The sequence below is a fragment of the Macrobrachium rosenbergii genome, chromosome 6 (genome assembly GCF_040412425.1).
Source record: "Macrobrachium rosenbergii isolate ZJJX-2024 chromosome 6, ASM4041242v1, whole genome shotgun sequence".
Classification (NCBI taxonomy): domain Eukaryota; kingdom Metazoa; phylum Arthropoda; class Malacostraca; order Decapoda; family Palaemonidae; genus Macrobrachium; species Macrobrachium rosenbergii.
In genome coordinates, this window is record NC_089746.1 from 10,893,085 (window position 1) to 11,037,263 (window position 144,179).

The window sequence follows — 144,179 nt, forward strand, 5'->3', positions numbered from 1 at the left end:
TCTCTCTCGTAATCTCCACTTCAAAGGAGTGGAATCATTCATTGGATATTCTCTCTCTCTCTCTCTCTCTCTCTCTCTCTCTCTCTCTCTCTCTCTCAGAGCTTGGTAATCTCCACTTCAAAGGAGTAGAATCATTCATTGGATCTTCTCTCTTTCTTATATTTCTCTCTCTCTCTCTCTCTCTCTCTCTCTCTCTCTCTCTCTCTCTCTCTCTCTCTCTCTCTCTCTGTGTGTGTGTGTGTGTGGCAATCTCCACTTCAAAGGAGTGGAATCATTCATTGGATATTTTCTCTCTCTCTCTCTCCTCTCTCTCTCTCTCTCTCTCTCTCTCTCTCTCTCTCTCTCTCTCTCTCTCTCTCTCTGGTAATCTCCACTTCAAAGGAGTGGAATCATTCACTGGATATTCTCTCTCTCTCTCTCTCTCTCTCTCTCTCTCTCTCTCTCTCTCTCTCTCTCTCTCTCTCTGTGTGTGTGTGTCTGTGTGTGTATAATATACTTTAAAAAAATTACTCAATCCTCATGAATATTCGTCTCTTGCTTTCTCATTATACGCCATCCTCATGTCTCTTAGTTTCTCATTATATCTGTTTTGGCTTGCATGACGCTAAGCCATAATGATCCCCAACATTGCAAGTTTAGTCATTTTTGCTTCTCCTGGGTTCTAAGAGAAAAAATAAAACACCCACGCGGAAGGTTTTGGAGCTTTGTTCAGTTTTTCAGAGACTGAGTCGAGTTCTTCGATAATCTTATACTAAATACACATGATTTTTTATGTGCTTTTAAATGTTATTACCTCAGTTTCAATTTCGGAACCCATTGTTACAATCCTTCGTTAAGAAATCCACGACTCCCCCGTGTGATAGAAATGATTCTGAATTATATTACATTGAAACTGAATTATATTACATTGGTTAATAGGCGTTTGTATGCAAATGGGAGTAATGGATGCGGAAAACTCCACAAAATACAATTAATTTATAATCATGCAGTATGGCATAAGGAGAGAAATTGGAGCATGCGCAGTGGCATCTCTACCGTATGTCTGGGAAAACCTGGATATTCAGTATATGATATAGCAACGAGACTTATTTTGTCTTTAGATTGTGAAAAAGGTATATTTTCACTAGTTCATTCCAGTGTGTTTTTACATATAATCTACTGTCAGCTTAATCAGTCATTTCAGAATCTGTTTCAGAAACGCAGCTCATCGAAAGATAAGCCATGTTTATAAAAAAAAAAAAAAAGTAGCGTTACATGTTCATCACTTCCGTTACGTATGTCTGCGCGCGTGTCATAGCGAGTTGGTCTTTTCAATCTTCCTCGGATCATTTCAGCGGACTCGCTGCCTCTTTTCAGGGGGGGAGGGGTTGGTCAGAGAGTAGAGGGGTGGAGGTTGTTTTTCCAGTGGCCTTTTGTTCAAACGGAATATCATAACGTGACACGGAGCTAACGTAATTTTTTCGAAAAAGATCAGTGACATCGATAATGACGATTCCTGCAGATGCAGGAAGTGCTGCCCTGCTTACCGGTCGGTCTTTTACTTCTCGCCCCTCGCCCCACTCCCCAAACCTTCCCTCCCCACCCCCAACAATGCTGAGAAACCAACCCCACCTCTGAAAGCCATACAGATCCCAGAGTGAATGAGTTCCCTCTGAAATCATCTGATTCTTCCTTCTTCGGGGAAGTTCACGGGGAGGTGTTGCAAACGCCGCCGCGTCCCGAGATGAAAAAACGCTTCCTAAATAGTTTTAAGCCCTTCTTATATTCTTATCATTCATTATTCTTAAAGAATATGAACGCTTAGACCCTGAAGTGTCTAGGAAAGTAGTTTTTAAGTTAAGTCGTACCACAAAAGTCGTTCTTTTGAATCGCGTCCTGGGAGTCGCAGGCGTTGGCACCGCTGCGCAGCACCGCGAACAAGGATGATAAAATACCTGAGTTACGCCTCTAGTGGGAAACCTGAGGAAAACACGGGGGAGGGTTCGCCTCGGGTCACCGACTACTCCGTGTTTTCTGCGGTGGAGGAGGGGGAGGAGGAGGGACTCGACTCGACGGTGATGTGGCCGCCGACCGGCTCCTATCTTCTCTCTTCTCGTCTCTTCTCTGCTCCTTCGTCTCTGTTCGGTTTCCTCCTACTCCTCCTCCTCCTCCTTCTCCTCCTCTGTATCTTTCTCTTTCTCCTTATTCTTGACTCCTCTCTTTACGTTTTGTTTTTCGCCCCCGTTGCGCTTTCATTTCCTCCATTGTGTTTCCTTAGTGAATTCTGTTATTTTCTATCTTTTTTTTCTTTTTCCTTCATCCACATGTTATATTTTAGATATAATCTCACCATCCCTTTTTATTATTCTTCACTAGGATCTACCTACTCCATTGCTACCTTATTCTTCGAGCCTACGAAAAAACGTAAAATTCAAACTAATATTTTTTTCCCTTGCCTATTCTGTTTGCTGAGAATCTTCAACTGTTCAACTTCAGTTTTAGTTCTCTGAAAAGAAAACTATTGTGCCGGTTTTGTCTGTCCGTCCTCACTTTATTCTGTCCGCACTTTTTCTGTCCGCCCTCAGATCTTAAAAATTACTGAGGCTAGAGGGCTGCAAATTGGTATGTTGATCATCCACCCTCCAATCATCACACATACCAAATTGCAGCCCTCTAGCCTCAGTAGTTTTTATTTTATTTAAGGTTAAAGTTAGCAAAAATCTTGCTTCTGGCAACGACATAGGATAGGCCACCACCGGGCCGAGGTTAGAGTTTTATGGGCCGCGGCTCATACAGCATTATACCGAGACCACCGAAACGTTGGCCTTGATTATGCGCTGTAGGGGCTGTACAGAAAACTCGATTGCCCCAAAGAAACTTCGGCGCATTTTTTACTTGTTTTCCTTATTATTTTAAATTACTGCACTTCTTAGAGAAACAGGAACAAGATGAGATTCGCAAAGCCTCTTCTTCTGGGTAAATTAATCTCAAGTATTTTCGTGCGATGTCCTTTATAGATTGTAATCCCTCGCGGTAACTGCCGAGGGGAGGTCTTTACTGATTTTGCATCTGTACAGTTAAGTATATCTTAGTTTAAGCAGACCACTGAGCTGGTTAACAGCTCTCCTAGGGCTGGCCCGAAGGATTAGATTTATTTTACGTGGCTAAGAACCAACTGGTTACCTAGCAACGGGACCTACAGCTTATTGTGGAATCCGAACCACATTATGACGAGAAATGAATTTCTATCACCAGAAATAAATTCCTCTAATTCTTCATTGGCCGGTCGGAGAGTCGAACGCTGGGCCAACAGCGTGCTAGCCGAAAGCTCTACCCACCCACTTATGAAGAATCTGTACAAATTTAAAATATGTTCAAGGCCTTCAAAAACCCTTTGTACTTCAAAGCGTGCTAACTACACTATTTTTGTTGAGTATCCATGGGAATGTGCTAGTAAATAAATCAATGAAATGTATTACAATGACAAAATTACAATGAACAGCAAGAAAAATATGTCCTAACTCCTTTTGGGACTTTTTTTTAAGGTTATGGCACCCAAACTAAATTATATTCTGCATTAGCTAGTATATATATCAGTATCACATTACAAGATATTCTCTCTCTCTCTCTCTCTCTCTCTCTCTCTCTCTCTCTCTCTCTCTCTCTCTCTCTCTAAGTTTAACACTCTATCATTTAATAGTTTTCGAAAAGTAAGACTGCCAAAAATAAATAAATGAAAAATTCTTTCTCTCTCTCTCTCTCTCTCTCTCTCTCTCTCTCTCTCTCTCTTCTCTCTCTATAAGTTTTTTTTTTAACCTACGGCATGATAGCAATTTTGCACGTCCAACGGAAAATCCACTCGGCAAAATAGAGAACAATGGGATAATTGAGAAACAAATGACGATAACATTTGGAGGAAAAAACAACGGATGGAAAAAAATAACACAGGAAAGAGCCTAGGAGATGCAGCCCCCTTCGCCCTTCCCCCCTTAATAAGGGGGTCCTCTGGTCCCTTCCCCCTCAGGAGAGGTCCCCCTAGTACCCCCCCCTTAGGAGGGTACCTCCTGATACCCCCTCACCCTTAGGAGGGTAACCTCCTGGTACCCCCGCCCTCTTAGGAGAGGAGTCTCCTGGTATCCCCTCCCTCTTATAAGGGGAGCCTCCTAGCCCCCTCCTCCTTAGGAGGGGAGCCTCCCAGTCCCCCTCCCCCTTAGGAGGGGAGCCTTCTATGCCCCTTTCCTTAGGAAGGGAACCTCCTGGTCCCCCTCCCCCTTAGGAGGGTAGCCTCATGGTACCCCTCCCTCTTATGAGTGGAGCCTCCTAGCCCCCTTCCCCTTAGGAGGGGAGCCTCCTAGTCCCCTCCTTAGGAGGGGAGCCTCCTGCTACCCGCTCTCCTATGAGGGAGCCTCCTAATCCCCCCTACCTCCTTCTTAGGATAGTAACCTCCTAGCTCCCCCTCCACCTTAGGACTCCCTCTTAGGAAGGGGCTTCTTAGTCCCAACTCCTCCTTAGGAGGGGATCTCCTAGTCTCTCCCCCACCTTGAAAATGGCCCCCCATCTACCTCTTTCATAAATCACCGAGTGCCTGATTCCAGGACCCGACCGCAAGACGCTGACCAATGTAACCCCTCTACCACATCACCGCTTCGTTAAATCACCTTTAAAAGTCTCGAAGTGCTATTGTCTTGCCTCTAAGGAGGGTGAGAGAGAGAGAGAGAGAGAGAGAGAGAGAGAGAGAGAGAGAGAGAGAGAGAGACGATGAGAGGGAAGGGGTTGTTTGGTTGTGATGGAGGGGAGGTTAGATTTTTTGGGGAAGGGACGACAGAAGGGAATGGGAGACTGATGGGGGGGAAAATGAAAAGTTGAGTCATTTTGGATTTTCATAGAAGGTTATGCAGATGTTATGTGGAATGTGTTACAGACATAGAATCAGACGTAGAACTATATTGCCATTTTTTCCTTCTTTCGTAGTCTTACATTATTCCTTAAAGAGTAATGCATAACTCTTGCCTTTCTTAACGGCATCAGTGAACATTTTGTAAGCAGACAGATTCACCCAAGTACTAGCGGTTGTAACTCAGGAACAGACTCACCCAAGTACTAGCGGTTGTAACTCGGAAACAGACTCACCCGAGTACTAGCGGTTGTAATTCAGGAATAGACTCACCCAAGTATTAGTGGTTGTAACTCAGGAATAGACTCATCCGAGTACTAGCGGTTGTAACTTAGGAATAGAATCACCCGAGTACTACCAGTTTTAACTCAGGAATAGACTCACCCGAGCACTAGTGGTTGTAACTCAGGAATAGACTCATCCCAGCACTAGCGGTTGTAACTCAGGAATAGACTCACCCAAGTACTAGCGGTTGTAACTCAGGAACAGACTCACCCAAGTACTAGCATTTGTAACTCAGGAATAGACTCACCCAAGTACTAGTGGTTGTAACTCAGGAATATACTCATCTGAACACTAGCGGTTGTAACTCAGGAATAGACTCACCCGAGGACTAGCGGTTGTAACTCAGGAATAGACTCATCCGAGCACTAGCGGTTGTAACTCAGGAATAGACTCACTCGAGGACTAGAGGTTGTAACTCAGGAATAAACTCACCAAGTACTAGTGGTTGTAACTCAGGAATAGACTCACCCAAGCACTAGCGGTTGTAACTCAGAAACAGATCACCCAAGTAGTAGCGGTTGTAACTCAGGAATAGACTCACCCAAGTACTAGCGGTTGTAACTCATTCCTCTTTTCTTCATACCGAAAAATGATTATTATATTCTGCTTCGTTCTTGAACCACATTTGTCTGAGTTAGTTTCCAGCATGGCTTAAATTAGGACGTCTACCTTTGCTTTCACTTAGTCGTTACAGGAACGTCGAATTTCTTTCCATGTTCTTCGTCGATCGTGCTAAGGGCAACAGCCCACCTCTTTTAGAGAAAACCCTCATTTAACATCGTATATGTATGTATATATATATATATATATATATATATATATATATATATATATATATATATATATATATATATATATATATATTATTGTTTGTTAATCTCTCTCTGATAAGCAAGAAAGACTACAGGGGATCATGTCTTTTTTAATACATTATACTTTCATTCAAACGTGACTACAACTTTCTGCATTCTTTTTACAGGATTTTTTTTTCTCCCGTTTCGGAGTAACATCCAAATGAATGGCAAAAAAAGAAAGAAAAGAGAGGAAAATAATTTTTGTATTCCTCATGTATAGTGCCTTGCTATCGTGCAGATATTTTATTCCTTATGCTGATTTGAGGTACAGTTTCACATTCTCCTTTGCGAATTAGTTTTTAGGTTGTATATATTTACCTTACTGTTATAACCATTGATTTAGAACCGTCATGATTTTTCCATGACTAGACCATTCAAGAAGCAATAATATTTGGTTTGATTTCAGTTATTTTTAACTAGCGCCATCGGTTGACAATATAGGTTTTTGAATGACTTATTTTATGTAAATCTTAAAAAGTTACTGACTTTTCTTTAGTGAAAGTTTGCTGCAGCGAACCTGAGATCCCATTAGAATGCAAAAGATTATGATAGACAATAACGTCTCCATGCATTATTTTCAATGTGCACAAACACACCCAGAGAGAGAGAGAGAGAGAGAGAGAGAATTTTCCAATTAAATCTTGTAGACCATTTTTTTTTACTACTGAAGGATGTCTCTCGCCTTTGCAGGGAAAATTTTTACACTTTTAACGACTATTTTCTAAAGTTAGGCTTGTCACTATGCCTCTATGTAATTGAACGCCTCTTACTCTCATTTCCATAATTATTGCAAAGGTAATAGAATCCATAATGCATACTGCATGGTAGATAAGTATTTCATATTATTTTTTCATAGTCAAACGCGAGTTCCACTCTGTTATTAATTCAATATATTATGTGAATTTTGTTCCTTTGCGAACGTAAGATTACGAAAATGATCAGGTTTTATGCATCAAAATAGAATACACAGTATATCTAAAAGACCATGATATGATAACAGACTTTTTTTTTTCTTTGGAAGTTTAACTCACCAAAGCTTCGCTCGTACACTTATTCATATAATAATTCAAATGCGCGTTCCCATAGTGCAGATCATAAACCAGAGTTTAGATATTGATAAGATATTTTTTAAAAATGATACATGAACATCGTATAACCTGACAGTACTTTTTCAACATTCCAACGTTTCACCTGCATTTATCTTCTTTCTCCTGAAACATTCCATTCTCGTTTTTTTTTTTTTTTTTTTTTTTTTTTTTTTTTTTAGTTTTTGTTGTCCCCTTTACTCTGCGTATTTCGTTCAGCTGCTAGTCTTCCACCTTTTTACCCAATTCACTCCATTACTACTGTACTAATCTAAGCATTATTTATTTTTATCTAATCTTAACCATATTGGTTCGTATATGCTTTACAAACATAAAAGCTTTCAGTTCATTTTCATACTCATTCAACACCACTGTACTTCCTTCGTGCACATTCTGTTTACAAGCTTCGTCGTATATTCTAACATTTGCTTTCCTTGTGTTTTTATTTCTTCTTTTCCAGTGTGATTATGAAGTTCTTACCGTTGTTCGATGCCTTCTTGTTTCTTTGAAACACTATATTAATTCTTGAATCAGTCAGATATCCCAGTTGTCATTGATGCCAATAGCTATCTCCTCTCCAAGATGACTCCAAACTTTCTTTAGAATTCTAACTGCATAATAGGTATCCAAGTTTCTATTCGAATTGCCTTACATATTTTCTGTATTTCCAAAACTTTTAATTTGCTGAACATTGAAAATACTTGCCTTATTAAGCTACTGTAAATACTACTGATGGAGTTAGGCTTTAAAATGCAAGAAAGTTGTATGGTGTAGCCCTTAATCCTGATTCTCTCTGTAGAGAAACGCTTAAGTTTTACAAGGTTCATCAGTTAAGCCCTCTCAGAAATTTATCCTTCTGGGAGGTCTATATTATGCTTTCCAGGAGGGTAATCTGTTGCAAGGCCAGGCATCCGTTGAAAAACAAAGGCATGCTGCAAGAATCAGAATTAAAGTGAACTCCAAGGTAAAAAGAAAATGAAAACTATAGACAACTCGAGTTTGAATCTGCAGTCTCTGAAACATTCGTGATTTACATTTGTAGCCTAGAGTGTTGCTTTTCAGAATATAAAAAAAAATCTAGTTATACTTTACGAATCTTGCAGAAAGTTTATGCCATTTTTTCGAGTTAAATAGGAGCATTTAACATTTTAATCTTACACTGTTAGCCATTCCTCAAGAACTTTGCTCATGAATTTCCTTTTTTGATTTGTTTTCTCGTCGCTCGATTTTTGTTCACTTAAACTGCTGGTGAACCTCCATTAGGACCAATTAGGACCACTTGTAACCCAAAATTGCTCGCTAATTGGTCCAAGATTGAACCAGGGAGTTTTCACGAGGCCAAAATTTTCTGAAACGTTTCATTTTGGTAAATCCTTCCTAAATATTTCCTTCTCACCAAATCATCTTCCGTATGTGTTTGTCTGTCTGTGTGTGTGTGAGAGAGAGAGAGAGAGAGAGAGAGAGAGAGAGAGAGAGAGAGAGAGAGATTAAGTGGCATCGCATCAGCTAAGGTCACTGACTCAGGGAGAAAGACAGGAGACTTATAGTTCCTGGTACGTAAATACACCAAAACCCACCATCCCCTTTTTCCTCTGGCATTCGGCTTCGGTCAAGTCATTGGCGAGTAGCTGGAAGAGGAGGAGGAGGGGGAGGAGGAGGAGGGAGGTGAAAGGAGGCGGAGGAAGAGGAAGAAGAAGAGGCGCTGGTGGACTCGAACCATGTGGCGATGAAGATGGCTTCCTGCACCTCATTGAGGTTTGCTCTTTCGTCGAGGGTCAGCTGTCGCCCTCCTGGTACCTAGATCATTCGCAACGGTCACCCTGCGAAGGAAGAGCGGAATACCTCGTGTGAGCTGAAAGGCTTGGAACAGAGATGACTAACGCTACTGCACCGTAGTTCGTGTGAGATGGTGCAACGGCGCTTCCTGATTAACGGAAAAGGAAGAAGAGAAAGAGCAGAGAAGCATTTATATATGCCACGACGACCCTCGAAGAGGAGGACTGTCACGGAGGGGTGCGCACTTTAAAAATTCCGTGAGAGGAAACAGAGCTCGGCTGCTGTATATATTTTTCTTCTAGGTTGGTCTAACTGTGTCAGTTCAAGGAACATTAACGCTGTTGTTTAAACAAGCATGCGCAGAGCTCCCATTTCCTACCCCCTCACCCCTACTGTTTTTCTCTTTCTTTTTCTCTCCCTCTATGGATATTTAGGCCGAACTTTTTCTTAATGGGCGATCATGCTTCTTTAGGGAACGTGATATTAAAACCTGTAATTAATAATAATAATAATAATAATAATAATAATAATAATAATAATAATAATAATAATAATAATAATTTAGGAGCATATCAGAATAACTGAATAATTTCACACATTTTCAGGGATATTACAGTCTTCAGAAAAATCCAACATAATTTTGGGCGTTTTCACAGACTTAACAATTTTAAAGTGAAGATATCTTTCATTATTAAGCTGGTGGACAGGTGGAAATTTCCCGAGCCAGACGTTCTGGAACACGAATCGCGATATTATGAACAAAATATCCCTGACCAAAGAAATCAGATCAGCTATCCATTAACCCTAAAATATTCACGCTAATTAGGCTACTTATGCAGTAAAACGCAGCATAAGTATAGAGAGCCAAAGACTTTTGTTTGATATCTTGCTCTAGTAGAGAGGAGGGGCCTTCAATGACGTTGAGGGTACTTTGTTAGTCCTAGTGTTTCGCCACTTTTTGAGTTGTATTATTTAAATTGCTGCAGTTATTCAAGTTAATAATAGTAATAATAATATGGAAAAAATCCTTCTTTTACGGCATTCGGCTTGCAAGAAAAATAGAGAATTGTATAAGCTGAATGCTGAAACCAGTTGTTTACAATTATTATTATTATTATTATTATTATTATTATTATTATTATTATTATTATTATTATTATTATTACATATGCAATAATGATATAATGGTGACACTAAGGGATAATAAAGTGTTCGTAACAAGTCTTGAGATCAGCGGAATTATGCATGGATGGGCTACCACCACCACACAACTCTAGACGCTAAGGACAGACTATCTCTCTTGTCTATTTGTGTGCGGGCACGGACATGTCTTGTGACCTCTTCCATTATAGCTCCTGCTTAGGTGACAGGTAACGCACTCTTTCTAGACCCAGTACTCTGTAATAGGGAAAGCAAGTAGTACTAAGAACATTAATTTTCTGGTTTCGGTTCCATGCCGCGTATAGCATAATTCCCAAATATAGGTTATGATCGATATTATTTCTAAATTATGCCTAATGTTCATCCAAATAATGGACATTCACCAATGATAGCTTTCCATTATAAGATAATTCGTCCGTGGCGGTTATTATGGCTACAGACTTTTTTTTTCGTAATTTTATCAAAAGCTGTTTTGTGTCACCAGTTCCTCTACTCTTTGCCTTATTGTAAGGCGTACGTGGATAACTATTCAATCATTTATTCTGCCTAAAGGCTCTAGAACAGTTCGAGATGAGTGGCATACCTAACAATACGTAATAAGAGATATATAAGTACCTCAAAGAAGGGCATTTCCCGTCAAATGGGATCTCAAATTTAAACAGAAACTATCGAGCTCTATATCTGAGCGCCTTCCATTCCGGCTGTTCCCCCACTCTTTTATTCTCTCTCTCTCTTCTCTCTCTCTCTCTCTCTCTCTCTCTCTCTCTCTCTCTCTCTCTCTCTCTCTCTCTCTAAACGTTCCAAAAGTCTTTTAAAGTTATAGTACCCGTATACCACAATTACCGAGATGCTGACGTACTGATTTCGCCCTTCCTGTTTGGCCAACTATAGCTCTATAGATAGAGACCGGCGCCATCAGTTTTCCCATTCTTTTCTCAAAGAGTAGTAGCAGTCTTGGTTGTTGCTTACAGGGGCTCTCTCGGATACTTGTATCGGTCTAGCATGACGCACCAAGCTGTTTCTTCTCTGAGCTTTGGAAGGAGATTGACAAGTAAAGAGTCAAGAGGCATAAAAACTTTCCTAAATAGCTATTATGCTAATGAAGTATTTAGTAACATGGTTTAACAGTCAACTTTTAAGCTAATTGTAAATTAAAAATGTCAGAAAATAATATAAACAAAAAAGTATACAACACAAAGAGGTATAGCCATGCTTACTGTCAGAAGTACGTCCGGAAATTGTGTTGCTCTGCTATGACAACTTGCTGAAGATTACGTTTACATCGCTTGCTTTTGATCCCTTGCCGAAAATTACATTTCTGTTGCTCAATGCCTCTGCTCCTTTGCTGGAAATTATATTGATACTGCTTGCTTGTAATCCTTTGTTCAGAATTACATTTATATTGCTTTCTTCTGACTCTGTTGAAATTACATTACTCGCCTATGAGAATTTGCTGAATTATGTTAACATCGCTTGCTTTTTATCCTTTGCTGAAAATTACCCTTACTTCATTCGTTTTTACCCTTTGTTGAAAACTATAGTTATATTACTCCTCTGTAATATATCTATAGTTATATTAACATCTTTGGCTAAAATGGAAAGGTAAACGGCAACTCTCAGGAATAATAATAATAATAATAATAATAATAATAATAATAATAATAATAATAATAATAATAAAAGTAGCTTTTTCAGAACACACAACAGTCGCAGTTAAGGGATTCATAATGTTAAAGGCTAGTTCGCTTTAGTAGACAATAAGGATTGTTTAACAGAAAAGAGTAGAATATACAATTTAGGCCGTAGGCCAAGCGCTGGGACCTAAGAGGGCACTCAGCCCTGAAAGGAAAATTGAGAGTAAACGGTTACAAAGTTGTGACAGGAGGAAAACCAGAAAAGTTAGGCTTTAATGTCGCTCGATGAATATAATATAATAAAGATAACAATATCGTTGGTAGCATTATGAAAGAGAAACATCACAAAGCAGTTTTGTGAACACAGTAGGAATATAGTAAGACGTATCATTGTGAACAAACGCCTCCTTTCTAACAACAATATATATATATATATATATATATATATATATATATATATATATATATATATATATATATATATATATATATATATATATATATATATATATATAATGTATATATATATATATATGTGTGTGTGTGTGTACGTATACATATACATACATACTTACACACCACAGAATACTGATAGATTGTATTTCAGACAAACAACATTTCCTCACCCTTACCACTGCAAGTAATAAATTGTATAGTTCTACATGGTAAAATTGCAAAAGACTGCTAATGCGGCCGCGGCCTGGTTCACGCCAGTCGCCGACTGGAATATTTACCGACTTTTGTGTATGTTTTTGTTTGTTTTTATGTCTTTTGATTATGTTTTTGATATTTATCGTCTTTTGTTTATTTTTTTATGTTCATCTCCAAAGGGCTGGTACTAAACACAGCTTCCATTTTAGGCTACATGTAAACTTGTACTTATCAAGCAGAACGGCGCGGTAAAACTCTTTAGTTTTACGTAATGTGTAACAAGCTAGTAGGTATTAAACTCTGAGGGGACTAGAAGATGATTTGTTTACGGTCTATTGCATGAAATATGGAAGAAAGCACAAGGATACATTAGGATACCATTAAAACTAGTCTCTCGTCCATAGAAAACGAAATTCCACCGATTAGGTAATCATCCATAGAAAACCAAACACCATCGTGAGTGAATGCTTGACTAAACTTTTTATTTTTGAAACTGATTTGAATGCAAATGACAACATGATTGCTAAGAATTTTACGGGCTAGTTATTATAAAAAAACATATAATTTTTGTTCATATGAAATACACTAATCTGTTAAGTCATTCGATAAGTGAGACGACCAACAAAGACACCTTCATTGTGATAGCAATGATGATGATGCATGTTTGATAGGCTATTTTGCCTGTTAACTAAGGAATCTCACCATATATTACGTGTAACATATCATATATTCAGTATAATAACGCTCCTCAATAAAAAAAATCGGTGCTACTTTGGCTTGTTATCTACACGTCACCTACTCCGAGGTGCTAGTACTAAACACCGTATGGTAAATGTAAAGTAGACGGCCGCACGAAGATATCGTTTATTGATATAATTTATCGACCACACAATATAGAAATGGCTGTATATAATACTTTGATCCAAGAAGGGGGCTAGTAATAAACACGGCGTCCCAAGGAGCTTCCAGGATGTTTAGTATTAGTGTAAGAGGTGCAAAAAAACGAGCAGGTAAAAGAGAACTGCTGCTTTATTCAAGATCCGGGCAGTTTATATAGCGGCAGACTGGCGCCGTGCCGCGAAAGACAATGAGATTGTGTGTGACCTGAGGTCGATAATAATTAACAATAATATACAGCGAGCAAGTACACTTTACAATATAAAAACAGACGGAATTCCAATATGGATATAATCTTGATGCCTGTGAACGAAGAAATACAAGATACACAATTGACAACAGGTGAACAAATACATACATAGTTTAAAAGATTGAAATCGCGTGACCTGGCACGTTAGGCGTGACCAATTGTATAGGCGAAGAAAATGGGATGCCACCATAGAAAACTTGCTCAGCGGAGACTTAGCGAATGACACGTTCGATGGAGACTCCGCTGACGGCTCTGTAGGTGACTTTACAAATACTCCCCCCACAAGACGTGGGACACGTCTGATCATTCTGCGTATCTGCTGGGGCGCTGAAGGATGCCACGGCTGACTGAGGACAATGGGGGAGCACTCTGTGAGTGCTGGTGAGGGCGGCCTTTTTCTGGGGCGGCCACGCGCCCGCTGCTTGCGGGGGCCTGGTTGCGGCAAAGGGTGGCCGGGCAGGGGGTGCGCTACGGTGACATCTGTGTCTTCCTCCAGGAGGGCGGGCTTTACCCGGTCTATCGAAACCCAGTCGTTCCTCCCGGAAAGTGCAAGCAGGAACGCCTTGTTGTTCCGCTCCAGCATGTGGAAGAGGCCCCTGTAGGGCCTGGTCAGTGGCGGGCGGACGGCGTCATTCCTGACGAAGACGTGAGTGGTGGATGTCAGCCCCGGCGGTGTGAAAGTGGCCGACCTGTCGGTGTATGTACGCTTGCAGGGGGCGAACTTGCCGGCCACATCGCGGAGCCTCTGCACTGACGGGTTGTGGCGATCTTCTGTCACAAGTTCGCCCGGGACCACGAGGGACTCACCGTAGGTTTTCTCAGCTGCGGACGGGGCGCCATCGGCCCTGGGGGTGGTTCTCAAACTGAGGAGGACCCACTGCAGCTGATATTTCCAATCCTTGGCAGTGCAGCGGGCCATGAGAGACGCCTTCAGGGACCTGTGAAACCACTCGGTTGTGATGTGGTCCGGGACGCCAAAGCGGCTGACCCAACTGGAAAGCAGGGCCTCGGCATAAGCACTGGCGGTGGCTTCTTGCATCGGTGTGGCTTCAGGCCACTTCGTTGAGCGATCTACCACCGTCAGGAGATATCTGGACCCGCCTAATAGGGGAAGGGGCCCGACGACGTCGATGTGGATGTGGCCGAAGCGCTGCTCTGGCTGCGGGAACTCGCCTACCCCAGACTGTGTGACTTCCCACCTTGCTGGTTTGGCACTGCAGGCACTGTTTCGCCCAGGACCTGGCATCTTTCTGCACTCCGTGCCAGACGAACTTCTTTGATAGCAGCTTGGCGGTTGTCCTGCCAGAGGGATGTGAGAGGTCGTGAATGATGTCGAATACCTGGCAGCGGCGGGAGGCTGGAACCAAGGGGCAGGGCTGGCCAGTACTGATGTCGCAGAGGAGACTTGGGCCCTCGGGGGTGAGGGGCACGTCCCTCCACTTAAGGGACGTGACGGCGGTGCGGTAGGCTGGAGTTTCTGGGTCCGCGATCTGTTCCCTGGCGAGGTCTTCGTAGTTTACCCCGAGCTGCACCACGTTCATCTCGACTCTGGAGAGGGCGTCTGCCACAGGATTTTTCTTGCCGGGGAGGTACCTGACGGACCAGGTGAATTCGGCGATGGCTGAGAGGTGTCGCTGCTGCCTGGAAGACCATGCGTCCCCCTGCTTAGTGAAGGCATGAACCAACGGCTGGTGATCCGTGAAGATTGTGAAGGGTGTCCCCTCTAGGACGAACTTGAAGTGCCGGACTGCATGGTACACTGCGCAGAGTTCCCTGTCGAAGGTGCTGTAGCGGGCCTCTGCGGGGTTGAACTTCTTGCTGAAGAAGGCGATGGGCTGGGGAACGCCGTTGATGACCTGCTCCAGGACAGCACCACAGGCGACGTTGACTTCCTGCTCTGCGCCTTCTTCCTGCTGGATGGAATTCACTGGTAGTGTGGGCGCTATTAACAGCTTCGTTGCCTTCACGCAGTCCGTCAGGGGTGAGGAATCTGGGTGCGGACCTCCGGGAGGAGCTGGCGAAGGTAGATCTTCCGCGACAGGCTTATTTCCTGCTGCTTTTTGCTGCTGTCGAAGTCTGGGAGTGAGAGCAGGTCCTCGATCATGCCCCATGACTCCACCGCATTCAGATCATGCCGCGGGTTGACGGCAAGGTCGATGGCACGGGCGGCCCGCTCAGCGATTGGTAGGGAGCACGTCTCGAGGAGGGCTTTCTTCAGGATGTGGTATGTGAGGGGGCATGCAGCAGACACTCGCGGGACGAGTTTCCTATATACTTCCTCCAGCAGGGCGTTAAGGACTGTGTCAGCCTGCAGCACTTCGTCGGTAAGGTCCGCTATCCTGAACTGGCTCTCAACCCTGTACAGCCACGTCATTGGGTTCCCCTGTGTGAACAGCAGCAGCTTTACGGACAGGGCGGCCCGTGACTGTGTTGCCAGGCTGGGGAGTGTGCGGGGCGCGGGCATGGGTGTGGAGGAGCGTGAGAGCCTCGTCGCGGGGCCGGGTGCAGGTGAGATGGGTGGAAGGTAGACATCTGAGTCTGCGAGGTTCGCGGTTAGCTGCACGAGGCAGGGGATGTCCGCGTCCATGCTCACTCCTTGCCCTCTTACTGGAGTGGGGTACTTGCGTCAAAACGCACTTGGAAGCGCGCCGTGAGTCCGTAAATGACGCTGGTGATTTTGCCGACGAGAGTCAGCACGCCCAAACGCTGGTTACAGTGCCGTCGTTAGTCCACTAAGGGCGTGAGTGAGTTCCTGGAGCCAAGACTGAGTCGCAGTATGGGTCCGCTAATGGCTCCAGGACTACTCCGGGGGTCACCACTGTAAGAGGTGCAAAAAAAAACGAGCAGGTAAAAGAGAACTGCTGCTTTATTCAAGATCCAGGCAGTTTATATAGCAGCAGACTGGCGCCGTGCCGCAAAAGACAATGAGATTGTGTGTGACCTGAGGTCGATAATAATTAACAATAATATACAGTGAGCAAGTACACTTTACAATATAAAAACAGATGGAATTCCAATATGGATATAATCTTGATGCCTGTGAACGAAGAAATACAAAATACACAATTGACAACAGGTGAACAAATACATACATAGTTTAAATGATTGAAATCGCGTGACCTGGCACGTTAGGCGTGACCAATTGTATGGCGAAGAAACTGGGAAATCACCATAGAAAACTTGCTCAGCGGAGACTTAGCGAATGACACATTCGATGGAGACTCCGCTGACGGCTCTGTAGGTGACTTTACACTAGCACCTCGTAGATAAGAAGCCTAAGTAGCACCAAAAATTCTGTCTCTTCTTGAATGTCTGAATATATTCTAACAGTGGACTGTATCATATTCATTCTTATTCCTAACAGAATTGTCAGTTATCGTCTCTAATTTGCGATGTTTTGTTATTGACTGACTGGATGTTCAGGAAGCCACACAAGATCAGTGTTTGCACTTGCTACAGGTTTCCAGTCTTTGCAACTTCTCTTATTTACCCTAGGCCTATCTTCAAATTTTCGTCTTCAGTCTTTTACTGTACACGTACTTTTGGCCTTGCCTCTGAACAGGGCTGTGAGTAAATCATAAATATGGCCCTAAAACACAAGTTTGGTAATTACTTAGACCTAGTTTTCACTGATTATCTTAGTTTTAAAACAAGCATGACTGGTCATCCAGTGGGAACTTGTGATCATTCTTTATAGTCCTTTAGGAATTAAAACTGAGCAGGCTGTCCCTGATATGACATACTCCAGAGGTAGAAGCAGGGGTTATAACAGATAACTTGAGGAAAAAGGGTAACCTATGTTGCCCTAAGAAGACACCAAAGGGATCCTCTTCATTTTTTTGCTCTTGGACCCATAGTCCTTCCACTGGGGAAGTAACGGAGGAAGACACTTCGCAGCAGTTGAAAGATGGTGTACACTCCTACCCTCTGCAGTGATGTGAAATGTATAAACACACGGTCACGTCGAGCACATCTTTGCTGCTCAGCCTTATTCTTGAAGAATCAGACACGATTACTCATACTCCAGCCAGGCTCATTACTAATACTCAAGCCAAAATCAGCAACAGAAGATAAAAAGGTGAAGGAGCAGTTTTAACAACTGTACCAGCTACCTGTATCTCTGACGAAAGCCTGTATACTCATGGGAACAAATACCCAGTCCATTTCTTCTGCAGTTGCGCACAAATTGACACTATGGGATAGTCTTAAGGTTTGCCGGGTGGGGAAATATTTTTATACTTTAATTTTGCCTCTGTAATTGTTGGTTTTAACTGGTTCCCTTAAATTTCTTATTCTGTATCTTAGTAACCACCAGCGTCGTTGTCCGATTACCTTATTTTCCACGCTGCAAAAATTCGTAATTCTGGTCATCCTTTATATTAAGAGCTTCCTAGACTATACTCACCGCCATATAGTATTAGACATACAGACAACTCAAATGAGTCTTGACTTTTCTTTTGAGAGGCTCATACCGCACGGTTTTCTAGAATTTTGCTACAATTGTAACCAAGTTACGTCATTGAATCGTTGGAAGTAACGAAGTTAAACAAAGTACAAATGTATTGTATTGTGCAGGCTCACATGTGACTCGTTTAACAGAATAATTGTCTTATCTCATTTGTATTCGTTAATTTCCTTATGTACTTCATTCTTCACTTCTCTATTTTTTCCATACCGGTCACTTTCCTTGTTAGAGCTCTTTTGTTTTTCCAACTAGCGTTATAGCATGAACAACAACAACAACAACAACAACAACAATAATAATAATAATAATAATAATAATAATAATAATAATAATAATAATAATAATGGATGGTCTGATGTATTAAATTACTGTGCAAACAACTCCATAAACACTAACAGTCAACATTCAGCTTCGAAGGTACGGATATTAAACCTGAATCAACGAGAGAGAGAGAGAGAGAGAGAGAGAGAGAGAGAGAGAGAGAGAGAGAGAGAGAGAGAGAGAGAGAGAGAGAGAGAGAGGTGTCATTTAATACAAAAATATTTCGTCAGATATTTCTAGAGGCGATTGTACTCACAAAATCAAAATATACAGAAAAAACTGACACATACTAATTTCGTCTTCATCTAAGATTAGTCCTGTCTTTTGCATACCTTTGTTAATATCAAAATTTTATATTATAAAATTATACAAATGCCATGATTGGATATAATAAGAAGTGGATCAATAGTGTTGTCATTTGACAAATTTTCTTATATTGTTGTGAAGTATGTATACTGTTCTGTTAGATGAACTGATTCACATATTTCCCGATTGTACCTTATTACTGGCCTATTTTATGTTAATTAGGCACCTTATATAGTGGCGTGATAAATATCGCCTCACTGATAATATACAAATGTAGCGATAACGTATCTTATCACCTGCTGTGCTATGCTGTCGTTGCTTTACAGTCAAGTACACAGTTCAAAGAGTGTTCCAAATGCTGAGGTTAATAATAGATAGGATAAAAACAGCATACAAAAATAATTCGCCGTATCAAAAGTTGTTATATTTCTGGACCAAGCCATTGCTGTCTAGATACTCAAGCACCTCTTTAGTGTTGATTTTCAGCCTCTCCCTTGTGCTGCATCCTTGCCACGGCATGGAAAAAAAATGTTCGGTTTACTAACCTACAAATCCCAGGCGTTGTGAGAATGTCTAGAGAATCTATAATAAATCTAGTTGATATAAGATAAAAGCCCCGATGTTGTTTTCAGATGCATTTTGTGTTATAGACAGTAAATGTTAACCTTGGAAAAATCGCTAAGTAAATTACTTTTCAGGTCGATTGAAGTCGAAGTAACATAATCGAACATCAACATTATTGGATTTAGGATTGTCGCATTCTGGAGTCGTGGGTACTTGCATACGAAAGTCAGGAAAACCACATTATCTAACATCTCAATACAATACTCCTAAGTTCGGAAGACGCTGCAAATTTGTTGACGGGCGTTAAAAATGGGAAAGAAAAAGAATCAAACCGCATTTTATTTTTATATGGTGGCCGTGAAACCAGAGGTGGAAAAGTTAGTGGGGAAGAAAGTTTCCATGAAAGATTTGCCGTCGCTAGTTCATGCTGACTGGAAGGTAAGTAGAACAACAAAGCTTTTGTTATAAATTTTTGTCTTGATACTCTAGGCTAGTTGGATATTAATCTAGGGTGCTATGTAAGAGTTGCACACGAGATTTCCTGTTGACTTGAGGCAACTTAAAAGTAGGCTATCTATAGCCCAATACATTTCAATAGGGATACTTCTTAACCTAACCAAAACCGAAAGTGGTGTGACATTGGAAAATGGCCCAGTTAGATATCAGCATATCCTTTTCTTAGGCAACAGGATATCATGTAGGCTATAGGTTTCACAGAACAGAGTTTTTGTGCAACTGTCTGGTATTATCTCACTTTAAACCATTAGGCATATTATTCTGCAGACTTGTAAATATTTTGCTTTTTTGTAATATATACATGCATTGAATGCTTCTGACATTTGGTTCAATAGCAAATGAGTAATATTATCAATACTGGACCCCACCCTTAAATCCTACAATTTAGGGGACCATGAGGGGGTGGACTGTGGCACATAAAATTATACCTTTTTACTTTATTATGACTACTCTGTGCTGTGGTAGTCTCATCTACAACTTACTCCTTTTTATATTTCATACACTTTTGGGTAGGATGCCAACAGCAAAAAAAAAAAAAATAGTTATACTAAGCGTATTTGAATGTACAGTAGTGGGCTGTAAGGAGGTGTTCTGTTTTGCCATGTAGGTTCATACTGTCACCCCATGATACTGCTTTGTGGGTAACAAAAGAAACAGGCTTACATACACTAAGAACACCTTTATTATCACCAAAGGTATACAAAACAAATGGCATTCACTTAATAAAATATACACCTGCACTGTTCACAGTACCGCCTACTGAAATCAACATTGGCCTTAGCCTATGATGGCCCCAGGCGAAGTGAAATACATTACAGCACCACTCAAAAAAACTCTTGAGGTAGTACCAAAGACATCAAGTTTCTCCAAATGTAGGCTACCACCAGACAACTTAATCCAGTTTCTCAGACACATGACTTGGTTTACCTTAGCCTACATTTCCAGGCATCCTCAAAACTATCAATTCTCAATACTCCACCTTTACCTCGGCAAACATTTTCTTACACTGACACCTTTTGACAAGAATCCCGGGTATAACATCCTCTGTGAGATGCTTTCATTCTTCGGCAGTCCTTCTGCACGCTGTGTGGTTCTCTCGCAGACAAATTTTAGGAATCCCACATTTCTCACAAACAAGTGACCAGAGACTCGATTTCTCCCCTATCCTTGCGTGGGAACATCACCTTCGGGACTTGCACTCCACTCCAGAACTTGTTGCCTGAGAGGGAAAATAAAACTCAGTTTTCCTACCAATAAAGTTAACTAGGCAAGGGTGGCCCACAATAGGGTCTGCCTTTAATAATGTCAAGAAGCGTAAAAATTATTAATGGTCATAAAATGCTGTTATGACAGCTTCCCCTATAAATATCTTTAAGCTCACTAAAACAAACTCTCCTTTTCTTACTGTATATTATGGCATAAATTATGCGATGCTGTAAGTACTCCAGATAGCTAGTGTCCTTGCTACTGGGACAAACAAACAAAAAAAAAAAAAGGATGCTTCGTTATCCTGCCTTGCACTGTTCACTGTTTTTCATCGGTCATCTTGTTACCTCTCAGAATAGAGGCGAGAGTCATGCTTCTCATTTTCCAGGTGCAAGCATATTTCTCACAGGTAGCCAGTACTACACAGCTTACCAAAAGACTCAAAACAGCTCTTCAAGTTTAGTGCTACCTTCTAAGCTAAATGGGTGGGCAAAACTCAAATTTTGGTTACATAATCAAGAATCACCCAAGGCTTCCCTTCCGTTTTATCCCGCAGCATACCCAGGCACTACCACCACAGTGGGATAGTGGGGTTTTTGGGTTTGGGAAAACACAAAGCAAGTGAAATACAAGGATGGCTTTAACCTAACCTATTCCAACTGTACAGGGTAGGCTTTGCTGCCTCTGTGCCCCTCCACCTGACCTGACCTAACCTAACCTAGGATGTTGGGTACTTAACTAGCCCTAGACCCATGGACAGGTAAGTACCTTCTTCTAGGCTTGGGTTAAATGGAAGAGTGACTGGCGCCCCTTAGTTTAGGTTTTCCCATTTATCTCCAAATGACTCAGCAGTCAGGCCAAGAACATTTTGAAAGTGACCATAATTCAGGTTAGGCAATGGAAGATTTTGTGTGAGGGTGCATCTACACACTTTGATAGTGTCCTTGAACAAATAGAGTTGCTACAATTTCCATACAGATGGTGGCTGGCCAATAGGCAAAATGCTTTGTCAGTGGCAAATGAGCTAGTTTACATGATTGTCATCAGCAAAATTGAACCAGTGATATGGGCATGAGATCATGCTGCTGCTGGATACACAATGTTAGGTGCTTTTGGTATTATATGGACATAGCTTTACAGATTTTGCAACACTGCATAAATTACTCTCCTATAACTTCAGAAGTGTGTCAGTTGGACCATGTAGACACACCTTAAGAACTTTGGCTTAAAAGATGAAATGCCCTCAGCTCTGTTTTTAACAGAGGAAAAGGCCAAGGGTAGAGCATTATCATCTGAATCCATTTTATTATTTTGAACCCATTATTATCATATAACTGCCTTCTGACCTGTACTTCCATATCTCATATGGGAAGAACAGGTTCCTCCTATTTTTTTCCATTTCTGATTATCAGAAAAAACACCACCTGGATCAGGAGTCTCTTGTCAGCTTACCTAAGTTAGTGTTTGGTTGTATAGGATGTTTGCAGAAGTCATTTTTCCATTGCTCACTCTCCAGTTGGAAATAGAACACTTGCTTGTCAGTGCCTGGAGGAGATCCTCAAATTTTAGGATTACTTCTCATTGTTCTTCCTAGATGTATAAGGCAAACATTCACAAATTGTCCCTGTTCCTAATGCCAAACGAGAGGTGTTGGTTTAATGGAAGTTGAAAAAAGGGATAATCCACAACTCTTACATATCACTAATTTAACCAGCTGATTACCAAGCTTCAACAGCCATCTCCACTCTCAGATAGAGATTGCCTGTTGAAGTCACAAGGTGTAACCATAGAATATTTTATGTTCAAGCTGTATGACAGGCATGAGGTATGTTGAGCCAGAGGAATGCCATTTCCCCCAATTAAAATCTAAATATTATCTCTCTCTCATAATACTTTAGTCTTTTGTATTCTATTAGCTTTCTTCCATTTTGCTGTCAAACCTCACAGACTGCTACTATAGTGCTGATTTTGGGTACAATTTTTGTATCAATATCGTGGAGCTTTCAAGATTCATCAAAATTTACTGCCAGATGAAGGGTGTTGTTTTTGGGAAGGGATTTGCATGATGTTGCTGGATGGCCTCCCTGGCTGAGCACCTGGCTATATGGCTCAAATTTCATACATTCATTCAACAAACATTTCCATCTTATGCCAGGAATACTATTTTATGAAGGGCTTTGGTTTGTATATGTAGGAAAAATGCAAATTAATTGGGTACAATATTTGAAAAATGTCAGTGCCTCAGGATTGTTTGAGATACGTCGAGTTTTATATTCTTTATCTCCTGGTAAGAACTTAGTTTCATCTATTAGAAAAAGATACTTTAAATCACTTTTTCATTTTTTTTTCTATCCTCCTCCATCACTTTTTCATTTTTTTTTTTATCTTCCTTCATCACTTTTTCATTTTTTTTTTTTTTTTTTTTTGATCCTCCTTCGTCACTTTTTCATTTTTTTTTTCTATCCTCCTTCATCACTTTTTCATTTTTTTTTTTCTATCCTCCTTTACTTCAGGCTGATGTGGCTTGGCTCTTGTGTGATTGGTAGTATTGTGATAGTGTTATGGGGTACTTGAGTTAACTCCAATACAGTACTCGATACTTTAGTACATAGTTATTTTAAATTTGGAAAATAGTTAATGCTGTAAACTTCATGCAGAATTTGTCTGAAGCCCAGAAGCAACCTTATGAAATGCTGAGCAGAGAAGCAAAAGGGAGTGCTGAGAAAAAGGATTGCTGTGGCATTCCCTTAAGCGTCTTGCAGAAGAAGGCAGAGGAAAAAAGAAAAAAGGAGGATGCCATGTTGAAGGACATTGGAAATACCATACAGCTTCATAGAGATGGTGGAGGTAAGCTGTTTTGCATCAGATTTGTTTAATTAACAAGTACAGTGTTGAATATTGTTCTAGATCAAGTAATGCTAATGCTTTATTTTCTTTTTTTTTTTGAGAGTCTTGAAACAACAGAAATTACTTTGAACTGGTTTAGTAATGGTAGAATGATGATAAAAAAGAACCTTTATAAAGAATAAAAAACATTGTAGCAAAAATGGCAAAAAGAAAGTTCAATAAATTCTTAGTGAGCAGTGGAAATGCTGAAAGAAGGTATACAGAAGCCAGCAGATAAAATTCTGTGGTGTAACATCAGGGAAGGTTATAAAGGAAGAGAGACTTGGTGGTGGAATGAAGTTGTATAAGGGCATATCCTCACTTTCGTTTACCGTGCTTACAGAGGTTAACCTGTGCCTGCCCTGGCTCAGGTTTCTGGTGGTTAATATGTCCTGGCCTCTCAGGCTTCACCAGACCTGTGTAACAGCACTTTGACTAGTGTTCTCCTCTTGCCCATGTGAAAATTAAGAGAGCATTTTCAAGCTGCAGATATTGGTCAGGTTACATGTGAGTTCTCAAGTCTGGTTGCTTCAACTCAAAAGAGGCCTCCATTTCATTTCATAACATAACTTGAAGCTGTTGCTACCCCTTTAGTTTTTCAGCGCTCTTTAAATTTCAGTCGTGTAAAGCTCATAGTATTGGTAGTAAGGATTTAAAATGGTGTCATAGGTTAAAATTGATGTAGGTATATGATACCCTTCATTTCTGGTATAGTCTAAATACTGTAGAGGTATTCAAATGAACGAGTTTCCTTCCTAAATAGCAACTTTTTTTCTCTCTCTCGTAGCACTTCATCATCACAGGATCTTTATTATTAGTACCAGCGAATATTGCAGGACAGAGGTTGGGTCTGTCCCAGCCGAATTATCAGTAATATGCTTTACTTTTAACAAAGGAATTGAGAGAGAGCACCATGTGATTTTTGAAGGTAGGTTTCCATAATGCAGTGTTTTTATATAAGTAACTTACCCAGTAATCACATAGCTATTAGTTTCTTTTAACCGGCAGCTCAAAATTTTGAAATTTGCGGGTCATGCTAGTTTGTTTTGGTTATGGCGACGGGCCCTGCCCACTTTCAGGTGTAAGAGAAGGTTCAACATAGCAAAGAGCTTCAATTTGTTTCTGCCAGCTGTGGTTTAAGGACTGTGGTTGGCAGCAGCTCGAATTTTGGAATTTATACTTTGCTGGTTGTTTGCCTTTTCTTCAATTGGTGAAGTATTTATTTTCGTAGCCTTTCGGCATAATTAAGATACAGTAATACCTCGAACTTGCGCGATTCGAGTTGCACGAATTCACAGACACACGAATTTTTTATTGGAACCTAGCTAATGGTCATACACGAGTTTTTCACAGACACACGAACATTTCCGTACACTGAGAAACCCAGCGAAAGTGTTTGTTTAATTTTTTTATGTAATTTATAAGTTTTCAAGCTTTTATGTGTAAATTAAATAACATTAAATATTATTAAAAGTAATAATTTCTCTCTCTCTCTCTCTCTCTCTCTCTCTCTCTCTCTCTCTCTCTCTCTCTCTCTCTCTCTCTCTCTCTCTCTCTCTCTCTCACTCTCTCTCTCTCTGAGATGAATTTTTATGGTACATGTAAACAGGTATGTTTATTTGTATGATAAATAAACTTTTAAGTAATAATATGTACTAATTTTCAAATATTAATAAGATTAATAAAATTAAATAATAATAAATAATAATAATAATAATAATAATAATAACAATAATAATAATAATAATAAAACTGTAATACAAAATTTGTATTATCTTGAACAAAACAAATTCTTCCTCATCTTTCGTAAGAAGGTGGAAGGCAAAGCTGTCAGACATGTCATTTAACATGACAAGAATGAGAGTGTTGCTAATCAGTGGTCAAATTTTTCTTGTAATTCTCTCTCTCTCTCTCTCTCTCTCTCTCTCTCTCTCTCTCTCTCTCTCTCTCTCTCTCTCTCTCTCTCTCTCTCTCTGTCCGTAATAATTCATAAAAAATTTCACTCTCTTAAGTAAGGACAACTGTTATCTCTCTCTCTCTCTCGTTCGAAGTTAGCCAACCTACGTATTACTGCACTGTTTCTCTGTATGTCTTTAACTGTACAGTAGATAATTTTGAATTGATCTAATTTTACCTGTACCGTTTACAAACTGTAAATGCGCAGTTCTAAAACATAGAGACATAGAGCATTTCAGAACAGAGAGAATGTGACAGAATAAAAAAAAGTTTTGTAAAAACGGGGTTGAGAAGACTTCTAAAAATAGATTGGTGGAATGGGGGAGAGTCACACACTATATTCTTAAGTCAACCATTTATTTCTTTTTTTAAGGGTAATGTATTAAGCTAACTCTCTCTCTCTCTCTCTCTCTCTCTCTCTCTCTCTCTCTCTCTCTCTCTCTCTCTCTCTCTCTCTCTCTCTCTCTCTCTCTCTCTCTCTCCGTAATACTGTAATTCATAAATAATATAACTTGACATTTCAAGTAAGGACAATCTCTCTCTCTCTCTCTCTCTCTCTCTCTCTCTCTCTCTCTCTCTCTCTCTCTCTCTCTTGTGTTATTCTCTCAGTCTCCATAATAACTGATAAATAATTTCACTCTCTTAAGTAAGGACAACCCTTGAACCAGGCGATTCTTTACCGTTCGTGTTGGTTCTCTCTCTCTCTCTCTCACATAGTTAGCACTCACACATTTTTACAACTTATTAATTCTCTGTACATCTTTACCTGTACAGTAGATAGTTTAAATTGATCTAATTTGACCTGTATCGTCTACGAAGTTTAAATGCACTAGTGTTGCAAATGCGTTCTAAAACATAGAGACATAATAACTAAGAGTTGTATTTTAGTCAAAATATAAAACATTGTTCATGAAAAAGCATTTCAGAACAAAGAGAAAGAGACGCAGAATAAAAAAGTTGCTAAAAAGAGGTTGAGATGATTCTAAAAATAGATCGGTTGGAAGGGGAGCGAGAGAGAAATTTTCTTACAACTCTCAATTTTTATGTAAACCATTTATTTCTTTTTTAAGGGCCTTCTATTAACCTAACTTTTAAATGAAATTACAGTAACTTTAATTCCATTTAAAAGTTAACTTAATAATTTGGGAGCATGATTAGGGCATATTTAGTGTTTAAACTTTAGAAATAAGCATTTTTTAGCATTTTTAGAGACCATGCCAAACTTACGCGAAAATTCACCCTGCGCGAGGGGTTCTGGAACCTAACCTCATGTAAGTTCGAAGTATGACTGTAGTGTTAGGCGAATTTTGATCATTGGTTGACAACTCTTTGCCCCTTTTTTGGACTTAGACTTTTCTAGGATGTCTGACACTAGTAGTTCTAGTATTAGGTATTGCAGCAAAGGCTAGAATACTAGACTATCTAAAGAATCTTACGATTCGCACACTGTTTGTAATCTGTGTAGAGGACAAACATGTTCAGTAGATTTACATTGTGAGGAGTGTAATGACTGGGATATTAAGAAGTGGAAGGCTTTAGATGCACATCTCAAGAAACTAGCTAGAGATAGGAAGGGGGAAAGCTATGGCTAGGGAATCTAGTAAAGCTTTAGCAAGTCAGGATTCATCTGCTAAGTCGGATGCAATGGCTCCTGTAATTTCTTCCATTCCCATTCCATCTCCTCCACCTGTGCAACCCTCTCCTTTATCTGGCGCTCACGTTTCCGACCCCAACACTGTCATCAGTCTGGAGTCGAAAATCGACACTCGTTTCAAGTTGATTGCTCAATCGATCGCTAAATTAGCATCGTTGGTGAAAGTGCAAATGGACAAAAGTGAGTCAGAACCTCCTGTGGCGCCCAGTGCGAGTGCAGTGATAGTGGAGGAGGTGGCTGTGGCTGTTCAGCCCGCCAATTCTCCTAGGCCAAGGTCCCTGACATAATCTCCAGCACCTGGGAGGAGTCAAACTGGCAGCCTAAGGGAGTTAGGTGGGGTCTGACCCCCCGAGCAGTCTCCCCCTCGGTTCAGCCTCTTGACAAATCCCAGCCTGCAACCAAAGGCCGTTGGAAAGGCCTGCAAGTGAGCGCTCATTGTATGTCCTCCAGCTCCAAGATTCTAGTCTGAGGCACGCACAGCGCTATGTGGACAACTCACACCCACTGAAAAGGCGTGCAGTGGAGTTTAAGATTTCTTCCTCTGTCCTTGTAAGAAGAACAAGGATTCAGCGCATCCATCTTGTAGTCACTGGGACACCCCGGAACAATTCTCTTCATCTTCAGGGGTTGTGCACCCAGCGCCTTCATCTCTAAAATCAATGCCCGAGCGGCCAGCAACTGGTGTCGTAGCACCCAGTCTCCCGTTTGCGGTTGAGTGCCCGCTGGCGCCCATTCTCCAACAGGTTTCATCTCTTGACTCCTGTCTCGACAGCACCCCCCGAACACCCATTGGCGCCCTCTCCTCCACCACTTCTTAGTAGTGTCGTCTCGGATGGTGTTCCTCTGCCAGTTGACCTGATTCAGAGCAAACTGGATAATATTCTCAGTTTGCTTCAGAAGACTCCTCCTACGACTCAGATGACAGCAGACTTATCTCTTTATCCCGTCTCTTCTGAGGAAGAAGTTGTTCCAGAACAAGATGCTCCTTCGTTGGCGTACTCTGCGCTGTTGAGATTCCTGCTAGCAACTTATCCTAGCTTCTTTTCACCAGCTGCTTCCTCCATTCCTGCTTCAACCTTCTTTATGGAAGCCCCATCAGTCGGTCCTTTGAAATTACCTAAATTAGTTCTTTCCTCTTCAGCAAAGAAGGCACTGGATGAAGTAGAAAGGTGGTTTTCTGAGAAGAGGGAACAAGGCAAAGCAGTTTTTCGTTTCCCTCCTTCCAATTTGTCCAGGTCAAGCTACAGGTTTTATGCGACTGGAGAAGCTCCTTCCCTGGGAGTCTCTGCCTCCTCTCAGGGAGGCTTCTCCGGCCTTATCGATTCGGCTAGGAGATCGGCTTTCTCCTTAGCCAAAATTATGTTCTCAGCCTCGGAACTTGCGCACCTTCTTGAAAATATTTTTAAGGTGTTCAAAGTGATGAGCTTCCTTGACTGGGCGGTGGACACTCTGGCATGCAAACTTAGAGAGTGCTCTTTGCTACCTCAAGAAATCTCGTCGAATCACTTGGGAGTACTTTCCTGTGTTGACAGGGGCATTCGCGATAGCATGCAGGAGTTAGCCAGTCTGTACGCCATGGATCTTCTTAAGAAGAGGGAGCTTTGGTGCTCCTTTACTTCAAGAGGCGTCACTCCGTCTCAGAGGTAGGCCCCCCTATTCACCCCCTTGGACAACACTTGTCTTTTTCCACAGGCTACAGTACTGGACATCACCTCTGACCTGCAGAAAAAGAACACTCGGGACCTGCTTTCCCAATCTGTGTGACGCCCCAAGGATTCTGCGACTCTTCCTCCCAGATCTTCATCTCCACTGCAACCTACTTCCTTTCGGAGCTCCTGTTCTAGATCCCAGACTAGAACAAAAACTTATACCCGTTTCCCACAGCGTTCCATCAAGAAGTCCTCTTCCAAGTCTTACTCCAAGAAATGAAAACATAGTCCTCCGTACTCAAGTAGGAACGCGGCTCCTTCACTTTTGGGAACAGTGGGAACAAAAGGGAGTGGAATTTTGGATAGTGTCTGTCCTGAAGGAGGGCTACACTCCCCTTTTTGAACAAACCTCTTCTAATCTGCAAGCCTGTCGAATTGACAGCTTACTCTCCAGGCTCAGAGAGATTTGCTGCTCTCTTGCTAGAGGTGGAGTCCCTTGTTCAGAAAAAGGCTATAGAGTTAGTAGAGGATATTCATTCTCCAGGATTCTACAGCCATTTCTTTGTGGTGCCCAAGTCATCGGGGGGCTGGAGACCCGTTTTGGACCTACGTGCTCTATATGTCTATGTCAAAAAGACAACATTCAAGATGGAAACAAACCATTCGGTCCTTGCATCCATTCTCCAACTTCGAGAAAGTACCTCAGGTTTGTGTTTCAGGGCAAGGTGTTCCAATTTCGGGCTCTTTGCTTCGGCCTCTCAACAGCTCCGCAAGTGTTCACCAGGGTATGGGCTCCCCTAGTGAAATGGCTTCATTTGAGGGGGGGATAAAGATCTCCCTATATCTAGATGACTGGCTACTACGTTCCCGCTTGAAAGCTCAATGTACAGAGGACGTTCACACAACTCTCCTCTTGACTCAAGGATTGGGCCTTCTCATCAATCGGGACAAGTCTCTCCTGACGCCTTCTCAGGAGATTCCTTATTTAGGGATGACAATCAACTCTCAGGATTTTCGGGTTTTTCCAGTCCCGAAGAAAAGGGAAAAGTGTCTCTAGACAGTGGAAGAATTTCTGAATGTAAACTTTTGCTCGGTCAATCAGTGGATGAGTCTTCTAGGTACCTTCTCATCCATGGAACAATTCGTCACTCTGGGAAGACTTCACCTGAGACCTCTCCAGTTCTTCCTCAGAGCCAGCTGGAACAGGAAAAAGTTTCCGTACTCGTTCTTGTTCCTGATAATGATGGAAATCAAGGAGGATCTTCGTTGGTGGAATTCCAGGAAAAGACTATCAGAAGGGAAATCTCTTCATCCTCTGAACCCTAGCCTAGAGTTCTTTTCAGACACATCGAACCTAGGTTGGGGAGCTCTTTTTGGATTAAAAGAAGTGTCAGGGACCTGGTCTCAGGAACAGCAAAACTGGCACATCAACTTAAAGAATTACAGGCGATATTTCTGGGCCTACAGTGCTTCGCTTCAGAATTTCGGGGGAGGACAGTAGCAGTGCATTCAGACAACACGACGGCACTGGCGTACATCAAGAAACAAGGAGGAACCCACTCTTTCTCCCTGTACGAAGCGGCAAGGGACCTTCTTCTTTGGTTACACCAGAACGACACTCAAGTGGCAACGCGTTTTATCCAGGGGAGACTCGACGTTCTCGCGGACGAATTGAGCCATCAAAGACAGATCCTTCCCACAGAATGGACATTAGACCCGTTGGTTTGTCTGGATCTGTGGAAGCTCTTGGGGAAACCCATGGTAGATTTGTTCACGTCCTCCAGAAATTACCGACTTCCTCTCTTATGCTCACCAGTTCCAGATCCCTTGGCAGGATTGGTCCAACAAAAATCTGTATCCCTTTCTCCCAGTCAGTCTAGTGAGGCAAGTCATCAACAAATTCCGGTCTCACCAAAACCTATCCATGATCTTGATAGCCCCCTTCTGGCCAGTAAAAGAGTGGTTCCCAGATCTACTAGAACTTCTTGCGGACTTCCTGAGACTGCTGCCACAAAAGCAACAACAACTCAGGCAACCTCACTTACATCGGTTCTACCAAAATCTGTCTTCTCTAGCCCTGACAGGGTTCAAATTGTTAGGCGACTGCTCCGAAAGAAGGGCTTTTCAAGAGCGGCTGCAGACGCAATTGCAAAGTGTAGAAACAGTCTTCAGATAATGTCTACCAGGAAAAATGGTCCATCTTCGGGTCCTGGTGTAGCCCTAACAGGGTTCAAATTGTTAGGCAACTGCTCCGAAAGAAGGGCTTTTCAAGAGGCTGCAGACGCAATTGCAAGGTGTAGAAACAGTCTTCAGATAACGTCTACCAGGAAAAATGGTCCATCTTCAGGTCCTGGCGCAGACAACGTGTCCTCTTCTGAGATCTCTGTAGCAGAAATAGCGGACTTTCTTCTGTTCCTACGCTCCGGAACTAAAGGACTTTCCACCTTTACCATTAAAGGATACAGAGCTATTCTTAGCTCAGTTTTTCGCCATAAAGGAAAGGACATATTGTCGAACCAGGATTTGTCAGACCTTATTTTTGTGGTCACTTCTCTTAATGTTAGATTATTTGTATAAATATCATGCAGTGTATTTGTATAAATATCGTGCAGTGGTTGTTAGTACAGTATTGATACTTATTTATATTTTATTTCTCTGAAGACTTGGGTTGTCTGTGGTATTATCTGAGAAGTGGGGCTTTGAAACTATTTACAGTGTATTGTAAAGGTGTAGTACTCAAGTCAAGTTTCCTAGGGAGAAGCATTTCAAACCAGATGCAATTTCTAAAGACTGAATAAAAGTCATCCTTTTGAACTGTATTTACAGCATGGTTCAGTTGTTAAGAGACCAAGTTCTTTTGTGGAAAACTAACTAGATCTAAAGAGAGCTATCAGCCAAAAGTCCCACAGAACTTTATTGGGATGCATTTGAAACTGCATTTCCTGGGATACAGACCCAAATTATGTAAACTTAATTTTTGTTGGAGCTTCAGAGCTACAGGTCTTGTTTTGTATTGTGAAGTATATGTAAGAAATTTCATACAGGACCAAATTATGTTTTTATTGTGCATTGTTCACTATCACATCTTTGGATTAGATATTTCTCATGTAGGATGTTTGTTTTCACTTGCTTGCAGTAAATAAAGTGATTGATTGTTTTACATCTAGAAATCAAATTCCGTAAAATAGTAGGCAGTTGCCATGCACAATTTTTTAAAATTAACATATTGTATATACTGTACACATTTGTTGTGACATTGTAGGTGTTTTCATTTTGAATATTTCCTTTTTTTCAGCAAACATACCAGTATGTTATGCCTATACAGCCAAAGAGTTGTCAGAAAGAACACATTGTTTGCTGGGTGGCAATGTGGGAGTAACTGATCTAAAGGAGGTGTTGCGTGGATTGATGCAGTTTTTATTAGAGGTATGGCGAAAGTATGAGAAATTGCTTCAGTTTTTGTTGAAGGTGGGGTTGACACTGGAGAAAGGGAAAATAATGTTGACATAAGTTTATATTGTATTTTAACATTTATGTTCATGATAAAAATACCTTTCAAAATCAGACCTTGATCTACAGCATTGTGGAGCAACTGGCAAGTGTTAAAAAAGCCAGGCTGTGCATTCAGATCCTGTTTAGAGACAGTTGCACTAGGGTTGTGATACACTTGCATATGCACACACCTACAGTTCCTTCTGAAAATATCTAGATACGGTAGCTTGATGTTGAATACCTATGTAAGTCTGGACAATATATTTTGACTATACCTACATCCATTAGTGCAGCATATTCTCAGCAAAAATGTCTTTCACTGTGCAATAAATATGCCATATTGCAATACACTCCCTGAACACCTGAATTAGCTCTGGTCACTGACCAGCCCGAACTACATCCCCATAGCTTTTACCCACTAAGTGGGTAATAAACTGTCAGCGTTACCAACGCTTACAGGAAAATCTTGTCAAATGAGTTACCTGAAGTACCGTTGGCAACACTGCTGCAAGTCCCGGCCGAGTGAGGCCGAGATCCCCAATTGCTTTTTGTTCGCCATGCTGTGTGGGTGTGTCCCGCATCAGGCGAACTTTTGATCATTTAGCCCGACCCCCATTCAAGTTTTTGGACATCAGATCATGATTTGGACTGTTTTCAACGCATTTTCTCCTGGATGGATACTTTAATGATGGGATTTGGAACTTCTCTCCCGATTTTGACTTTGGGATCGGTACTTTGGATTTGATTGGATAAGTCAAACAAGAAGACGCCACTGTCTGCTAGCGCCAATACTTCAACTTCGTTTACATCTTCGACAACAGAGCCTTCTACTGTTGGAGATGCTGACGCTCATCGTCCCTACACGTCCTGCAAGCGTAGGATGAGTACCCTCAAACACGATCGACATTCTGTTTGTGTTTTTATGTAGGAAGACACAGTGTAGTATCAGTCAGATAGGCGGCGAGTCTTGGTCGGTAGATCAGATGGAAGAATTATTCAAAAAGTTAGAGGACAAGTTACTAGCTGAGTATGTCTAGTCTATTTTTCTAGCTTTGACTAAATTAACGGAAACTAGAGATAAGGATAGTAGTAATAGTGTTGTAGATACTAATCATTCTTTTTCAGCCCCCCTGCCTGTTCCAGAACCAGCCCTAACAGGTTCCTGGGGTCATGGAGAACCGCAAACCTCGAAGGTAGGATCTGCCGGCCCCCCCGGCGCGGAGCAGGCAGTGTTGGTAGCAGATTTCCCCCTTCCCTCTAAAAGCGTAAGTTCTAAGGTGGATTTAGAATTAGGAATCACTCAGAAGGGTAGGAATTCTAATTAGGAAGTATTCAGGAAAGTAGTTGAGCGTGGTCTTCTTTGGGTTTAGGTCTCTCATTCAGATCAATCATCGGTTTTATTTCCTGCTTCGTGCTATGTGCAACAAAGGTTTCCAGATCCGTGGAGGGTCGTTCAGATTTGCTTTCTGATGTATCTGGTTCTGAATTTTTGTATTTCCTTGAATACTCCTCCTTCGAAGGTTCCTTTTTCCTTTGGGGGTTCAAAATTTCGTTTGTCTTGCGATGGTGGTAATTCTGGCGATCGGGTTTTTCCAATATTCATGATCATGTCTTAAAGAATTTTCTGATTTGATAATGTCTATCAAGATTATCAGGGGCGGGGGGAACAGGACCAGGCTATTTTTCTTTGAATTTTCTGATTTGATAATGTCTATCAAGATTATCAGGGGCAGGGGGAACAGAACCAGTCTATTTTCTTTGAAGTCTATGGCCTCTTCGGCCGTTACGGAAATTTTCCCGTTTTTCCCCCTTTTGCTTCTAAGCCTTCTTCCATTGCCCTTCTCAATATTCTTTTCGGTCCACTCTTTGGGGGGCTCTCGGGGTCTTTGTTGCGCATCCTGTTTTCTGGGCTTTTAACTCGGCAGAGCAAGGCTTTCTTGCTTCAACACTGTATTTTAGAGCTCAGGGGCCCCCCTCTCTCTGTTTGGGGTTAAGGGAAGGGGTACTTTTTACGGGTCCGTCGTCTTATCACCTTTTGCAAATCCGGTGGTTTCTCAGGCATCCGGTCTAGTTGCTTCTCAGTTGTTTGCGGAGGCGTCAGCAACTCCTTATTTCATTCTTTATGGGTTCCTAACTGTAATGTATCTTCCGCGATTCTTGCAGATATTACGGCAGTCTGCGATTCGCCTGCGCCAGTGTTCAGTGTATCAGCACCGATAGTTTCCGCAGCCTTTCCATTCTCCAGGATAGTTGGTAATTACCTTCTTCTGTTACCTTCGGTTCGGTACCTCGTAACTTCCCCTTCAATACTCCTTTGAGTTTCGGTCCGGTTGGGACCTTCTCCATCTGTCCAACGTCGGCGTTGGGCGCTCCGGTGGTTACTCCGAGTGTGGCTTCTTCCTTCTTCCCTCCTCCGGCTTCTTCTTTCTCAGCTTTCCGGCGGGTTTTCTCTGCCCCTCCGTCTAGGCATCCATGTTGGTTCCGGGTCTTCAGTTCCGGATTCCCACTCTCATGCGGTTTTGATACATCCGGATTTGAGTGGTTCGGGTGTTGCAGCCTCTTCTCTCTCAGGAGTGGGCGTGGTCTGCCCAGGTGTTGCGTCATCCCTGTTGGGTGGTGCGGGGTTTGCTCAACCTAGACTTTGGTTCCTCCAGTATGTTCGCGATTGATACGTCAGGTGTCCTTCTCACGCACCCAGGTGTGGCAAGTTCCGGGTTTTTGAGTTCGGCGTTTGCTAGGGATCGGCCTGCCTCTTTCCTGTTTCGGCTCGGTCGGGCCAGTCCGACAATCCTCCAGCTCGGTCGAACCAGTCCGACAAGGATTGTTCATTTGAAGTAGAGGATCCGGTACCGGATATTAGTTCTCCTTCAGCCAATGAGAATGAGTATAAGCAGATGGTAGACTTCATCCTCACGTATCCTCAATCCAAGGTTCCGGAGGAGCGTACACTACCGAAGCAATGATGTTCAAGTCGCTATATACGACAGAACCGATAGTTGCTCAAACAAGATGATTTCTCCCTCCGGTCCGGTACTGCCTGACACCTCTTCACTTCGGTGTCAGTAAGGCTGGCATACCAGGTTAACATGTCGCCTGACTATACAACGTTCTTTGGCAGAAGAGGAGGGGCTTCTTTTGAAGCTTCCGCCTCACTATCCGGACATTTGGAGAGGGTTCTGTTGTGGGCGCCTTTTGTGCTCTGCAACAGTCTTTTAGGGAGGAGGATATTTCCTCCATGGTCTATTTCGTGTAGCCGTCGTCAGCAGTAGCGTCACAGCAAGCTATGTTTAGTGTGGCTGCTCCGGGTTCAAGGGATGTGGCCAGTATAACAAACTTGTTGCTTCTAACTCATGTCTCTCTCTCTCTCTCTCTCTCTCTCTCTCTCTCTCTCTCTCTCTCTCTCTCTCTCTCTCTCTCTCTCTCTCTCTCTTCTTGTGTCTCCGCATGCTTTCTCTTCAGGTATGTCTCAGAAATCGCTGGGACTTCTACATCGAGAATACAGGTATAATCTGGAACGATTCTCGCTTGTCAGATCGTCTGTGATAGTCAGAAGAAGCGCATCTGACATCCGGAAGGTCTATGGTCTCCCCTCTTCCCGACGTTCATCTGTACTCAGATGCCTCGTATCAAGGTTGGGGAGCAACCTTGGAGGAACCCAGGTTTTGGGCCTCTGGAGGGATCGGGAACGAGAGGAGTCATAACCTTCAGGAACCTCAGGGCTATAAAGGAAGCCCTCAGGTGTTTCTCAGTCCTAGTGCGCAACACAATAATAGGTCTGGTTTGCGACATCGTAACTGCCGTGTCGTATCTGAGAACTTGGGGGGAACAAGATCATCAGAACTTAGAGGTGTATACTTTCCACCATTCTGTCTCATTTGTCAGGTAATCAGGAATTGCGGTAGTGTCAAGACGTCTGTGACTCTAGCTCCTTGCTGGCTCTAACACCCTCGGTTCCGGAATTCCTAATGCTGCTTACGGAAGTTCCGATATTCCTCCTCATGCGGATCTTTTAGACAACCGCATTTTCACCATTATCATCCAAACTCTTGCGTGATGAACCTAGTTGCGGGCGACTGCCGAGCGAACAGCTGACAGTCCAGACACTCTAAAGTTATGTCTAAACAGTGTTTCCTTCAGCTTCAGAAGTCAACCCGTAGCTTTACCAGGTCAACTTGACATGGGGAAGTCTGTGTCGTAAGGAGGTCATTCCATCTTTAGTCTTGCCATAACTGTAATAGCTGGTTTCTCTTATTCCTTCGGAAAGTCAAGATTCTTCCGTTTTCAGCTATTGTTGCTACCGCTCAGCACTTTGCAGTACTTTTTCTTTTTTTCCTGAAATTTCTAGCAGTAAGATCTTTGACTCGTTACGTTCCCTTGGGCTCCCTCGTGAGATTTGTCGGAAGTTCTAATGTTAAGATAATTGTGTAGGTGTTTTCTTTCTTTCGGCTGTAGCTGCAGATAAAACAATGGGCGAGCTCGGGAAGTTTTCCTAGGCGGGAAAGATAAGTATTTCTCTTCTTCCGGAAGTCGTGTCTGAGGCTTAAACTCTGCTTTGTTCGTTTAAGGTTCTTTATCTGCAAGTGTTCGGTTCCGGCATCAGCGGGGATATCTTTATGTCCGATGCGAATAATTATCAAAGGTTGTTAAACTCCGTCCGCTTCCGTGTACACTTCTTGTCTCTCCACGGAATCCTTCCTGTCCGCGGTCGAGGAAGCGATTAGTTACTTTCGGAGAAATGGTATCTGGTTTGTAAGCGCTCTCTACATGAACACAGTTGCGGGCACACTTCACGAACACAGTTGCGGGCACACTTCACGATTCTCGTGTGGTGCGAGGTTTATGCCTTACCGCACAGTATTCGAAGTATGTCCACTTCATCTTCTTTCTAAGGAATGGTTCAGAGTCTTCTATTCTGGAGGTAGTTGCTTGCGAGTCCGTCTTTGTTTTTCTTCCTTCACTTAAGAGACGTTCAATTTGCCCCACTGCGTATAGTGGCGAATTCTCCTGTCTAGGGTGCGTTCAGTTAGCTGAGGTGGTATTTTCTTCGTGAAGACTGGGAAGGTTATTCACTTAGTCCACGTTTAACGGCTGGTCTATTATCTAGGGTGCGCTCATTTAGCTAAGGTAGTATTCACATAGTGCGGTGATTATTAGGTTAACCAGATAGAAAAATTCCTTTTTAGGCTTTAGAATCTTAAGCAACAGTGATAGTATAATCATGTGAACTTAAGTTCAGAGTATCTTAAGTATCCTAGTCTTTGATAGTTTCCCTACGAGAGTCCAAAGAGGTGCTCTCATAGGCTAGCCTAGGTTGTTTTCGTCGGCGATGGGATACTTCTGCACTCGTTGGCCTTTGCCACAACCTGCAGGGCGGAGGGTCATCGGCTCGGCACACTGCCTCATTCCCTCCTTAATGGGTAGGCTCTGAATAGTCACTTGGGAGATGCATCGTTCTCCTTTTTACATGAAAGTTATTCTCTTAGTCCATGTGTAGCCGCTAACCCTTCTATCGTGGGTGCGTTCATTTAGCTAAAGGGGTACACTCTTAGTGCGGAGGTTCTTAGCGGCGGCCACTTGGAAGTCGGTGTCGTTTTTCATGACTTCTACCTAAAGACGTTCAGTTTCTTCGAAGAAGAATTTCTCGCTTGTTCCCTTTGCGACGACCAACTCGATCTTATAATTACGTAGTAATGTTAAGGTGGGGGGAACTATAGGTAATGAATGTAGTCAGGAAATTTGGAATTTTGGATTCTCTGTTAGTCGGGGTTCATAGTGAGAATATTAAGTTTGACTTTAGTATTGTGAAGATAGGCAGATCCAGTGGACAGGTTTGGTTTCTTCAACCTCTTCTGCGCAGACATCGGCGGCAACGGACGGCAAAGAACTCGAAGATCCTGCACACTCAACTTCTCCTCCATACATGAGAGGCTACAGTAGCCACATGGGAGGTTCTTCGTACCCCTCCATACATGAGAGTGCTTTGATTAGCCACATGGGAGGTTCATCGTACCCCTCCATACATGAGAGTGCTTTGATTAGCCACATGGGAGGTTCATCATACCCCTCCATACATGAGAGTGCTTTGATTAGCCACATGGGAGGTTCATCGTTCTCCACTAATCATGGGAGGCTGTGATTAGCCACATGGTAGGTTGGTTTTTATTTTGCTACTCTCTATCCATGAGGAGGGTTGAATACCACATGAGAGGTAGCTCGACTCAGACCCTCCATAAGTGAGAGTGCATTGATTAGCCACATGGGAGGTTCATCATTCTCCACTAATCATGGGAAGCTGTGATTAGCCACATGGTAGGTTGGTTTTTATTTTGCTACTCTCTATCCATGAGGAGGTTTGAGTACCACATGAGAGGTAGCTCGACTCAGACAGTACCTAGACATGAGACTGACGTCGGGGGTACTCTCTCTACAGACATTCTCACCTGCCGAGTGGGATAACCAGGTGAGGATACATTCATTTATACAGAGTAGGTGAATAATGAGTTACCTGCTTTCCCTGATGGCAGGTCGGGCTGAATTAGATTGATCCCACCGCCACTAAATTTTGTTAATCGGGCTAATTCAGGTGTTCAGGGAGTGTATTGCAATATGAAGTTTTCATAATAAAACTAATATTGTAATACTTACCTGAACACCTGAATGATTCCCACCCTCCTCCACACTTCAATTTGAATAGTGGATAACGCAATTGGGGATCTCGGCCTCACTCGGCCGGGACTTGCAGCAGTGTTGCCAACGGTACTTCAGGTAACTCATTTGACAAGATTTTCCTGTAATCGTTGGTAACGCTGACAGTTTATTACCCACTTAGTGGGTAAAAGCTATGGGGATGTAGTTCGGGCTGGTCAGTGACCAGAGCTAATTCAGGTGTCCAGGTAAGTATTACAATATTAGTTTTATTATGAAAACTTCATATCTTTTACTCTCATACTTGTATTCATCATAATGAACATTTCCATTATTGTGCCCCTCAGTACTTGCATCTTAGGGTAAATGCAGTCTTTGGTAGCTTTGAGAGCTTTGTTTGCCAGTAAGAGAGAATGGATTCATTCATAAGTGGTGGTTCCACCCAGGAGTCAGCTCTTGCTAACCATGCCTTCATTTTTTCCTTAGTATTTTACTATTTTAATGGTTAAATTGTGGGTAAATCTCTTGGTACATCTCAAAGTTTTTTTTTTTAGTTTTAAGAAGAGTGCTATTACTTATTGTAATTTAACACATTTGGGCATTTTAAATGCCATTATTATTCCCTACTCTTGCTGTCGTTTGCCTGATTGCTGTACTTACTTTCATAAATTGAAAGTTGATCTTGTCTAATGAATTTAGTGGTTTTTATATTCAGAATTGTTCACAAGACTCAAATAACCTCACAGAAATCCGTTTTGAACCATTTTATTGCACAAGAATTTAACTGTTAAATTCTCAGCTGTTCATACAAACATGAGTCTCACAATTTTTCACAGGTAACTGTCATTTTAGTGAGTAGGGTGGAGTACTTTTATGGCAAAACTAAAATAACATATTTTAAATGTTAGTGGAAGAAGGTTTTTCAACAATGCTATTTGTTCATACACAAAATAAACCCTTGGTCTTAACATCAGGATAAAATTCTAGCGCCAGCTGGAATCGTGTAAAATCAATAAAATTGTATATGCAAGGGATTAGTGGCATCTGTCCTTAGTCACAAGTCATGTAGGACCACCCATACCCAAGCAGTACTCCGTGACTCCATCGGTTACTCTTTTACCGCCTTTGAGAGAGGACGTGTTGTTCTTTCTCCTCTCTAAAGCTTGTTTGGTTTGCCCGTTTTTGCTTTCTTTCTGTGTTTTAGTGTGTGGATTTCTGCTATTTATGGACTTGTGCTTGGATATAATAGATCCTCTTAACCCTCCTGCGAGTGTATCTCCTGGATCTTGTACGAAGCAATGGAAGTGTCCTGTTGTTTGTGGCTTTCCTTGTTCTTGCTTCCTAACTTCAGTGGATACGGATCCTCATCCAGCAAGTAGTAGGTGCAGAGAGAACGTATGTAATGCAACTAATCCTGGTTCTGTATATTGTGATTGGTCAGTGGAACAATGGAAGAGGTTTTATGGGAAGGGTCAGTACAAGATCTTGGAAGGAGACGACTCTATCTTGGACTGATGGGGATTCGTTTTCAGTTTCCTTTGTTCAGTCTCCTCATGATGCTGTCCCTTGCTTAGAGAGGCGTGTTCCAGTTGTTTCACCTCCTGTAATAGAAGTTTCCCATGCCCCTTCCTGTTCGCTCATAGATTCTTCGGGGGATGCATTTGGAGGGGTTTCGGATAATTATATGCTTAATTATGTCTCTTCTTTCCCTTTGGGGTAGGGGGCATCTCCTTCTTTGTCTCATTTTCTAGCTCTGAATGCTCAGAGGATGGCAGGCATTTGGTCCATGCTAGGCCTATCAGGGGTACCAACCTTGGACAGCCTGTTGTCTCACTACATGACTTCCTGCTACCCTCTAGTCCCTCAGCCTTTGGGTGTCCCTTCTCCCACGGGCCTCCATTATACGTGGTCGAGTACAACAACATCCTCTGGAACACATATAATACCAATTCTGCATCATTTTGGGACTCCCTTGGTATTCCGTGCAGTGGTGCCAACAGACTCTTCACGTTTCGCACAGTGTAGTGACGTCACAACTGGGTCCTTCATTGACGTCAAATCTTACCCTTTCTGTACCAACAACAACAAGTGCGTCTTCTGGGATGATGTTGAATTGTACATTAATGGATTTGTTAGTGAGAATGCTATTTTTATACAAACCCATATATCATAGTCTGTGTACTTGACTCATAGAAGCACACCAATTTGAGAAGTAAGACCCCCTCTGGATAAGTTGCCAGTTAACTCCGTTGAAGTACTACGTTCATTCATGTTAATCTTCCATCTGAAGAGAGAGGGAAGGGAAGAGAGCAATTAAATACATTACCAGTATGATTATTAATTTGTATAAAAATGTAGTGTTGTAAAAAAAAAAATACAGCTGTATCAAATCATCAGTTTTAAATATCCTTAATCAAAATTGCGGAAATAACGAAGCAGAAGATCCCATGAAGAGAAAGGAAGACAGTTGCCATATTTTCAGTCCCAGGAGAATAATGTTGAAAGACAAAAAAATTTTCTAGACAATGGGTCCTTGAATAAGCAATAGATTTGCACTGAAGAAACCCAAAATAATGCAGTACACTTGCCAAACACAGTAAAGTGTATCAGCTAATACACCAGGAAACACTTGCCCTTTCCTTTGGTTTGCTAGATAAATGAAGATTGTATTATGAGGAGGATAAGGATGAATGACCCAAATCCCCTTCCACAGAAAGTACATGGCCACTTGCAATGATAGTGCCCATCAAAATGCATAACGAGGTTTTATGATTTACAACAAAGGTTTAATATTTTAGGAGTGTTCAGGCAATGCTAGATGCCTGCTTTAAGGATGGCAGAGAGTTCCAAATTATCCTTGAAGGCCAAGGAAAATGGCATGGCGTGAACAGCGTGTGCCTTAATCCTAAATGAAGCAAGGTCATCTTGAAGCGTATCAACATAAGCTGGTAAAGTAACCTGTTGTAGCCAGTAAAAGACATTACCTTGACTCCAGCTGAGCCTAATGACTTCTATGCAGGAAGGAAAAGGACAAAGGGTTCCGTTCTCATAGGGGAGACAAGTCAGTCATCATGAGCAATAGGTGCAAGTCTGGTATGGCTAAGGAATCTAGGAGAGGACTGTCCTTGCAAGAAGACCAAATCTTGGTATGAACTAACAGGTGGCTCAAATTTGGTCCTTTGCATGAAAGGGATCAACCTTAGGTGTTTAATTCGAAATCTGATAGGGGCTTACAGTATGGCCTGGTAAGGCTGCATACACCAGTGTCACATCTCAACAATGTAACCATTTTTCCAAAGCAATAGATATTTTGTTTGAAAATCTTAGGGCCCTGTTATTTATGAACAGATTTTAAACTTTATGAAAGTTTTACTCCTTAACAATTGATTTTAATGTAATTAAAAAGGTTAATATGTACAGTCTTTTCTCTTTCAAGAAGAAAATTTTGATTAGTAATTTTGTGCATCATATTTTTGTTTATTGATTTTTTCAGTGATTGAAACTGTATTTAGATATTTTTTACTGTTTAAACTAAATTATAGATTTGAAATCTTAAAAATTTATAAAGGTGGAGAAACTTCAAAAACTCCTCAAGATAACTGGAAAAGTAATCCAGTGAAAAAAGAAAATTAAATTCCTGTGAAGGTGGAAAGTTGAGAATATATTCCTTGAATAGTGGATAAATCAGATTCAACTCATATACCTAGTTGATAATTTTTCACAAGTATAAATAGATCTGTCGTAGAACAGCCAAAAGGCTTTGCCACATACAAATGGGAGTACAGTAAAGCCCCTGTATTAGCGGTCTCTTGATTCGCAGGCTCACCTATTCGCGGATTTCTCTATGGAACATATATATGCATTAATCGCTGAAAATTCACCCATTTGCGGTGTTTTTTTGTACCAAGAAATATTCACTAATTAGTGTATTTTCATGTCATTCTTGTGACTAAATGCACTTTTTGTGATGAAAGTAATAAAATACTCAGGTACCCAGTTAGTGCTCGAGTTATGATAATTCGCCTTACGATAATTTGATGGGGTAAGCAATTAATGCCGATACGACAATATTTAGAAAATATTTTTAAATTTCCTGCAGGCACAGGCAACAGCATACAATCAGGCAGCGAGAGAGACGAAATTACAATAGACCAACTTCTTTTCTTCCATCTCTTTATCCCATCTTCTAGTTAAAAAGGCAAAAGAGAATGATAAAAGTATTGTTAGTAACGTTATACTCTGGCGTAAATGCATACAGCCATAAACAGCCGAACAAGAAACTGCTGTTTTGCTTATAACCAAACTAGATAACAGCTGTTTTGCTTTTATTTCAACCATCGTACGGTAACAAACAATCACCGTAGTTATAGTACAAATAAAGTTAAGTAGAATTGGACATATATTTTTACATTATTCCCTTATTCCGTATGGATAAAAGTTTGGCAAGGAAATATACTGCTAAATTTAAGCTGCAAGTTGTAGCTGAAGCTGAGAAAACAATGTTCAAGCTGCTAATGACTATAAATTATCGTGCATCGGCAACATGGATGAAACTCTACCGTAATTAAAACTGGAGAGAAAGTATGTCAATCAAAACTACTGGGCATGAAAGAACACATATTACTGTTATTTTTACGCCAATAAACAATAAATATATAAAGCTCTTATTATGATGAAATCAAGTGAAAATAGCGAATGGAATCTTGAATTTTTTTTTTAGACAAAACAAACATGGCCCCAACGGCCAACGTCATCTATTAATGAAAAAAATAGCCAAATTAATTTCACAACAAGACGTATTTAAGTTATATTTCAACTTAAAAACACTTCATATAATGAAAAATAACCTTGCACCATATAAATAAAGTATCTAGAGATTCATTTATGCTAACTAGAAGCAAGAAAAGCGCTCTGAACTGAGTTAAACACGACAAAATAAATTTACCGCATCATCGATTTCCAAACCAAAGCATTGATCGGGATGATCGCAATTTATGATGCAAAAACAATAAAATATATACAATATTGGATAGAGTGAATTAAAGCTTGATATTTTAAAAGATTCATGAAAAGATGCATATTCATTATGTTGATGTTTTTATAATATGTGAATATAGAGTACAGTATGATGTAGGCTAGGCTACCAAATATGCATACGATATCCCATAGTGTAGGCTAAGCTAATTCTTGTTTGTTATTCAGTTTCTCTTTGTATTGAATTCTCATATAAGTCACTGCATGAACCCCCAGAATTAGCTGATATTAATAATAACTATACCGTGTATGTATAGAGTATACTTTACTGTATAGTGTAGGCTGTGCTACCATATATGTATACATGGTACTGAATACCCTAGTGTAGGCTAGGCTATATTCGAGATACGTTTTTTCCCACAAACGATGGGTTCTTTGGAACCTAACCCCGTCGTAAGTAGGATAATACCTGTATAAGCATTTTTAGTTTTCTTTTGTGTGTGTTTGAACTATCCAAATAGGGAGTTCTAAGTGTTTTTACAAGGGTTCTAAGTATTCGCGGATTTTAGCTACTCGCGGGGGTGTGTGGTACGCATCCCCCACGAGTTAGGGGGGTTTACTGGACTATTTGCAGTCCCTCTTAAAAATTTATAAGTCCATAGCAGATTAAAATTTGGCCATTTTAAATCAGTGTAGCCGTTATATGGGTTTATCATCAGGACTAATGTATATAAAGGATAAATTTAAAATATGTTCTAATGCATTCATTTGCTTTCTTGCTGTTTTATATGTTTGTAAACTTATTCATCGTAATTTCAGGATGTTGATGAACTACCACCTATATATACACTTGAAGAACTTAGGGAGATGACAGAAGAAGTTCTAATTTCTATTTGTGGAGGTAAGAGAACTTGAAAGATTCTGTATGTAGTAAGAGGAAAAATGGCAACACAGAAGAGAAAGTAATGAATGATTTTGTTATGTTCAGACCCCTTAAACACAAATCCATAAATGCTAGATGGCAAGCTCCCTCTCCCAGGATTCTAGGACGTAAGAAATAAAGTTACGGTTTATGAGACAGTTTATTATTTTTGGTTACTTGTATCTTATCTTGAAGTTAATTAAGGGTGTTTGGCCTCTTGTTCCAAATCCATTAAGAGCTGTACCCAAGGATTTTCTTCTCCTTGAGTAGGGTATGTTTGAAATTTAGATAAGTGCATGCTTGTCATGGTGAGGAATAGGTAAATTGGAAATTTCCATGTTTTATAGAAAATTATTTGTAGACAAATTATATTAGGACTTACATTCTAACCATTTTTTTTTTCCATTTCCATTGGTAATGCATTGAACCTAAGTCATTATAGGGATCAGCTTCTAGAAAAGTGCATTTCCAGTTTTAATTATTAAGTTTCGGAGAGGTTTATGAAGCTTATGAAAATGAAATTGACAAACTTGCAAAAAATATATATTTTTGTTATAATTAGGCTATAGATTTTATATTCTACTAACATTGCATTTTATTGCGGTTCAGAATTAGCTATAAAGTTGGAGAGTCATAGAATGTCCAGTTTTCTTTCCTTGATTATTCCATAATTAAATTTTTTTCAAACAGGTTCATTAGACTTCAGAGTGTACTCCTTAGACTACTACTATCAAAGTATGTATTCTGCTGCCCAGGAACTTAAAATTCCAGTGTCGACTGCAACTGACCAGCTCACAAATTGTGCCCTTGATTATCACCCTAGCATGCCATGCAATGTAAGTTTTTCTGTTTTACCTCCCTCAGGACGTTAGGTTTGGTTTGATTTGGTTTTTTATGTGTATGGAGGATTTCACAATGTATAGTAGATTTTTGCAGATATTTTATAAGGGTTGCCTTTGTGACTGATGAAAAATTAAGAATTTTTGGAGAGCAGGAAAACAAAGCTTTGGGGAGGCCTGGGTGGTTGTGCCATGGTAGAGGTTTAAGGTCTCTAAATGTTATGAAATTTATGCAGTATAGTGAAGTCAGAAGTTTGGAGGATTTTAGTGTGAAAGTCAGAAGGGAAAGCAACAAACCACTCATTAAACTTGTAAAAGGTTAGAAGTAGGAGGAAGATAATGTACAGTGTACCTACTTTTGAAAGAAGACATAGACATAAAAGGTTAGAAGTAGGAGGAAGATAATGTACAGTGTACCTACTTTTGAAAGAAGACATAGACATAAAAGGTTAGAAGTAGGAGGAAGACAATGTGCAGTGTACCTACTGAAGATATAGACTTGCCTTTTCTTGTCAAACAGGAACAGTGAGTCAAATGTAAACAAGGCTGTTCTAAAGGATGTTTTGCACTTTTTCAATCATGAATAATGATATCAGTTTTTCCAATGTAGATTACATTGACTTAGAGTATTATTTTTGATTATTATTTTTTGTTTCCTTAGGCTAAGAATTTTAAGCATCAGTTGAATAATGGCACCAGAGAGTTGGAGGTTAACTCCTGTAATGATAAGGTTACATAGCCAACATATATTATAAAGAGGGTCCTTTGGCATTGGCTCCTACCTTAAATATGTGGTAATTAGTGTTTTGAGATTGTTGAAATTTGAAGGCACATAAAATGTACAGCAGTTAGTGTTGTATTACTATTGTATTTACAGGGAATGTCAGTTGAACTGATTTATTTTAACTTAGGTGGCAGATAATTGGAAAATAATAATACAGTAATTGAGAATACTACAGTAGCTGAGGATTCCTGTTTAAATAATGTTTGTCAATTTCCATCATACCACATTTTTAGTTGCAACAGATTTTAATCTTGCTGATTTTCACGATGTGAAATAGTCTGTGATGCAAAGAGAAACTGCTTGAACATTGTCAGAGAGAGAGAGATTCTTTTGAGATTTAGAGAAAAACCAATTGACTTTTATGTAATACAGTAAAACCTCGCTTTAAAGGACGCAGAACCAATGGACATCAGATCTAACTGACAAAATCTGACCAAGGGTAATGGCTGCTGCTGTTTACGTTTACTTGCGCAGTAACCTCAACATTGGTGCGAAATTGTGACTTAGTGTATATTTCCATTTTTAGTTAAGATGAGGTCAAAAATTGTGGCAAATTTTCATAAGTTTATCGCATATCTGTGGTATAAGATGACTGCTAAATTCAAAAACATCTGTGTATAGGCTAGCTTTTGCAACAACAGGTATCTTATGAAATATTGGTTAGGTAAAGATATTTTTACAAATGCTGTTTTACTTACTGGATCCTTAGAAACTCAAAATAAAGGAAATAAAAAAGCTGATTCTGTATCATGTCTTTCCTACACATGTAACCTAAAAGGGAAACATGTTTTGTTTAAGTCTCATTGCCAATCAAATACCCCTAACAATACAATAATGTAGGATAATTATCGTACATAATCAGCGTTTGTATGACCGTGTTGTTCTAAACAGTATTTACCACCAGAATGATCATGAATTTTTAATGAAAAATTAATATTGTGTTATCCTAAATGTTATTACAGGTTGACCATCACTAATCCGGCAGTCAGTAGTCCGGAACAATCAGTAATCTGGCACAAATTTCGGCTAGAGTAATTTCTAATGTTTCCGCACTAATTTTCAAATTTCCTCGGGTCGCTGCGCTAACTCACTCGCCGGCCGCTTCGATTTGGTGGCACAGTGTGCTGCATCAACAAACTGGTAGCCTAGCCTACATTATACTGTACTCTATTCACGTATTAACAGTATTATACAAACATCAACATAATGAATGTGCATCTTTTTCATGGATCTTTTAAAAAGTTATGGTTTACTACATTGTTTCGAATTGCTTATATTCTCATATTGCTTTTGTATTATAAATTGCAAGCAATGTTTTGTTTTGGGAATCGATATTGCTGTGTTTACGCACTGTATTTCGCTACATTTAACCAAGTTCAAAGCACTTTTCTTGCTTCTAATTAGCATAAATGAATATGGATACTTTATTTATTTGGGACAAGGATATTTTTCGTTATACGAAGTGTTTTTAAGTCGAAATATACCTTAAATAGGTCTCGTTGTGAAATTAATTTAGCTATTTTTTCTTTAATATATGACTGCGGGAATCGCGGCTGGCCGTTTTGGGGGCATGTTTTATTTTAGTAAAATAAATCAAGATTCTGTTCACTATGTTCTCTTGATTTCATCATAATACGAGCTATACGTATGTATCTTTTTATCGGCGTGAAAACAGTGGTAATTTGTATTCTTTCATGCCGAGTAGTTTTGATTAAAATACATTCTCTCCAGTTTTATTTACGGTCGAGTTTCATCCATGTTGCTGATGCACGATAATTTATAGTCATTAGCAGCTTGAATATTGTTTTCTCAGCTTCAGCTACAACTTGCAGCTTAAAGTTACTGTAGCAGTATATTTCCCTGCCGATCTTTTCTCCAAAGCGAACAAGGGTATACAGTAGCGTAAAAAATATATCAGTCCTATTGTACAGTACTTAACGTCATGTGTAACATAACTACAGTAATTGTGTATTACCGTACAATGGTTGAAATACAAGCACAACAGTTGTTATCCGATACGATTATTAGCAAAACAACAGTTTCCCGTTCGGTTGTTTATGGCTGTACGCATTTACGCAAGAGTATAACGTTACTAACAATACTTTTATCATTCTCTTTTACTTTTTTAACTAGCAGATGGAATAAAGAGACGGAGGAAAAGAAGTTGGTCTCTCTTGCTGCCTGCGCCTGCGCGAAATCTAAAAATATTTCCTAAATATTTTCACATCGGTATTAATTGCTAACCCCATCGTAAACTCGAAATATCGTAAGTCGAATTATCGTAACTCGAGCACTACCTGTAAATGATAATTGTCTTTTCTTTATTAACGAACTTGCAGTGATTTATGGGATATTTTAATTCTAGGATGAGGTGCTTAGCTACTGTGTTTCATGTATTCTAGCTTAATAAATGGCTAATCCGGCAAAATGGCTAATCCGGCACCCTCTAGGTCCCAATGATGCCGGATTAGTGATGGTCAACCTGTACTACCATTAAAATTTCCGAAAGGTTACCGAAATATAAAGGTTGCTGTGAGTGCAACCATAACTTGATGTTTGCATTTCGTCAGCAGGCCTCGCATAGAGAAAACTTTATTTCATTGCTATAGAATTATTCCTCGAATATGCTATTTATTATGGAATATGCCGATAATATAAAGGTAAAAATGGTTTTGTTACATTTGCGTTTCATCGCCAGTCACGATCAACAATACGGTAATGTTTGGTAATTATTGTTCGTATGACTGAATTGTTCTAAACAGCTATTTACCACCAAAATGAAAATGAATTTTTAATAAAAAGTTAAACTTACGTTATCCTAAATGTTATTCCTACCGTAATTAGAATACCATTAAAATTTCTGAAATGTTACTGAAAGAAAGGTTGCTGTGAGGACAAACACAACTTGAGGCTTACATTTGGTCTGCTGGCCTCGCATAGAGAAAATCTGATTTTGTTGATATGGAATTATTCCTCAAATAGGCTATACTGTATATTATGAAGGTATTTCAATAATATATAATAAGTAAAAATGGGTTTATTACCATTATTATCAGTTTATATGTGAATCTTTTCATGTATGTTGGTGGTTATCGCACCTAGGCTGAGGCTAGCCCATCAATAAACATCACTTAGGACAAAAAAAAAGATACATCACTTTAACAGACAATTGGCTTTAATGGACAACCTCCCCCCTCCCATATGTCCGTTAAAGCGAGGTTTCACTGTATAGGCGTATGCTCCTACATACGATGCTGATGATGAAATACTGAATGATTTATGTGGCCGAAGTGATAAGGTGTAAATCACAAATATATTGTCATGGATGATGTGAATGTAAAGGTATGTGGAGGGTTGGGGGAGAAAATTGCAGGACCATATGACTTTGGAGAGGGAAATGAAAAGGGGAGTAGATTTGCTGAAATTTGCAAAGAAAATAAGCAGATGATTCCAGGTGTGGAAGAGCTTAAATCAATAGAGATACCAGTTAATTAAATAACAGATTTTAGAAATGCAGTATCCCAAGTGAGAAGAGATCCTAGTACTGGTGGTGGCATTTATCATGCCCCAGTAGTAATGAGTACAGTGAACCCCCCATATTCGCGGGGGATGCGTCCCACACCCCCCCGCGAATAGGTCAAATCCGCGAATGCTTAAAACCCATCTAAAAACAATTAGAACTGCCCATTTTGAAAGCTTAAACCAAGAAAAACCCTGTAAAAATGCTTATACCTGAGTGTTTTAATAGTTTTATCACAAAAAGTGCATTTATTCATGAAAAATATATGAAAATACAGTAATTAGTGAATATTTCAGTGAAAAATACAGCGAATGGGCGAATTTTCCACGAATGATGGCTAGATATGTTCCACAGAGAAACCCGCGAATGCGTGAGTCCGCGAACCATGAGAACGCGAATACGGGGGTGTTTACTGTATACTTAAATTGAGAAAATTACATTATATTTTTGCATGCTGTTTTGAAAAATTAAATAAATTAGATCTACAGAAGTTGTGTGTACAATAGATACAAAAATGGTGAATCCATTCCAATATATTTTGAATGTTGGTGACCTGTCAGATGGAATAAGAATAAAATCGGTAGATCTAAGCCGGCTGTCTGCGGTGAGCTGGACTATGGCAGTTAACATTTTTCTATAGAACTTTACCTGCTGAACAAGAATTTAAAGTAATATTTTGTCGCTCTGCTGTAATTAGCTGTAAATTATCTTAGAACTGTTGCCGACAGTAAAGGGGACCCGTTGGGAATCGGGATTTTGGGTGGGGCAAAACACTTTCGAGGGTAGCTAACGGTAAGGGGGACCCGTTGGGGATTCGGGGTTTTGGGGTGGGGGTAAATAACTTGGGAAAAGGTTCAGGTACCTTATTGTTGTTTTTCCTCTTATATATGTCATTTGGAACACGAAAAACAGGAGTAAAAAAAGAGGCGAATAAATGGACAGCGGGAGTCGTTCCAAAGGCACTTTTCGTGCATTACTACCACAGCTGATTCTAGGCCCTACCATGCATGCGCAGTCTTACAGGCGAGCCAATCACCCAATGCCTCCGAGAGAGTAGTATTCTAAGCCGGTGTTCCGCGGTGAGTTAGACTGTGGCAATTGATGTTTTCCTATTTTATTTTACTTGCTCTACAAGAATAAGCGCTCGCAGCACAACATTACCACCTGCCAGAACATATGAGCTTGCCAAGAATATTTCAAAATGCGGATAAGGCGCGAAGCGCCATTCCACCACCCGTTTACGTTTCTTTGCCCCGACCGAAAGCTTCGAATAGTGTCCAGTCAAGCTAGACTATGGCAGTTGACATTTTTCTGTGTTGTTTTACTAGTTTTACATGAGTTTGAGGTAATATTTTGTGAGTTTGAGGTAATATTTTGCTGGCTGGCTGTAGCTAAACTGTAATTTACCTTTGAGCTGAATAGGTTGGTGCAGGGGACCTGTTGGTACCGTCATGTAGCCCTCAAAGGTCAATTACAGTTTAGTTACAGCCAGCCAACAAAATATTACTTTAAATTCTTGTAAAGCAAGTAAATTAACATTGGAAAATGTCAACTGCCACAGGCTACCTCACCATGGACAGCTGGCTTAGAATTACCATAAAATCTTATGGAAAGAGAGAGAGAGAGAGATGGGTTCTCATAAGATGTTACTTATGTATCGTTGGTACATTGCTTAAATTAGGTCTTTGAAAGGCATACCTACTATAGATCTAAATGCTTCCTACTTAAGAAGGTTAACATTACTAAAATTAGTTTTACACGACTTATTCCCAGTTGATTTTGTTCCAGCTGTGAAGAAATTGTATTTACTGTTTATAGTACATTACAGTATCCTTTTTATTTTTTCAGTGGCATTCTTTACATCAGAAAGATGCAGGAAGGTACTGCACCCTTTCTTGTGCACGTAGGTGGGTATTTAATATGTGTGATCATATAAATATAACTAACACTTTTGGCATTGAGCCAATAGAGAGAAAGCATCTGCCAAGAAAATATTTTCCTGAGGGAACAGTATTAGATGGTCCAAGACCATTAAAGGTAAGAATACTAACTAAAAGTGTTTGTAAATACAGTACAGTAAATCATTTTTGCACTAGTCCTTAAAATTCATTGTACAGGCTCACAATCCTTGATCCAAAACCTATGGGGCCAGCTATGTTTCAGATTTGAGAATGAAGTTTGCTTTGTAAATATACTAGCACATTTTATTTCCAACAAAGACATTTTGTGACGCTCAAAAATATACAGCATCGAAATACCCGTATTTAATGTACAACCTCATGTATCATTCAATCTTGTGTTTGCAGCCCTAAAAATTTTGTCACCAAAACATGATTTGTTCATATATATCATGCCAATTGCATTTTTGGTAGATTACATTATGGTTTTTTCCTCACATTTTTCATTCAAGTTTCATTTTCAGTAGATTACACTGTTTGCTTAATGCGTGAGTTTCATTTCAGTAGATCATACGAGGCTGGGCTTCCTATGCGTATCTCAGTTTTGGCAATTTTCATAATACATCTGAGTTAGCTTTTCACTAAGTAATAGGCCCAGAAGCTAAAGTTCAGTAGGCTAAAATATGAATCATCATACATTAAACTAGGCTTACCAAGCTTGTGGCTTGTCTAATTCAGTACTAGTTTTTATATTTAACCTCCTCATAGTATTTCATGCAAAACTCTGTTATAAGGTAATTAAGTATATCTTAGTTTAACCAGACCACTGAGCTGATTAACAGCTCTCCTAGGGCTGGCCCGAAGCATTAGATTTATTTTACGTGGCTAAGAACCAACTGGTTGCCTAGCAACGGGACCTACAGCTTACTGTGGAATCCGAACCACATTATGACGAGAAATGAATTTCTGTCGCCAGAAACAAATTCCTCTAATTCTTCATTGGCCGGTCGGAGAGTTGAACGCTGGGCCAACAGTGTGCTAGCCGAGAGCTCTACCCACCTCTCCAATGAAGAACTCTGTTATGAACAACAGCAAGTACATACAGACATAGCCTAAACAACAAGTTGAGAAACTTCTGTTTTGCTGACATAAGTTACCATAACTGTCACACATTAAGAGTTGCATTACAGCTGCCAACTAGTTCAAACTTGATCGTTCTTGATAATTGTCAATGGTGATGTACATAAATAGTATAAAATCCAGTTTTATTTATGATTCACGTAACTGAGAAGGTCTTGAGAAAGTATTATACCACCATGTTTCAGTTGTTGGGTTACAGAAACGATTAATGTGCAGTCTGCATAATTTTTTGGTAAAGGCAAAGCGACATCTGAAACGGGCAAAATCACACTTATACTTCATTTAATATTTACTGTTTTTATAAATAAAGTAATCTGTATTTTTTAAACCCAACTATGATCATTTACAAGAAAAATGTATCTCCGAATTATGTTTCATCTAGTGACTAATGGCAACGGGGATGTTGGTAGCACTCAATCAATTGATGATTTTGAGAATGTAAACATTATCAGAATGCAAATGGCAAATGATCTCAATGTCCATATTCCATAATATGATGATACATAATACAGTATGATAATACTGTAATACATGCTATATAGATTAGTTGAATATGCTATAGTAAGGAAAAAGGCTTTTGCTAAAATAGTCATATAGCTATAATATTTGCAACTTGCTTTTTTCACATTCTTTGCATGTCCACTTCGTCGTTCCTAACATTTTCATCAGCTTCCCTTCCCATGTTGTCATCTGCATAACTACTCCAGACTTGTTTTGTCTTCCATTTTCTGTGATCCCTGAATTCTGAGAATGTAGAACCACTCTTATAGTCAAGTATGATTTCAACAGTCAAGTATTATTTCAGTAATTGTCCAAATCTGTGGAATAAATTTTATCAGTCTTCAACCTTTTTAGTTCATCCAATTATTAAATTAAGGAGTTTCAACGTAATAAGATTAATGAAGGTTATCAAGAATAAATCGTATGGGCCAACCCTATGCAAGTTAAAAATGTCTACTCAGAAGTCGGGTTACATTATTGTTCTGATCAATTGCATTTTTCCTTCAGCATCTTTATCTGAGCCATTTGTTATTTCCATTCTTCCAACAGACCTCTTTATACTCATCACTAGTCTCTCATTCCTTAGCGTATATGTATAGCTTAAAGGCTTTTCCTTCCATCACTTGTAATTTGCATAACTTCATTTGACCTCCACATCTTTTGACACTACAAAAATGTCTTACACTCCCAGGTTTTCATTCAGTCATGGGATGAGGTCTTTAGGAAGTAACTACAGATTGTAAGAAATTGGAAATGTTGAATGTTCCCTTCCTTTATCTTGTTTAAATTTTCTAATTTCAGTGTCCATGTCAGGTAACTTTTCCTGTTGGGTTACACTTTCAGGGAGAGTGGGAAAGTGTCACATCTCAAGGCAGTTCATTTGTAAGTTCTGAATCTTCAAGGAGCTCGCTTCTACCGCTTGGAAGTTCTTTTAAGCCAAAAAATCCTCAGCCAAGCAGCCTTGCTTCACTTACGTCATTGGAGCCTCTACGCAGGCCGAATGCAAATTCCTGGAGTAAAGTTGTAAGCTCAACTCCTAGTCATAGGGCATCCTCAGTGACTTCAGGTTGCTCCTCTACGCTTTTTGAAGTAGATGAAGATGATTTTCCTGCTTTAGGAGCTGGATGTGCAAAAGGAGGTATGGAAAATTAACTTTTGTTTTCCCAGACATAATGAATAGTTAGTGCTACGTAATGGTCTTCATGATTATGACAGACCATTCCAACAGCATCCCCATATGGTCATAATGGAAATGGAAAATTCTGATGGTAGTGAATGTGGCTGTTGTAGCATCATATTATCTACATGCAGTTGAAGTGGTTTGGTGTAAAACAGACTGCACTGTCGGATAGTAGTGCCCATAAAATTGTGCACTGTACATAAAATAAGTACAGGTATTCCCCTACTTACAATGGGGTTAGGTTCCAAAAAACCCATCGTTTGTTGAAGAAATCGTAACTCGAATATGGCCTAGCCTACACTAGGGTAATCAGTACCATCTATACATATATGGTAGCCTAGCCTACACTACACAGTATACTTTATACATATATGGTATGGTATAGTAATTATTAGTGTCAGCTAATTCTGCAGGTTCAATGCAGACTGACATGATAAGTCAGTATAAAGAGAAATTGAATAACAAACAAGGCCTGGCCTGCACTTTCGTATATCATATACGGTAGCCTAGCCTACATTATACTGTATTCTATTTTCACATAACACCGCCGTATTATACAAACATCAAAATAACGAATGTGCATCTTTTCCATGGATCTTTTAAAAAGTTATGCTTTACTACACTGTATCCAATCGTAAATATTCTTATACTGCTTTTGCATTATAAATTCCGATCATAGCGATCAAATGTTTTGGTTTCGGAATCGATCACGCGGTCTTTATTTCGATGCATTTAACTCGGTTTAGAGGGCATTTCTTGCTTCTAGTTAGCGTAAATGAATCTCTAGATACTTTATTTATAAGGGACATATGTATTTTTCGTTATACGAAGTGTTTTTATGTCGAAATATAACTAAAATATATCTCGTTGTGAAATTATTTTAGCCATTTTTTTCGTTAGTAGATGACGTTGGCGGCTGGCCGTTTGTTTTGTGTAAACAAAAAAAATCAAGATTCCGTTCACTATTTTCTCTTGATTTCATCATCATACCACGAGCTTTTCGTATGTATCTTTTATCGGGCGTGAAAACAGCAGTAATATGTGTTCTTTCATGTCCAGTAGTTTTGATTAAAATACTTTCCAATTTTATTTATGGTCGAGTTTCATCCATGTTGCCAGTGTACGATAATTTATAGTCATTAGCAGCTTGAACATTCTTTTTCTCAACGTCAGCTACAACTTGCAGCTTAATTTTACTGCAGCAGTATATTTCCTTGCCGATCTTTTCTCCAAAGCGGATAAGGGTAGTGTAAAACATATCAGTACTTAACGTCATTTTTAACATAACTACGATAATTGTTTATCCGTACGATGGTTGAAATACAAGCAAAACAGTTGTTATCCGATTCGGTTATTAGCAAAACAACAGAGTCTCGTTCGGTTGTTTATGGCTGTACGCATTTTCGCAAGAGTATAAGGTTACTAACAATGCTTTTATTATTCTCTTACTTTTTTAACTAGAAGATGGAATAAAGAGATGGAGAAAAAGAAGTTGGTCTATTGTAAGTTGGTCTTTCTTGCTGCCTGATTCTACAGCAATTGTAGTGTACGCTGTTGCTTGTGCCCGCTCGAAATTTAAAAATATTTTCTAAATATTGTCGTGCACCGTATTAATTGCTGACTCCATCAGAAACTCAAATTATTGTCACTCGTGCACTACCTGTATTTACAAACGCACAAAAATTGCAAACGAACACTGAACTATTTTAACTTCCGACACAACGAGGGCAAGTGAGGTCAGCTCATTGAATTAATGTACCTATTCCAGCCTCTCGGGCCAAGCGTATCGCATACACGTCGCACGCTGCCTGATTGTACGTTGTTGCCTCGCGCCAGTCGCCAGCGAAATTTAAAAATACGTATTTTCAAAATATTGTCGTATCGATATTAATTGCTAATCCCATCGTAAAAGTGAATTATCGTAAGTCAAATTATCATAACTCGAGCACTACCTGTATCCCTTTGTTTTACAGCAGGGGTCAAGAACCATACTGTAACTAATAATTGTGCTAAAAGTATTACCTTATGGTACAGATACAAGGAATAGATCAGTGAGACATGTAAAAGGTAGAATTATTAATTTAATCAGGTAAATTAACTATATAATATAGAAAGTATAGATTAGCTAAAAAGTTCAAAATGAAATGTAACCAATTTTTATAAAGCTGATTAAGAACACCAACCATTTATGTGCACCCAGATTTTTGACCAGACAGTGATTTAAAAATAATTTTCAAGTGTGCACAACCGTCACTAGTACACATATTGCTTTTAGCATGTACCGTATATTTCCGCGTATAAGGCGACCTTTAAATAATAAAATTCATCCCTAAAAATTGGGGGTCATGTTATACTTCCATTCTAAAAATCAGACCTTGAATTCTAAGTGATGTTTATCAGTAGGCTAGCCTCGGCCTCAGTGCGATAACCACCGACATACATGAAAAGATTCACATTATGAAATAAACTGATAATAAAGGTAATAAAACAGTTTTTACACTGTATATTACAGGCAGTCCCCGGTTAATGGCGGGCTCAGTTAACAGCGATCCGGTTTTATGGGGCTTGTCTAGCGATGAAAATCGGCAATTTTCGGCACCAAAATTCGCCGATTTCCACTTATCGGCGCCGATAATTGGGTATTGGCGCCAATACATACCTAACAGAGGCGCTGATAACCCCCGAAAATCGGCACTTTTCGATGCCGATAACCCCCGAAAATTGCTGCAAGTTGTAGCTGAAGCCGAAAAAACAAACTATGTTCAGGCACTAATGACTATAAATTATCATGCATCGGCACCATGGATGGAACTCCTAAACTTCGATATGCCATCAAACTCGACCGTAAATAATATTGGAGAGAAAAGTATTTAAATCAAAACTAGTGGGCATGAAAGAACACATTTTACTGTTGTTTTAACGTGTATGGCAAATGGGACGAAACCTTCCCCCATGGTTATCTTTAAATGGACATTGAAGTGATGCTGAAACAAAAATTCCCGGAAGCTATCGCTGTCCACACTGATGAAAACCTAAACAATGCAAATGGCGCTTGATTGCTATATTCTATAATGCAGTTAGTAATATGCGAATACATACAATATTACTGGATACAGTGAAGTAAAGCATAACTTGTTAAAAGATCCATGGAAAAGATGCATATTTGTGATGTTTGTATTTTATAATATGATACTGTGAATATTACATACACTAATTTTATATTTCGTATATGATGCGACCCCTTAAAATTAGCTTCGAAATTAGGTCTTCCCAATTCACATGATACACGTGTATATACAGTATGGTATTTTGAATTTCTAAGGATACAGTAAGTAAAACTGCATTTGTAATAACATCATCTTCACATAACCAAGATACCTGTTGTTGCAAAAGCTAGCCTATATGCAGATGGCTTTGTAATTTAGCAGTCGTCTTATACGCGAAAATATACTGTAAGCTTTGTTTACAGAAATTATATAAAGTAAAAAATTAAAAGAAAGTAAATGTAAAGACAGCAATGGATAACATAAATGTACAAGAGTTGATTCCAGTTGTTGTGCCATCCATCATTTTGCTCACTTGTTGCCCATAGGGTAAACATGGATAGCAGGCCTAAACTGTAAACAGCACCTGTAATTTCAAATATTTCATGAATAAAATACAGTCAACCCTCATTAGCCCGGACATCAGATAAGACGGACACTGAAGAGGGTCAGCCGATATAAATTTCATAATGTTCAACCACGATTTAAGATAGTTACTGTTCCTCCGCTCGTTGTGTACCATTTTCCTTTTTATTTACTGTACTGAACTGAAATGCTTTTAACTTGTAACCAATTTAACTTACACATGGTATGTACCGTCATTAAGAAACTCTATTGTTTGGAACAGTAGGAAGTATCGTAGCCAATCATTGAGCATTAACAGTTTTACCTATCTGCTGCCCGACTGGTAGCTACAGTACAATGCTCTGTATGTTTTTTTAGGAAAGAAAAGACATGACAAAAGTAAACTTTACGAAGACAATTGCCGAGTTACTGAACAATACTTGTGTTTACAGTGCGTAGCAAATGACGTGAGAGAGAGAGAGAGAGAATTGCCAGTTCCCCCTATGCAGCATAATTCTAGCTGTGAGAGATTAAAGAGAAGAATTTTGTTTTAAAGGTATGTCAACGCAGCTTTCGTAAATATCTTCTGAAGGAAAGAAAATTTATATTTTGTTGCTGAAGAATCTCTGAACCAACAATTTTGCACTCAAAGTAATAAGAAGGAATTCATTCTATTCTTCATGTAACCAGTAAAATACATTAAAAACTAAGTTTTGTATTCAAAACACATGCACTTATGTCATCGTCATCTTCTCTGAGCAAAAGTTCTTTCTCAGACAGAATACTGTACAGCTAAAACCTGATTAGCTGGCTGGCTGCCATGGAGATCTGCTAGCCAGTGACAGCCCTCTACATCTGTTCTATTTGTAGACATATGTCGTGACGGCACTAAGTTTGAACGTTGCCATAATTGTGATTATATTTGACTGCTGATGGCAAAAATTGCTCAATAATTTGCTTTACATAATTATTTCTTCATGAAAACATGAATTCAACAATAATTTTAACTTTAATATAGTGGTATGAAAAATCCCACAACATTCTGTTGTGGTGAAGTGTCATCAATTGCAAATCCTTTTCCAGGTCCTTCCTCAGATTTACAAATGCAAACTGATGACAACGTCAGTAACAATACAAAACAACCCTCTCCAAGATTGATATGATGAAATGTGTTTTATAATCTTACTTATCATTAAAATTCCCAAGTTGAATTACAGTCATTTTGATAATGTATATTTATGCATTTTACGGAATGTTTTCGTTAAAAACAAAATGTGTTAGTGAACTTATGGTCTTAATTGTCCCACTATTTTATTACTAATGATCTTAATCATCTCAAATTTATTTAACAGTATATTAATATAGATAATAATAAACTATAATGAATAAATAACTAAAATAAAAAAACATGAAAAAAGGAAAAAAATTTTACTCTTCATATTGGAGACTCCACTTCATTTTACTTAACAATTATGCGTTTATGTCTCGGCCTAGGCATCTACATATGTAGCTGAATTCTATAATTTTTATCATGTTTTATTCTTCATTTTTCATATTTTACCATGAGCTTTAATTCAGACATTTCTACGTTGGTTTATTATCCATACTCTTTATAAAAGTAATGAAATACAGAAATACAGTGTATTTATAGGTATATATATATATCGCCAGTTAAACCGAAGTATCGGCTAAGATGGACACCCTGGCCTCCCAATTAGTCCGTCTTAACGAGGGTTGACTATACATGTATAAATAAATATAACTAAAAGTTTATTGTAAAATATTATATACTTTGTTAATACCAATACAATATCCACTATCAGTAATATTGAAAGCATTGGGATATGAGCTGTACCTTCATATACAACTGTAGTATTTGTCATGATAGTTAGGGTAGTTATAGAGGTATAAGTATTTATATACAAAAAGTATACATATAGATAATAGAAAAATTAGTAAGAGATCAATATACAGTACTGTAAAAATAATTTCAATGGTAAGTTACAGTGTCTGATTTAGTCTTTGTAACTCAGTATTGAGATTTTATTTATTGATCAAATGTATTTGCTACTTTTTAAGCACCCTTGTGGGAAATCTGTTATCAGTTTAGTAATGAATAGTTCATAATCAAAAACAAAAGCTTTACCTTTCATACAAGTATTTACAAATGTATAAAATTGCCTGCATATACTGTAACTCCAAAAACCAAATTAAGTGGTGTATTCAAGTAAGAGGCTGTCTTGAAGACTGATTTTGGGCCATGGGAGAAGAGAGAGCAGGAAGTTACCATAGTTGAAAAAGCAGTTAGTCCTTGTACAGTACTTCAAAATTGAAATTTCTTTTTTCCATAAACTAGTTATAAATATATTAATTATTTTAATTTCAGTATTTAAGAAGGATCCTGTTTTATAAGGGTCATCAATCATTATTAAAATTTCAAGTACTCTGGGATATATTGTATTAACATGTAATAGGTGATATATCAGGTCATCTATATATCTTTATATAAAGTATTTTGATATCTAAGTGTACCTTTTAAGGGACTTTTTTTAGAAGAATTTAGATTAATAATAATGTAATTATAAATTGGCAGTGTTGGGGCAGTAATTAGCATTTGTATGGATACCTATTTTTTAAGTTTTATAACCACATTTGGTATAATTATTGTTAATACAGAACTTTAGTATTTTAACAAAGTTAATTTTATTAATATTAGTTTTGTTATTTTTATAGTACATTCTGAATAAGAGTGATTACCTATATTTACTCTATAAAGTCACATGCAGTTTCATCTTAAACCATGCTGTTTGTAATTTTACTTGCTGCCCTCTTAATTCCTGCTTTACAGTCCAGTGTATCCTCAAGCCAACAGAAATATTGAACCTCTTTTAAAGCCTGGTCCTCCCTCTCCTCTTCATTTGCTTCTCGTATGCATTTCAGAAATGAAAAATCCTGAAATAAATTTTTCACTATTTTACGTATCTTACGGTGTTATAAGAGTTCATTCATACCTCTGGCCAGTTTCTTTGCTATACCTTTCCATTTGCTTCCTGTTCTGTCAGAATAAACTTTTTTGTTTGTATTTTATCCTTCTCTCCATTCTTCTCTTCCCTCATATAAAATTTCAACAACCACCCTCATATAAAATTTCTACAACCACTTTGATTCTGCTTTTAACACAAGTTCATAGCTTCTGCCTTTACAATATATATTAAATAATAAAGGATTATGTAGTGACCCTGGATGGTCATCAGCATTTATCTCCTGTTATGATACACATCACTGTCTTTACTCTGGATCTAATGCTACAGTAGTGTCACTAGTATATTGAGCCTCTTTTGTACCCTTTGCCCTCTTAATTGTGCATTTCATTATTTGTCCAGATACTCTTGTCAAGTGTCTTTTCAACATCCACAAGTACACAGTATAATGTCTTCATTTGTGTTCGGTGGCACATTTCTAGTTGCCTCATCATCAAAGCTACCTGTGTTGTTGATATTAATTCCTCCTCATCAAAGATATTAACTCCTCCTCCTGTGTTGTTGATATCAACCTCCTCCTCCTCCTCCTCCTCCTCCTCTCCTCTCTCCTCCTCCTCCTCCTCCTCCTCCTCCTCCTCCTCCTCCTCCTCCTCCTCCTCCTCCTCCTCCCTCCTCCTCCTCCTCCTCCTCCTCCTCCTCCTCCTCCTCTCCTCCTCCCTCCTCCTCCTCCTCCTCCTCCTCCTCCTCCTCTCCTCCTCCTCCTCCTCCTCCTCCTCCTCCTCCTCCTCCTCCTCCTCCTCCTCCTCCTCCTCCTCCATCGGGCGCTTAACATGTATGTAAAGAATTAAGACATCAGGTCCTGATAGGTCTTTGATTTGGAGGAACAGGACCTGAAGAGAAGAATGCAGCCTGGAACTGTGCCCAAGGCTGGTGAATGGACAGCGGTGGGGGGGCCGCTGGAGGTTCACTGGCCCTAGAATGGAGGAGCAGGACCTGAAGAGCAGAACGCAGCCTGGAACTGTGCCCAAGGCCAGTGAATGGACAGTGGTGAGGGTGGCCGCCTGACGTTTACAGAACCTGAAGAGTAGAACTCAGCCTAGAACTGTACCCAAGGCTAGTTGATTTCCTCCTCCTCCTGTCCTCTGGCTTCAGTCCCCTTCCCCCTTCATTCTTTTTACTGTACCTCCATTCATAATCTCCCATCTCACTCTTCACTCTCTCTTAGCAGTTGTTTCATAGTGCAACTGCAAGGCTTTCCTCCAGTTACACCTTCAAAACCTTTTCACTCTGTGTCCCCTTTCACCACTGAATGACCTCATAGGTCCCAGCATTTGACCTTTGGCCAGAATTTTATATTCCATTCCTCCTCCTCCTCCAAGTGACCCTTGGCCTCAGAATTAGTGGTCCACTGACCAACATAATGGCACCTCTCTTTTGGTGGCTTCGGTACTGCGCTGCATATCCCTTTCCTTTGTATATTACTATTGTTGTATGGTTTTCCCATACAGCCTGTACTTTTATTTTAGATTTTCACTTTACATGCTAAGTCTGTTAAGCATTTTCACCTCACTGTTTTCTTCACTGCAATTTTTCTGGATTTCCATCTGGTTTAGGTCTACATTTGTACCCTCTTTCTAAGATTTCCGGGTCACTGGTACCGGTCGTAATCCTTGTAATTTCTATATCAGCTGCCTCAACTGCCAACTTCCATCTCTCCTCTTTTGTTTTCCAACAATCGGTTTTTGCTGTATACTACACAGTAGTTTTGTTGCAATTTTTTATACTTTTGAACTCTTGGTGAAGCTTGTACAGGTACTGTTTTATATACCATTTTTGCTAAAATTTTCTAAAGCTGCAGAAATGTAGTAAATTTGTCCAACTTTGTTTTTTTTTTTTTTTACAGATAGCAAAAGTCAGCATCATTTAGGTGTTTTAGGAGCTGGAAGGGCTTGCCTGAAATATCCTGAATTTGAACTGGAGGATGCTAAGGGTATATAGAAGTGCAGTTTGTTTGTTTTCACAGTACAATAGTTTTATGTAAAGCTTAAAATGAAAATTTTAAGTACTCAATGTAAGAGTTGTTTTTTCTTGGATGTTGTGGAACTTATACTTCCTTAGATATACTATTCATCCAGAAAACAATGAAGTTGACGTGCTGGTTAGCCACACACTACCAAATATGCAATCTAACCTCACCTTTTTTCAGTTTTACTCACATTTGCTAGTTTTTTCTACCATAAACTTGAGTTTTGTGTTACATGGTCGCTTGTAAATCCCTTTCACTTATGATTTTGTGTGGAGTGTTTTTCCTTATAACATCATGGCTTCAATGGGTAGCCATGTAGAGTTTACAGTTGTGAGGTTTCTTTTAGCTAGGCTAGGTTGGACTGACTTCCTGTTTGGATGTTTAGTTTCCCTTTCAGCTGAGTTTTTCATCCATGCTTTGGAGTTAGGCCTAATTGCTATGCAATATACAGCATTGTCTAGATCTGTGCATCTTAGCCTCATATTTGCCTTTTTTTCGAGAGAGAGATTTTTTGGTAGCCCTGGTAATGGGTTCACATTGATATACATGCCACATAACCCCTCATAATCCCTTTTGTCTAGTTTGCCCTTGATGGCCAGTCACAGTAGGAACTTTCCAGCCCATAGGTGATGTGTTACTGTTTTACTGTTGTGCTGTGTCATGTTTGAATAGTCTTGATACCTCATCTAGAGACCCCTTCTCTCTCCCATCAGGATCAGTTACTTATTTATTTTTTAATATATAAAAAAACACTACCAAAGTCTCTTGAGACAGAGCATAGGATTTGGCTGTGGTACATGACTGGAATTCAGGTAGAAAGCATAAGACAGAAGTTTGTTAAATTCCCAGGACATCAAACACTGAAAAGAAACCATTGAATTGTATAGCATGATCCAAACTGAATCATCAGATGACAAATTGCATTGGTTCATGAAACCTGAGTAATCCAAGCTTTGGGCATGGTCTTTAGTGGGACTTTAAGGATGAGAGAATTTTTTATAATTTGGTGTAGCGGAAAGCAGAGAAAAAAAGGCAAAATGTTTGCTATACAGCAGTAAGAAATGACCAGAGTGCCATTTGAAAATGAGGAAAATTATTAGCATTTGTTGTTTATGTTGGGTTGCTTTCTGCTGAGTGTTGTCTGGAGAGCACAAGTTATTATTAGAGCAGTGACAGCCCAATATTTACTGAAAAGAAACATGCTGCAGTTTTCACCAAATTAAAGCTGCTTAGGTCAAACTCTACCATCCTTTTCTCATTATTTCCACCAGTTTCCATGAGGAGGTTAAATGGAGGCACAGAAAGCAACACTGTGTTAAACCAAGTCTGGCACTCACAACACAAGCATAGACCTAAATATAACAAAAAAATAACAGCATATCAAACAGCAACTTTAATGTATTAAAGAGGCAGTCAAAAGTTAGGAAAATGATTAGCAGGTTTAAAAATCAATACAACAAAGCTAACTACAAATTGGTGTGCATGATCAACTGAGTTTTCAGTGCTGCCAACTGGGGTTCTCTAGTTGACTCTCTGTCATGTAGCTATGCAGTCATTTTATGTCTGTAGTGCAATTTTGGTGGATATATTTGGTCTTGGAATTTTATCAAATGCCTACCATGGAAGAAAGATTTACCTTGAACCAAAGTGTTTAAATTTTTCTTTACTTTGAACCAAAGTGTTTAGGTTTCTCTTATGTGATTTATTACTGCCTATGACTACAAATAGCAATTTATTACAGGTAATGAAATTCAGCCCAGGTTTGCAGCTGTTGGGGGCATTGGAAGGGGCTTGTTTGCCCAGTTAAATTCTGACAGAAAGACTGCAGACAGCAAAGGAATTGGTGAGTAACCAAGACTTGACCATCAGAAGTGCAGTAATAATGTAGTTTTTATCAAGATTGTTGAAGATTTCACTGTTGGAAAATGCTAATTACATAATTGAAGCATGTATACCTTGAATTGTCATCCTGGTTTTTGCTCTCTTAAAAGTAGGGTGGGGTCATACCTTGGTGGAGTAGAATGTAATTTATATAGTTTTTAGTCCTTATTTTCCAAATATATTGGTAATGAGATGACAATTTATTACAGGTAATGAAATACACCCCAGGTTTGCAGCTGTTAGGGGCTTGTTTGCCCAGATAAATTCTGACAGAGAGACTGCTGACAGCAAAGGAATTGATGAGTAATCAAGACATGACTATCAGAAGTGCAGTACATAATAATGTAATGTTTATCAAGATTGTTGAGGGTTTCACTGTTGGAAAATGCTGGTTACACAATTGAAGATTGTATACCTTGAATCATCATCCTGGCTTTTGCTCTCTTAAAGTAGGGTAATGAGATTTTGTTTTCACTTTTTACATTTGGAAATATTTTATTTTAACTATGTTTTGCTCTGTGGTTTTAATTATGTTTCGCTCTGTGGTTAGGCTGTACATCTTATGATGTAGATAGCTAACCCTCCCCTTTTTTGAACATTGATGTATTTGGTTTTTTACTTATTCTCTAGTAGGTAGAAAGCTACTATTTTCCCAGATTAAGAGTTGCTCCATTGGAAAGTTTCTTGATAATATTGCCCATAAATTCTCTCTATGGGGATGCTCTTTAGTGGACATAATCATGATGTAAGGTATTGTTATATACCCTGTGGGTGTTAAAAATCAAGTCAAATGAGGAATAGTTTGATTGTAAATTTGTACGTATGCATGCCTTGTGCATGTATGTTGTGTATCATTGACTCAACTTATTTTTTTGCATTCTTTGACTGGAGTTATTGTAAAAAATTTTGCAAGTTTCATGAGGGGCATGTTATAGTGAAAGCTGTTTACACAATTTTAAAATCTAGGATACTACCTGCTGCTAGGCGCAGTTTTACATGCATATGTAGTTGCTTCTTGGATTTTTTCATATTTTTTGTTTTGGTCTACTTGGACCATTTCTCATGTTTATGTCAACAGTTAACCATGTCTTGTGGGATGCCCAAAATAAAACCAACAATGAATGTAGAGTTTTAGGACAAAATTTTCATCAGTGTGTCCAGTTGTTGACTAAAGCAGTTGCATTATTTCGAATTATAAATTCATATATGTTATAAATAAACCTTTTTCTTGCCAATCATGTACCAAACAGTATCATCACCTGTCTCTTCTATACAATGCCACAGTCATTTGTAAAGTATTTTGGCTGTTTTCTTGGTATTTGCTAACACTTTGACTTTAAATCCACATTCAAATTTTTATTCTGCTATCTGGGTATCCCATCATCATCCTTCCCTCTGCATTGTAGTCAGCATACACTCTCAACATGTTATGCATAGCTTGCCTAGAACAGTGATTTATTGAAGGCAAGAGAATTCAGCAACAGCAGCAGTCTTTACAGTGAAACAACTACAGTACAGGAAAAATACCATGCAGTGCAGATTAATTTTGAAAGGCATCTGCCAGTACCAAGACAACCAATTAAGGAATGTTGCTAAAGCAAAAGGTAACAGGACAACTATTTAGCTAGATATATTACCGTAACATAATGCATTATCAAGAGTGATTGTCATTAGTTTGAATGAATCACCAATCTAATAATCCACTGCTGCTTTAATAGGAAGTAAAGATATAGAGTTCCCCAGCAGAGGAACTAAAATCTAGGTAAGAAAAATACAAGACTTGGCAGGATTGATAGAAAGAGGAAGAAGTTCAATAAGGAAACTGGAATGTATTGGGTGAACTCATACTGTACATGAAGGGCTAAATAGAGAAGAGCATAACATGAGTGGTGAAACAGCGAGCCATAGAAGAAGGGAGAACATTACATTAAGGACTTGTATGCTGGATGGACATTGCACTGTGTAGTTGGTGTTGAGAGGGGCAGGAACAAATTTTTTAATTAAACGGTAAAGATGGAGGTACAACAGGTGTAAACAGGAAAATTTTGAGGCATATTTAAGATTACTATTATTCTGTACAGTAAGGACAAGGACACTAGAAAGGAAAGGATGTTTGAAGCAGCATCTTGGCATAAGCTTTAGGATGGAAGGAATATGATAGTAAAGAAGTTAGAGGCAGAGCAAATTATTTTAAATTGGTAAACCAACGACAACATGGACGCAACAACCGTTTACAATGTGGAGGATATATGAAGAGAATTAAAGAACAGTAATAGATACTAAAGCAGAAGATAGTGGATTAGCCCAGAAAATCATGAAAGATCTTGGATAAAGACAAGACCAGATTAGATTCCAGGCAGAAAGTGCACAAAACTATTTTAAATAACCTGAAATAGTCTGACAAGGAAACTGCTTGTAATTTTTGCAGAATAAAAAAGCTCCAGCTCTTTAATCACTCTACTCAAATTTCTGTTCTTGCCCAGCTACTATATCAGTTAAAGTGTTTTTCTCAAATGTCCTTTTATTAATTCTACAGTTGTCAAGATACTGCATGTAAATAGATTCCATTACATTTAACAGTGAGCCTTTTGTTTGCAGTTATTAGGTATAAATAAATGTAGTTCTGTACAAAAATTTTATTGAACACAGAGTTACTCTCAACCAAGACATTATGTACATTTAAGAAGTCCAATTTATAAAATAAAGTTTGTACAACTAATAAAATGGCATGTCAGTATTACATATTTATTATCCTCTGTTACATTTTATTGTCCTTTCTCTCACAGCAGTTTTTCTAGTGTATACAAGTACAGCAAGTCCCAAAACTCAATTTTATTTTTTGCATTTAATTAGCTTAAATAAAACTATAATGTTGGGTTAATATTTGGAACTTATCATACTTGAATACTCCTACTTACTTATTCTTAATATCTTACTTATTCTTCATCCTTGTAGTTTGGCACAGGGGCCCTGTATGTAGCATAATCCCTGACTGGAGAATAGAACTGAAACAAACCTCTGCATTAGCAACTTCTAAAGAGAACTACTGCTCCTATATCTTGTGGTTACTATCTCTTGTGGTTGAGAGAAGTCCACCTCTCTACCATTCGAAAATTAATAAAATTACAAAACAAACCACTGCCTTATTATATATCAAACAGCTTGGGCCAAGGAATAATTAAAACAGTTATCAGCACTTGTCTAAATTGGTCAACTTATCGACAAGCTTTAGTATGTACTTTACACATTTACTTTGGTTACCTTTAAATATCTGGATTGTATGGTGGGCAAGAAGAAATATCTTGAGAGCCAAAAAAAATAAAAAAAACCCAGTACATTAAGTAAGGGAAAGGAAGTTGGTGAACTGTAGCTCACTCTATAAAGTTCAATTAGTTCTAATGGAAATACACTGTGCAACTTGCCTGCAGTATCCTGAGACTTGTATCCCCAGTGGACTACTATACTTTAATTTCCTCAGCTCCAGAAAGTTCAGTTCTCAAAAATCAGGCAATGAGAACCAGGAGTATCAAACAACAGTTAACAAACGGGTCTCGGACATTATGTCACAACTACCTGAACTTTAAATAATACACTGTAGGGAGTAGTGCTATCAATGTACCTCATGTGGTACATTGTAAGCATTACTAATGAGTGAATGCTGTCCACCTTCAGCCATTGCTGTACCTTTTAGCCTTTTGCTTTACTGAATGTTGTCTATCTTCAGCCATTGCTGCACCTATCTTTTAGCCTTTTGCTTTACCTCCATTTCTGCTTCCTTGACAATCTTGTTGTCCAACCTCTGAGGTTTTCTCCTAATTCTACGTTTAGATCCTTGTACTTACCATATTTACTATATGAATTTCTTTATTTTACTGTCTAACCACTTAAACACCTCGCTGATGTAAATGTTGGATGCCTTAAACTGCCCAAGTGCTTGGCTTAACAGCCCTAATTTCATAAAATCAAATCAATTTAACACAATACAAAATTTCATGACAGTAAGGTAATGTCTGTACTGAAGTATGGAGGAAAAAAAAAAAAAAAAAAAGTATTACCACTTGTATGGAAAAGGAGAATTATACTACTGCACACTGTAACAACACTACTAAACTCTACAGGTGAAAGGAATCACACTGTTAAGGACCAGAACCTTACTTTGGTCGAAGGTCCAAAAGGCACTGAATAATAATCCAATCCCTGCAGTGGAACACTTAAGCCTCAGGAGCAATGAACTCCTCTCTACAAATTTTTAAAAGTGAATCCAGTCAACACTAAGTTGGCCTGATCTAGTTACAGTAGTCTAAGGCTGTTGACTTAGTATGTAAAAGCCAAGTTCTGGTTAAAAAGCCTTTTACAGGTAAATTAGAATTTGACCAAAAAATTTTCTGCACAGAAGCTTACCATGATAACTAGTAGAAAGATTTAAAAATCCCATCTCACTCACGAGGTGGTTGGTTAAGAATTCTATGTAAATTTTATGTAATATTGACAGAACCAATGACAATTTGGGAAAATCCATACACAACACAAGAATTTGACACAATTATGATGATGATGATGATTATTATTTTTTTTTATTATTATTATTATTATTATTATTATTATTATTAATTATTCAGTAAATGAAACCTATTCATATGGAACAAGCCCACGGGGGCCACCGACTTGAAATCCAATCTTCCAAAGAGAGTGGTGTTCATTACGAAGAAACAAGGAAGTAAAGGGAAACACAGAAAGAAGAGATACCACTTATAAAAAAGAATAAATTAATACATAAAAATGAATTAAAATGCAAGAAGAATACTATTAAGGTAGTAATGCATTGCATTTTTGCTTGAACTTCAAAAGTTCCAACTGCACAACATCATCTGGGAGGCTGTTTCACAGTTCAATGGTGTGAGGAATAAAGGACCTCTGGAACTGAGAAGTTCAACAGTGAGGCACATTTCCCGCATACCGAATTGGTGCTGCTGTTCAGCAAATCTGGTTGCTCAACAGATAGAGGGGTCAGGGATCAATGGTAAATGTGAAAGATCTCTCCTGAAATACAACTTCTGAAAAAGTGACAAACAAGAGACCATCTGTGGATGGTCCAAGTCATAACTGCTAATATTAGGAAACAGAAACCTACCACCACGAACCACTCTATCTAAAAAGACACAAATCTCTGGCAGAAGCAGAGACAAATCTCTGGCAGAAGCAAACATCCACACTGGAGAACAGTATCCCAGTAAAAGAAGTACAAAATTACCTAAAACAGGCTTTCATTGGATGCTTCTCAAAAGTTACACCTAGAATAGTTAAAGGTTCAGACTCATTCAGTAAGTTCCTTCAACCTGAAGGGGAGGATAGGGTGGGAAATCTGTATTAGCATATGAGATATGCTAATCAATAGTGTTTTTGTTTTACTGGAGTTCAGCCTCATACTCCAATGACTATACCATTCCCTGATCCAGTCTAAAAGTTCCAATTGAGGCTGAGGTAAGCTTCATTTCTCTCAAGTGGAGACTTTACTACACCCACAAGTGTTGCATCATCAACATACCGAACAATCTTGTTTTCCAGGCCAACAACTTGTATACACTAAAAATAACAGTGGACCAAGAACACTGCTCTGTGGAAATCCAGACACAATAGGTCTTGGTTCACTAAAGATCCCGTCCACTGCAACTCGCTGCTGCTTACCTGTAAGGAAATCTTGAAGTAACCCTAAAATATACCCACCCACTCCTAGATTCAGAAGTTTATAAATAAGTGCCTTGTGATTACTAAATTTAAATTAGCAATACAACCTATTTGAATTACTCTGCACCCAAAACCCTTATCAAGGTTCCCTCGCAAATGGCATGTCAAGTTTAAAAGAGCATCACAGGTACCTAAATGCTTCCTGTATGGATATTGACTATCAACTAGCAATCCTTTAGAGTCCAAGTACTTACATAATGGCTGAAAAGTAAGTTTTTCAGCAACTTTGGAGAACACTGGGAGAATAGAGCTTGGCCTTAGTTACTGCAACTTATCCATACAGAAGTTACTCTGAGTTCTAAAGCTATGACTTTCTCCAAAATTATCTTGAAACGCTGAACAGAAGTACAGTAGCAAGATTTGGCAAGTAAAAAGATGTAACACAGCATTCCTTTTTAAACTGTTAGCCTGCTCCAGTACTGAGTATTGGGAAGCAGGGGATAACTTCTTGAATTTCACTGCAAACCAATCCCCACATGTGAAGGGGGGTTGTTACTTAATGCTGGTGAACTACTCCAGATGGATAAACTGGAGCACAATGTTCAAAGTCCAAAAGAAATTGAGAGAAATAAGCGGTACAAAAGTATATGTCCTAGGATTACCCAGGAGAGATTGTGGATTGTGAAGTTGTTTGAGTTCCCAACAGCTCTTTAGATGTGCTATGCTACCACCTTAGGCACTAAAGATCAATCTGGCTCTGGAAGGTACAATTTTCAAAAAGAATAGTTTACCAACCAATAACTGTTTTTGTAAATGATGATGATGATGAGACATTACACAGGGAGAGGGGACTGTTAATTACAGAAATCTGGTCATGTTGAAATGAAGGCAGACATGCACCTGTGCAGGTGGATCTTGAGTGACTTAAAAACAAACCTCAGGATTCTATAAAATGATGTTTTTATAATAAAATAAAGTTTTATATATACTTACATAGTAATTACATAGCTATAGTTTCTACCTAGTTCGACAGTTAAAATCTGAAAATTTGCAGTAGTGACTCTTTTGTTTTGATGTAGGTAGGTAGTCCCACCCACTTTCGGGAAAGAGAGGAACAACTCAGCAAAGCACTTCAATTTTTTTGTTCCTAAATGACCATGCAAGGGGAGGAGGGTGGGTTCCCATTCTGTAATTACTTGGTAAGTATCATTCTGTAATTACTTGGTAAGTATATATAAAACTTTATTTTATCATAAAATGTTATTTTTATATAAGTAACTTACCAAGTAATTACATACCTGATTCCCACATTTGACAGGAGGTGGGATGTATGGACATCATCTACCCCAAAAAACATTAGTAAATGTAATGAATTTGAGAATATAAAATTTGCTAGTATTGAGACAATACTTGTTTCCTTACCTGTTAAGAGAGCTACTGCAGGAAGGTGCTGCCTCCGGTTGCCGCTCATCTTATCCGCAGCAGGGCAGCAGTATAGCTCAGAGTCGCCTGCTCCAAAAGTGGGAGCTTTAAGCGAAGGACCATTCCAATCGCTAGTTAAGCATAAAAAATTTGCCCCTGCCCTGGGTGCAATACTGTACTGTCAAAAAAGACAACCAGATAAACCTGCACTTATTATGTACACCAAAGATTAAAAACACCATCACCCATCCATTAAAAAACAAAACTGGTGGGTATCCAAGCACATAGTACCCCACTCTTCCCAAAAACTCAACGACTTATGTCAAGGCGTAGAGAATTAGGTTGGACACTTCCTACCCTTCGTCCCCTAGTACCATGCCAGCCACCAATAACAGACCTAGGGTTCTGCAATTATTAAAAACTCTTTCCACTTCTTTCAAGTAATGGAAAGCAAACACTGACTTGCACTTCCAATAAGTCGTTTGGAGAATGGAAGAGAGGGAGAAATTGTGCTTAAAAGCTAACGACGTAGCTACAGCTCTAATGCCGTGAGCTCTAACTTTAAGAATAGGAAGAAGTCCTTCTTCAATCTGAGAATGAACTTTCAAGAATGAGGTCCTTTAGAAAGAAAGAAAGGGCATTCTTCATAAGAGCCGCGAAGGGTCTTTGACTGAACACCACAGGCTACTGGCGGGTCCCCTTATTCTCTCAGTCTGATGCAGGTAAAACTTCAAAGCCCTTACTGGACAAGGAACTCTCTCTTCATCCTCGAAACCAAGCACTTCCACTAAATTCTTTATACGAAAAGAACGAGGCCATGGTTTAGACGGAGTCTCGTTCTTTGCAAGAACCCCAAGCACGAAGGAGCAAACCGCATCTCCTTGAGCGAATCTGACACTTGTCAATCGCCTGTATCTCACTGACTCTCTTAGCAGTGGCCAAGGCTAACAGGAAGAGGGGTCTTCTTTGTAAGATTCCTAAGAGATGTGGAATTAAGAGGTTCAAAGGCAGGGCTAGAGCCATTTTAGAACCACATCTAGCTTCCAAGATACTGGTTGCAAATCCCTTGTCTTACACATATCACATGATCTAAAAAGATCAGAAATATCCTGGTTAGCAGAAAGGTCCAGGCCCCTATGTTGGAACACTGAGCTAAGCATGGGCCTGTAACCTTTAATTGTAAACAGGGACGAACCTCTGGTGGTCCTCAGATAAAACAGGAATTCAGCGATTTCTGTTAAACACGTCTCAGAAGATGAGATGCCACTACTTCTGCACCAAGCGTGGAATATGGACCACTTATGTTGATAGACGCTGGTGGATGACTGGCATCTGCATCTCGCAATAGAGTCTGCAACTGCCTTTGAAAATCCCTTAGCACTGAGTAATTTCTTGACAGTCTGTAACCTGTCGGTGCTAGATTTGACAACCCTAGATGGAACTGTCTGAAGTGGGGTTGTCTGAGCAGATTGCGTTTTTGTGGTAGAAGCCTTGGAAAGTCTACCACATCTCCAGAGGATCTGGGAACCATTCCCTTAGAGGCCAGAATAGGGCTAATAGTGTCTTCGACACATTTTGGTGTGACCAGAACTTATTCAGGAACTCTTGTATCATCCCAAACGAAGGGAAGGCATACAGATCTTTGTTTGACCAGTCCTGTAACACGCCATCCATCAGCCATGCTGTATCCATCGCCCATGCTAAGGGGTCTGGAACTGGCAAACAAAAAAAAAAGGTAGACAATGATTTTTGGAAGTCACAAAGAGACCCAAAGTCGGAGTTCCCCACAGTCTCCAAAGATCCCACTCTGTGGGAATTACTTGATCGTGCCAGCTTAGCTGGTCTGCCAGGACATTCGTCTGCCTTGGATGAATCTTGTTGCTAGTTTCATCTGATTCTGGTTTGTCCAAAGTAGATGATCCCTTGCTGTCTCACAAAGGGAGAAGGAAATGTGTTTCCCCTTGCTTGCTTATGTAGGACAGCACTGTGGTATTGTCCAAATGGACTGCTACTGTCTTCCTGGAAACTCCCAAGACAAAGGCTTGCAATCCCAAATGAATTGCCTTTAACTCTTTCACATTTATGTGAAACCTCTGTTGATCTGATGACCACCTCCTGGAGACCTCCTTGTCTCCTGGGAGAGCTCCCCAGCCTAAGTCTGATGCATCTGCATAAAAGCTTAGGTCTGGGTTCTCGATGAGAAGGGACTTCCCTTCCAGCAGAGCTGGTGCTTCTTTATTTCGGGAGTTACAGGGAACACGAACGAGACTAGGTGATGTTTCCTGTCCCAGCTGGCTCGAAGAAAAAGCTGAAAAACTCTCGTGTAGCCTTCCCAGGGATATGGATTGCTCTATGAAGGCCAGAGTTCCTAGGAGACTCATCTATGGTTTTCAGACAAGATTCCACTCTCTTGGGGGATGGAAAAGCCCGAAAAGTTAGAGTTCACCTTCATCCCCAAATAAACTATCTCCTGAGGAGGAGCAAGTTGGGATTTCTGATGGTTGATGAGCAAACCTAGATTGTTGACTAGGCAAAGGGTCCAGTGAAGGTCTTCCATGCACTGAACCTTCGTTGGAGAGCGAAGGAGCCAATCATCTAGGTAGAGTGCGATGTTGATGCACCTGAGATGGAGCTACCCCAGGTAGCGAAAACGCGAGTAAAACCTTGAGGGGCCGTCGATAACCTGAAACATAGGGCTTGAAACTGGAAGACTAGGTCCTGGAAAATGAATCTGAGGTACTTCCTCGAATCTAGATGAACAGGGACGTGAAAGTACACATACTGCATATCTATTAAGACCATCCAGTCTCCTTGACGAATGGGTCTCCATTCTGAACTCTGTCTACTGAACAAAGGCACTCGGCGCACTTATGTCAAGGACCGGTCTCCATCCTCCCGATGGTTTGGGAACCACAAAGAGGAGATTGTAGAATCCCTCTGAATCTACATCCTCGACTACCTCTGCAGTCTTCTTGTTGAGAAAGGCAGAAACTTCCTCCGAGAGGGCCGCAAACCTCTCGGAGCCTAAGGAGTAAACGGTCAAGACGATAGGCTTCTTGACTAAAGGAGGTTTTTCCTTGAACGGGATAGCGTAGCCCTCCTTGAGCAATTGTACGATCCACTGTTCCGCCCCCATTTCGCTCCAATTTTCCCAGAATAGTTGGAGTCTGGCACCCACTGGAGCACGGAGGACTAGGTCTTTATTTTCTTGACGAGGAGCACGGAGGACTAGGTCTTTATTTTCTTGATGAGGGTCTCGATGCGGACTTCTTAACTGCTCGCGATGTAAAGCGAACATTGGAACGTGGTCTGGAAGTTCATGTTATCCCGCCACGAAAGGGATGAGGCTGTAGAGGAGAGGCCAACTTCCCACTAAACGAAGGAGGGTCCTTAGGACGTCTCGCTGACTGAGACAGAAGATCCTGGTTCAATTTTTTGTGTAGATGAGACACAATGTCATTAACTGTCGACTGCGGGAACAGAAAATCCTCCACCAAGGGAGAAAAAAGGAGAGCAGACTTCTGTGTTATAGTCACTCCTTTGGTGGTATATGAACACCATAACTCTCTTTTTTAAAACACCCAACATAAAAAGAGGCTAGTTCCCTAGAACTATCTCCACCGCCTTTATCGGCACAAGAGAGAACACCCAGAGCGTCTGAGACGAAGTCCTCAGGGAGAGAGGAACAGTCCTGTACTTCCGTGCCAAGGTGCCCACTGACCAATCCAAGAAATGTATTACTTCAAACACCTTGAAGAGGTTTCGAAGTAGAAGATCAATCTCTGCTGAAGAAAACATAACTAGCCGATGAAAAAGCCAATCTCCAAGAGGAATCAATCAAGCCAGAGAAGTCCCCCTGGGGGGAGGCAGCGGCTCCCAGGGAAGGAGCTTCTCCAGTGGCATAAGAAGAATAACTTCTATGTGAAAGACGGGCAGGAGGAAAGCTAAAAGAAGCCTTCCCTTGCTCTCTCTTGAATGAGAGCCAAGCATCTACTTCGCTGAGTGCCTTCCTAGTGGAAGTAGAGAGCACCTTCTTGGGCAGCCTGGAGTGTTCAGCAAGTTGACTGCTCACCAAGAAGGTGGACGGCGGAGAAGATGGGGCCGCAGTAAAACACGAAGGAGAGCCACATAAGCACAAAGAGACGAATCCTTTTCCACATCCTTATTTGACTCCTCTTCATTGGACGACACTGGAGAAAGAGATACGTCTGCAGCTGGCTTAGCAGTAGAAGGAGGCTTTTTCAAAAAAAGGTTAAAATGTCATCTAATCTCTGCTGGATGGGAGCCAAAGCTGGGTCCATTACTGAAGAAAAAGCCTGAAGTCCAGGGTTTGGCACCGACAAGACAGGGGCTGGCGCCGAGCATTAAGAGGAGAGAACTGCACTCAACGTATGTGAGAATGACCCATCATCCAGGGAGCATGACTCCGAAAGTTTCCAGTTCACTTGTGGGTTCCTCAACCAAGATCCGAGGTGTAAAGTAGAAGAGTAGGTCTTAGCTTAGAGGAAGAAGGGAGTTCCCTTCATCTATGTAAGTACAGGTAGTGCTCGAGTTACGATATTTCGACTTACGATAATTCGCTCTTACGATGGGGTTAGCAATTAATATCGATCGACAATATTTTGAAAATACATATTTTTAAATTTCGCGGGTGACTGGCGCGAGGCAACAACGTACAACCAGGCAGCGTATGGTGTATGCGATACGTTGGGCGAGAGGCTGGAATAGGTACATTAATTCAATGAGTCGACCTTGCTTGCTCTCGTTCTGCTGGAAGTTAAAATAGGCCAGTGTTCGTTTGCGATTTTTGTGCTTTTGTGAATACACCAAACTCTAAAACTCAAATTTAAATCACTATGTCTGCCAAACACCCAAGTGTGTCTCGTGCTGGTAGTGCGAAAAAGAAGAGGCAGTCTATCACTCTGGAGCAAAAAATGAAAATTATCAACCAGCGTGCCGCTGGAAAGCCAGTCATGGTAATCGCACGTGACGAGCATCTATCTCAGTCGACGGTATCCACCATCCTTAAAGACGAGAAACGGATAATGAACGCTATAAGGGCATCTGCTTCAGTTCATTCGACACTTATATCAAAGAAAAGGATAGGACCTTTGGAAGAAATGGAGCAGTTACTGGTCACGTGGATGGAGGACCAGATACAGAAGCGTATGCCACTCAGTCTCTTAACCATCCAAACAAAGGCTCGCATGCTTTTCGATGAACTGAAGAAAAATTATGATGATAACCACAACAAAAGTTTTGTAGCAAGTGCTGGATGGTTTCATCGTTTCAAGAACCGTCATAATTTTCATAGTGTGAAAATTAGCGGTGAAGCAGCAAGCGCTGACGCCGAAGGAGCCGCTAAATTCAAGGATATTCTGCAAAAGATCGTCATTGATGAAGGGTACTTGCCGGAGCAGATCTTTAATGTCGACGAAACAGGACTGTATTGGAAGCGTATGCCTCAACGGTCCTACATCCATAAAGAAGCAACAATGATGCCTGGGTTTAAGGCATACAAAGATCGACTGACTCTTCTGATTGGGGGAAATGTGGCTGGGTATAAACTTAAGCCACTCAAGATTTATCACTCCGAAAATCCAAGGGCATTAAAGAGAATCGACAAGCATACGCTTCCTGTGCATTACCGTCATAATAAGAAAGCATGGATGACTGCAATGCTGTTCAAGACTGGTTTGTGCGGTGCTTTATTCCAGAAGTGAAAGATTATTGTAGGAAAACAAAATCCCCTTCAAAATTCTGCTGATTCTAGACAATGCTCCCGGCCACCCTCAGAACATCGGAGATATTAATGAGAACGTAAAAGTTGTGTTTCTGCCACCAAACACAACTTCTCTCATACAACCCATGGATCAGGGCGCTGTCGCTACGTTCAAGGCCTATTATCTTCGGAACACGTTTGCTCAGGCTGTTCAGGCTACGGATAATGAGGAGAAAGATCTCAGGACTTTCTGGAAGGAATTCAATGTTCTAAACTCCATTATGAACATTGGAAAGGCTTGGAAGGAGGTAAAGAAAGAATGTATAAATGGGGTTTGGAAAAATCTGCTACAAGTGTATGTGAACTCATTCAAAGGTTTCAATAAAGATAAAGAAGTTGTGAAATTAATAAAAAGATTGTGACACTTGGGAGAAGTTTAGATTTAGAAATTGATGAAGAAGACATCCAAGATCTTTTAGATGAGCAAGATGTAGAGCTTACGGCAGAAGATTTAATTGCGCTTGCAGAAGAGAGAAAAAGAGCAGACGAGGAAGAAGAAATTGAAGAAGAGCCAGAGCGAAAGTTTACGACAAGAGCACTAGCAGAGGTTTTTGCCTCATTTGAACATGGACTGAAACTTTTGAGTGAAATGGATGGGAACATGGAACGGTTTGCTAAAGTTAAAAGAGCACATCAAGACACTGTTGCATGTTACCAAGTCATTTATGAAGAACGAAAAAACGCACTATGCAACCGACAATGGAACACTTCTTTAAGAGAACAACTCCAGTGGCATCGCCTTCTGCCTCCCCTACCCCCACCCGCACCCTTCCCGACATTTGAGCCTCGATCCCCTTCATCTCTTAATTTTGAAACACCTGAACTAACAGAAGAAATACTATCTGAAGAGGAGCGAGTTGATGATCCTGAAGCTTTATCATCCTCCTCCTCTTCCGATTTTTAGTTATCCGTAGCCATGAACAGCCTGACACCGTTCACGTGAATTACGTGTGCGGCCGACGACGGACCAAATCTTGGTGAGTACCCCTTACAGTACAGTCTGATTCTTTTTCTTGTTATTCAATTTCTTTTTATACTGAATTATCATAAGTCAATCTGCATTGAATCTGCAGAATTAGCTGGTATTAATAATTACCACTCTACCATATATGTATAGAATATACCGTAGGCTAGCTACTGTTTACGTTATCTGATTACCATACTGTACGCTATCCTAACTCTGGTTAGTTTTATTCAATTTCCCTTTATACTGAATTATCATAAGTCAATCTGCATTGAACCTGCAGAATTAGCTGACATTAATAATTACTATACTGTATATGTATAGAGTATACTGTGTAGTGTAGGCTAGGCTAGCATATATGTATACATGGTACTGATTACCCTTGTGTAGGCTAGGCTATATTCGACTTACGATTATTTCAACAAACGATGGGTTTTTTGGAACCTAACCCCATCGTAACTCAAGCACTACCTGTACAGACACCATTACAGGTCTGACTTTAATCTGGGGCTATGGTAAAAAAGGTGGTGTCCAACTGTGTTACCCTGTACCAGTTGTAACCAAAGTACTTTGGTCACGACAGTCATTCCAAGTCAAGACTGAAGTCCAGAAAAAGAGGTCAAACGAAGAGGAGAGAGGACTGGTGAGAAGACATAAAATGCTGCAGAGAGGACAAAGCAAAGATCCCTGAACAGAGAAAACCCTATCTTGGAAGACAAGCCTTCTGGTTCATCTCCACTGTAGACAACCAAGTGATCTTGTAAAGCACTGTGCAGCGTCATGGACATTGCAAACCAACTGCCGACTCTGCAGGCTTGATAGCCATGCAGACACTTGGAAATCCCACAGGCTCGGCGATACCTCGTATAGACCACAAAATTCTGTGGTAAGACATAGTCGTCCACAGGCCAGCCACAAGCCTTAAACAGAGAAAAACAAGCTCATGAGTGGACACTGAGTATTGAGCGAGAGAAGGCGCCGCCTGGCAAAGGGGACTGGTGCCGACTACTTGGAAGCTGGAGCCAGGCATTCCATCAGGAACTAGTGCCCTAGAAAGAGCAACAGTGTTTTCTAATGAAAAAACCCTGGATGCCAAGTGAAAATTGTGGAAGGCTTCACAAATTGCATGCCATGCTTGTGCAGGGGCCATGCTAATTTTTCTACATCATTCTAATTAGAATATGTACTGCTGAAGCAAGTACTTCAGACACTGGGCACCTGGAGGGGGCCACTGGGAGCTCCAGGGAACACTGGACAAACACTTGACACCAAAAAAGAGGCATCAGCCTAGCAGGCTGAAGACCGGTGCTCTGGAAGACGACCGTTTCAAGTGATGCTCACACAATGCACTGAAACACTACGCTTTCATCAAGAAGCCTTTCAGTGGCTGTCTGTCGATACCTGGATTACAGGATCGACTGAGGGACAACTACCTGGGAGCAAACCCCCTCAGACTCTCTTGGACCACCAGTATGTCTCCTCCAAGGAGAAGGGGAGTATAAGACAGGGACTTTAGGTCTAGGATATCCAATGGGCCAGATAGCCGCCTCTTCTACTACACCTCCATGAAGAAGCCTTTTCAGTGGCTGTCTGTCGACACCTGGGAATATGCAACAGGTTCGACCGAGGGGCAACTACCCAGGGGGAAATCCCCTCGGACTCCCTTGGACCACCAGTATGTCTTCTCCCAGGAGGAGGGAAGTATGACAGGGACTTTAGGTCTAGGATATCTGATGGGCCGGATAGCAGCCTACTCTACTAAACCTCCATGAAGACGCCTTTTCAGTGAATATCTGTCGATACCTAGGAATATGCAACAGATTCGACCGAGGGGACAATTACCTGGGATAAATCCCACCAGCCTCCCTTGGACATTCAGTATGACTTCTCCCAAGTGAAAAGGAGTATGACAGTGACTTAAGGTCTAGGAGAACCGGCGGGCCGGATAACTACCTCCACTGCACAACACTCACTTTGCAAGGTTAATTTTCTGTTCACCCAGACACAAGGCTGGTAATGGTATGGGAAGGAAGCTAGGGAGCCAGGCGCAGACGCAAGTAGATAAACACATAGGGCTAGCAGGAGAGAAAAAGAGTATGCCTGGCTGTCTGCTACATTTGAGCGCACTTGGGCGTTTGGGTGCTTATGGCTGCTTTGGGGCGCCTGGCTGCACAGAGCACAAGTTGGTGCCAGATGGCAGGACCGCCCGTGGGAGCTCTGGCGCTTTTGGCTGCTCAGAGCACGATTTGGCGCCAAATGGTAGATGGTGCCACTGGGCACCATCTAGTGCTCGTAGCATGAGCTGGCATCAGGCTAGTGGGTGCTTCTGGGTACTAGAAGTGTGGAACATTCATGATCTGCACATCAACCTAGATGCGTATCATCCTTGCACAGGAGACATGAGAAGCTTCTCAGAAAATGTTACAACTTAGTAAATGTACTGCTGAAGCGAGTACTCTACACAATACACTGCCAAAGCAAATATAGTACTGGGACCGATTCTTGGCCAGTGATAAAGTATTGAATATTACTTGTTACATGTTGACACTTATCTAGGTCCCACACCACTTCCAAAGTGCTCGCAGGGCCTCCATTAACAAATTAAAAGTTTATTCATCATATGTATTGCCCTGAGCGTGCATCATCACACTGCATGTTCATATTCACTTTGATATTCCATACCACAGCATTGATAAACAAAAAAGTTTAAAGTTCCTTTTTTTTTCTGAAACTTCAAATCCTCAAACTGCCTCAGCTCAAGAGGAAGCTTGCTATATAATCTAGAAGCTGCGTATTAAGCACCCTTCTCTCCTTACTACTTTCTGCCCTTACACTTTCAATTCTCTGCAAAGGAAAATGCGAGGGTTAAGATAATATTGTTTACAGACAGCTGGCAAGTATACTAGGTTTGGTAAACATAAAAGGCAAATCTTTGGTCTAAAGAAATGACGAAACATTCAAGAATTACTATTATGGCAATTATACAACGATGGCTTGCGAATAGTCTACGCCCTGTAAACCCCATCGATGTAAAGTTTGGACTAAAGGAATGGCGTAAGATGCAAGAACTACTTTTCAGGGCAAAACTACATCGGCAGCTTGCAAGTAGCCTAGGCAAAAATAGTTTTGCCTGGATTAGCCTAAAAAATTATGAAACATTCAAGAATTACCTTTAAAGCAATTATATTGGCGGCTTGCGAGTGCCTATCCCCGGAAATCACCTTTTAAAAATTAACCCTTAAACGCCGAGCCTCTATTTACAAAAGTGTCTGCCGTATGCCGGCGGCATTCGGGAGTTAGCACCGAAGTGGAAAAAAAGTTTTTTTTTCATAAAATCACATGCTTAGTTTTTAAGATTAAGAGTTCATTTTTGGCTCCTTTTTTTGTCATTGCCTGAAGTTTAGTATGCAACCATCAGAAATGAAGAAAAATATCATTATCATATATAAATATTAGAATATAAGACAGCGCGAAAAAAAATTTCATATATAATTGTATACAAATCGCGCTGTGAGCAAAACGGTTAAAGCTAATGAGTTATTTTTTTTTGTTGTATTGTAAACTAAATTGCGATGATTTTGGTATATAACAAATTGTAAAACGATCAAAGCAACACAGAGAAAATATCACAAAATGATGCATGAATTCGTAACACACGGACGTGAAAAAGTTTTTTTCAAAAATTCACCATAAATCGAAATATTGTGCAAGAGACTTCCCATTTGTTGCAAAATGAAGGTAATTGATTGAATATTACTAGATTGTAAGTGTTTTAGCTTACAATTGCAGTTTTTTACCATTTCGGTAGAGTTAAAGTTGACTGAAGGTCAAATTTTTTCTATTTATCGTGATTTATAAGAAAATATTTCAGAACTGATAAAAGCTACAACCATGAGTTATTTTTTGTTATATTCTACATGAAATTGCACACATTTTCATGTATAACACTTTATGTAACGCCTAATAGAAAACGATGCGAAAATTACGACAAGGTGACTAAAGAAATTCTGAGATTTTCAGCAGAGTTACAGCGTGGAGGTATGGAAAAAGTTTTTTTCAAAAATTCACCATAAATCGAAATATTGTGCTAGAGACTTCCCATTTGTTGCAAAATGAAGGTAAATGATTGAATGTTACTAGAATGTAAGAGTTTTAGCTTACAATTGCATTTTTCGATCCATTTCGGTCAAGTCAAAGTTGACCGTAGGTTGAAATTTTGGCACTTATCGTGATTTATATGAAAATATTTCAAAACTGATAAAAGCTACAACCATGAGTTATTTTTTGTTGTATTCTACATGAAATTGCACACATTTTCATATATAAAACTTTATGTAATGCCTAATAGAAAACTGTGCAAAAATTACGACAGTGACTAAAGAATTTATGAGATTGTAAGAGCCTGACGCCGTCTCTTCCAAACACGTGTGTGTTCATCGTCCATCAGAGTGGCAAGACGTTTGGCGTCTTCACAAACAGAAACATACACAGTTTGATACAGAAGATTTGTTGGAACATTATGAGTACATGATTAGAATGCTTGCATGGCAATGCAAGTAGTGGTGATTGTACATACATCAAGACAACAATGGTTAGGGAGAAACAGACGGAAATATTGTATGGTTGAAATCGCGCTCCTTTAGAGAAAGGAAACGAGATGCTCTTGTTGTCTTGTCCACTCTGATGGACGACGAACACACGAACAAACACGTGTTTGGAAGAGACGGCGTCAGGCTCTTACAAGATTTTCAGCAGTTAAGTCAGATGTAAGGAAAAGGTTTCTTCAAAAATTCACCATAAATCGAAATATTGTGCTAGAGACTTCTTGTTTGTTGCAAAATGAAGGTAAATGATTGAATATTACTAGAATATAAGAGGTTTAGCTTACAATTGCATTTTTCGACCATTTCGGTCGAGTCAAAGTTGACCGAAGGTTGAAATTTTAAAATTGATAAAAGCTACAACCATAGAGTTATTTTGTGTTGTATTCTACATGAAATTGCACACATTTTCATATATAAAACTTTATGTAACTGCTAATAGAAAACAGTGCAAAAATTACGACAAAGTGACTAAAAAATTTGAGATTTTCAGCAGAGTTTGGGCGGACATAAGGAAAAAGTTTTTTTTCAAAAATTCACCATAAATTGACATATTGTGGTAGAGACTTCTCGTTTGTTGCAAAATGAAGGTAAATGATTGAATATTACTAGAATGTAAGAGTTTTAGCTTACAATTGCATTTTTCTACCATTTTGGTCGAGTCAAAGTCGACCGAAGGCTGAAATTTTGGCACTTATCATGATTTATATGAAAATATGTCAAAATTGATAAAAGCTACAACCATGAGTTATTTTTTCTTGTATTCTACATGAAATTGCACACATTTTCATATATAAAACGTTATGTAAAGGCTAATAGAAAATGGTGCAAAAATTACAACAAAGTGACTAAAGAATTTCTGAGATTTTCAGCAAGGTTAGCTGATGCTTTCTTTTGGGATAAGAAAGAAATTCGTGCATGCGCAGCTGGGTCACACTTGTAAACAAAACAACAGCGTGATCCGTTAACTCCCAGCACCCCTCAAGACGCGATTTAAAATTTTTCACAAAAGAGGCCTATAAGTATTTTTCCGCGAATATTTAAAAAACTCTTTGTAGTCGAAGTATTTTACGTCCACTTGGCACCCAACAGACAATTTTTGTCGACGTGAAATACGTCCATTCGGCGTTTAAGGGTTAATTTCAAGACAAAATTATACCGAAGGCTTCCAAGTAATCTGCATAAGATGCAAGAATTACTTTTTATGGCAAAACTACATCCGCAGCTTGCAAGTAGCCTAGGCAAAAAGTTTTGCCTGGACTAGCCTAAAAGAATGCCAAAACATTCAAGAATTACTTTTGAAGCAATTATATTGGCGGCTTGTGAGTGCCCATGTTCGGAAAACACCATTTGAAAATAAATTTTAAGGCAAAATTACACCGAAGGCTTGCAAGTAATCTAGCCCCGGTAAATAAAACATAATGCAAAAGTTTCAGCCTAAAGAAATGGCGTAACATACAAGGATTACTTTTAAGGCAGAGTTATCATCAGCGGCTCGCAAGCCTAGATGCATACAAAAGCCTTTTAGACAAAATTCTGTTGATGAATCAACTAAATAATAACAAAACAAAGAAAAAACTCACCCTGAGACTTCATGAAGCTTGCAGGGACTTCATGAAGGCTACTAGTACACGTTCCAGTGGATATGTACACCACCAAAATCCAGATACAGTAAATGTCCCACCCCCCTCCGTATTCGCATTCTCACGATTCGCGGATTTCTCTATGGAATATATATACCCAATATTCGCAGAAAATTTGCCCACTCACTGTATTTTTCACTGAGAAATATTCACTAATTACTGTATTTTCATTTCATTTTTATGACTAAATGCACTTTTTGTGATAAAACTATTAAAATACTCAGGTACCCAGGTAGTGCTCGAGTTACGATAATTCGATTTTGCGATGGGGTAAGCAATAATACCGATACGACAATATTTATAAAATATTTTTAAATTTCCCGCGGGCACAAGCAGCAGCGTACAATCAGGCAGCGAGAGAGACCAAATTACAATAGACGCATCCCCCGCGAATACGGGGGGGGGGGGTTCACCGTAAACAATTACCATAGTTATGTTACAAATGACAAAGCACAATAGGACTTACATATTTTTACATTATACCCTTATTTGCTATGGATAAAAGATCAGCAAGGAAATATAATACTAAATTTAAGCTCCAAGTTGTAGCTGAAGCTGAGAAAACAATGTTCAGGCTACTAATGACTATAAATTATCATTCATCAGCAACATGGATGAAACTCTACCATGAATAAAATTGGAGACAATCTGCATGAACCTCCAGAATTAGCTGATATTAATAATTACTATACCGTATATGTACAGAGTATACTTTATAGTGTAGGCTAGGCTATCATCTATGTATAGATGGTACTGAATACCCCAGTGTATGGTGTATGCTGGGCTATATTCGAGATACGTTTTTTCCAACAAATGATGGGTTTTTTGGAACCTAACTCCATCATAAGTAGGATAATACCTGTGTAAGCATTTTAATTTTTTTTTTTGTGTTTGAACTATCAAAATTATATTTTTATGATAAAATAAAGTTTTGTACATACTTACCCGGCAGATATATACTTAGCTATAGTCTCCGGCGTTCCCGACAGAATTTCAAAACTCAAGGCACACGCACAGGTAGGTCAGGTGATCAACCATACCCGCCGCTGGGTGGCGGGAATAGGAACCATTCCCGTTTTCTAATCAGATTTTCTCTTCCACCTGTCTCCTGAGGGGAGGCTGGGCGGGCCATCAATCGTATATATCTGCCGGGTAAGTATGTACAAAACTTTATTTTATCATAAAAATATCATTTTTGTACATGCAACTTACCCGTCAGATATATACTTAGCTGAATGGCACCCTTGGAGGAGGGCAAGAGACAGAAAATAACTAAAAAAAACGGGAAACAACATATGTTGTAGGATAAACAAAAAAAACCATGGTTCTTACCTGATTGGGCAGAAGACTTCATGGATACTGTCTATGAGTCTGCTTGCATCAGGAGCTTCAGCGAGGATGTGACCTGTGACTGACAGCCCTTCTGGATCGTGCCAATGGGGATGACCCACTAACATGGCCGAGCCTATAGCGGATCGTGTCAAAGGGGCTGACCCACTTACATGACCGAGCCTACACCTGAATCGTATCAATGGGGGCTATCCTCTTATATGACAGAGCTAGGTGTCCATACAAAATACAAGGAACATGACAACCAATCCCGACCACCTGACCAATCCTAACCTTGTTAGTGATAAGAATTGAAAGGGAAGCATAATTCCATCACCCTCTTTCAACCAACCATAAAAACACACACCACCAAGCCTTAAAAAAAAACAACTGAATTAACTAAACTAAATAGGATTGGATTCAGCTCCTGTCCCAGCACCGAATCCATGAATACGTATGCTCCTAGAGAGAAGCACTTATCATACGTTACTCTAATATCTCGTAAGTAATGAGATGCGAACGTTGAATTACACCTCCAATAAGTTGCCTCTATAATAGACTGGAGAGACAACGTCTTGTGAAAAGCCAAGGATGTAGCAATGGCTCTCACTTCGTGTGCTTTCACTCTAAGGAGCTTAAAGTGCTCATCCTCACAAGAGATATGCGCTTCCTTGATGACGTCCTTCATAAAAAAGGACAGCGCATTCTTTGAGAGCGCTCGTGAAGGATTCCTGACAGAGCACCAAAGACTTTCAACCGATCCTCCCAGTAATTTCTTCTTTTCTAAGTAGAATTTAAGGCTCCTGACAGGGCATAGAGTCCTCTCCAACTCATGTCCCGTCACAGAAGAAAGACCTTTTAATTCAAAGGTTCTTGGCCACGGTTTAGAAGGATTCTCATTCTTAGCTAGGAAGAATGGTTTAAAGGAGCATATAGCCGAACCTTCCTTAAAACCAACTTTGCCGTCTAAGGTTTGTATTTCACTTATTCTCTTAGCTGAGGCAAGGGCAAAGAGGAAAAGTGACTTCCTGGTGAGATCCCTGAAGGAAGCTTGATGAGGAGGTTCGAATTTTTTTAGACATTAAGAATTTCAAGACTATGTCTAAATTCCAACTGGGAGGTTTCGAAGTCATGAATTTCGACGTTTCAAAAGACCTTATAAGGTCATGAAGGTCTCTGTTTTCCGAGATATTCAGATCTCTGTGTCTGAAAACTGAAGATAACATACTCCTGTATCCTTTAATTGTGGATACAGCGAGGTTGCAATGTTCCCTCAGGAAGATAAGGAAATCAGCAATGTTTGTCACAGAGGTACTGGAAGAGGATATCTTATTGGTCCTGCACCATCTTCTAAAGACCTCCCACTTCGACTGGTAGACGTGAAGGGTTGAGGATCTCCTGGCTCTTGCAATAGCCTTCGCAGCTTTGTGCGAAAAACCCTTCGCTCTGACCAGACCTTCGATAGTCTGAAGGCAGTTAGACTGAGAGCGGGGAGATTCTTGTGGAATCTGTTGAAGTGGGGCTGTTTGAGAAGATCGTTCCTGTGTGGAAGCGATCTTGGAAAATCTACTATCCATTCCAGTACCTCTGTGAACCAATCTTGAGCTGGCCAAAACGGAGCTACCAGGGTCAGTCTCGCGCCTTCCGACGACGCAAACTTCCTTACCACTTCTCCCAGGATCTTGAATGGGGGAAAAGCATACCCGTCTAATCCTATCCAATCTAGGAGAAGACTGTCTATTGCAACCGCTCTCGGGTCCGATATCGGAGAGCAGTAGTTTTCTAGCCTTGCATTCCAGTGGGTTGCAAATAGGTCGATATTCGGCCTTCCCCACAGGTTCCACAGTCTTTCGCAGACTTCTGAATGGAGAGTCCACTCTGTGGGAAGGACCTGATCCTTCCTGCTGAGAAGGTCGGCCCTCACATTCCTCTCTCCCTGTACAAATCTGGTGAGGAGTCTGATCTTCCTCTCCTGAGCCCATAACAGCAACGTTTTTGCCGTTTCGTAAAGGGAGAAGGAGTGTGTTCCTCCCTGTTTCCTTATATAAGCCAGGGCAGTAGTGTTGTCTGAGTTCACTTGGACTACTTGTCCTGAGACAAGGAACTCGAACTTGATGAGAGCCAAATGTACCGCTGTCAGCTCTTTCTTGTTGATGTGCCAGTTCACCTGGTCTCCATCCCAGGTGCCTGACACTTCTCTCGACCCTAGTGTTGCCCCCCATCCCGACTCCGAGGCGTCTGAGAACAACACTAGGGTAGGGCTCGGTAACTGAAGAGACAGTCCTTTGCATAATTTTCGAGGGTCTAACCACCAGTTGAGATCCTCTTTTATCTTGTCCGAAATTTGGAACAAAGTTGCTAAGTCCTGAGACTTCTGGTCCCATCTCTCCTTTAGGTAGAACTGAAGCGGTCTCAGATGAAGTTTTCCCAAGGAGACGAACTGTTCCAGCGAGGAAATGGTCCCCAGCAGACTCATCCACTCCCTCGCCGAACAATGTTTTCTCCTTAGAAAGACTGTCACCTTTTCTATGCAGCGATCTATTCTCTCCTGGGATGGAAAGGCTAGAAAATCCCGAGAATCCATCAGAATCCCCAGGTAAACAATGCTCTGCTGCGGAACAACCTGGGATTTCTGAAGATTTACTAATAGTCCAAGGGACTGTGTCAGATTTAGGGTGATCGACAAGTACTCCAGACAACTTTCCTTTGATTGAGCTCGGATCAGCCAATCGTCGAGATACATTGATATCCTCACTCCCTCTAAGTGAAGCCAGCGTGCCACATTCCTTAAGATGCCCGTGAACACTTGTGGGGCCGTCGAAAGACCAAAGCACAGGGACCTGAATTGAAAAACTTTTCCCCGAATCACGAACCTCAGGAATTTTCTTGACGAGGGATGAATGGGAATGTGGAAGTAAGCGTCCTGCAGGTCCAGGAGACCATCAATCCCCTGGACGAAGAGCTGCAAGAACCGAAGAGGTAGTTTCCATTTTGAACTTCGTCTTGATCACGAAGAAATTCAGGGCGCTTACATCCAGAACCGGTCTCCAACCCCCCGAGGATTTCGGAACCAGAAAAAGACGATTGTAAAATCCCGGGGAATGGAGATCTTGAACCGGTTCTATTGCTTCCTTTTCTAGCATTTGTTCCACTGCTAGAAAAAGAGCCTGGTTCTTGACGGGATCCCTGTAGCTGGCGGATAACTCCCTGGGAGTTGATGTTAAAGGAGGACTTTCCCTGAAGGGGATAAGGTAGCCTCTTCTTAGAATGGAGAGGGACCAGTCGTCCGCCCCTCTCTGTGCCCAGACCTCGGCGAATTGTAACAGTCTGGCACCCACTGTCGTCTGGAGTACTCGTTCCTCATTTGGTCCTTTTGATCGGACGAGAGGAAGACCTTCCTCTTCTCTCGGGTCTTTTGCTCCTGAAGGAGGATCTGGACGAAGGACCACCTCGAAAGGGCTCCTGAGAGGGAGCCTTGTCCTTCTTGGCGAAAGGGACGGCAGGTCTGATCCTCTTCGATGACTGGGCCAAAAGATCTTGTGTCGCCTTTTCAGATAACGAGCGAGAAATCTCCTTCACCAAATTTTGAGGAAAAAGGTGAGGAGAAAAAGGAGCAAACAGAAGAGAGGATCTCTGAAGAGGAGACACAGACTTCATGAGGAAAGAGCTGAACACTGACCTCTTCTTGAGAATACCAGCTCCGAATAAGGCAGCGACTTCCGCGGAACCGTCCCTCACTGCTTTGTCCAAACAAGACAAAACACTCACGAAGTCATCCATACACAGGAATTCGGGATCCCGAGTCCTGTTGGCCAAAGCTCCAAGAGACCAATCCATAAAGTTGAATACCTCCACAACTCTAAAAAGACCCTTGAGGAGATGGTCCATTTCGCTCATTCCCCAAGTCGCCTTCGCTGAAGAAAGAGAAAGTCTCCTGGAGGAGTCTACTAGATTAGAGAAATCTGCGTCAACTGATGTGGGGAGCCCCAACCCCATAGGCTCCTTGGTCTCATACCACATTCCTGATTTTCCCAAAAGTTTCAAAGGAGGGAAAGAGAAAACCGTCTTGCTTGCATCCTTCTTAGATTGCATCCACTCTCCGACTCCTTTAAAGGCCTTCCTCATCGAAATCGTAGGGGCGCATCTTGGACAAAACGAGGAGGGTCTAGCTGACTTGGTGCTGTCCCACAAAGATCCCGGAGAAGGAGGGGCAGCATGACAAAGAGAATCTCCAAACTCCTGAATCAGAACCGAAGCCAACCGTTTGTAATCCGAAACTCCAGCGTCCTTAGGAGAATCCTCCTCTGAAACTTCCTCCAAAGCAGCAGGCGGAGAGGAAGGCTTAAGAGAAGAAGAGGGCCTATCAGGCAAAGCGAGCCTGGAAGGAGAAGCACTCCTGTCCAACGAAGAGCGCCTACCAGGAGAATGGCGCCTGACACCGGACGGGCGCCTGACAGGAGAGGGGGTCCTGTCCACTGATGAGAGCCTTCCAGGAGAGGAGGCCCTAAAGCGAGGGCGCTTGGTAGGGGAGCGGCGTCTGCCGGAAGGAGGGAGCTTGGAAGACGACGAGCGCCTGTCCAAAGGAGAAGTACTGCGAGGCGAAGTGCGCCTGGAAGGAGAGGCGCTTCTCTCCAATGACGAGCGCCTGGAAGAAGTGCGCCTGCTGGGAGACTGGCGCCTGCCCGGCGAAGAGCGTCTACGAGACGAAGAAAGCTTGCTAGAAGAAGGAAGCTTGGCAGGAGAAGAGCGACGAGTTGAAGAAGAGAGCTTCCTGGAACTCTTGACAGGAAGAAAGTCATCCTTCCTACGAGAAGAGGTGTCCTTAGCAAGAGATCCAACAAGTGCCGATAACTGCTCCTGGAGGCCGATCAAAATCTTCTTCGTCGAATCCTTCACTCCTGCTGGAGAGGAGGAGGGGGATCTGAGCTCTCTTCCTGACAATAGGAGAATCCTCCGGGAAGCGCTCAGGGCTCGAGTCCAAAAGCTCTACTCTAGGAGCCTTCCAGGATCTCTTCAGAGGGCGCGACTCCTCAGCCGAACTCCAACCACGCCTCGGAGAAGACGCGTCAGACGACGAAAACACTTCTTCAGGATGCCTTTTCTATGGCGATCCAAGGCAGCCTGGGACGCAACTACAGGATCTGCCGAAGGGACGCCTGATCGTTGGGGATGCTCTACATCCTCCCTGCGGCTTTCGACATTCCTCCTCCACTGGTCCTGGGAGTTTGGAAGAGGTTTAGGCCTAGGAGCAATGCGGAGCCGATCAGACGCCCCCTCCACTACACCGGGGACACTGCACATATCACTGTCACTCTTACCTTCCTTCATCATGCGCAGTTGCGATTTCATACTGAAGAAGTTCCGCTTTCATCGCAGCCATTTCAGAGGACGAATCCACAGGTTCGATGAAGGGAGAAGGGGCTGAAACCAAAGGATTAGGAGAGTCTACTGGGTTAATCTCTACTTCGTGCTCAGCAGAGCGAGACCTACTCGAGCTTCTGGAGGAAGCCTTCCGAACTCTATCCTTTTCAAGCTTCTTCAAATAAGAAGTCAAAACCTTCCATTCTTGATCAGACAATTTCTCACACTCCTTGCACCTATTGTCCAAGAACAATCATTCCCCTACACCTCATACATACAGTGTGAGGGTCTACCCAGCTTTCGGCAACCTCACCTTACACTCTTGCCTAGCACACACACAGAACACAGGCAAAACATTAACATCAGACATCTTAATGAACAATCCAAAAGCAAATCCAAAAAACAGTCCACAATAGCGTATGCCAAACCAAAGATCCAATACGTCACCAAAATCAGGCCAAACAGATCCTCAGCAAGCGAGAAACGAAAATCAAAGCAGGAGGAACCAACAACAGATGCTGCCAGAACCAGCGACAGAGAAAATCTGATTAGAAAACAGGAATGGTTCCTATTCCCGCCACCCAGCGGCGGGTATGGTTGATCACCTGACCTACCTGTGCGTGTGCCGCGAGTTTTGAAATTCTGTCGGGAACGTCGGAGACTATAGCTAAGTATATATCTGACGGGTAAGTTGCATGTACAAAAATAGGCAGTTCTAAGTGTTTTTAGAGGGGTTCTAAGTACTCGCAGATTTTAGCTATTAGCAGGAGGGTGTGGTACACATCTGCGAATACAGGGAGTTTACTGTATTATATCCGGAAAATAATGAATACAGCTGCCGCCATACTCAGTGTTCACCCAAGCATGGCAGGAACAGATTGAAGTTATCTGCTAAAGTCGTTTCTAATATTCCCGCTAGTGGGTGAAACTGGTCACCTACACAGATGTGTGAAGTGTTACCTGCGAAATTTTGAATTCAAGCTGCCATGTAAGTGAACTAATAGCTATGAAATTACTTGGTAATTTACTCATATAAAAACTATAGTTATGGTAGTTCACTATACAGTAGACTTAGCAGCAAAACACCATTTACATTCTAGAGCTGTGCAACATTATCCCACTGTCCTTTCATTCCTTTATAATGTAAAATCTGTACAAATGCCCACTACCAGTAGTCTTTCATTCCTTGAAAGTAAAACTAACACGTGGTCTTCCAGTCAGTATTACTAATTCTGGTGACTCTTGAAAAGAGACTGCAATACTGCTTTAAAACACCGTGCACTGTTGCCCTGGTTATTTTGAAAAAAATTTATTTGCTCAATTTGTCTTGTCATTACTTCTATCTCATTTTTCCTGTACACATGAGAATTCTACTCAGTGAAAGTTTGCTTTGGAAATCAGTGACCTTGTAAGCATGTCCCATTTGAATGTTTTCTTATTTTGTATACCTATTTACATCTAAATACCTAATACTAATACTAATACCCATAAATGCTTTGTGGCCAAAATATGACAAATTCAACAATAATTTGTATTTTTCCTAATATACAAACCCACATCATGCGACAAGAGGTATCCTTAGGTGCGCATGCGCAGACGGCTATGGTAGACTTGCTTTTAGAGGTAGCACTAGCTATAAAAGAGGCGCGCAGGACCAGCATCCTCCAATTTGTGAATAGCCAGAGGGAACCGTGATATTTCGCCCAAGATGCATGAGAGAGAGATCGGGAAAGAGGGGAGGCATGAGGGGGGAAACTAAAAACTCATATGATGTTGTGGGTTTGTATGTTAAGAAAAATACAAATTATTGTTGAATTTGTCATTTTTTCCGACACTGATACAAACCCACATCATCATGTGACCGGAGGCTCATAAAGAGGAGGGAGGAAGATCCCTCCATAAACAAGCAGGGGAATTAAAACTAACCACCACAAATCAAACATTGTTAAAAGAATAATACTCACTCTAAAAAGAGATGTGATGGAACATGGGAGCTCTACGTTCAAACGGAGCCAGACGGTCCTACCCCATAAACATCACATACTGGACCCAGGTGATGTTACGGAGAAAAGGAGCTGAACATATGCGAACAGAGCTAAAAGATCATATCTTTCACACTCTTTGTTGAGCTGCCACCACTGGGCCTAAGGAGAAGGCTCCAGTGACTTATGTGAGACATCTTTCAAATAAAAAGACGTGAAGGTGGTTTGTCTGTTCCAAACTCCAGCTCGGGGGATCTGTCCCACAGCATACTTCTTCTTAACCCTTAAACGCCAACTGGACGTATCATACGTTGACTAAAATTGTTTGTTGGGTGCCGAGTGGACGTACCGTACGTCGACTACAAAAAATTTCAACCTTCAGTCAACTTTGACTCGACCGAAATGGTAAAAAAACGCAATTGTAAGCTAAAACTCTTACAATCTAGTAATATTCAATCATTTACCTTCATTTTGCAACAAATTGGAAGTCTCTAGCACAATATTTCAATTTATGGTGAATTTTTGAAAAAAACTTTTTCCTTTCGTCCGTGCGGTAACTCGGCCGAAAATTTCAGAAATTCTTTCGTCATTTTGTCGTAATTTTTGCAGTTTTATATTAGCCGTTACATAAAGTTTTATATATGAAAATTTGCGCAATTTCATGTAAAATACAACAAAATACAACCCATGGTTGTAGCTTTTATCAGTTTGGAAATATTTTCATATAAATCTCGATAACTGCCAAAATTTCAACCTTCGGTCAACTTTGACTCGACCGAAATGGTAAAAAAACGCAATTGTAAGCTAACACTCTTATATTCTAGTAATATTCAATCATTTACCTTCATTTTGCAACAATTTGGAAGTCTCTAGCACAATATTTCGATTTATGGTGAATTTTTTAAAACAACTTTTTCCTTATGTCCGCGCCAGAAATTCTTTCATCACGTTGCCGTAATGTTTGCACCGTTTTATATTAATCGTTACATAAAGTTTTATATATGGAAATGTGCGCAATTTCATGTAGAAGACAACAGAATATAACTCATGGTTATAGCTTTTATCACTTTTGAAATATTTTCATATAAATCACGATAACTGCCACAATTTCAACCTTCGGTCAATTTTAACTCGACCAAAATGGTAAAAAAACGCAATTATAAGCTAAAACTCTTACATTCTAGTAATATTCAATCATGTACCTTCATTTTGCAACAAACTGGATGTCTCCTCAGAAATTCTTTCGTCACGTTGTCGTAATGTTCGCATCGTTTTACATTAGTTGTTACATAAACTTTTATATATGAAAATGTGCGCAATTTCATGTAGAATACAACAGAAAATAACTCATGATTGTAGCTTTTATCAGTTTTGAAATATTTTCACATAAATAACGATAACTGCCAAAATTTCAACCTTCGGTCAACTTTAACTCGACCGAAATGGTCGAAAAACGCAATTGTATGCTAAAACTCTTACATTCTAGCAATATTCAATCATTTACCTTCATTTTGCAATAAATTGGAAGTCTCTAGCACAATATTTCGATTTATGATCAATTTTTTAAAAGAAACATTTTCCTTACGTCCGCGCGGTAACTCAGCCGAACATCTCGGAAATTCTTTCGTCACGTTGTCGTAATGTTTGCACCGATTTATATTAGTCATTACATAAACTTTTATATATGAAAATGTGCGCAATTTCATGTAGAATACAACAGAAAATAACTCATGGTTGTAGCTTTTATCACTTTTGAAATATTTTCATATAAATCACGATAAACAAAAAATTCGACCTTCGGTCAACTTTAACTCGACCGAAATGGTAGAAAACTGCAATTGTAAGCTAAAACACTTACAGTATAGTAATATTCAATCAATTAGCTTCATTTTTCAACAAACGGGAAGTCTCTAGCACAATATTTCGATTTATGGTGAATTTTGTAAAAACATTTTTTACGTCCACACATTACTTAATTCATGCATCATTTTGTGATAATATTTTCTCTGTGTTGCTTTGATCGTTTTACAATTTGTTATATACCAAAATCATCGCAATTTAGTGTACAATACAAAGAAAAAAAATAACCCGTTAGCTTTAACCGTTTTGCTCACAGCGCGATTTGTATAAAATTATATAAAATTTTTTTTTGCTGTCATATATTTCAGTATTTATATATGATAATGATATTTTTTCATTTCTGATGGTTGCATACTAAACTTCAGGCAATGACAAAAAAATGAGAAAAAATGAACTCTTAATCTTAAAAACTAAGCGTGCTGTGATTTTTTTAAAAAAACTTTTTTTCCGCTTTGGCGCTAACTCCCAAGGGGATCAGCCGCCTAAAAAACCCAAAAAATCTTCAAAAAATTTGACTTGCTGAAAAAAATTCTATGGCTTCATATAGGGTTCAAGAATGTGTCCACGAAGTATTATGCGAAAATTTGCCTTATTTCCCTAGTTATGGCCTCAAATGTAACTAACTATATACCCATAAAACACTAGTAGTGCAAATGATTTAGTCTGGTATAGTTTTTGCGATATATGTTACGAAAACTTCCTTTGAAATGAAATGTATAATGTCAATAATATCCTACTTGGCACCTTTTTAGTTATTCCTGGCCATGACAAAGCACGCGTCATGCCATTACGCCGACTGTGGCCGAGAGTTGCCTATAAACTTCCAAGCTAGAAGGTCACGTTTTTCACGCTCGCTAGCCTTGACTGAACTCTGTATTTTCTGCGGTGTTTTTGTTTTTTCACCATGCCTAAAAGGTCCAAAGTTCACTTCATGCTTCTAGAATGCAGAAAAGCCAAGTGGAAAAGTCCAGGCAAGAAGTAGAAGAAAGAATTCAAGAAATTAGTGATATAGAGGGGAATGGAGCGAAGGAGAGAGAGAGAGCTGTCGCCCAGCAAACGGCACAGGCAGAGATCTCTGCTGACCAGAGACCAACAACATCTACCCCTAAACGCCTCTTTATTCGTTCGTCACTGCTAAAGGGCAAAGATATTTTAGAGCAGTAGCTCGGAGGCTGATATTATAGACGATCCTGAAAATAAAATGATCATAATAAGCGAAGCAAGACTTGATGAATTACTTGAATCACGAATCCCTAATTGTGAATGTAAAGTAACTCCCAGGATCCATTTGGCAAGGGATGGATTCGAGAGACTAATAAAAAAATGTAGGCAATTATGATACCCTAGAGTAATACCTTGCAACAAGATCAGACAGGGGGCGACCAGGAACCTAAAATTTATAATAATGTCTCTTTGGCACATAACTAATCAATTAATATTCTTATTTATAATCATTATGCACTAATTAATACCCAAAAATAAAAATTAAAACTATAAAATTAATTGTAACACAGTCTTTGAAGGCCCTTTCACTTTTTTTTATGTAACTAAAACTTTGAAGCCCCGTTTCTCACAACATAAGTTTTTCGCCTTTAAAATGCATCTCCTCCCTTAGTATTGGACCAATCTAAATGAAATTTTATATATAACATGGGGAAACATGGTAGATTAATAAAATGTCGAGGATTTTTAATATTTTGAGTTGCTGATTTTTATTCATTTTTTTTCTGTCATTTTTCTGGGAAAATTTCATAAAAAAAGAAAAAAATTCATATCTCGAAGAAGAATTGAAAAATCAAAAATCCCTGGCATTTTATTGAAGGTTCATATGTGTTTTATACGTGGTTCAAATCCCATCCCTTAAAAACTAAAAGCAAAGGAGAAGATGCATTTTGAAAATGGCCAATTTTGGCCGAAAATCGCTCTGACGTCACAAAACCTAAGCTCATTGACCAAAGATTTTTTCCCCAGAAGTTCCACATAATGTCCTTAAACAAACCCCCTATATATCAACAACCTATCATTAAAAAAGTGGGAACCGGCCGATCCCCTTAAAGGCCACTGACAGGCCAATACTCCTGATGTCATGGGCCAGAAAGTGTGTTGGTACGGTAGATACATCATGTTCCACACTGTAAGCTCTGCTTATTACTTCCCTCAGCCAAAAGGAGATTGTGTTCTTGGAAATCTTTTTAATACAACTTGTGCTAACAAAAAGTCTACGTTGTGCTGGTCTGAGGTGGGCTGTACGCTTTAGGTAAGCTTTCACTGCACATACTGGGCGAAGCAACATTTCTTCCACAAAGTCCTTAAGAGATGGAATGGAGAAGCCATCAAATCTTGGGTCATGGGACGATGGGTTCTGGGTCTTTGCGATGAAGTCCAGCAGAAAATTGAAAGCCATTTCCGTCCATCCACGGGTGTGGGTTACATGGTAAGAAAGTGCATGAATTTCACCAACTCTTTTAGCAGATGCTAAAGCTAAAAGAAACTGTTTTCAATGTTAAATCCCTGTCTGAAGAAGTTCTGATAGGTTCATAAGGGGACCTGGTCCAGGAAGATAAAACTTTTGTTTTATCCCAAGCAGGAGGTTTAACATTTCGAGGATAACTTTTCTCCAAGTGTTTGATCATATCTGAGATCTCCCAAGATCATGCCAAATCAATATCTGTAGCATTAAAAACTTTGGAGAGGGCCGATCTATACCCTTTTACAGCCAAGATGGATAGGTTTTTCTCGTTCCTTAGAAAGAGAAGGAAATCTGCTACATTTTCTACAGTTGTTTTGAGGGGATGTAGATCCCTCTTACTGCACCAGTCCAAGAAGACTGACCATTTTCCTTCGTATAGCTTGAGGGAAGATTGTCTAATCAAGCTGGCAATGACTTTTGCAACCTTTCTAGAAAAGCCTTTATTTCTGAGGAGTTGCTCGATAGTCTCCAGCTATGAAGTTGAAGTGATTCTACTGCCTGATGTATACTTCCACTGTGTTCTTGTTTTGGTAGAGCTAGTGTTATGGGAAGACGTCTTGGAATGTCTATAAGATGTAGATCCACATACCATTCCACTTGAGGTTGCATTGGGGCTACCAATGTCATTTGGAGACCCAGAGAAACGAAGCACCAGTTGATCTCCCTCCTGACTTGGCTGAAAGGAGGGAATGTGTAAACATCTAGCTTGTTCCACTGGTGTTGGAACGCATCTTGCATAACAGAGTTTTTGTCTGGAACTGGAGAGCAATATAGGGGTAACTTGTGGTTCCTCGAAGTTGCAAACAGATCCATTGTGGGGCCTGGCCACAAGCTGAGGAGTCTGTTCGCTACTGACTGAAGCAAGGACCACTCAGTCCCCACTATCTGTCCTGATCTGCATAAGGTGTCCACTATGATGATGTTCTTCCCTGGGATGTATCTGGCAGTTAGTGTCAATTCCCTTGAGTTCCGACCATAAGTGAATCTTGATAGCTAGTTGGTTTAAGGAGAGGAAAATCATCCCCACCATTTGTTCAAATAAGAGACAACCTGTTGTCACTCATCAAAACTGTCAACTTCCCTTTCAGGTGTTCTCGAAAGTACTGCAGAGCTAACCCGGCAGCCTTCATTTCCAGCACATTTATGTTTTCTTTTTGTTCCGTCTTGCTCCAAGTCCCTGAAATGCACTTTTCATTTAGGTGTGCTCCCCCAACCTGTCCTGGATGCGTCCAAGAACACTAGCATTTCCGAAGCTAAATGGCCCAATTTCATTCCTTGTTGATAATTCTTTGGATTTCTCCACCACTGTAAATCTTTTCTGTTTTCTTTTGTTACTGCAATCATTTCTTTTGCACTCTCCTGATTTTGGCCGTCTTCTTTTAATTTTCATTACAGGGAACATATCCGAGCTCTGCCTTTTGGAACCAGTTTCTCCAGGGACACTAGGTGCCTATTAGAACCTGCCAATTCTTCATTGGTTGCATGGGCTTGGAGAAGAACCTCAAACTTTCTAGAAACTTCTCCAATCTTTGTTGTGATGGGAAAGCCTTCAAAATCTGGGTATCTATCATCATTCCCAAGTACTTGATTCTCTGTGTCGGAACTAAATCCGACTTCTTGAAGTTTATGAGAATCCCCAGAGTCCTGCATATCCCTAAAATCAAGTCTCTGTCCTTCTTGACCTGGGCTGCAACGGGTGAAAAATGAGCCAATTGTCCACATACCATACCTCTCTTGTGGGGCCATGCTGAGACTAGTTGAAAGATTTTGGTGAAGACTTGGGAGGTTGTTGCTAACCTAAAGCAGAGGCCCTGAATTGATAAGTTATCTTTCCTGATACAGATCGAAGGAATTTCCTGGAGGAAGAATGAATCAGAATTTGTAGATAAGCATCCTGTAGATCCAGAGAGATCATAAAGTCTCCCTGCCTAATTGCTGCCAGAACAGACTTCGGTGTTTCCATCTTGAACAGGGTGAGCTGGAGAAACTTGTTCAGTGATGATAGATCTATTACTGGTTCCAACCCCCTGATGCTTTCTGTACCAGGAAAAGGTGGCTGTAAAATCCTGGTGACAGTTTCTTCACTATTTCCACAGCCCTCTTGTCCAACATATTCCGAATCTCTTGCCATAGGGCCTTTTGCTTGGAGGAGTTTTTCCTGTAGGAGGGAAACTCGAGAGGAAAGGGTGACAAAAGTGGTCTCTGATAGAAGGGACGAACATAACCTTTCTTCAAGGTTAGTACTGTCCAATTCTCTGCCCCGGATTTCTGCCACTCTTTCCACTTGTGTCTCAGACAGCCCCTCACCCTGGTTAGCGGAAAAAGATGGGGAAGGCAGCCTTCCTCATCTGGTGGACACCCTTGATGGTCCTGGCTTTCACTTTCCATACCATGAGGGAGCAGAGGAATGGTATTGAAGTCAGCCTTCTTTTCTTTGTCTACCCCTTGACTGTGAACTCTGACGAAAGCTTTGACGAAAAAGGTTGAGCTGCAATTCTAGTCTGTTTACTTCTGTTTTCCAGAAAAGGAATGCTTTCTCAATGAAGGTCTGCTAGGTGAGGCGGGAATGAACAGTTAGCATCCTCCCTCCTGTCTGATATCACCTGGTCAACAAAGTCTTGGAGAAAATACCCAGACATTTCGGATAAAGGACTATTCCTGAGACTGGACCAGCTGTCCGAAGAAAATACACTTCTGAGCTACTGACAGGAGGGAATCGCGTTTTTCAATAGAACATTAGCCCAAACATTCGCTACATTTTTAATCATTTATTTTAAGACTTTACCTGACGGAGGGAAAAAGTCTTTAATTACAGTCCAGGAATCATGAGAAACGGTTTTCTGAATTAGTTTCAATAGGGCCCCTTGGCAGGTGTCAAGCCAAGAGGCCACTCTCAAAGTTCTTTCCAAACTAAGCTCTAGATTGACCATCCTCAGAACTAGATAAAGTAGAACCTATTTGTCTCAAGAAATCTAAGGAAGCGTTGTTCCATAGCCTAGACAAACTTCCATTCATTATCCTGGGTAGGGAGGTGGGCTTCTCTGGTACATAATACTTTGCCTGTTTAGGTAAGGGAGGAGGAGGTAACAATTTTTGTGATCAGGAGGCGGCTAGGGAACCTTTACCTCCAGCAATCAACAAATCAATTTCTTTAATTGATGACTTTACCATCCTAGTCAACAGTAGGTGGATGGAATGTTTCGTTTCCGTAGCCAAAAAGGCCACCTGTTCTAAGAAGGAAGTGTCTGCATAATCTTCTTAATCTTCTTGTTCTGGTTCTGGATATTTAAGAATCTTTCTTATTTTCTGAATAAGTTCGGGAAAACTCGGAGATATTTCTGGAACATCCTGAGGTAAATGACTGAAATTTGATCCCAAATCTGGGGACTAACTGCGACGTGTCTTCCATTTCTGATGAGGCGAAGGTGAATCCGGAGAAGCTCAAGATTTTCTCTTTTTGAATGGTAAGACGGGGAACGTCTCCCAGAAAACTCACAGCTTTTATCAAAAGAAAACCGGGTCCATGAAGCTGAATGTTCCCGAGAATCAACGTCCAAGTGAAGAGCTCTAACATTCTGAAGAAAGAGGAGAAGACTTCCGACCTCGTTTGGTAGGAGAATGACTCTTCTTGGGGGTATCGTCATGTCAAGTTCCGCTCCTGGAACGGGAATGGGAGGCATCTGAAAACCGTGCAGGATGGAGAGTGAAGATTCGGCACCTGGAACCCACAAATTTTGCTTTCATGGGAATTGCCGTGCCGCGTTCCGGTCCTGAAACGGGAATGGGATGCATCTGAAGACTGCAGAACAGCGACAGTTCGGTCCCTGGACTGCGAGGCACCAGCTGACTACTCTCTCTCTAACGTTTCTGCCTAAGAGAAGTACCGTGCCGAATCACACCTCTATAGCATTACCGGGAGGTGTCTAAAGGAGAACCAGAACAATGTCCATGACGAGAAGAGTGGTGTTGTTTACCGAATTCCGGAGAAGCAGCATGCCGAGTCACACTTCTCGAGCGTGAGCACGAGGAGCTCTCGGAAGACGACTGAGAACGGCAACGTTTTGACACAGGAGGAGAAAAACTTGATGAGGAAAAGGCAGAAGAGGCAGAACTTCCACTCAGTCGCACTCCACTGGTACCCAGGACTGGACTGGGAGAGATGTTGGGAGTCCTTTTCCCCCTACCCCTCTGGGAGCCTCTCGGACCCGGTACTGGGCTAGCCTGGGTAACGCTGATCTTACTTTCGCTAACAAAAAAGCTATTGACTTCTTGATTGGGTTGCCCGTATCCGAAATTGCAGATTTACCAAAAAACTTTATTAGAGCCGATCATCTCTTGTTGGAAACTAAAACTCTGCTCCGAGGAAGGAAGAGAAGGGATATTCCTTCCCTGTGTAACGAGAAGCGGAGAGGAAGCAAAGGTGGCGGAACAAGGGATACATGTAATAGATGGGATAAGTCCTATGGATTGGGAAGTGAAAGTTTCCTTTTCTGACATCTTTTTAGCAATTCTATTTTCATATTTCTCCCACTGAGAAGACAACCATGACTCACATTCTTTGCACTTACAAGATCAAGAGCAATCTTACCCTCTGCATTTAGAACACACCGGTAAAGGAGACAAAAACTTTCCACGTTTTCCCTTTTTAAGTAATACCCACCCAGACACTTACGGTAGACTGGTTTCGCTGAAGATTTCAAAATCTGGGAAAAACATAAAACACACTGAGATTCACCATACACTGTTCACGTCTCAAAATACACGGATATTTCAAGATACAGTGATTTTAACCCTTAAACGCCGAGCCTCTATTTACAAAAACGTCTCCTGTATGCCGGCGTTCGGGAGTTAGCGCTGCGGAAAAAAGTTTTTTCAAAAATCACAGCACGCTTAGTTTTTAAGATTAAGAGTTAATTTTTGGCTCATTTTTTGTCATTGCCTGAAGTTTAGTATGCAACCATCAGAAATGAAAAAATATCATTATCATATATAAATATTGAAATATATGACAGCGCAAAAAAAAATTTTCATATATAATTTTATACAAATCGCTGTGAGCAAAACGGTTAAAGCTAACGGATTATTATTTTTTCTTTGTATTGTACACTAAATTGCGATGATTTTGGTATATAACAAATTGTAAAACGATCAAAGCAACACACAGAAAATATTATCACAATATGATGCATGAATCCGTAACGCTCGGACGTAAAAAAATGTTTTTTTAAAAAATTCACAATAAATCGAAATATTGTGCTAGAGACTTCCCGTTTGTTGAAAAATGAAGCTAATTGATTGACTATTACTATACTGTAAGTGTTTTAGCTTACAATTGCAGTTTTCGACCATTTCGGTCAAGTTAAAGTTGACCGAAGGTCAAATTTTTTCTATTTATCGTGATTTATATGAAAATATTTCAAAAGTGATAAAAGCTACAACCATGAGTTATTTTCTGTTGTATTCTACAAGAAATTGCGCACATTTTCATATATAAAAGTTTATGTAATGACTAATATAAATCGGTGCAAACATTACGACGTGACGAAAGAATTTGAGATGTTCGGCCGAGTTACCGCGCGGACGTAAGGAAAATCTTTTTTTCAAAAATTCACCATAAATCAAAATATTGTGCTAGAGACTTCCAATTTATTGCAAAATAAAGGTAAATGATTGAATATTACTAGAATGTAAGAGTTTTAGCTTACAATTGCGTTTTTCGACCATTTCGGTCGAGTTAAAGTTGACCGAAGGTTGAAATTTTGGCAGTTATCTGATTTATGTGAAAATATTTCAAAACTGATAAAAGCTACAACCATGAATTATTTTCTGTTGTATTCTACATGAAATTGCGCACATTTTCATATATAAAAGTTTATGTAACAACTAATGTAAAACGATGCAAACATTACAACGTGATGAAAAGAATTTCTGAGATGTTAGGCGAGTTACCGCAGCTGCACACGTAAGGAAAGTTTTTTTTTTCAGAAATTCACCATAAATCGAAATATTGTGCTAGAGACTTCCAGTTTGTTGCAAAATGAAGGTACATGATTGAATATTACTAGAATGTAAGAGTTTTAGTTTATAATTGCATTTTTTTACCATTTTGGTTGAGTTAAAGTTGACCGAAGGTTGAAATTGTGGCAGTTATCGTGATTTATATGAAAATATTTCAAAACTGATAAAAGCTACAACCATGAGTTATTTTCTGTTGTATTCTACATGAAATTGCGCACATTTCCATATATAAAACGTTATGTAACGACTAATATAAAACGGTGCAAACATCACGACAACGTGATGAAAGAATTTCTGGCGCAGACATAAGGAAAAAGTTTTTTTCAAAAATTCATCATAAATCGAAATATTGTGCTAGAGACTTCCAATTTGTTGCAAAATGGAGGTAAATGATTGAATATTACTAGAATGTAAGCGTTTTAGCTTACAATAGCGTTTTTTTACCATTTCGGTCGAGTCAAAGTTGACCGAAGGTTGAAATTTTGGCAGTTATCGAGATTTATATGAAAATATTTCCAAACTGATAAAAGCTACAACCATGTGTTGTATTTTGTTGTATTTTACATGAAATTGCACACATTTTCATATATAAAACTTTATGTAACGGCTAATATAAAACAGTGCAAAAATTACGACAAAATGACGAAAGAATTTCTGAAATTTTCGGCCGAGTTACCGCGCGGACGTAAGGAAAAAGTTTTTTTCAAAAATTCACCATAAATCGAAATATTGTGCTAGAGACTTCCAATTTATTGCAAAATGAAGGTAAATGATTGAATATTACTAGAATGTAAGAGTTTTAGCTTACAATTGCGTTTTTCGACCATTTTGGTCAAGTCTAAGTTGACCGAAGGTTGAAATTTTTTGTAGTCGACGTACGGTACGTCCACTTGGCACCCAACAGACAATTTTAGTCGACGTATGATACGTCCAGTAGGCGTTTAAGGGTTAATATACGCAGGGTAACAGAAGCACGTCTTAACGCAACAACGACTATTCACAAATTGGAGGATGCTGCTCCTGCAGGACTCTTTTATAGCTAGTGCTACTCTCCAAAAGCGAGTCTACCATGGGTGTCTGAGGATGCGCACCTAAGGGTACCTCCTGTCACATGAAATTGTGGGTTTGTATCTGTGTTGGAACAAACTATATACTGTATTCAAATTCAACTTACCTTGTATTGTTTATCAGCCCATTCTTGGTTGGGTTCAGGGTTACCTTTGCGGTTCCAAGAAACATCTGGGTTTCTTAGTGCAAGTCGTAAAGTGTAGAATGCAGACATGCCAACACCAATACCAAGACAAACGTACAGAGGGATCAGCTGGAAACAAAAATGACATTTTCATAATAAAATAAAGTTTTAAGTATGCTTACCCAGTAGTTACATTGCTATTGTTTCACAAAACTGAACGGCAGCTAGAATTCAAAATTTGCACCAGCAAAAACAAAAAACAATATGGCAGCTAGGAGATAACCACTCTACCCACTGGTGGTGGAGTGAGGAACTACCTTAACACAAAACTTCAGTCGTTTATGCCCTACATTCACGAGAGAGGAGGGAGGGCTTTGATCATGTAACTACTGGGTAAGTATACTTAGAACTTTATTTTATTATGAAAATGTCATTTTTAAGTATGTAACTTACCCAGAGCTGTTAAACAGCTCAGTGGTCTGGTAAAACTAAGGTATACTTAACCCAGTAGTTACACTGCTGATTCCCACACTAAAGGGGGTGGGACCATGAATAAATAGAATTATAATTAAGTTTGTGTTAACCTTCTTTTATTGGGTAAAAGAAAAGTTGTAAGTTCCTTACCAACCAAAAACCATAAAAACCAATCGATGGGTATCACCACTAGACTACACCAAAATTAGGCCCTAAAAAACTAATGATTGAGAGGTACTCCTAAACGCACAGCACAATGTACCCCCAGACTCCCCAGCAAACTCCAAAATCTGCGTCAAGGAGAAGGGGACACTAAGGAAGGATGAACTTCCTCATCACCTTCACCCAATACCGTGCCAGCCACTACAAAAGGACCTAGGCTACTGCAATTATCGTATGTTGTCTCCATACCTCGTAGATAATGAGAGGCGAACACTGGCCTACTCCTCCAAAAAGGTCGCTTGTACAATAGAAGAAAGAGACAAATTACGTCTGAAGGCCAGAGAGGTCACAACCATTCGTACTTCATGCATTTTAACTTTCAAAATACTGCACTCCGCATCATCCAAATTGTCATGAGCCTCCACAATTACACTCTGAATAAAGAAAGCCAACATGTTTTTTGAGAAGGGTCGAGAAGGATCCTTACCAGAGCACCAGAGATGGTCCGAGTTACCTCTAATAGACTTGGTCGCCTGAATATAGAACTTGAGAGCTCTGACAAGGCATGAGTCTCCTCTTCTCTGTCAACTAGATCTGTCATATTACGAATCTCGAACGACAGTGGCCAAGGCCTGGATGGGGTTTCATTCTTGGCCATAAAACCCATATTAAAGGAACAGACAGTTTCCATTTGCAAAACCTACTTTTTTACTCAAGGCATGCACTTCCACTTACCCTCTTTGCTGTAGCTAAGGCTACTAAAAATAGCGTCTTTCTCATCACCTCCCTCAAAGATGCTGTACCGAGAGGTTCGAATCTTTGCTGTACTGAGAGGTTCGAATCTACTCCTAAGCCACTTCAGAACCACGTCTAAGTTCCAGCCTATTAATCTTGGTCCTTCCATCCTCTCCTTGTCGAAGGACTTAATTAAATCTGACTAATCTTTGTCACCTGACAAATCTAGACCACGGTGCTGAAACACCGAGTCCAACACAGCCCTGTACCCCTTAATGGTAGAGGTAGGTAATAGCTTTGTCTTCAAGTACAAGAAAAAATTGGCCACTTGCACTAAAGATGTCTTAGAAGAAGAGACTCCCTCTCTCCTGCACCATGCACCAGTCTCTAAAAACATTCCACTTGGCCTGGTATACGTCCGAAGAAGACCTCCTCCTACATTCCGCGATAGCTTCTGAAGCTTGCTGAGAAAATCCCTTGTCTCTGAGGAGACGGTTGATAATCTGAATGCAGTTAGCGCTAGACCTGACAAACCCTCACGGAACTTTCTTACGTGAGGCTGCCTGATTAGATCCTTCCTTTGAGGTAGAAGCCTTGGATAATTTATCAGGAGTTCCAGCAGATCCGGGAACCATTCCCTTTATGGCCAAAATGGGGCGATCAGAGTCATTCTGACATTCTTGTATGCCCTGAGTTTAACACTTCCCTGACTATCTTGAATGGTGGGAAGGCATAAACATCCAGATTCTCCCAATTCTGAACCATGGCATCTGTAGCCCAAGCCTGATGGTCCGGAATTGGAGAACAATAAATAGGAAGTCTGTTGTTCTTGGCTGTGGCAAATAGGTCTACCAGCGGAGTCTCCCAACACTTCCATATTTGTTGACATACCAAAGGGTGCAAAGTCCATTCCATCGAGATCACTTGCTTCTTGCGACTGAGCAAGTCTGCCCTTATATTTAGTTTCCCTTGAACAAACCTTGTCAATACTTGCATCTGATTTTGCTTCAGCCACAATAGCAGAATTCTTGTCGCCTCGCAAAGGGAAACAAGTGAGTACCTCCTTGTTTCCGAATATATGAGAGAGCTGTTACATTGTCCGAATGGACTACTACCACCTTCCCTCTGATCTGTTCTGCAAATTCTGTCAACCCTAGATGAAAACTACCAATTCTTTCATGTTGATATGCCACTTCTGTTGGCTTTTGCCCCAAACTCCCGACATCTTTCTGTCCCCTAGGTGAAGGGACGGTTGATTAACAGGAGGGATGTTAATGGGAGAAATGTTAAGTTCATGATCCTGATTATCTACTTCCTTAGAGGAAGCTCTAACTGCAGCTTTCCACTTCCTATCAGAATCTAACTTTTTCATCCTACTTGAATAAATCTTCCACTTCCCTTCGTCCCAATCTCTACATTCATCACATGTCAAATCTGGGTTACAGTCCTGACCTCTACAAGCTGCACAAACAGTATATGCATCATAAATCTCTTTAGATAACCTACTTTTGCACTCTTTGCTGCAAACTCTAATTGCCCTGTTCTTACCTGAGCTCAAGTCTGACATGCTGCAAAGAAAAGAGGATAGTAAAACAACACAAACTAGAAATGATGTAACTGCTTGTCCTAACTAAATATTGACGACAAAACACTAAGTGCATCACCAAATTCCAATAACAGAATATTCCTGAATTCTAGCAGCTGCTGCAAACAGGTGTGTACAGCACAAGCTGGCAGAAACAACTGAAGTTTTGTGTTAAGGTAGTTCCTCACTCCTCCACCAGTGGGTAAAGGGGGTATCTCCTAGCCGCCGTATTGTTTTTTTGTTTTTGTTGGCGCAAATTTTGAATTCTAGCTGCCTTTCGGTTTTTTGAAACAATAGCAGTGTAACTACTGGGTAAGTTACATACTTAAAAATTAAATCTTTAGTAAAAATAGTTGTACAACCTTAAAATCACTTACAAAATTATTGCTTGTACAATAATTATTACTATACAGTAATTAGAATATCAAATTTCACTTACACAAACTATATAAAGCAGTCTTTATTGACAAAACTATTAAATTAAAGCACTAACCCATAATTTCAAATACTGTACCAGATAACTAGAGTATCAAGTAATACCAAACCAAAATTGAAATTTTAAAAATTGAGATAATTCAATTTTCCATTTGGTAATTGTCAACATAATATTCGAAATCATCAATGCCACCTATTATATAATAAGACACTGAACCAAAAGTAAAACTTATAAAATACATATGGAACAGTACTGTACAATCCTGGGTAACCTACGTGACCACTGCCCGAGATATTTACTAGGTAAGGAACAAAAGCTACAAATTCTTTGTTTATAAGATCAGATGACACTTATTTCAACAGTGGACAATATACTGTAGCACTATTTATTTGCGAGGGAATCTCCTAACCTTAAATGATTCACAGGCTCCGTCATAATACCAATCTCTGAAATCTTAATCATTTAAGAACATTACAGTGATATTCTTAAAAAAAAACAAGCTGTCCTGAAAAATTCTGAAAGTATTCAAAGAATCAGAAATTTTCAATTTTTTCAAAACAAAATATTGTAGTAATGGACTGAAATTCTTTGCTGTCATACATAAAATCACAGAAAAGGAAAAGGAGTTTAGAATACTGTTTGGCCTAAAGTTATAACAGTGGAAAATATTTACTTCAGTAACTAGCAATACTGGGTGAACATCCCAACCAAACACAATACAAACCACATCCAGCACTTCCAACATCAACTTTTTTTTTTCTTCCTTTGAATCTTCAGCTGAAAACCCTTATGGACAGAATCAACTGACTATAAACAAGGGCTCAAAAGAGAAATCAGCTTGCAGAGAGAGACAAATTACAGGAAAAGGTGATAAATAAATATGGAAAAGAAAATAAAACCAATACCCCACAAATTCAGGAGATATCAGAAGAGAACAAGAATGAATTTGCTCCTCACTTGAATATTTGGAGAACAGAAGACTCAACAATTGCACTCAGCAAACTATTCCCCATTTTAGTTGGAGTCAAGATAAAACTCCTAGCAAACTGAGTTAGTAAAGCTGATGATAGAAATGGACACACTGTTTGCAGCAGCAGCCTGCCTTGTGTTGAAAGCAAAAATAACTTGGTCAGATGTAAAAGTGTGCTAAGGATGTTTGTCACCGCAGTACATTTTATCCAACAAACATAATTAACTCATTTTACATTAATGCACAAGCCAACATTAAGAGTTGGCAAAATAAACTTGACTGATGACACAAATCTATCCAAGAGTTTGAAAGTGAGCATCAGAAGACCACACTGGAGAACAGTACTCCAAACAAAGAGGAAGAAGTAAAAACACTTAGGCTAGACATGATAGCTGCACCACAAAGCATTTGAAAATATTTCTGCAAGATACCAACTTCTTGAAAAACTGAGAAACTATATTATATATACGCTTCTCAAAAGTCTACTTCTTATCAAAAGTTGTGCCTAATATCTTAAATGTCACTGACATTTAAAACCATATAGTACATGCGTAGGACATTGTGCATGCTGAAGCTCTGCTTGTCTCTGGGGCATTGTGGGTTGTTGTGATTGGGGAAGAAGCACACCAATTTTGGTAGCAGCAAGATGTAGCAAGATATAATAATTAAAGCCAACAGTTAGCCACCTCAGGCAACCACATAAAAGTACCTTTTAAATGTACAGTAAATCAGGATGCAAAGGCAAGTATTCTGGACTGACTATCTATCATACTTTCAGTTTTTGAAGAGTTAAGCTTATTGCCCCAAAGCCTACTCCACTCCTGAAAAAATGCCAGATCTCTATTCTAGGATTCTGCAACCCTAGACCTATGGTGCAGAGAAGGGACAACAGCTAAAAGAGTAGTATCATCAGTGTATGCAATCATTTTGTACTCTGGGCCTTGCAACATCACTAGTATACATTGGAATATAGAATTTGGGCCAAAGGCCAAACACTGGGACCTATCAGGTCATTCAGCACCGCAGGGGAAATTGACAGTTACAAGGTTTGAAAGAGATAACACAACAGAGATCCATGAACACTACCTTGAGGAACATCTGAAATGACATTATTAAAGCTACTGTATTGGCCATCAACAAAGACACTGGGATATACCTATTAAAAATTCATTTAAAATATTAATAGAAGGTCCACCAATTCCCAGTAACCCACATGTAGATAAGTGCTTCATGATTCACATGGTCAAAGGCCACACTGAAATCTAGACGAAATGTGTGTGCGCCCCCTCATCAAGAGCACTCTGAAAGACAGCAGAGTGCATCACAAGTAGGCCTACATACCAAGGCCTTTACAAAGCCCATACTGCAACTCTGGTAGCAGCTTACTGTCTTCATCAAACCAACAAATATGCTCAGCAAGCAGCTTTTTAGAACCTTAGATGAAACAGGTAATAGATCAGGATATAGCCTAATCAGAGGGGTGTGAGGATGCACTAGTCCCTTATGTAATGCAGCAATGTTTTCCTCTCTCCAAAAAGCAAGAAAACTAATCTTCTGAAAATGGTAGTAATCTCAGGAGCAATGAAATCCACAGTCTTTTTTAAAAGATGGGAAAGATCCTGCTCAGAAGCAATTTTATTCACTCCTCTAGACCTGAAGGCCATTAACCCCTTCGCCACTGGCCTGTTGCACTGCCGATAACGCTTGCATACCGCATGAGACCGCGAGTATATCAGTCATCATTTGCTCCCACTAAACTTTCTGTTATTCATATTTTTCGTTTATATTCTTATGTGAAAACATTTTGTACATACCAATGAATATTTTTCACCACATTGGCTATATACATATATATATATATATAATATATATATATATATATATATATATATATATATATATATAGATATATATATAGATATATATATATATCGAAAAAAGAGGAATATTTAGTGGAAAAAGTAATTGCAGAAATAGAAATAGTAGTAGAGTAGTAGAAATAAAGTAGCAGAAAAAGTAGTAAAGTATTAGTAAAATAGTACTAGTAGTAATAGCAGTATATACTAGTTTTCTTACGGAAACAGTTACTGTAGTATACATCAATGAATGTTTATGGCATTGGTAATAATAATAATAATAATAATCAATCATAATAATAATAACAATAATAATAATAAGAAAATTCAACAGTAATACCACTACTACTACAACTTGTAGTAGAAAAAATAATGATAATAAAAATTACATGTTAGTGTAAAAAAAAATGAAAGAAGTTTTCAAAAAACATAGTACACTTTCCTGTTGACCGAAAATACTCCTCTGCCCGAGCATTCATCCATTCACACAGTCTGTCAATATCATCATCACAAAAAAAAAGAGACAAAATGCATCTCGTGGGCAGGTGAAGTCGGGTGCGCAAACAGAGATCCCATTGTCACCCTCCGTGAAATCGGGGGGTGGGTCTGGGCGCTTGTCACAAAATGGATCTGTTATGAACTGCCAACCTTCATCGACAATGGGTTCAATGTCTTCTAAAATCTCGGTGTCGCTGTCATCCTCTAAGCAACTATAACAACTATCACTATAATCATCTGACAGATCTGGCAGGTATTCCTACCCAGAATCTGAAATACTATCATCCGACATCATGATACTGAAAAATAAAAAAAACCTGTAAAATAACTGCAATCAAAAGGAGAAAAAGTTTAGCCTTCGAATCCAAATGGTTTACTCACAAGATCGTGACAATGTTTCACGATACCCCTTATATTATCCCATATGAATATGACGTCACGACGACCATCGGACACTCATTGGCTAGAATGAATAGTGGGTGGAGCTTCTGCACCTCTCTCGTACACAATACTACGCCTGAAACCCATCCAAGCTGAAGAAAACAGCTCTGCTTTTCGAGGAGGGATGAAAGACGTATAGGCGTACGTCGCGGTCTTTTATTACTGTACCGTAAAAGACGTACATGTGTACGTCCCGGTGGCGAAGGGGTTAAACACAACTTAGGCTCTGGAAAGCATAACTGAGGCAACATATTGGGCTTACCACAGTTTGCTAATGGACTTGCACCACAAGTTCTGCCTTTTGTTTATGGCAATATAAAGTAGTTCCACCAGCTCCTACAAGGGGAGGCAACCTTGAATTATCTCCAAGGAGTGTTGATTGACTTGAGGGTAGACCATCACTTTTGGTCATCACCACAGGGTTTCTCATAAACCACCTGAGCTTGACTTCTAAGCTCAATAAAACTATGCCACATAGTTTGATCTATTGTTCCTCCATAATGATAGGCTTCTTGGTGTTCATAGTGGGCAAGGCAAGTTTATGTGCAGCATTGAACCATGGCTTATCTTTCAGATGAAACTGAGGATTTTACAGGATTCCTCCACTTGATCTAGTCTTAAAGATGATCATTTAAACACTCAGTAATATTTGGACTTCAATAAATATTGCTCCACCTGCACTCAAGATGATCATGGTGAATACCACCTCAACTGGCCTTAGATTTCAAGTATACCTTACTTGAAAAGCTCACATCAGGAGAACATGATCCATCCCCACATTAACCTTAACCAATCAATTTGATCGGATGAACCCACTTGTGAACCTACTCCACGATGCAATCCCTGTAACATCCATTTTTAAAAGGTCAAGACAGTTGCCAGATTGATGTGTGGGTTTATTTACTAATTGCTCACAACCAGAAATAGAGGAGAAATCTAGGGCAACCACACCAAGACTATCTGTGGAGGAAAAAAAAAATATAGGATGAAACCTCAACAATTTCAAGTAGGGTAAGTAGTTCACTTTTTGTTTTTGACATGACCAAAAGTGACGATTATGACTGACTAATGTCACAGGCCAGTGCAAGTGTTTTATGTTCAGTACCACTGGTCCAGTTTTGTTGTTTTATTTGTTCACAGCCAAAACCAGCTCACTGTCTGGACAGACACTTAGATCAGTCAATCTGTATTCTTTCTCTATGGTCAAGAATGCAGAATGACAGGGTAACACCCCCAAAAGATTACTATTTCTATAAGCCCAACCATATGATTTTAAAGCAAACTTTAAGGCTTATGGATCTTGACCTGCCATTCTAATTCTTACACTGGTCAAGAATGCAGAATGACAGGGTAACACCCCCAAAGATTACTATTTCTATAAGCCCAACCATATGATTTAAAAGCAAACTTTAAGGCTTATGGATCTTGACCTGCCATTCTAATTCTTACACTGGTCAAGAATGCAGAATGACAGGGTAACACCCCCAAAGATTACTATTTCTATAAGCCCAACCATATGATTTAAAAGCAAACTTTAAGGCTTATGGATCTTGACCTGCCATTCTAATTCTTACACTGGTCAAGAATGCAGAATGACAGGTAACACCCCAAAGATTACTATTTCTGTAAGCCCAACCATATGATTTAAAAGCAAACTTTAAGGCTTATGGATCTTGACCTGCCATTCTAATTCTTACACTGGTCAAGAATGCAGAATGACAGGGTAACACCCCCAAAGATTACTATTTCTGTAAGCCCAACCATATGATTTAAAAGCAAACTTTAAGGCTTATGGATCTTAACCTGCCATTCTAATTCTTACACTGGTCAAGAATGCAGCATGGAAGGCCAAGGCCAAAACTTGGTATCATTTTTATCAGTCATTCAACCAAATGCTCACAAAAAACACATCACTTTAGGAATTTTCTCTGAAACTTTTTGGTCAGCAAAACCTAGTCCTATCATTCTGCATGGGCTCCTAACATTAGATCATAGGTAGAATGCAAAGTGGGGTCACAACTTACTTCAAGCGGTCCAGAAAAGGCAAAGCCCCCAGGCCAGGTTAGAGCAGCCAAGGTTAGTTTAGGTAAAGGCAAATCTGGTTAGGTCATATTCCCTCTGAAAAACCTACCAGGCCTACAGTGGCCAACTCCACAATCTGCATTCACTTCTAGGTCACGACCCTATTGTTCCAATTTACAGTACTCCAGATTAGGTTAGGTGGGGAGTCTGAAATGGGCAAAGCCTCCAACCTGGTAATGACTTAGATTAAATACATCTTTGTATTACAAATTTTAATTGTTTTTCCCCCACCCAATAACTTGACTTTCCCACTGTGGTCCCCTATAATTTTCCTACAGAAATGAACACCAGAAAACATTTGCAGCATGTAAAACAAAGGAAAATCATATTTTCAACTTAGAATATGATTACGGTTTGCTCAGTAAAAATTTACCTAATTTTAAATGTACAATGCAAAGTAAAGATGGCCACATGAAATATATTATTTAATAAAACAATTTAGCTAAACAATATAGAAAATGGTGTATTTAATGCAGTACAGATGAGATAACCTGAGAAATCTACCGAAATGAGAAATTTACTTTGTTTTTACATTCATCCCTGAGGGGCTGATCCGGTAATTCTAATTACTAGCTCTGCGCCTGCTTTTACCTTGGAAACTGGTTTTTTCTACACTTTTCGGGCTTCTGATACTGGTGGTGAGTTTGTTTGTTGTCGGCCAACTGTTATTTGCCCCCTAACTCTACTCAACAGTAAAGGGGGACTGTAGGAATTCAGGGTTTTGGGTGGGGGAGAGAACAGAAATGGAGTGGACATGTTTACGGTGAGGAGGCGCTCTCTGGAGGGGGAAAAACAAGAGGGAGCCATTCGCCAACAGGAGGAAGTTAAATGCATTTTGTCGTGTTTAGTACTGGCACCAGGGGGATGGAACGTCCCTTCGCCATGTTTAATACTGGCCGGGGGGGTGGTGTTACCCATACGTTAACAAGTTATTGCACTTGCTGGGCGGGATATGAATCGTTCCAAACAGACGTACCTGTGCTCTATCTTGAGAAGATCGCGTATGGAAACCCCTTGTCGTATGGGATTCAGGGGTTAATTACATGTTAAGTACATTCGTGCAACAAAAATTGAAGATAAATCCATAATTAGCGACCAAAAAACTATAGAAAAAGTCAAGTTAGAAGGAAATCACTGGTGTGGAGCTACTACTTAGATCTACTGCTGATCATAAAAATGGCAGCAGCTCCACAGGGCGCTGTGTTTACGCTAGTAGCAGCTAGGGTATTCAGGTATGAAAGTTCAGTATGAAAGTAAATACAAACAATAGATAGTAAATTTCCCATTCAGTAAATTTCTCAAATTACGGTATGTCACCTGTGCTGTATTATATATACCGTTTTCTATATTCTCCAGTAAAAAAAATTACATTAACAGCTTAGGCGACAGGCCTTTCTTCATGCGTACTACAACCCCATAGGATAACTTAAGCCTAACCTCCGGTCACTTAACCTGGTTGCCGGTAACCCATATCTACTAGAAACAATATTCACCAAAGTGAAATGTGAAAATTACCAGGCAAATACATATGGAATCGGCTGAATGGAATTACGTGAGCCGACAAGTGAGCCTCTATTGCCCTTGCCTGAACGGCTAGGTACGGCTGATAAAAGATGCATTCGGGTCGTTTCGGCCGTAAGCGCGTTTACGTGCAAAATGGACGCCGTGTTTAGTACCAGCCCCTGGGGATGTACGTAAAACATAAAATAATAACGGTAAATACCATACACATAACGTCTTACATTGTTTTGGATGTTACGGCCGCAAGTGACTTACGGCCGAAACGACCAGGACCGATAAAAGATAACCTTGGTGCTACGCTAGGCTAAACAAACCCTACGTCAAATTAAACCTAAAGCCTAAACGAATCACTTAATAACGTAAACTATGAATGACGGCATGATTAAAGAATTTTCGTCGGAAAAATAAGCTAAACCGTCAGATTAGCCTAATGGAGTGCCGTAACCTAAATATCCAGTCTATTATTACAACATAATAAAAACCCCTGCACTTGAATATACGTTACTGACACTATAAAATTAATCTACTTACAGCTCTGTGCTTTTTCAAGCTGGTAATAGTAAGTCCTTGCATCAACTTGACCATGTTTTCGTTTCTTTTCGGTGGATACTGGTGCTGGCTATTGGACGACAACCGGAGTAAATATGGCGATTTGGCAAACGGCGCAGGATTGCGTAGTGTTCATATGACGAAAGGGCTCGTTTCGAAACCTGCTTCGTTTTCATCACCAAATTTGTAACTTTACACTACAAACCATACCGAGACAGTTATTTCAGCTGATTTTAATGATAACTTAAGCGTTATATATTTTTTAAACGTTCTCTTACATTATATTCAGACTGTACGTTGTTAAAATGGTTTACATTTGGACGTTTCGAACACCATTACCAAAAGTCTCATTTAAGAGTCCGAACAGTTTTCTCTCAGCTGATTATGGGTAAAAATTTGGTCGCTTACTAAATTTTGTCTGTCCGTTTTCTCTCTCTTTCTCTCTCTCTCTCTCTCTCTCTCTCTCTCTCTCTCTCTCTCTCTCTCTCACACACACACACACAGCAACTGGAAAACTTTGTGCCTGGTAGTTTGCACCTAGAGCAGTTCTTTCTTTCTTCGTAATTTCTTTTAATGACGTGGTGATCTTGCAATTTCCATGATTTTTTTCTGCCCGCAACCATAGATTTCTCGCTTTATTCTCTTTTTAGTTATCTTAATTTGTCCTATTTCGTGGCAATAACTTGCTACTTATCCGTAGTTTTAACCAGTTAAATTTTAGCTCTTTAGTTTTATAGTATTACAGCAGAGTTCTCTCTGATTACAGTTTAAGTGTTTCCCCGGCGTCTTGAGGACAATTTTGAGAGTCCGGTTGTATTTTTTTTTCTTTTTGGAAGAGTCGATAATCATGACTTAAAATTCTTTTAAAAATTTGGTTACAAAGAAAAAGTTTCTAATAGAATTTCCTTAGTCGACTCATTCCAAAAGTTCGCTGTTAGTACTATAACCTGAATTCCATTCATACAGGAGACCCAATCATCTCATGCAGTAAGTATCAACAGGACATAACATTGCCACCAATTCGAAGTTAAAAGGACCTGAGTGGCGTTCTTTCTGGTCATGGTGCAGAAACTGGGTGTCCACCTCTTTCAACTTGTAATGAAGTATCTGGAGACTATTTTTATGTTCCAGTTCTGATTGTTGAACCTTCATCATGAACTGATTTAGTTCATTAATCCATGCTTTATATGGCAACAGTAATGTTTATCTATCAGCTTCCTGGGTGGTGACAGTTTTCTGATTAGATTTACCGTATCTAAGCAAATACCTATTGCATATGTAATACTGTATAAGCTTTCCAGTTTGTTTATTAATTATTATGCCTCGGTTCAGTTTCAATGTTTTGCTTCCACCGGACATCTCTATAGAGCAAAACAGCTTTTGTTCTCTCAATAGATATTGATATCTAACTTAAGAAACCCATGAGTCAACTTTACTTATGAACAAATTAAGACTTCAGTGGGACCGAGGTACAACTGTACATGAGAACAGCAAAACGAATACCAGTTTTAATAATATTTCTAATCATAATTTTTCTGGTGGCAAAAAATAAAAAAAAATGATGACATAACTTTTTATTTACATAAGGCTTAATGTTTACAAATTTACTTAAAGAAAATACAAGAATTAAAGCCATTAATGAACAAACTTGACTAGACTTGAGTATAATGCCTCATACAAATTATATCCATGTAGTGAAAATAATAAATACTATACGACAGTAACAATACACATCCCATATAATGAAATAATCGTTAACAGAAAACATGGAACTTGCTATTTATAATCTTTCAACTATACAAAAAAGGTCAGGAAATCTGTTTCACAGTGGTTTGATACCAGGAAATCTGTTTCACAGTGGTTTTATACAACATAATGGTATGGTACAATAACATACCAAAGCAAGATACAAATGCATGTTCTTTAAAAGCGCCATGCTAATTTGACATAAAAGTATTACAGTATAAAGTAATTGAGTATAAATCAAAAGCTGCCTGTAGCTTTGAAATTTCTAAAGTGCCCATCAGATGGAAACAAGGGGCATCCATCTAATCATGCGTACATCAGCTAATTATTATACGGGCGCAGTTCAAAATGTATGACACCCTCATTCACTTTAATCATTCACCTGGTTATATATATCCCTTTATTTTTCGTGGGGACAACTCTTGAATTCTACCAAATTAAAGATTCTCCTATTAAAGAATAAATGCACAGCATCTACAGTTTCAGTAATGTCAATGAATGAACATAAGATCTCATAAAATTTTTTGATTTAGGTCTCTGAATTCAAGAGAGAAACTGTAAATTTTTTTCTTAAAGTTTTAATGTTTGCAGCAAAGCATAAACCCATGAATTACCAAAAGCCAATGAGTCACTGTACTATATAGTTCTGAAAGCCAAGATATGTGTCTTCAATTAACTTGGTATGATTGTTTCCCATATAAGAAGTTATCTCTATGCATTAGGAGATGGAGTAAAATTACCAGTTCCTAGCATACAAACCCTTATTTTACACATGCTTTACTTGACAGAGAAAGCAAGTAAGTCTCAACTACTGTAATCAACTGATGGAGTCAAAGGAATAATGTCCAGAGAGAGACGATGTCACTCATCATTTGGCCTAGATCGCCATTCTTCTGCTCTTCGATGAATCCAATGTGCTGGACTGACAGAGACAGACAACTTTTTTAGATCTGTCCATAAACAAACAGCAAAAGAATTAAAATAAATGTGCAATTTGGAAGGGAATGCCTCTAATTAAGTAAGAGTCTGGGGATTAGGAAGCACTGAAATTATTTGAAAACCAGGTTCTAGATAACACAAACTGCATGAAAATCAAAACCTGGAAAAGTGTTTATTTAGTTTAAAAAAAGTTTGTGGAGATTGCAAAAGCAGAAAGACCTAACTTTTTGAAAGTAACTTGGTAGATGTTCTGAGATTTTTCAAAAGATGAAAACTGTACTACGGGAAAAGATAAAAATAAAATGGTGTCGACTACATATATGAATGCAAAGCATAGCAGTTGAAGCACAATTACCTGTGCGTGCATAGAACAGAATAGAATGCTAAACAACTGACAAAGGCAAAGAAGCAAAGGATTTCATTCTCAAGACAATGTATAAAATATTTTTCTCCTAAAATATTCATAATAAAAATTGCACAGGCCTCATATGAATCTTAAATTACAAAAAGGAAATATAGCAATACATCAGTGTATGCAAAATTCAGAGTAAAACAAAAAATAAAAGAAATAATGGTCTTAATTTACACCAGGCAGAAAATATAAAAAGACAATTAGCAGAAAAATAATGTGAAATATGCACAGACTACATACTGTCAGGCAAGGAGTGGTAGATACTGTATAAGCAATGTTAAAAATAAAGTACACAAGAAGAATTGTTAAAGTACTCAGAGAAAAAGGGATACTACAATGCTGATAATCATGTAACTATGCAGGACGATGGTGATAAAATAAGATGGCATGAACAGAAACGGGAAAAAATGCAGGGTTACATCTTCAGTCACAAATTCATCTGATTTGTAGCAAGGCAAATAAAAGATGGCACAAACATGAGTGAGTGGGGTGGCTCTCCTTCTGCATGCCAGTAGTTTAATCAATTCTGAGGTCATGTCCATTAGAGCATAAACAGCTTATTAGAGTTTGTATTCCACCAAATTAGTTATGATTACTATTTATATGGTTATTAAGCAGTTTAACCACAGCAACAGGTTAAATTTCTAAAGCCAACAGTGCTGGGCCAAATGGTTTTTAAAATATAATTTACATTTTATCTGATATTTGCTGGTCTTTAAAAATAATGCTCCTTAACTGATTTATTTTCAAACCTTGACATTAGCTGTTGGTTACTGCTAGGAAATTTACATACGATATATTCAATAGTTGTTGCTGCCCTACATTCTCTGCATACAGGAACTGGGTTGTAAGCCATTTCTTAACTATCCAAGGTGTGACAGAGTCAAGTACAAGATAAAAAGACTTAAATGGAATGCTCTTCATGGTAGGATAAATTTCACAATCCACTAATGGGTATGACCTTTTCAGTTATTAGATATGTTATTCTCTAAGTCTGTCATGTGTTACAGATGATGGGTGTTAAAAATGTTAATCAATCACTGACAGGAATGACTGGGTTTGATCCAGATGTAGTTGGTTTTATTTACTCTGATAATGCACAAGACAACATGAAGGCTATTTGTTCTGAGGAGCTGTTGGATGATAAAGGGGCTCTCTTAAAATTTAGGTGGTCTTAAGACAGACATGAACATCTCCACTTTTCAATGTTTGCATGGTCTCAAGACAGACATGAACAATTCCACTTTTCCATGTTCGCATAACTACACAGTAGTATACTGCCTGAAGAACCATAAACATTCCAAAGGGCAGTGGATATCAGAACTACCATTCTTTCTTCAAAGTGATCTCTTGTTAAATGGTGTCCCTTCTGGTGGAACTTGATCCAACAACAAAAATACATTAGCTCCCTCTGAATGCCATTACAGTATTCTGAAAACTGATGGTGGATTGATTGATTTATGAATGCCTTGTCTAATGACTTGGCACTGGAACCATAGGTTATTCAGTACCACAATACAAAGAGAAGAATAATGTATTCTTTCAGTATCAATCAAGTCAAATAGAACAGTATGATGATCTGAAAGGCTTCATACATCCCCAAAACATCTGCATGGACAGTATGCTTTCTCAGTTTCTGATAGCCCACCAAGCCTTTGTCTCAAGTACAAAACAAACAATCTGACACTAAGTTTGCAGTTTCAAACTGTATGAAAACTGATCATAGGCTTCATATACAAACCTCTCAAGACCATATTGACTTACAGTACAATTTTTGATGCAATGATTTACTGTATTATCCAGGTATACAAATCTCAGAAAATACAGTAAAAATCAGTCTGGGAGAGCTGCTTGAAATTTATGGTCAGGAATATCATTCCATAAAGCAAAGCTGGAATGTGTCACTCAAGATAGCTTGTTTATCATATTTATATTATTATCAATTAATTCAATTTAACCAATCTCCTAGTTTGTCCCTATTAAATAAATTAGATCTTATTTCTTGACAATTTCAACGATTACATAAACTGAAAATGTTGAAGATTCTGAGAAGTTGCTTCTCAAGATTTATTTCTAATACATTTAATTTTTGTTGGTTGAAAATTGTCCAGCTTTCAAAGATTAAGAAATACTTTTTCTAAACTTTACCAAGGCAACATTTGATGCCTTTGAGAGCTTCAACCTGCCCAATAACTACAGAAGTATTCTGGGTTTCCTGATGATTGGAAACATAATCACATAAAAATGCGATAGAGTAATGTGCAACAATAACAATTATCTTCAGTTTCCTGAACAAAAAAAGTTGATTACCAAGGCTACTTGAAAGCAATAGTGTGAACAGGTTAAGAATAAATTTTCAAAATTACCCAACAGCTCCTACTAGAAGCAAGGTACAATATGTGAAGTAATGATTGTAGAGAAAGAAAGAAATTATTTTAGAGATAGAGAAAGAAAGAAAGAAAAGATGCTTCTCTGTGAATCTACTGTACTTTCATCTTCCTTGTCAAGAAACATATGAACTTAACATGAAGGCCAAGCACTAAAGGCAGCAAGGATGATATTATCACAGTGAATATACTAGTTCTGTGGTTTGTCATACTTTAAATCCAAAGGGTACCAGCAATAATACCTGCAGTGATGAAGACGCCAAGTATGGTATTTACAATCAATATTTTTCGACAGAACAATATCAACATGATTAATTTCAGTTCAAGGCTTCAGAGACATCAGCTTCTTAATAAATACAGTAGGTATCTTCACTACTAAACCATGGAACAAATGATTAAGTTAATGAACTGCAAAATTACCAAATATAAGTGATTTCTACTTTTTCATTCTGCAGGAATCTCAAGTTCCCATTGTCCCTTACTTCAAGGTTGATCTGTGCAGCAATAAACCAATTTCACTTATAATAAAATAAAGAATAACAAATCAGGGTTAATTTTTTGCTAAATACCAGTCATGTGAAAAATGAATGAACTTTGTTTACTTACAAGGTTACTGTGGATGGAGAAAATCTCTGAACTTCCAGGTACATTTTTGTGACTCCCATGGGAGAATACTTACAACAAACTGTCACCTAATTATGTTAACTAGAACAGTAACAATGAATAATAAGTGCAACTTGATAGTTAACAACTGTAATGGCTTACAAACTAATTTGCATTTCTTAACAAATGCAAGCAGAACAATTTGAGACTAGAAAAAAAAACAAGAAAGGGTCATGTGGTCAGATACAAATACCTGAAGAGCATTAGTGAAAAAATATCTACTAGAAATATTTAAAAGGTCTTTCCTCCTTGACTTGAAATTTAGGGAAATCAAAATTTCTAATAATGAAAATTTGGGTACATCAATCTGTACATAATTCTTCTGCAGATTTTCTTTTTAGCTTGTTCCACACCAATACAGTAAAAGATTTAACCCCTAAACACTAACTGTACAATATATTACAACAATACAATACTAAATATACAATGAAAATCTAAGGCCTGCTAACAAATGACCAAACACAAATTATTCATTAGTACTTTCTCTGCAGCATCTCAATACACTTCAGAGTACATTAATCTTTCATTTGCAACTCACTAATGACAAAGAATACACAATTTTTAAAACAACTTACAAAATGAGCAACTAACAACCACGTTTAATTTTACACATCCATTCAAACATTTCAATTCAGTTATTTTCAGCACATTTCTCTTAATAATCTTTTGCCTACGTAACCAAAGACAGACAGAATGATGAATGATTTTCCAATACAGTATTCAAGTGTTCATTTATCAAAAAGGAGAAAATGGATTAGAGAATCCTACTGATCATCAAAAAAGCAATAATATCTACATGCATATGTTCTCTACAATATCTATAGAAAAATCTATCAAAAACCAACAGTTTACATTAAAAATGCTGGAAACAAATTACACTTGAAATGTCTAATCAAAATCAGCATTTTAAACATTATAAGAACGTGGAAATGAAACAAATATACTAACATAAACAATGAAATACAGGCATTTTAGGTCCTAATATTTGTGTAATTACATGGAATGGCAGTACTGTACAGTATTAAAAAATGTCTTGAATGTGTCACATAATGTTCATAAATAACAAACGATGAGTCAAGTAAAATAAATTCAGACCAGACTTCTGAGTTTCAGACTTTCTGGGATAGTAGGGTAAAAAATTAGTTTCACATATTGTGAAGTAAACAAAGTATTGTATTCTCATTTCCCAGCTCAAAATATATCTAGCTCAAATTTTTGCAACATAATTGCTGTAAAATATCATTTTGTACTATTTTTGTATGCAATAAACCAACATTTTAAAATGAATTTCCACTAAAACTTTACATGCATAATATACCAGGCTTAAGTCAAGCATCAACATGTAACTGTAAAATTGTAATGAAAGAATTCCACAAACTTTGTGTTCTTGATGAAAAATAAAAACTGTTTTCATAACTCTTTTACATTGCAGTTTTACATATCCTCAGAACTTTCTGGAAACGGTAACCCCACTCTCAAAGATAAAATGGTAACACAAGTGTCATCAAAACCAAGGGTCTTCTTATCTTCCATTGTGACATTTATGTTTTTGTTTTCATGACTTGTGCATTGGCTTTCTTATTTCTTTTATTGAATAATTTTTCTTTATACATACTAGCATTTAAACTGGCATGGACATATTTCTTGGAGAAAAAAAAAAAAAAAGACTAAGGATAGATTGCATTAAAGCAACTGACATCAGTTCTATGACATCAAAAGGAGAATAAAGCAATTTACTTACCCCGTTGTTATGTATATGTAACTGGTATCTCATGCTTATTCTCTTTGATAAATGTAACATAGTACCACTCAATTTTTACTCTTTTCCTTGTACTTCTCCAAGACTTATGCTTTTATTAGTGCATGACACACTCCTTTGCTTGATATGATTAACACAACTTTGTCTCTATGATATAATACTCTACTGCTCTACTCCTATACCTTAGTTTTTCCTTATATTAGTAGAGTTTACTTTTTGAAATATACTCTATGGTAAGTTGAACAAAGTTAACCTTGGCAAGGACATACATTGAATATTCATGTATCCATGTATCATGCACACATGATAGTTTTCATCTTTGAAAGTTTGTAACTTGAGAGTTTGTAGGTAAAGAAATACCTGTACTGTATTTTTGGAAGATATTATTCATTGTAACTATAGCCTCATATGTATTGTATGCAGTTTCATATATAAACATATACTTGTACTGTACTGCATTTCATAGAATGTATTGTAGTTCTGTAAATGGTGTCAACCCGTCATCTGATCAACTATATTTAGTTGGCCTGAGCACTGGCTATGCAACTTGAGTTTAAATTAGAATATTGCACATTGGAAATACTTGTCTTGCCAGTAAGTGCTAATCTCATGTTCATGTGTATACTAAGTGTATATTTCTGTAAATCAGGGTACATGCACCTTACTTTCCAATTAAATTAGAAAAGACAATATAAGAAGAAAGCTACATATAACATACATAAAGAAAATTTTACTGGTGAAAATCGAGCTGTTTGGAAAGCTTCAACCTCTTGTAATTACTTGAATGTACTGTACTGACCTACTATAATATGCCTAGCAATCAACACAGTAAACAGTACTGTTTCATTTCTAAATCTGAGACATAATCAAATGTTTAGCCCTTTAGAAACACACAAAACACTAGTACTTCGAGTTTCTGACAAAAGCTAAGAAATTCCTACAATATGATGTATTTACAAAATAATTGTTGTTACAGTAATCAATAAAGTCATTTCCCTTTATCTTAACAGACAAAATATCATTTCAATATGTAGACTTATTTTTCATGGGTTTAGCGAAGTGGACTCAAGTCAAAAATAACCAATACAGTCTGACCTCAATAAACTGGCCCCCTTGGGACCAGGCCACTGCTGGACCACAGAAAATCTGGACGACAGAAATAATCCATAGCAAAATCCCTAAGTATTGCTGTGAATAACAACTGTCATTCATTAGGTTTAGTTCCTTCTAAAAATTCTAGCCTGCTCCATAAGCATCCCCCAAGAAATGCTTACACCTTTGCTACATCGGAACTTGAACCACTTTATAAGCACACTGTCGAATTCAGGTTCTCCTGAGACCTTTCATTGTTTTCCAGCACTTCAAGGTTAGCCTGTTACACAATACTCACTTGCAAAAGTCAAATAATACAGATTTATTAATAATTACAATTTTGATAAAACTGTTAACTGTTGTTTTACGCACTGTATGCAATTATATTTAATGCATTATTGTCTTACTATTATTGTATTATAATTTATGAACATAACGATCAGGTGCCATTTGTATTTTTATTAGGTTTAAATTCTTAAAATCATCAGCTGACTGCATTTTACCCATCATCACAGCCACCAGTTGCTAAATGAAAAGCATTTCGGAGATTAATTTTGTCCATAAATTATCAAAGCTGGGTTTAAAAATGCAACTTGCTCTATTTATAAATGCAGTAAATTAAAGGAAGTAAACATGCGATTTCGCCAGTATCGGATGTTTGCCTACTGCCTCTTCCAAAATGTTTTGTGGCCTGCACATTACATTGTTTGGATTATACTATTCACTACTGCCACCTGCTGATAAACACACAATTCATGGGAGCTTTGATTTAGACAGTCAAAACACCTTACCGAAATGTTACCAGATCTATACAGAGTACAGTATATAATTTCTACTCTTGTGGTTGTTTGTTTTTCACTCAAAATATGCTTCCACATCAGTGTTTTATGTGCCCTAAGATTTATAGTAATACAAAGGAATACCTTTGTGCATGCTAAATTAAATTACATAATGGGTGTCATTGCAGAACATTTTCTCTGGTTGCTAGATATCTGGCATAATGTTTGTTCGGGGCACAAGATTACACCAGTGCCTTTGTGAATACAGAATATAGGCTGACTGATATTTATCTCATCAGGTACAGTATTAACAAAACTTAATTAGAAAAAAAAAGAAAAACCCATCTTCCTCATTTTACACGTGTTTAAGGCCTTATCTGCTTTTTAAGACTTTTCCCAGTAATAAAATTTCGTACTTCCTTATTGAGTAACTGTTACGATCACATAATTTAAGGATTGGTAAACTATCCCACCTTGGGTAATGCTTACCAAATAAGCACAAACCATCACATCTCAAACTGGCTTACGTCCTGTTTGTCCTGTCATTGTGATGCAACATTAAATTGCAAATTTGGAAATGGTCATTTTCATGGAAATCTTAAAGTTTTAGGTCTAATTTTGGTTGCTCTCACTTTCAAGTCTGATTGTAATATTACAACATACAAGAGTGGTATAAGGCCAACATATAATAAATAGGCCTGGAAACACAATAAATTAACTGATCTAATGTTTACAGTTCCATTTGTTTGATGATATTTTGAGTAAAAGTGTTGGTAGATAACCAATATTCTTCCAATACTGAGGACAAAAAGCAAGATTATAATAAGTTATCTGATAACATCTATTCATAAAACTCCTATGATTCCTGTACTTTCCAGCAGATGGCAATGGTTCACAGAGTCAGTTGCTTTTTACTTTAATTCACTGAACACCCAAAATACAATAAAATGTCAACATTTAGAAATATTTTGTATGTAGGATAAAGGGAATCTGCTTTATTGGTTAGTATCATTATATCACGAAATATGCATATACTATAGGAGTTTCCTAGCTTTTTATGTGAAACTGTCAAAATACTGTACCTGCATTTTGGGGGTTTCAACACCCTCAAAATATCAGCTTCCTTTACTGGAGCCCACTTTTGATGGATTTTGGTCTAAAACTGACCCAAGTTACTACAGAAGCAAATATTGTACCCAAACACAAAATGAGTGTCTGTTCGTGGTTTACGCAGTATTGTAAGCTAAGGCATATAATTATGTTGGATGATATACAACGCATACTGAAAAAATTAACATAGTCTACATCCTCCAAATATAAAAGTTTTTTAATTTTCACACTTTAGGAGTTTGTTTTTCATATAAAATGTGCATAAATCATATGGTCTTGAGTCAATTTAAGTTTAAAATATAATTTTTTCATACACAGTTCATAACCAACTTATTAACCTATACAAAATCCCCTTAGCTTCCAATTAGCTTTGAGATAAGTAAATTCCAGTCATACAGTATTTGGTATACAGTACTATATATGAATAAAGATTTTATCAGGATTAACTTTGAGGAGACTGTACGAGTGCACATTAAATGACATTTCCTGAATGACAAAAAACTGTTTTAAACCTGATCTGTTTAGTCATAACAAAAATCCTTTATTGTAATTTAATTATTAACATCCTTCTTCTTACCTCATTCCTACAAAGATGTAGGGTTACATTTACTAGGAATAACAGAGATAGCAACAAAATAAAGCATAATACTTAATTTCATACAATATAAGACACCATATATCTGGTCTGCTGGCAATAACAAAAAAGTCTGAACTTTGTGACCTTTTAAATTTAAAGATTAACAATAGATACAGTATACCAATCATTTCAATAAACAATGAACTGAATACTGCCTCCATCTGAAAATAAATTTCTTTTCTCATTAACATACCAATAACCTATCCACTGAAAACAAAATCTAATTTCCACCAACAGGCAATCATGCACATATTTACTATTTCTTTCAACCATAGTGTATATCCTAAAGTGGACTGCATTATATTTTATCTTGAAAAAATGTAAAAGATGTAATTTCTACAAGAATTTGCTTAACTTCATCTTTTGGCCAAAGCTAAGGTTTACATTAATTAATCACATCCATTTCCCTCAGTTATTACTACAGGTACTAATAAATGTTCAAGATACATAATAGAATACAGTATCATACACCATATTAGAATCCAGTATCATACACAGTACTGTACTGAAAGTATCAGATAACTAGATTTTCACATGGCTGGTACTATATTGTTCCTAAAATTCTGAAAAGTTTTATCCTGCAATTTTAATAATACATGTACTGTATTCTTGTACTTGAGAAAATAACGATTTTTGAAAGATACAAAGAACTGCACATACTTCACCCGGTAAACTAGCATCCTGATGATGCAGTCACATGTATACAACTAATATTCTCTGATAACATCCCCTCAGTCATTCCTTTTATAAAGCTCAAAGTAGAAAGTAATGAATACTATAATATGCACCATGCAGGTCTTTTTTCTTTTCTACATGTATCTCAAGGCACCCTTTTTAATAGACCTACAATATTTAACATCTACAGTTTATAAAGGCAAATTTATCATCTACTTGTACAGCTGTAACTTACTCCAAAAATGTACATATCATTTGTGACTGTGAAGTAAAGTTCAAGATGATTAAATAAATTTGTAGCATAAGGAACATTACACGGGTAACAATATTTAATGGACATATTGTAATGTACTTCAAAACACCCTTCACAGCATATTCAACATACTGCAGTATTTTAATAAACATGCATATACCAAACTTACAAAATATGGTACTGTATGTACAGTATATGCATGAAGCATAAGAATATATACATTTTTAAATATATGAATGAATATGTACAAATAATACATAAATATACACTTTCTCCACTTCCACTCCAAGAAACAAAATTACACAAAAGAAGTATAACGAAATCATATTTGATAAAATATTTTCTATCACTTGAAGCTTCACCAATAACAGTGGAATATTATTTTTCATATTTTCAATTCTATACATGACTCTAAAAATGAGACTATGTAAATAAGGCTATTACTACCCAGTTTTGACATTTTTAATCAATCACAGATAATTCAGACAGTGTTTCATCACCATCATCAATAAGAGTTCCCTCTTCCATGGTCACACCCAAAATAACTCCTTGCCCATTCAGTTTACTGTTATCTGACTGGCTATCAAGGGACTCTAACCCTGTAGTAATACTAGGCAAATTTGAAGAGATTTCAGTTTTAAGTGGCCGTGCTAGAAAGGTTGATGCCATAGTTTTCTGTGGAGTTTTGAGTGAATTAAAAGAATTTGCTGGGACTGCCACTGAAAGAGTGGATGTTGTTACAGCAAGATGTTGAGAAGTTTTGGAAGTTATAGGAAAAGCTAGCTTTTTCAGTTCAAGTTGCTGGTACCCATCTTGTTTTAGAGTCAAAATATTACTTCTGTTCTCATCAGATGAATTTTCAAAACCTGTATCTGCTTTAATGAGAGACGCTAACTTTCCCTCCAGTGGTTGTGACAATAACAACTGTCCATTTGATAATGCTTTAAATGCAATTTTACCACCACCAGCTGCAACTAATCCCGACAAATTGATACTTGGTATGTTTGTTGATCCCTTTTGTACCACTGCTGATCCTCCTTTGATAACCTGACCAGTTACAGCAACCTGAGGAGAACTTGAAGAGGTCACTACTGTGCCACCTACCTGTGAGGATCCTTCACTGTCATTGCTCGATCGATTCTTTTGAGATAGCGGTCCATTAATGATGTCAGATGATGTTAGCTGGGTTGAGGGAACTTGTAAAACTTCTCCTGTGTTTGTTGTCACTACTGTCATAGTCTCATTTTTATGGGAATGATGACAATGATTCTTTAATCCTTGATTTGTTATGTAACTCTTCCCACAGTAACAGCGATATGGTTTCCTCACTCTGGAAAATATATAAATTTCTTTGCTATATTAAACTTCTTACAGAATGCACTGCATACACTACAATAAACAGATAATCTCTGATAATCAAGAGATTGAAAGAAATCCTACTGTTGGTAATACAATACTGGCATGTATCAAGCAGGAAAGTAAAAAAAAAAAAAAAAAAAAAAAAAAAGTACATCACCAAAATTGCCTGTTACTTGGTATTTCTCAATGGTTTTATCTGAACTTTCAGTTCAGATAAAACCATTTTCATATATCGATTATTATGAAAAACTTAAGAATAATTGTATTATTCAAGTTTCCTGCTGATAAATTTAAAAGCAATCCCCCCAACCTCTCCTCCCACTGCTGTCCAGTTTGGAAGAAAGTAGCACGTTCACCCTCAAGATAATATGCATGAACATTTGACATGGCCTGAACTGACCTAAATTTACTCAGTTGCTCAATTTCCCCATCTGTTTCCGAGTAACCATCATTTGTTATCACAAACCCATTCATCATAAAATAGCCTTAACAGTGTGGGATGCATCCAAGTACATGAAGCAAAAAATGACAAAAAGAATGGTTTCACTGTGCAATGCTCAGCCAACTCCTAATTACCTGATCAACTGATAATATTCCTTTCAACTTGATAAAACTTGGCAATTGATTTATGTTCTTCAAAGAGGTGTTGCACTTTTCCAAGAAATATGACAAATTTTAAATCAACATGTATTTTTCATAAATAACAAACTCTTGTCTTAACGTAACAGGATTTTCTCAAGCGCCTAGCTGGAGTCTGGTTATTACTAGCACAAGGTTTTGGTGGCAACAGGAGATAGCCAATGGGGAAAGAGGTGGGCAGAGCCAAACCTGGTTTCTCCCTAGTGGATGCTGTGATGCTTCAGCTCTCTCTTAATCACCTTCTGAGCAAGACGATCACTGTCTGTCTCGCTCAGAAGCCGGTTGTTTTTAGCAGCAATTTGTGGGTTATCAGTTCTGTTAATTTAAAAGGATTTTTATTTCAGAACTTGCTATAACAATTACGTCTGTTTTTGATATTTTGTCTTTCCCCAGTTTGATAAAATGTTTGCATTTCATTTTGTCTTTTGGGTGCAATAATTTCTTCATATACCTCATCTCCTCTTGAACTTCTTCCTCTTCCTCAGAAAACTTTAAATGACCAAGACATTATTGCATCCAAAGACAAGAGAAGCATAATAACAAAGAAGCATCACAAGGCATTCTAACCCAGATGAGAAGTGAGTTGCCTTATCAAGTAACTGACATAGCCCAAAACTTAAGTGAATAAGAGGACAACCATTAAGTCCATTTTGCCAACAGATATCACAGTACGAAGCCATCCTCAATACTGTACTGGGAATGAAAAAATCTATGGTTGGACTGCTACTTTTCAAAGATTCAGAATTACGTGCATGGACATTATTCAGGGCTAACTAATATGTATAAGGGATTACATTATTTTTATCTCCTAATACTGCAAGAGCATTACTGTATACTCGGAATGATTCCAGTAACTGCTGAAGATATTCCTTGTAACTAGAAAGTATCAAACTACAAGATGTCATATTTTAAGGGAAGGTACATCTGAGTGCATTCCCTGAGCAAATGGAGAGTACCAAAAGTCTGAACATTGTGGACCCTTTCAGTGAATTAGGCAAACACTGAAGAAAAACCTTATACAGTAAAGGCAAAACCTTTTATCAGACCACCAGTAAAAGCTAGAGAGAAGAGAAACAATGCCATCCTAGAAAAAGCAAAGTATGGCCAGACAAGTAGTACATGTACTGGGAAGGACAAGAGCTGCCTGAGCAAGGCACTAAGAGTATGTGATAAAACCAAATACCATGTATCATGTAAGAACTTATGGAAACAGCACAATTAGGTGCTAATGAATTAGAATATCCTTCCTCATTCTGAAGTGTACAGGAATCATTTAAAGGAGGGAAGTGGGTCATAAGGTCTGCTTCTAATGAATCCAGAGATGGATAGGAAGCCAATGAAGGTTATCAGAATCTTCCATCTGTCCTAAAATTTATGGCCTTGTGAACCTCAAAACCTAACTTTGTGTATGTAATGCTGGCTCACTGAATACCACTGGTCAACAAAGCAAGCAACAGAAGAAAGTAATGAGTCATAAAACCATCAATGAAAATCAAGTGAAACGGTAAAAACAAAGGATATTTGAGAAGTGCTTAAAGGTAATGACAATGCTCTAAGTAACAAACTGAGAATAAGAGCCAATTTACTTCATCATGCAAGTTCACATATGGAGCATCATTCACAAATCTCCAGGATGCCTGGTTGCTTTTGACAACACTAGGATCTGTAGCTGTTGGCTGTTACTGCACTCTACTTTTAGATATCTAATGCTCTACTGAAAGAAATGCCTAAAAACAAATCTCTAAATTTAGCTGCTTTAAAGAAGTGACTAGCTAGTCAAATACCACATACCTGTATTTACATAACAGTTTGTTGTTGCATGAATACTTCTATATACTTGTATAAAAAATTAATGTGTTCATCCTACCTTACAAGAGAGATCTACACCATTTTTTTTATTGTGTTAATGAATTGGACTAGTCTCTAAAAAGCAAATATTCTCATGATAGCACTACAAAAGTCAACAAATCCAACAAAATATTTATTTGCTTACTTGCTGTCTTTTTTATGAGAATTTTTTGCATGATACTTTATTCCATTTACATTCTTGTATCGCTTTCGACACCCAACAACAGGACAAACATAAGGCTTTTCTTCACCATTTCCTCCAGTGTGTCCTCTGCAATAACCATACACAAATTTTACATTTCAGTAATAAAGAAGAGATGAATAATGAATACAAAGTAAGGTATAAGGTCTTCCACAAAGATAACATCTCAACCAAACAATTACACTTTACATACATATCTGAAATAGAATGTTCACCAAAGGGACAATAAAACCCTATCAAGATTACACTAGTGTAAATACCATTTTAATTCTTAAAGCCCATGATGGTCTAATCAAAGAATCTAAGAGCATGAGAACTATAATGGTACCATGCAAATCTGTCTCAGCTGGGTGTCAGTTGCACTGATTTCATGGTAAACTAGGAATCTGGCTAAACTGGGCCATAATTATTTTAGCTTAAATTCTTAAAATATCTTTCACCTATAGTTGCATACAAATAAAAACAAGCAAGCAGATGCATCTAGATAAATGACACAAACAGTTACGATATTTCCTGATTCTGAGTTAGACACAATATACCTCTATCATCAATTACCAAATTATGTTATTTCCTTTAAGGCAACCACTATGACAGCAAAGAATTTTAACTCAGTGATTTAGTTAAAGTACTTAATAATGCCATTTGCTTTATGATAAAACCCAAAAAATCAACAACTGAAATTTGAGAAAAACAATGCCTCTTCTGACCACGCTACACAACTGCTCACTGCCAATTATATCACAGTGCTTGAATAATAACCATCATCTCACAGGATACTCATGGACTTAGCTAACCTACACTTACTGATATTTCAAACTGACACATTCATTAGCTTATGATCATCAATGATTCACTTTACAAGTTTTCAAAGTCCAAATCATTCTCTTATTCACCCTTCTATGCTGTATGCTTTTAGGAATTCATAGCATAATGTAGATGAAAGCTTTTACACCAAACTGTACATAAATGCAAAAAGAACCCAAAAAATAATCTGAAGTAACATACACTTCAAATTACAATATAAACCTATTGAAACAGTAGTTTTATGGACTATTTCACCAGATAAATGGCACAGTAGAAATGTTGTACCAGTAATTCTCTACAGTGGAGCAATTTCTGTATAAATACATCAACTGAGACCTGTCCTAAAACATACTATATCAGTGCATCATTTCTCAATGAGTGTTTTGATTTCCACAACACATATTTTATGGAGTGTTTAAACAATAACTGTCTTGACTCAGAGCTAACTTTAATTCTACTGTTTCTCTGTAACAGCAAAAGACTTCATTTTTATATAATACTTGGAACCATATCAGTGTCTATTCACTCTCCCTTTCTTTTTAATAGATTTAGAAATACAAATACTTACTTGCTTGCCAGTTTTATAATAAGCTCTGCAGGAATTTCATCTTGTGTAGTCCAAGAATCATTGCTATCTTCATTTTCACTTAACAGCATTTCTTCACAATCACTCACTGTAACATGATAAACATTATTTAAAATATGAAGAGGAAAGTTAGTGTACATACAACCTCTTTACAACTCAATGAAAAGGGCCTAGATACAAAAACAATGCCTGGAACAACAATTTAGAATCTTATAAAATACAAAAAAAAAGGCCACTTATGCTGTTTCTTTTCAAAAGTTACACTTCATGTCTAAAAAATACTGAGACAAAATCTTTAAGCATGAAACTAAATTCAAAACTCTGTCATGAAAAAATGCTCAGTTAATGTAATGTACAAAGACCTGGTTGCACCCTATTCTTTACCAAAGATCAGTTGCCCATGAATAAAAAAATATCACCACGGCAAGTCTTGCAATGATATCACAAAATGATTGGCCATGAAAAGGTCATGGTCTTGAAGTCTGTTGCGAGGAAGGAAATCCTGAACTGGACCGTGAATCACAAGTGCCTGGGAGTCAAAAATTTCAGCTGGTAGTATGGTCTGAGATGTCAAGATGTCCCCACAGTGTCTGGTGTTGAACTTTAAGTTCCAATTTCTACTTGCTGGATATAGTTTGGTCACTACTTTAAGTACAGTAAATAGATGCCTGAAACCTACAGTAATTATATCTATGAATAACTTAAATGTTTCTGGCAGCTGACCTCTTCATTGATGCTTTTCTTGAGTTTAAATTTAGATGCTCTAGCCTCATTGGGTATCCAGCATCTAAATGATAGTAATAATTCAGTTGCTCTTGCCTCTAAACATTTTACGTCCATCTTCTGGGATGGCATCCAGCTGAACAGCATACTGAAAGTAGCATTTGCCTAGCACTTTGTTTTCTGGTAATAAATTGATGTCTAATCAGAAGGCTATAAATAAGAGAGAGAGAGAGAGAGAGAGAGAGAGAGAGAGAGAGAGAGAGAGAGAGAGAGAGAGAGAGAGAGAGAGAGAGAGAGAGAGAGAGAGAGATATCTGCAAGGAAAGGAGGGAAAAGGCGAGACTAATATCAATCCAAATCATAAGCTGCAAAATTTTCATTCTCCATCGTGTGCCTGATGTCCCTCTGGGTAAATAAACTTGTTCTAAGCACACACACAAGCCCTTTTGCCAGATATCCTCACAAAAAGTTATCTTGCTTCTGATAATATAACAGATTAAAAGTTTTTCTTGGCCAAAGGAATATAAACTTACTAATTGTCTCCTAACCAAGACCTGATTACAGAAAACATTCATCACAAAAAATTCATTAAGAATTTCATTTACTAAGATATATTGATATTGTAGAATAATTAAACAAAACTGAGTCACATTTATAAACTCAAATAGGGCTTGTTCAAAGAATATGTTATTAAATGAAGTGATAGTGAGAAAAAGGTAAAGTTAAAAAAATAAATGGCTACTCAAGAAACAACCAAAGACAAATGTTTTAAAGTAAAATGGTGGGAGAAAGTAGCATACCTGGAGATGCCAAGTACCGCATACAGTGTGCTGCACAAAGCACACAGTAAGTAGTACTTTCGTACAGGCACTAAGATATAGAATAGTTATGATGTGGGGGGAGAAAGCTTTCCAAGAGAGGTGAAAGCAATTAGCAATCAGTGACTATAACAAAGTGTAAAACAATAAGACCACCAAAGTAAACAGTCAGCTATTCCCAAAGGGGCTGCCTTATTCATTAATTACACAAATAAAGGTTTTAAAAGGGCTCCAACCAAGTGGTTACAATGTTCATGCCATTCAAAAAATGATTCATAAAAGAGTATAATACATAAAACTCCATTAGTTTATGAGGAACGATTACCCTCTGTATTACAGAAAAATCTTAATAGTTTTTTATCTTTAACTATCAATTATTCCTTTGACCATGAAGTCACGAATGACATAATACCATGACACTGTCTCTTTTCTCTAAGCCCCTCAACTTACCTCAAGTACATTATATCTGATAAATATTTCAAAAGCCTCAATTAGCATTGCAATCTATTATGCTAGTCTTGTAACATTAGACTCTTATACAGATCTCCAAGACATACTAACCTGGAGGACTGTTACTGACTGCGCTGACTGGAGTGCTCTCTCGTGTGGAGGATGGAGTGCCAACGCTGGAGCCTCCAACACTTGAACCTCCAACACTTGAGCTACCCATCATATTCTAGAATACATTGGATTACTTAATATCTTGTAAATGTAACATCCTCCAGTATAAAAATTAGATATACTGTACAATACTAGCAGTACCCTTCAACTTAACAGATTCTTTAGCTAGCAATCTTTTAGGAAAAAATACATTTTCCATATATCATTTAGGCTATAAATTATACAGAATTACCATGCTGCCCACTCAGGGATATCTCAGAAGTTCCATTGTAGCTTATCATTATCAAATTCTGCCAAATATCAAAGGATATGACTCCCAAATCATCCGATAAAGTTGAGGTCCTACACAAGATAATACAGCATTGTAACATTTCACATATAATAATACTGTATTGGTTCATTTTATAATACTGACACCCTTAATACCCTTCATAAAAAAAAGTTCAGGCTTTTTTTAATTAACAATAACTTCAATTGATCTCTAAGTAATAAAAGGTAACTGTAGTTGGATGTCTAATTGATGAATGGTAAGTCTAGTTAGCTTTTTGGTTAATGGAGATAACTTCCCAAAAGAAATGTATGAGTTTGACATTAAAGTACTTTCCTTACACTCTTCTCATACAGTAACAAATACAGCTGCATCTCATGTATCCAGCACCTGAATAAAATCAACTGTGCCAGATTCAGTAAAACGACAAATTTTAAATTAATAGCACCTGAATAAAATCAACTGTGCCAGATTCAGTAAAACGACAAATTTTAAATTAATTTGTATTTTTCATAGCTAACAAACCTTAGGTCTTAATGTTAGGATATATCTCCTAGCACCAGCTGGAAACCAGTTAAAAAAAATTCAAAATCGTATATGCAAGGAATCTACCGATTGGTGATACCTCTCTACATGAGGTTGGCAGAGAAGATTGTGCCCAGGGGATGTGGCTGGGGGGAATCTCTCAGTGCCGCTGAGAGCAGAGACAGAAGGTCCAAGGACCACTCTGCTTGAGGCCACAAAGGAGCTACTAGGGTCATCCTGAGATTCTTGGAATTCATCACTCTGTTCAGGACATGATGGATCAGGCAGAATGGAGGGAAGGCGTAACCTTCCAGGTTGTTCCACGGATGTTGAAGAGTTTCCTCTGCTACAGCAAACAGATCTGGGACCACCGAACAATAAACCTCTAGCTTCCGGTTGAACTCTGTGGCAAAGAGGTCTAACATGGGTCTGCCCCACAGACAAAACAGCCTGTCTACTACGTCCTGAAGCAAAGACCATTCCGTACCTAGAACTTGTCCCTGACGACTTAGTTTGTTCGCCACTACATTCCTTTTGCCTGGAATGTACCTGGCCATGAGCTCCACCTAGTTGTCGATCGCCCACTGGTGTAATTCGACCATCAGAGAGTGGAGTTGGTGTGACACCAGCCCCCGTTTGTTCACATACGCTACCACTGTAGTGTTGTCCGACATCAAAACAATGGAGTGACCTACCACCCTCTCCTGAAACTCCTGAAGACCCAGGTAGGCAGCCTTCAACTCCAAAACATTGATGTGGAGTTGCTTGTCCTGGGGCTCCACGCCCCCAGAAGTCAGGAGTTCTTCCAGATGAGTACCCCAACCTTCGGAGGATGTGTCCGAGAACAGGAGAAGATCTGGAGGGGGTGAATAAAGAGAAGTTCCCACCGTCAGGTTCTGGTCATCCAACCATCACAAGAAGTCATTTCTCACCTCTACTGAAAGAGGGACCAGGAGCTGAGGGGAATCTCCTGCTGGGGACCAAAACTCCCTCAGTCTCCACTGCAGGGACTGAATATGGAAACACCCATGAGGGATCAGCCTCGCCAGAGAAGACAAGAGGCCCAGAACTACTTGCCACTGGTGAGCTCGTTGTTCCTCCTTCGAAAGGAAGGAGTGAGGTACTGCTTTGGACCTCTTTATCCTCTGGTCCGACAGGAAAACCCTCAATGATGTGTTTATTACCATACCCAGGTACAGGATCCTCTGGCTGTGAAGAAGACTGGACTTCTCCAGATTTATCATGACACCCAAGATGTGACAAAACTGGAGAAGATTGTCCCTGTTCTGATCAGCCTCTCCCAGGATCTTGCTAAGACCAACCAACTGTCGAGATATCTCAACATGCAAATCCCCTGAGCATGAGCCCAAGTTGATACTAGGGTAAAGACTTGTGAACACTTGTGGCACTGTTGTCACGATGTCAAGAGGCTGATATCCTGCAGTAGATGGAAGACAGGGATCCTGAACACTAGACAGACGTAGGCCATCCCTTACCATTAATGCATCACATCCACGAACGTGGGAAGACGGACGTGCATCAGCTCTCGGCTCCGATGAGTCATGTACGTGGACACGCGAAGACAAACAACACACATGATCCCTTCCAGGATAATGAGAAACCAAAGCACAAACGTTAAGACTTGACGAGTCATGTCCATGGACTTCGGAAGACGATTGACATACGAGGGTCCTTCCAGGCAAGCGAGAGACATAACGCCTTGGCCTCTTGGGAGCCGGGGAACCACAGTCATAATCAGATCCAAGGACGGTGCCAGCTAAACGTTCATTCCCATCAACAGGGACGTGGCTAAGAACACATCAGCGGACGACATGGTCTGGAGAGGAATGGTCTGGAGAGGAAACCCTAAACCTTGAAGGAGAATGTCTTGTAGGCCATGGAATAATTGGGATTCTAATAGGGGAATACACCACCTTCAACTCTTAATTGGAGCCTTATCATTCCGCCAAACTTGTACGGAACGAGGAGGAGAACGAAAGACTGAAGCTGACTCCTGAGGGGTTGCAGGGAGGTGAACATCATCCACAGGAACACAGTCGCAACTACGTACATGTACGTGAATTGGAGAGACACGTCCATGGGAAGAAGCTGACGAAACAGTCCTTGGCTGCTCAGACGACGAAGTGACAAAATCTTCAATCCTCCAACGTCTCACACGAGCACAAGTAGGAGATGAAGACGACGATGATGAAGAAAATGGAGGCCTACACCTTTTCTTGACAGAAGGACCACCGTACTTCACCCGAAAACAGAGTCCAGTCTGTCCACCACAGTCTGTATAAAAGCGTCCGAAGGATTGACAACTGCAGGAGATGACGTCACAGCAGTGGCTGGTTGTGACGTCACAGGAGCAGTCAGAGGAAATGAAGTCATGGATACTGTCATCACAGGGAGAGGAGTTGGGGTAGGTAGTGACGTCACGGGAGCACGAGCTTGACACAGAGTCAATGGAATTGCTGCAGGTATAGCCGACTCAGGAAGATGCACAGTTAGTACTGAAGGCGTCCCGCTAAGTGGCATAATAAATGCGACAACAGGCCATCCAGAGAAGGAACCCCAGGTAGGCCTGATGAGGCCCAAACAGATGACATCTTCTGCGCATCCGAATCAGAAACAAAAGAACAAGATGGTGGTGCCTCCTCCCTCCCTGAATGTGAAACTGTTAAGGGTCTATCTATTATGAAATTTAAATTAACTTTTTTACTTATACTGCATGTCAAAAACAAAGCAACATGTAAATACAGTAATGTAACTAAAATACAAATAACTGAGTACAAACTCTAAGAGAGCACCCACTGCTCTCTATTAAAAGGGAATTTTCATAAAATTTTGTATATTCAAGCATCAAGACATATTCACAGGCTAATGGGAATTCTCAAGCAATGCTTTAGTTTATTTGTAACACATTACAGAAGGTATGCTTTTGTTCAAAGCAAACCAGATTAGCAGTATTTTGATTTAGTGTAATGTTCCAATCACTGTCATTCAATCATTCATTTACTTTATACCTATTCTTCATTTTCAAGGCTGTTTGTATAGATGTATGAACTTCTAGGAATTCTTTTTAGTGTTTTTGATCTTCCATGCTGGTGGCATCACTTGCCACCTAGCACTGCTGAGAGTCTTGTTTCCCCATTTCAACAAGTAATTTCTATTATTCCTTCACATTCTGGGAACTGATTGTTTATCTTTCCACTCTGCACTGGTTTTCATTACTACAGGATTCCTTCAGTAACAGTTTTAAAGAATGATTCGCAATAATAGTAATTTTTAATACTCCATAGTCATTTTTCTTTTGTTTCAAAGTAATGCTCTCGGCATCTCGAGATTTATTTTACATTTAAATTCATACCACCTTAAGGTTTATGATCTTATGATTATTATTATTACTGCTTACAGTGACTGTTTATGAATTTTTGCTCATTTAGTGAACTTTATTAATTCCTCATTGCTTGCGCTTGTGTATTTGTAAGAATTTAAAGTAGTGCCTTTTCATTACGGCTCAGCATACTCTGAATAATTGTGAGGTGTTACGTAAAGGGTCTGCTTGAAACTCCTTTTAGTCCCTTTTGATAGGGCCCTGCATTTAAGTTACCCTTGTTTAGCAGACCACAGTGTTCCAGCAGCAGTACTGTGCTGTATTGTAGGCATCATTTTCCATCATATCAAAGTGTTTTTTAAAGTACCAATGAAGCCTCAACTTTAGACAATATGCTTGCCTACTTTTTACAGATGATCAATAAGAAAACCCATGATTTTGTTTTCTTTGACAGTGGGTTTTAAGACTGATTTAGTTAAAGTGGTGTCCGAGGTACAGTTCAGTAAAATAAAAAGGCACCTATTACTTCAATGCAAGTGTATGACAGAGAACAGATTCATATTTTTACCTAACATGAATTAAAAACACTTATACTTACATACTTGTTTCAATGAGAAATTATCAATCTGCTATATTAAAATGCATTTACAAGCAACAAATTATCAAAACAAAATTCTATTACCATAAGTTAAATATCAAGGACATTTTCTAACCTTGGCAGAAGAAACAAGTAATGATGACAGATGGAGTGATCCTCCTCCATTACTTGTAGTGGTTGTAACAGGAGGAGGAGAAACAGTTTTATGGTTTGACAGTTTGGCAATTTTAGCAGGTGGACCCACTGGTGTTCTGTTACTAAGAAGGTGTTTCCGTGGAGTAGAACGAGGAAGACTTGGACTGAAAAACCTCAAAACAGAACTTAAAGGAAGGCATGATGGTTGCTGGCTTTCTTGAAGGGCTTCAATAGCAGGGTCTGATGAAAAAAATAATCAGTGTTACTAGACAGGACAATAAAGAAATAAAATGACAGCACTTATCAATCAGAACTTAGAATTCAGCCAATTGTACAGCTAAATATGACAACAAACAAGTACTGTACATTTATATAGCAATCAAAGATAATGTAATTACTTGAATGACTTAGGTCTGTATCTATATCATTTAAAAAACTCTACTTTCAAAACAATTGGTTTAAAACATAAAAGTTACTGCTTTATACATTTTTCTTCACCAAGACTCGTTCTTTCCTATTCAAAGTAGTGGAAGGTTTCCTGCAGTCAACTGGTGAGGAGGAGGAAAGTTTTTGTACAGTAATAGCTGTTTTAATAATTTATCTTGAGTTACAAGTGCAGTGCAAACCATTGCCCAATTAATGCTGCAAAGACCAAATGGCTACGAAGGCAGAAAGATAATTCTGATACTTTGCTTCTGTGAGTATAACTGATGCATTAATAAACCAGGAGAGAGAGACTTTAAAATGGAAGGTTTTCTTGGCAATCCCAGGGTATGAAATCTTGGCAACTCAACCCTTGCGTTGCTGACCTGTAGCACGCAAGCTGAAGGTCCAATGTAAAACATACAGAGCAGTACAAATTTTTGAGATAGTACATGACAAAAAAAGTCACAAATTTTTAAAGTAACTTGTATTTTTTGGAAGATAAAGACGAGAGAGAGAGAGAAACTTGGTAATATCAAAGGGGAATGTTCCCTCCCAACAGTACTGGCAATTGCTTTCTAGTCTTCCTCTTCTTGTTCCCAAACCTTTTCCACTGTGAAGGAGACTGTAACTGACACTTTTCGCAGCAGAGGGTGGATAAGGAATATGAACAATGGTACAGTAAAAGGAATGAAAGAGGTTGCAGCTAGGAGCTGAAGAAAGCTGCAAAGAACCTCAAGTGTACTGAGTGAGGTAGTTTCCTTCAAGCAGTGCCTGTGGCTAAGCTGATGAAAAAGCTGATGAAAAGTGCAAGCTCCGCACTACCAGAGGGGTAGTGAACTGCCTGATGATTGTGTGGCACACACATCCTTGTCAACTAACATCTTTGTTGTGCTAGAACACACAACTGAATAGCATCAACCAGAAAAAGCTGCACAATCCTTAACATCTGAGTCCTTCAAACAAGATGATGATGTTGGGAGAGGCAGAGAAATGAGACTTCTTGGAATGAGTGAAGAGGCAAAGTACCATTAACTACTTCATGAGACATCCCACCATGAAATGTTTGCATTTGTGTAGAAAAGATTGCTTACAAAACTGATTTTGTAATTTGCCAATTCTTTTCTGGATGAACTGAAAAACACTGAAACCAGAATTTCACAACTGAAGAACAGCATTCCCATGTTTTTTCGATAAACAAATGCTGATGCTTAATGCATAGTAAATCAATATAAACACCTACAATAGATTAAAGAAACAGATTTCTTATGATTTCAGTAAATGAATATCATGAGTCATTGTACTGCAAAACTTGGAAAAATGCATCAACTGCATTGGGTTTGATATTCCTGAGCAAAATGATCCTTTTTAATATAAGGTCAGGACTTTCAACATGAAAATAATAAATCCTCTTTATACTGATAACAAATCAACGTTTCCTCAGTATACTGATAACAAATCAATGTTTAAGTTGACCCCGATGTTTAGTTATCTTAACCACTCTCAATAATTAAGCACCTTTTATTCTGCTGCCAAGTCCAATTTAGTCATTTACAAGAGTTACTTTGAAAATAAAAAGGAAAATTCTACTACAGAGCTGAACCTTGGTTGTCAACAAGTAAAGCATGAATGTCAACAGCAATTTTTCAAACATTTCAAGTACCCGGAATGAGGCTATTGGCAAACTGTTTGGAACGATCATACTGCCCACATTAATACTGACCAATAGTTTTGATAACTGATGGCAAGCTCCCAACAACCTCTCATTTTTTCAGCAGTGGGATGCTATCCTGATTTAACTTGAGGCTATTAAGGGCAGATTATGGAATAGTTACAATGTA

At 39.1% G+C, this 144,179-nt stretch overlaps 3 protein-coding genes and 1 non-coding gene across 9 annotated transcripts in view; 1 reads left to right on the forward strand and 3 right to left on the reverse strand.

Annotated features, from left to right (window-relative positions):
- The first annotated feature begins 18,875 nt into the window (after window positions 1-18,875).
- Window positions 18,876-68,117, forward strand: LOC136839184 (protein maelstrom-like). Of its 5 annotated transcripts, none has more exons than XM_067104892.1 (12): window positions 18,881-18,921; window positions 19,257-19,560; window positions 23,502-23,691; window positions 24,518-24,658; window positions 32,285-32,415; window positions 44,920-45,001; window positions 45,713-45,858; window positions 52,014-52,202; window positions 54,506-54,842; window positions 63,377-63,463; window positions 65,241-65,342; window positions 65,590-68,117. In XM_067104892.1, exons 2-12 carry the CDS (start codon window positions 19,432-19,434, stop codon window positions 65,685-65,687), a joined length of 1,632 nt encoding a protein of 543 aa, XP_066960993.1. In that variant the 5' UTR covers window positions 18,881-18,921; window positions 19,257-19,431; the 3' UTR covers window positions 65,688-68,117. The 5 variants fall into 5 exon arrangements, with proteins under 5 accessions (XP_066960997.1, XP_066960993.1, XP_066960994.1 ...); XM_067104893.1 differs by having other exon boundaries at window positions 54,548-54,842; XM_067104894.1 differs by lacking the exon at window positions 18,881-18,921 and adding an exon at window positions 19,005-19,088 and having other exon boundaries at window positions 54,548-54,842.
- Window positions 68,002-117,335, reverse strand: ND-MLRQ (NADH dehydrogenase (ubiquinone) MLRQ subunit). Its single transcript, XM_067104897.1, has 3 exons — window positions 116,981-117,335; window positions 105,672-105,818; window positions 68,002-68,385 (listed from the first exon to the last, which is right to left on the reverse strand). Exons 1-3 carry the CDS (start codon window positions 117,032-117,034, stop codon window positions 68,317-68,319), a joined length of 270 nt encoding a protein of 89 aa, XP_066960998.1. The 5' UTR covers window positions 117,035-117,335; the 3' UTR covers window positions 68,002-68,316.
- Window positions 80,333-80,435, reverse strand: LOC136839872 (U6 spliceosomal RNA). The gene has a single exon (XR_010853477.1). It is a non-coding gene; the product is annotated as a U6 spliceosomal RNA (small nuclear RNA).
- A 7,408-nt stretch (window positions 117,336-124,743) lies between the features above and the next one.
- Window positions 124,744-144,179, reverse strand: part of LOC136839187 (uncharacterized) — a 21,178-nt gene continuing 1,742 nt past the window's right edge. Inside the window, exons 2-6 of one of the 2 annotated variants that reach the window (XM_067104898.1) lie at window positions 141,896-142,155; window positions 136,990-137,104; window positions 134,871-134,976; window positions 133,442-133,567; window positions 124,744-130,780 (exon numbers count right to left, since the gene is read on the reverse strand). In XM_067104898.1, the coding sequence (XP_066960999.1) occupies window positions 129,913-130,780; window positions 133,442-133,567; window positions 134,871-134,976; window positions 136,990-137,104; window positions 141,896-142,155 (1,475 nt within the window). In that variant the 3' untranslated portion in view covers window positions 124,744-129,912. The remainder of the gene's footprint in view (window positions 130,781-133,441; window positions 133,568-134,870; window positions 134,977-136,989; window positions 137,105-141,895; window positions 142,156-144,179) is intronic. The other variant, XM_067104899.1, reaches the window with a different exon arrangement.

Bases quoted from the DNA above. Each gene is read 5' to 3' on its own strand.
- ND-MLRQ (XM_067104897.1), bottom strand. From the start codon at position 117,034: ATGGTCAAGTTGATGCAAGGACTTACTATTACCAGCTTGAAAAAGCAC. The intron at 105,819-116,980 runs GTAAGTAGATTA...TTTTGTTTCCAG, and splicing joins GCTTGAAAAAGCACAGAGCT to CTGATCCCTCTGTACGTTTG. The intron at 68,386-105,671 runs GTAAGTTGAATT...GGTTTGTTTCAG, and splicing joins GGGCTGATAAACAATACAAG to TTCTATTCTCCAGTCAGGGA.
- LOC136839184 (XM_067104892.1), top strand. From the start codon at position 19,432: ATGGGAAAGAAAAAGAATCAAACCGCATTTTATTTTTATATGGTGGCC. The intron at 23,692-24,517 runs GTAAGCTGTTTT...TCTCTCTCGTAG, and splicing joins GCTTCATAGAGATGGTGGAG to CACTTCATCATCACAGGATC. The intron at 32,416-44,919 runs GTATGGCGAAAG...TCGTAATTTCAG, and splicing joins TGATGCAGTTTTTATTAGAG to GATGTTGATGAACTACCACC.